The 137,776-nt window shown below is 41.5% G+C and overlaps 1 protein-coding gene and 1 long non-coding RNA gene across 6 annotated transcripts, besides 7 other annotated features; one reads left to right on the forward strand and one right to left on the reverse strand.

Annotated features, from left to right (window-relative positions):
- Positions 1,751–1,978: a silencer, noted in NCBI's record as "fragment chr4:53427991-53428218 (GRCh37/hg19 assembly coordinates)". NCBI's record gives its function as "represses an EF-1alpha promoter that drives an FKBP-Casp9 reporter gene in an ReSE screen in HepG2 liver carcinoma cells {active_cell/tissue: HepG2}" and the evidence as "EXISTENCE:reporter gene assay evidence [ECO:0000049][PMID:32094911]".
- Positions 8,070–8,781: an enhancer, noted in NCBI's record as "NANOG hESC enhancer chr4:53434310-53435021 (GRCh37/hg19 assembly coordinates)". NCBI's record gives its function as "activates a minimal SCP1, AML or CMV promoter by ChIP-STARR-seq in naive and primed H9 embryonic stem cells {active_cell/tissue: H9 hESC(naive and primed)}" and the evidence as "EXISTENCE:reporter gene assay evidence [ECO:0000049][PMID:30033119]".
- On the reverse strand, positions 30,886–99,227 carry USP46 (ubiquitin specific peptidase 46). Of its 5 annotated transcripts, NM_001286768.2 has the most exons (10): positions 99,041–99,227; positions 98,100–98,207; positions 70,990–71,070; positions 67,876–68,089; positions 65,944–66,173; positions 50,467–50,543; positions 44,427–44,510; positions 41,783–41,980; positions 38,495–38,632; positions 30,886–37,667 (listed from the first exon to the last, which is right to left on the reverse strand). In NM_001286768.2, exons 5-9 carry the CDS (start codon positions 66,154–66,156, stop codon positions 38,527–38,529), a joined length of 678 nt encoding a protein of 225 aa, NP_001273697.1. In that variant the 5' UTR covers positions 66,157–66,173; positions 67,876–68,089; positions 70,990–71,070; positions 98,100–98,207; positions 99,041–99,227; the 3' UTR covers positions 30,886–37,667; positions 38,495–38,526. The 5 variants fall into 5 exon arrangements, with proteins under 5 accessions (NP_001273697.1, NP_001273696.1, NP_073743.2 ...); NM_001286767.2 differs by lacking the exon at positions 98,100–98,207 and having other exon boundaries at positions 38,554–38,632; positions 67,876–68,053; NM_022832.4 differs by lacking the exon at positions 98,100–98,207 and having other exon boundaries at positions 38,554–38,632.
- Positions 79,532–79,762: a silencer, noted in NCBI's record as "fragment chr4:53505773-53506003 (GRCh37/hg19 assembly coordinates)". NCBI's record gives its function as "represses an EF-1alpha promoter that drives an FKBP-Casp9 reporter gene in an ReSE screen in K562 erythroleukemia cells {active_cell/tissue: K562}" and the evidence as "EXISTENCE:reporter gene assay evidence [ECO:0000049][PMID:32094911]".
- Positions 81,870–81,939: an enhancer, noted in NCBI's record as "active region_21554". NCBI's record gives its function as "activates an Ori minimal core promoter by ATAC-STARR-seq in GM12878 lymphoblastoid cells {active_cell/tissue: GM12878}" and the evidence as "EXISTENCE:reporter gene assay evidence [ECO:0000049][PMID:35858748]".
- Positions 81,950–82,139: an enhancer, noted in NCBI's record as "active region_21555". NCBI's record gives its function as "activates an Ori minimal core promoter by ATAC-STARR-seq in GM12878 lymphoblastoid cells {active_cell/tissue: GM12878}" and the evidence as "EXISTENCE:reporter gene assay evidence [ECO:0000049][PMID:35858748]".
- Positions 98,681–99,200: a silencer, noted in NCBI's record as "silent region_15423". NCBI's record gives its function as "represses an Ori minimal core promoter by ATAC-STARR-seq in GM12878 lymphoblastoid cells {active_cell/tissue: GM12878}" and the evidence as "EXISTENCE:reporter gene assay evidence [ECO:0000049][PMID:35858748]".
- Positions 99,211–99,640: a silencer, noted in NCBI's record as "silent region_15424". NCBI's record gives its function as "represses an Ori minimal core promoter by ATAC-STARR-seq in GM12878 lymphoblastoid cells {active_cell/tissue: GM12878}" and the evidence as "EXISTENCE:reporter gene assay evidence [ECO:0000049][PMID:35858748]".
- USP46-DT (USP46 divergent transcript) lies at positions 99,332–101,424 on the forward strand. The gene is made up of 2 exons (NR_125363.1): positions 99,332–99,602; positions 100,818–101,424. It is a non-coding gene; the product is annotated as a USP46 divergent transcript (long non-coding RNA).
- The last annotated feature ends 36,352 nt before the right edge of the window (positions 101,425–137,776 follow it).

Genomic DNA, 137,776 nt, shown 5'->3' on the forward strand with positions numbered 1-137,776 from the left:
CCCAGATATTTGGTCAAACATTATTCTAGATGTATCTGTGAAGGTACTTTTCAGATGATATTAACATTTGAATCAACAGACTTTGAGTAAAGCAGTGTATCAGTCTATTTTCGCACTGCTATTAGGTTAGCATAAAAAATAATTACCTTTAATTATTAATTTTAATGGCAAAAAACGCGATTACTTTTGCACCAACCTAATATAAAGATACTACCAGAGACTGGATAATATAAATTACCCAGGAATTCACATTATATTAAAGGAAAGAGGTTTAATTGACTCACAGTTCCACATGGCTGGGGTGGCCTCAGGAAACTTATGATAATGGCAGAAGGCGAAGGGCAAGCAAGCACCTTATTTACAAGGTGACAGGAGAGAGCGTGAGCAAAGGGGGAAAAGCCCTTATAAATTATCAGATCACATGAGAACTCAGCCACTATCATGAGAACTGCATGGGGGAAACTGCCTCCATGATCCAATCATCTCCCTCCCTCAACATGTGGGGATTACAATTTGAGATGAGATTTGAGTGGGGCCACAGAGCCAAACCATATCAAGCAGATTATGCTTCCTAGTGTGGGTGTGGGTGGGCCTCATCCAATCATTGGAGGCATTAACAGAACAAAGTCTGACCTCCCCAAGAACAAGCAGGAATTCTGCCAGCACATGGCCTCTGGACTGTGACTCTTCCCTAGGTCTCCAGCCTGCCCGCCCACTCTGCAGATTCTCAACCTGCCAATCTTCACTATTGCTTGAGACAATGCCTTAATCTCTCTCCTCTCTCTCTTTACACACACACACAGGCACCCACACACATTCCATGGGTTCTGTTTCCCTGGAGAACCCTGACTAATACACACACACACATACACACACACACATACACACACACACACAAGCACCCACACGCACTCCTCCAAGGCATCAAATTCTTACTATTTAATTCAACAAGACAAACTTGGGGTTTCTTAGATGTATCATCCACTGGTTTGACTGTGAACTATCCTAATAGTCATGGCTCATCATTCATGACAAAGAATCCCTATTTCAGTTTGCCTGTGATGATTAAACCACCTCCTCCATCCCCCACCCCAGGAGGAAGCACTCCTTCCCATAGTGCCTGGGAATGTTGGCTGTTGACAGCTCTCAGCTGAGTCTCTCACCAGAAACTGTCCTTGGCTGAAGAGAATGGTCTCAGCCAAGGTCATACACCCTCCCTGAGGCAATCCCACGCAAGTCTGGAATGATGTGTGGTAAAGGGGTGGGTTACGGTTTACCCACTTTGCCTCAATTTGGGATAAATCTGAAAGGTCCTCCAGCTCCAGAGCTCCCCTTGGAATCAGCTGTGGCCTTTGTTACACTGCACCTTGGTTCAGCTTCTCTCTCTGCCCAAACTTGCTTCACTTACCACCGCCCTCAGCCACCACACTTGCTGATATTGAGACCACTCCCCAGTATATCTCCTGCATGCAAATATCTGCCTCAGAGTTCACTTCCAGAATCCCTGCACTGTGGTCCCAGCCCACCCTCAAGCAGCCTTCTGACCATTAGTGGGATCCCGTATGTGAGGATTTGCCAAGATCTCAGACAGTGCCAATGGCTTGCTGTGTCAATTGCGTACCCCTATATGGATAAAACCAAGGAGGTTGTTGTGGGCAGCACTGTCCTTACACCTGTGCCTAATAGAGGGCCCTGTACCTTGGAGTGCCTTCATCAAAATTTTCTTTTTTTCTTTTTTAGATGGAGTCTCGCTCTTGTCACCCAGGCTGGAGTGCAGTGGCGCGATCTCGGCTCACTGCAACCTCTGCCTCCTGGGTTCAAGCAATTCTCCTGTCTCAACCTCCTGAGTAGCTGGGATTATAGATGCCCGCCACCACACCCGGCTAATTTTTGTACTTTTAGTAGAGATGGGGTTTTGCCATGTTGGCCAGCGGTCTCGAACTCCTGACCTCAGGTGATCCTCCCGCCTCAGCCTCCCAAAGTGCTGGGATTACAGGCATGAGCCACCATGCCCAGCTGCCTTCATCAAAATTTTCTAAGTCTCCCTCTGATGCCTGAGGGCAGTCAGGGCCAGCAGTGCCATCCAGGTGGGCCACCTCTTTCCTTGAGGTGGCTGCACCTGTATCTTCCAAGGGTATTCTAGCTACTAGGCCACATGATTAGGCTAATGGCAATTTTTACAGAATGCCTAACAAATATGATCTTATTTGTCTTCTGCTCTGAATAAAAAGTGAAATATAGATTTTTGTTAGTATTAGATTGGTGCAAAAGTAATCTCCCTTTTGCCATTACTTTGCGTGGACTATTAGACTTAGACATGGTCTCTGGGCACTCCCACTTTTCCCCTGCCACCACTTTGGCCAGGCTGTATTCTTTTCCTTTGGCTCTCAGCTTAGAAGTAACCTCCTCTGTGAAGCCTTCCATACTCCACCCTAGCCCATTAATTCTCCTGCCACATGTCATACCGTATGTGCTTGCCTGTGTACCTGCCTGTTGCCTTGAGGGCAGGATCTATGACTTACTCGTTAATAAATGCCCAGCACCCAGCAGATGCTGAGCACATGGTAGAGAGTTGTTGAATGAATCTGGTCCAACCCTTCATAACACCTGAATATCCTTTCATCATTGCTTTACTTGAAGGAAACAAAGCACAAGACAGTTAGTTATAGGTTTGGGAATCCTAGATATCAAAAAATGCCTTCATTAAAATGAGCTCCCACCGGCTTTCTTGTGAATTCCACCCATCAGCCCTATCTCTGCCTTCCTGAGCTACTCAGAACAAACCTGGGTCCCTACTCCATCAATTACTCCTTGAGTATTTGGGGTCACATCCTCCCTTCCCAGACGGGGCAAATTATTTTCTCTTGAAGTCCCTAAGTTAAACATCTGGATACTTATCAACACATGAGAAGTATGTATTTCCCTAATGAATAGTGTTTATAGGAAACCAAATAGATTTCAGACCCAAAAAGGGTAACACACTTCTCAAGACCAAGAACTGTGCATCTCTTTATATGTACTGCCCAGCACTCAATAGATGTTCAGATTAAACTACCTTTCACTCTTCTTTTTCATTTATTGCATAAATGAAAAAATAAGCATGGCTCCACTAGGTCTTCCATAATATCACTCTTCCTTGACCCGCCTCCAGCCCTGTGGAAATAATTCAATGATCCTTCATGTACTTCTACAGCATATTGTAAACCAATTTGAAAGTATTGGCCAGGCATGGTGGCTCACGCCTGTAATCCCAGTGCTTTGGGAGGTTGAGGTGGGAGCATTGCTTGAAGCCTGGGCAACAAAAAAAATTAAAAAAAACAGCTGGCCATGATCATGCATGGCTGTAATCCCAGGTACTTGGGAGGCTGAGTTAGGAAGCCCAGGACTTGGAGGCTGTAGTAAGCCATCATCGAACCACTGCACTCCAGCCTGGGTGACAGAGAGACACAGACAGAAAGAAAGAAAAGAAAGAAAGAAAAAAGAAAGAGAGAAAGAGGAAAGAAGGAAGGAAGGAAAGAAGGAAGGAAGGAAGGAAGGAAGGAAGGAAGGAAGGAAGGAAGGAAAGGAAAGGAAGGAAGGGAAGGGAAGGAAAGAGAGAAAGAAAAAGAAAGAAAGAAGAAAGAAAGAAAGAAAGAAAGAAAGAAAGAAAAAGGGAGAGAAAGAAAGAAAACACAAACTGACCAATGTGTGTTATTGTGAAGTGCTTATGTACATGTATGTTTCCCCACTAGACTGGGAACACCTTGAGGAGGGAAAGGTTTTATTTGTTATTGTATCACCAACACCTAGCACAATGCCTGCTACATGATAGGTACTAAATATATGTTCTCAGTGTGTACAGTAGAGTATTTGAACTAAAAATATCTTATTTGTGTACACAATTCTTTGTCCTATCCATTTTTAATAAAGAGATAAAGTTCTGCTTTGCTGGGCCATTTTGCAGCAAGACAAGATGTGCTCTTGTACATATGGTACTGGTTAGATATTTGAGAAACATCAGACAGGAGTCTTCTTGGGCTTTCAGAAGAAAATATATGTGCTTTATGCTTCCACATAGTCAATGCATAGTGCACAGGGTGTGCCTGAGTTGAGTTGAATCACATCATTGCTTCAGTGAGAGCACTCTGAAGTTCGAAAACATGACGCCTAGAGAGTGCAAATCACCCTTGCTCCTTCATGAGAACTTCTGTGGCAAAACAGACATCTAAGCAATACTCCCCCTGGAGCAGGAAAGCTTTAGAAGTCAACCTTACAATGAAATTTTTTTTCTTTTTAAAATTAATCTCCATCATCTCTTTAATCTTCTTTAAGGATATAATGGATTGTTGGGTTAGAAGTCAAAACCCATGACAGAATTTACCCAAGAGGTATCTTCATCAGCTGTAATGGAAACGGAAATGTGTATGCTAATAGTAACAGACACATCAGAGCAACATCAGTTAAAATAGAAGCAGAGCTTCCTGGAATTTTGTTGAGGCACCCCCAAGGCCAGACACTAAATCTACAGAAGCGGAGTCCTGATGAAGATTCCATGGCAACCATCACTAGGGCAGATGGGCATAGTAAGAGCGAAGACTAACTGCCCCATTCCCTTTTAGAATTGTCCATTGAAAGAGCGAGCCAAATGTATATCCCTCTTAGCAAGTGTGAGTTTACATTTTGTTTACATTTTGTCAGCCTGTTTGCTGACACCATTTTACGTCTCTACTGTATCTTTTTTTTTTTTTTTTTTGAGACGGAGTTTGGCTCTTTTTGCCCAGGCAGAAAGTGCAATGGTGCAATCTCGACTCACTGCAATCTCCGCCTCCCAAGTTGAAGCGATTCTCCTGCCTCAGCCTCCTGAGTAACTGGGATTACAGGCACGTACCACCACACCCAGCTAATTTTTTGTATTTTTAGTACAGACAGTGTTTCACCATGTTGGCCAGGCTGGTCTTGAACCCCTGACCTCAGGTGATCTGCCCACCTCGGCCTCCCAAAGTGCTGGGATTACAGGTGCGAGCCACCACACCCGGCCTATTGTATCTTTATAAGCCCTCATAAATTAGTTTGGGAACAAAATGAGGAATAATGGAAAAGGAGAGCATAGGGCTGTTGACTCGTGGGCTTCTCTGGCATGATATCGAGCTAGAGATCACTAATTTTTTGCATGATAGGGCTCGATACCACTAATTCTTTTCTCCTGGACTGATAGGTTTTGCCAGAGAGAAATACTCAAATTTCTGCCTGGGATAGAGATGGCTGTAAAGCCTCTTTTCTGTTTTCATGTTTTTTCAGAACCTAGTGGAGAAAGGAATTAGGAAAGAGGGCATTAACTATTTAGTTGGTGTCCTCCTGTGATTTTGCCTTTGGTTGTTCCTTTACTATACACTGATGGTGGGAGTGGGGTGGTGGACTGAGGGAAGTGTGTGATTTCAACCTGCCAGAATTAACTGCAAATCTTCCCAATGATGTCAGAGAGGGGTGGGTGCCTATAAGTGATTGCATGAGTGAGAATATCTAGTGGCCATATGACATGGAGAAACACTCAACTGAACTTTCTCTATTGGAAGCAAGGCTGTTCTTCAGTTTCTTGGACCGTATTAACCTAGTGTTTTTCTAGAGCACTTAAAGAAGTCATCACTGAAAGGTCCAGAAAAGGGCCACACTCTATGTCTGCCATTGAGGCTCTAATCCACCTTCACTCGGTAGGGACTCCACATCTTTGAAACCACTGTTAGAGAGGTGTGGGTACATGCCAGGACAGTACGAGTTCACTTGCTCAAAAGGGCTCCTCCAGATTTCATTACATGCCAGGGTCCTGCTGGTAGGTGCCTTGTCTCCTTCTCTGTGACTGTCATCTCTACAGTCCTCCCAGAGTCCCTCCCAGTGACAGACCTCCAGGTTCAAACCCAAAAAGATTGGAGAAGGTGGAGGATTTGGGGAGGCTGCCTATTTTATGTGAGGCCCTCTCTTTTCTACATACCAAGGATAAAACAGGGAAGAAAATAGGAAAACTCCGTGTTTTCATGGAGCTTACACTCTCATGGGAATGAAATTTAAAGGCAGCAAGACCAATTTTAGGAAAAACTTACCCACTCATTCTAACTGTAAGCAAAAGATGACAAGTGGTGCATTTAGGCTTCTAAATCTTAGGAAACACAAGGTCTTTATAAACTCAAAAAGAGTGAAGACAATGGCCACCCAGGAGCAGAGTGGCAGGTTGGTGAGTGGACAATGAGTCAGCAAGGATCCCTGACCCCCAGTGAGGTCTGGACTAGACGTCCCTGGCCCATCCATGGAGGAGCTGGTGATCTCACATTCTCATTTCTAATGTCATTTTCTCTGTTGGACATAGAAACACATGGATGTGCTGAGCACAGTGCCCAGGGACAAATGCTGATATTACAGCTGCTGGAGTCAACACCTCTTCTTTCTACCCTTTCTTGTTCAAGGCTGTGAAGATAAATGTAATGTAACAGCCATTGGAACCCCCAAAACGCTTTAAGTCTTGAGAAAGATGTGACTGTGATCTGAGTCAAATATGGTTACAACATCTGTTCTCAGATTATAGATTAACTGACCAGATGATAGAAAACTCATGACTATTACATCCTCTGTTTAAAACAAAGTGAAATAGTTAAATGTACCCTTTCTAAAGAGAAAAACTGCCTATAAGCAATTAAATTGCTGTAACTATGCACCAACCTTGTCTGAATAATGTTGTAATCCTGCTAAAAACCCCTCTGTCTCTGCCAGTATAAATACATGAAACCTTAACTTTCCTATTTGTGAACACTTACTCCATTCCTTTGGAGTTGGTGTTTCTGGGTGGTCCATCCTCACACTTTGCACTTGAATAAACTCTCTTTAAATTTGATGCTGACCATTTTGATTATTTTAAGTTGACAAGGCTGACAGCATATCCATATTTCCAGAAACATCTTTCTTATCTGAAACTTTATTTCCCCAGGGCACTTGGATTCACACTCTAGATAAAATTTCTCAAGCAACTCTGAGTAAAACTGTTGGGAAAATTGAGGTCTCCCTTTAATATTTAGGGGATGAAAGACTTCTGTTGTCTTAATGTAGAGCACAGGTTTAGGCAGGAATGGCAATGGGCATTTGTTGATTTAGTGTCATCCAGCATCCATAACAGGTCCTGTTTTCATTTTCTTTTGGAAATCCACGCTCACCTATTCTTAGGTCATGTGGTTCAGATGCACACCAGCTCTCCCGCTGCTCCCAAGATATCACCCCATGAAGCACAGGGATGAAGAAGCATGTGACTTCAGCCAAGTGGCTCATTCAAACTCCTCACCACAGTGATTAGTCTGAGGCAGCAACATGGGTTCTAAGCAGAGCTGGCGAAATGCAAGGAGACCTTTTGTGGAAATGCCAGAAGAGAAGCAGGTGCTCCTTGATGAACCTGAACCTCAGACATTGGAAGACCTAGGACTACAGCCATATTTTAACCAGCTGGGCACTTGAGCTAAAATTGAGGAAAGACAGACAGAGAGAGAGAAAAGGAAACATAAATGATATCAAAGAAAAGTGGGAAGACAGATTGGATCCTGGTGCCATTATTTGAGCCCTGAGTCAAACTGTACTTGAAACTGGATATAGAGCTCAAGTTTTCATCCAGATGAGTCAATAATCTCCCATTTTTACTTAAACGAGCTTGCATTACATTTACTGTTGTAAAGAAGAAGCCTAGTTGATAAGCTAGTGTGGCTATCCTCACAGAATAAGTGGGGAAGGGATGCCTCACTGATGTGACTTGAAGGGAAACAGGCCCAGGACCAGCAGACTTGATTAAAGAGATGTGCAAACAACAGATCTTCTTGGTCCTCCTCCCAGAACTTAGGACAGCTGAGAGCTTGGGAAGAGGATGTCACTGTTTGTCTCAGGTAATACAGTGTCTATGTGTTTATAAATCTAGGGAGGACAAGTGATTTGAGTGATTGCAATTAGGAAATAACGAACTGCCTAATAAAGTAGATTTCCTAGATCTCTCAGACCCCAGAAAGGAATGTGATTCTCATGAAGTTCTACCATCTGGATTCGCCAAAAAAATTCTGCAGCAAGAAAAAGAACCCAGTTCCTGCATGCTAAACCCAGAAACTCTTCTTAATCGGAAATATAAAGTAAGCCACCATAATGCTGCAGAGATTCAGTGGGCTCCTGCCATATTTCCGCTCTTTAAATTTCACACTATGACAAACCCCTTCCGGTTGTTTAGAGGTTGCTGCGGTGATTTTGATAGCTGAGATTCCTGACCCGCAGTTTTTCCTGCCTCCCAAAACCAAGGTGCCCTTTTTTTCATGGGGCAGGTTTCATTTTGTGGTTTTCTTCAATTCCAAGTTTGAGCCTGGTGTCTAAAATAGATATACTGCCCTTTGCTGCTGATCACAGTGACCTTCTAAAGGGTTTAGCCGAGAGAGTAATCCCTGTTCATATGAAGTACCCCCGCTGCGAAAGCTTAACTTAAACCACATTCCACAAATCACACACACCCCCCAGGAAAAACCTCCATCATAAAGAGATGATTGCACTTTTTGTTTTTCAAATAGAGCTCAAGCCCCTGTAAATTGTATCAGGGATTCTCCATAGGATAATGAGATTTGGGAATAGGATTAATACCAGAGCATGTATCCCCAAAGTTTCAAAGAATTATTATTTTCTAAATCCTGTTTTTCATTGTGTTAGAAAGTGAAGTTAAAGGGACAGCAAATTATTTGTTGGCTTGTTTTTTAGTTAAAACAGTATGGAGCAAGAATTTCATCTTTGGTCAGCTTATTTTAAAAAAGGATTCTCTACCCAACTAATGTACTCTTGAATTCTAGAATGTGATTGCTATTTGGTCTGGGCAAAAAAGTAAAATAAAATAAAATAAAATAAAATAAAACCAGGTATATACTGTCATCTGCTCGATTAGGTATGCTCACAAATAACCCCACTCTCAGTGGCATCACAGAAGACAATTGTATTTCTTACTCATGTAAAGCTCAACTGGCTGTTGGGGAGGCAGCCTAGGGAGCTGCCTTCTAGCTGAGTCTTGGGGTTACTACATAGAACTTCTGCATCTGGCCCGCAGAAGATGGAAGAAGGTAGAGCAAGGAGGAGCATGTGGGAGGATTTAGGGGCAGGCTGGAAAGAAGTAAGCATCACTTACACTCCTCTGACCAGAGCTCAGTGAGGAATCCCTATTAACTCCAAGGGAGGCTGGGAAATGCAATCTTGCTCTGTTCCCAGGAGGACAAGGACATGGGTTTCGTGAGCCTCCCACTGTTCTCTGTCACCTCTGCTATGCCCATCACTCTAAGTCAGCATGCTGGCTTCTCTTTCTTCTGGGTCTTCTCTGTAATCCTCATCAAAATTAGAATATTTGCATAATACTTTGTAATTTTTAAAGCTTTTGCATGACCATTATTTCAATTAATCCTCACAACCACTCTGAGAGATAGCAATCATTAATCCCCACTTTAAAGATGAGCACACTGAAGCAGGAGTAAATGAACAGCAGAGCTCAGTCTTGAACCCAAGTCTTACTGCTCTACTCTTCCAGGGAGGCAGTGTAGTGAGGTGGCCAAGGGAACTGGCTCTGGTTGCAGACTGCCTGGGATGAAATCCCAGCCCTGCCACTGGTTGACCACAAAACTAGGGCATGTTGTTAAGAAGACACATCCCTGGGGACCCAGCCTGAGGTGGCCTTTGAACTGGGGACTCACATGCACTTTAACTATTTCATTTTAACACCACGAAAAATCTCTAAGTATACCAACTCCGCACCAGGTTTCTGTGGACTGTATAATTTACAAAGACATTTTCTCATTTGATCCTTGCCCCACATTCACCCCATGAGGGAGGCATGGAAGATATTATTCCCCATCTCTAAGGTTAAAGAAACTGAGTTCTCAATTAAATGATCTTTCCAAGGTTATATGGCTATTAAATAGTAGGGTCCACACTAGAACGTGCTAGCGTATGAAGTGTTACTGCCTTTCTTAGTATGGAGTCTCCCAGAAGCATGCCGGAGACAAGGACTGGAGGGCAAGTAGTTAATTTTAGAGGCAATCCCAGGAAGTGAAGAAATGAGAGAAGAAAGGGAAGGAAGGCAGTGAAGCGTGCATTATTGAGCAGGTGACTCCTGTGGGCAACTGAGGCTTATCCTGCAGGGGAACTCTGGGAGATGGTGTAAGACATGCCCCTTGAGGGTATTTATCCTCTAGCCCCATCTCTGCTGTCATTGGCTGAGACCTCTTCCCAGGAGTATTCCCTCCCTGGCCCATTCATGTTCCCTCTAGCCAGGCTGAGAGCAACCCTTTGTGTGAAAAATCCCCAGGACTTGCAGTAGGTGACTCTGACATGTTCCTGAATGGTGAGGGTGACAGGGATGTAACTGGGCACCAATGCCTCTGCCAGCTTCCTATGTCTGAACAGAGGCCCCCACCACGCCCCTTCCTTTACCTGTACCCTATTCCTACTGCTTCCTCTACAGTGAGGGTCTTAGTAGAGATTGTGACTTTCCCAAGGGCTGCAAAGTGTCCTGAGTGGGAAGGAATTCTAAATTCTACATATCTAATAATGGTGTATAGATTAAATATTGAATCCAGGCCATTTCCTCAGGTAAATCAGCTTAACCTATTGGAGACTATTTCCCCACCTGTAAAATAGGGATAATACAGATTGTAATGGATTGGTAGGAGGATTTTTTTAAAAACTGAAGTGTAAGCCCCATGACAGCAGGGACCATGCAGGTCTCAATCATAATCATCAATGTATTCTCAGCACTTAACACAGTGCTTGAGACATATAAATGAGTGAATGGGTGAGCAAAAGAGGGGAAGGAAGGGAGGGAGGGAGAGAGGACAGGCTGAGAAACTAATGAAACTATGAAACTGCCTAGCATAGTACCTAGCCCACTGAAGGCTCTCACAAAGTGTTGATTCTTATCCCGCCTTCTGGTTTCTTGGCCTGCTGATATACAATATTATAATAGCTGAATCAGGGAGAAAATGGAAACTTTAAGCACCACTAAATATTGTTTTATTTCTCATGGAAACCATGAGGTACAGAGCTAGAAAAGCATTTCCCCAAAAAATGGGCTCCATGTCTCTACCCCCTGCAGCCTCTCAAGCATCACATGTCCCTGCCCTCTCTCCTTGCCCAGCCTCCATCCTGCTGTTCCTTCTCTGACTGGTAGTTTACCTGCCCAGGACTGTCAGGTGCAAAGTTCAGGGGAAGCCAAAAGCTCTACTTTTCTTGCTGCTTTTGCACCTTTCTCCTTAGCATCCTGTCTGCCATGCACCACCTCTACCTGTCTCCTTCTCTCCCAACCTCCACCATACCCCAGCTGTGTGCCAGAGGAGAACACAGACTCTTCTACCCATCTTGGGTTTCAGTGAATGTTACCGTGAATGCCTAAAACCTAAATATCATGAACCTTAAAGCCGGAAATCTCCACCCTTTTTTTTTTTTTTTTTTTTTTTTCACAAAACAGGTTCCGCATATTGATAGCCACAAAGCAATGCTGAGACACCACAGGGCAAATTCACTCATTCCACCATTATTAAGCAACTGTTATGTACCAGGCACTATGCTTGGCTCTGGGGATACAGTGGTGAATAAGTGGTGAAGAAAGGAGCCTCTCTCTCCTCTTCTGGAACTTGAAGTCTAGTAGGCGTGGGAGAGAATAAATAACTAATCACCAAATAAATATATAATTACAAAGTCATATGCAATGTGAAGGAAATGTACAAAATCTTATGGGAGCCTGTAATGGGGACATGCCACTTCATCTGTGAAGTTTCATTAGGTGTCCTCGTAGTCTGTTTAGGGCCATAATAAATACCATAAACCAAATGGCCTATAAAAAACAGAAATCTATTTCTTACAGTTCCAGAGACTGGGAAGTCCAAGATCAAGACACCAGCAGATTCATATATGGGGAGGGCCTGCTTTCTGGTTCACAGATGACACTTTCTCACTAAGTCCTTACATGGCAGAAGAGGCAAGCTAGCTCCCTCGGGCCTTGTTTATACCAGCACTAACCCCATTCATGAGGGTTCCACTCTCATGACTCAATAGCCTCCCAAGGACCCCACTTCCTAATAACATTACATTGGCAATTTGGAATCAACATATGAATTTTCAGGGAACACAAACATTCAGACCATAGCACTAAGAAAGTGGCATTTGGTGTGTAGATGCTAGGGGAGAAGATGTGAGATGTAAAAGGGAACTGCCTGGTAAAAACCCTTGAGAGAAAAAGGAACCACACAGATGCAAAGACCCTAAAGCCCAGTGTGGCTAACACACGGTAAATAGTCTAGGAGGGGTGGGACTCTGGATGAAGCCTGAAAATTTCAATGATTTTCCTAAGTCACATGGCCAGTTCACTGGGACTAGACTAGATCTCAAGGTAGATTACACAGAGCATTGTAGTTTAAGTCATTCATTGCAGTGTTTATTGAGCATCTACTGTGTGCCACGCATTGTTTACTGCTATAGAGGAAAGAAGAAAACAAGGCCTTATCTCTCAAGGAGTTTGGTTTTTGTCCAAGGAGCCCTAGGGGCCGCACTGAAAGAGAAAACACAATCAGACTTGTATTGTCACAAGACTGTGCTGTACTGCAGTGCAGTGAATGGGATGGGGGGACCATTTCAGAGACTGCTGCAGTTGTCAGAGAGAGAACAAATGGTGGCTTGGATCCAAGAGAGACAGAGAGGACAAAAAGAAGTAGATGAACTCAAGAGATATTTAGAAGGTAATGTTTATAAAACTTGGTGATTAATCGGATGTCAGATTGAGAATGATGAAGACATTACAGGTGCTAGGATTTGAATGTGTCACCTCCACAATCCAAGCGTTGCCAATGTGACAGTATTAAGAGGAGGGGACTTTAAGAGCTGATTAGGCGACAAAGGTTCCTCCCTCACGAATGGGATTAAGACTCTTATAAATCTGCGTGCTCTCCCTTCCAATGTGTGAGGAAATCGTGTTCCTCCCCACTGGAGAATGCAGCAACAAGGTACCATCTTGAAAGCAGAGCGCAGCCTTCACCAGACACCAAACCTGCTGGCACCTTGATCTTGGAACTCCCAGCCTCCAGAACTGTGAGAAAATTAATTCCTGTTCTTTATAAATTACCCAGCCTGTGGGATTTTGTTACATCAGCAGGAAAAGACTAAGATAGCAAGTAACTCCCTGATTTCTGAAGAATGTGGAATGCCTTCTGAGTCATCTAAGAATGATTAGTTTATATGCAATGCAGTTTAAATATTTGGATTCCTTAAAAGCATAGACATTGGTGTATGACATGGTAGCTAACTAGAACTTGCCCTTTTCCCAAATGCATTTAGTTTAGGGTAAACAAAAGATGTATCGGGGAGGTGGGTGTTTGTTCTGGTAGAAGTAGAATGTCTAGATTTGCCTCTAATTTCTTTAATTTTGATTTTTCTTAAATGTTCAGAGTATCCTCTATATCATGAGGGTTATATTGGCTTCCCAGGGCTGCCATGACAAATTAGCACAAACCTGGCAGCTTGAAACAACAGAAATGTATTCTCTCCCAGCTCTGGAAGCCAGAAGTCCAAAATCAAGGTGTTGGCAGGGTTGGCTCCTTCTGCGGGCTCTGTGGGAGAAGCTGCTCCATGCCACTCTCCTGGCTTCTGGTGGTTGCCAGCCCCTCTTGTCATTCCTTGGCTTGTAGACATAACACTCCAATCTCTTCCTGGTTTCACTGGCTTTCCCTCTGTGTCTCTGTGTCTGTTTCTCCTTTTCTGTCTCTTAGAAAGAAACCAGTTGTTGGATTTAGGATTCAGCCTAAATACAGAATGATCTCATCTTGAGATCTTAAACTTAGTTGTACCTGCTAAGACCCTATTTCTAAGTAAGTGCACCTTCCCACGTATCAGGGGTTAGGACTTGGATATATTGTTTTGGGGGATTCAATTCAACCCACTACAAGGGTATAACCACCTATATATTAGAAAATATAATTGCAGACTTAGGGAGAGAGATTTCTGGGTTTTAAAGATGTGCATAGAAATATATTTGTTTCCTCTTTGTTGCCAAATGTTAATTACTATATTCTTTTTTTTTTTTCTTCTTGATGCCCTAGAGCAGAGCTGTGGTTTCAGTAGTTACATTCCAAAGTTTATGTATAAACAGAGGAAACAAAAGATTTGTTCCATTGTGCACGGCCTTGGAGATATTTACAAATTCTTTCAAGCTGGGACTAATTGTTTAGTTTAAACACTGATAATTTATTTGCCGAAGAGTCAGAAAATAGCCAGAGATTAAAGAACGGCTGCGGATGAATTAATTTTACCCTCATCACACGAATAAGAGCTGGAAATGTACCAGGAGTAAAAGTGAATAAATGAATTGAAAATCCTGGGCATGTACATTAAACTTAAATTGATCATTTTCAATCTATTCACCATTGCAAAGAATAGTAATGGAAGCTTAAAATATTAAGCATTTACTCTGTGCTTGCCAACCACTTTTCAAAGCACTTTATATTTGTTATCTCATTTGGTCCTCACAACAACCCTATGCCAATTATCACCTCCATATTACAGAAGCGAATACTGAGGCACCAAGAAGTTAAATAACTTGTCCAAGGTCACAAAGCCACTAAGAAATGGACAGGCCAGGATATAAACTCAAGCAGACCATCAGAGCACCTACTTTTAATCAGTAAGCTATTTTAAAAGCCATCTTTGTTCAAAAACTAGATATAACATATATAAAATAGTAGAGTTTTTTCTGCTAAAGGCAAAAATATGGGTAAAATTCTGCCAGTCACTACCAAGTGCCTACACTTCTATTCAGCCTTGATCTTCCTGCCTTCCTAAAATGATTTGATTGTTTACAATATGTCTTTCTCCAAAAAACAAGAGGAGAAAATATAAGAGAGTAGAATGATGGTTACCTGAGGCTGGGAAGAGTTGGCAGGGAACAGGGAGGCATGGTTAATGGGTATTAAAAAATAGAAAGAATAAGATCTAGTATTTGATAGCACAACAGGGTGACTATAGTCAATCATAATTTAATTGTACATTTAAAAACAATTTAAAAAGTATAATTGGATTGTTTGTAACACAAAGGATAAATGCTTGAGGTGATGAATGCCTCATTTACCCTGATGTAATTATTATGCATCATATGCCTATATCAAAATATTTCATAACCCATAAATATATACACCTACTTACTATGTGCCCACAAACTTTCTTTATTAAAAAAAGAAAAAATATATGTTTCTCAGGGTAGGCAGTCTCTACTTGCATATCTAGCCAATGTATAAAAGACTCCGGGCATTGGGACAAGGTCACGTAAAGGATACTCTCCAAGATTAACAGTAAGAATATTCAAACTGTGGATTTTGTAAAAGAAAGGGAAGGGAAAAGATGGGAAGGGAAGGGGAAGGGAAGGGAGGGGAGGGGAGGGGAGGGGAGGGGAGGAGAGGGGAGGGGAGGAGAGGGGATTTTAAGGAAAAGAAAGGGATGGAGAAGAAACCTGTAAATTAAAAGAGACTTAAAAAATTAGCCAGACATGATGGCATGCACCTGTAGTCCTAGGCTGCTTGGGAGGCTGAGGTGGGAGGATCACCTGAGCCTGGGAGGTCCAGGCTGCAGTGAGCTGTGATTGTGGTACTGCGCTCCAGCCTGGGCAACAGAGTGAGACCCTGTCTCAAAAAATAATAATAACAATTTTTAAATGGTTAAGACTAAACAAACCATAGTGCTCAACAGTGTTCACTGGGTAATAAAACTATTTTTCAAAACACAAGACAATTATAGCTATAAAAGTCAGGAGAGTGTTCACTTCTGATTAGAACAGGGCAGGGGGAGGGGCTACTAGGGTGTTTGCCAGCATTCTGTTTCTTGTCTTGGGTGGTAGTTACAAAAGTGCTCAACTCACAACATCCAATTAAATCATTCATTAGTTTTGTGTGGTGTTCTCTGTGTCTTATTTTACCTCGAACGTATTTTTGCATTTTTAATAGTAACTTAATTTCAAAGTAATTTAATACAAGTTAGGTAATTTGTATTACTTATAAATACAGAGGTAAACACCAGAAGTGGCCAAAACCAGCAAGGGTGGTTATTTCTGGGGTATTGCATAGATTATGGCTGATAAGCTCCTATTTTGCATTGTAAATCTTTTGGCGCTAGTTGGGTTTTTAAATTATATGTGTATACTATGTTGATAAAAAAAATGACTTTTAAAATAAACTGTCCCAGACCGGGGAAGACTAAGAAGACATGACAAATAAATACAGGGTAGTAACCTGGATTGGATCTTCAGACAGAAAGAGAACATAAGTGGAAAACAAGTCAAATCTGAATAAAGTCTGAAGTTGTATTAGTCCGTTCTCACACTACTGATAAAGATGTACCCGAAACTGGGTAATTATGAAAGAGAGAGGTTTAATTGACTCACAGTTCCACATGGCTGGGGAGGCTGCCACCATCATGGCAGAAGGCAACGCGGAGCAAGTCACATCCTACGTGGTGGCAGGGAAGAGAGACAATGAGAAAGCCAAGCGAAAAGGGAAACCCCTTATAAAATCATCAGATCGCATGAGACTTATTCACTACCATGAGAACAGTATGAGGGAAACTGCCCCCATGATTCCATTATCTCCCACCAGATCCTCTCACAACACATGGGAATTATGGGAGCTACAATTCAGAACAAGATTTAGGTGGGGACACTGCCAAACCATATCAGAAGTTTAGTTAAAAATAACGTACCAATGATGGTTTCCTAGTTTTGACAAATGTACCAAGGTAATGTAAGATATTAAAATTAGGGGAAACTGTGTGAAGAAAATCAGGAACTCTCTGTAATATCCTTACAACTTCTCTGTAAATCTAAGTTATTCTAAAATTCAAAATCTGTGTTTGCCCTTCTGCCATGTGAGGACACATAAAAGGTGCCATCTCTGAGGAATCAGCCCTCACCAGACATGGAATCTGCTGGCACCTTGATCTTGGACTTCTCAACCTCCAGAATTGCATCTTTGTAAACATCTTCACCCCATGATACCCCCACACTGCTTCATCTCATAAAGCAACAGTAACACAAGGCTCTTCTGGGAAACAGACTTGTGGTGATGATTTCGAATGGAATTTGAGAAGACCTATTAGGAATAATTGCTTATGATTTCCCCAAGAATTCTAAATGGAATTATTTAACCAGATCATCTAGCTTTATAAACATGAATACACTTACTTTTTATAACTAAGGTGCCAAAAATATTTCAAATAAAAACATATAAAACATTTTTAAGTTATTTTTATGAGCTGCCTTTTAGATTGTCTTATTGCAAAAATTTTAGACACACACACATGCACACACACACACACACACACAACAACCAACTAAACCTGTCATATGGGAGAGGGGTGAGTCATACTTCTGAATATGTCAAGTACCAGAATGGCTTATTCTGACTTTGGAGTAATCCAAAAGCTGTAGGGGGGTAAAAGAAAAAATTTTAACAAAATTCACCTTGCAGTTACTTCCATTTCAAGGTAATGGCAATTTCTTACTCTATCTCTGTTCCATAGCTGAACTCCTGGAATGTACAGGCCAATCAACTGGAAGCAGAACAGAGTGAGGAAGATGTTTTAAAGGAGAGAGTTTGACCTGCTCAAGGAACTGGACAAAGCCCAGTGCGGCCAGAGCTCAGTGCAAGGAAGCAGCATGGGAGGATAGAAGGAGGGGCTGGCGTGTGTAGGACCTTAGTATGGAACAGCTGATTCCATGAGATGCCACTGGAGGATGATACGCCCGGTGGGAGCACAGTCTGACCCACTAGGTTCAAAGGTCCTTCTGCTCCTAATGTGATAACCTGAGAGGGGCCCTACCAAACATGCATCACCTAGATTTACTCATGAGGAAATCTCAGACAAACCCAAATGGGGGAGTGTAGTATAAATTACTGGCCTGTACTCTTCAAAAGTCCTAATGTCACAAAAGACAAAGAAAGCCTGAGATTAAAGAAGGCTGAAGACACATGACAAGCAAGTATCTGTCTAGGATTGGATTCTGGAAGAAAATAACTTTTTAGGTAGGACATTTTAGGGACACGTGGTAAAATTTGAATTTGGACTCTATAGTAGATAATAGTATTGAATCAATGTCAAATTTCCTGATCATTGTAACTGTGGTTATGGAAGAAAATGCCCTTGTTAGAGGTTACAGACTGAAGTAATCAGGAGCAAAGGGTTATGATGTCTCCACCATACTCATAAATGAATCAGCAACAATAATGTAATAACAGTAATTGTAAGAATCAAAATATGCATATATAAAGAGAGATAAGATGACAAATTATTAAAATTGGTAAATCTAGATGAAGGATAGATAGTTGCTTGTTGTCTATTCTTGCAACTTTTCTGTAGGTTTACAATTTTTCAAAATAAAAAGACAAAAGAAAGCCCTCAGGTTGCTGTGCCATGCATGGATTGAGGAAGCAAGACAGTATGGTGGCTTGGACTAGGGGGTTGGCAATAGACATGAAGAGATACCGCTGTGATTGATGTATATGTTGGAGGCGAAGGAATGAACCTGGAGGAATGAAGGAAAGGAGGTGTTTTATTTATACTTGCCATCATCACAAATCAACCTGGTCAGTTTTTTTTATTGGTCTATCAATATAATATCTTTCAAGGTATGACAATAATCATTAAAATCACTACAAGCATAAATATAATAAGTATTATCATTCATGTGACTATCACAAACTCCACACAAATAACTTATTTCCATTGAAATATAATTTACTATAAATGCTCATAGGTGAGCTGGATCCATGCCAGAGTCTGGGATTTGCTAAATGTTGTAGTCATCATCAGTGTTCCAGGAGTTCAGCTATGGAACAGAGATAGATTAAGAAATTGCCATTAACTTAGGTGAAAAATTTGATCAGGTCATAGTTTTTCATTCGGTAGATGAGAAACTATGTTATTGTTGCTGGTGCTGGTGGTGCTGCTGGTGCTGCTGGTGCTGGGGGTGTCACTGGTGTTGCTGGTGGTGGTGAAAGCATCCTGCTGGCTCTGACACAGTCAGGCTGGAGAACCCTTGCTCTAGGCATAGTCTGGGTTTGGAATTCAGATTCTACTCCTGCTGCACTTTGCCTCCCTCAGTGTTTCAGCACAAGCCCACCCTCAGGCTAGAGTGTTTTTATTAATCATTGACGCAGGGATTGTCTGACAGATGAACAAGATCATTCAAGAGACTTTCAAGTCAAAGCAAGCAGGTGATATAATCCCTTCATTAAGGATTTTGAAATGGTAGCTTCTTAAGTTCTCTTCCCAAGTCCTAGCCTTCAACTTTCAGATTTCCATGTTTTATCTCAAGAATAGCAGAATAAATTTTGTGGCATTTACAATTTATGTCATATGACTTTGGCAATAATTTCAAGAAAACCCCAAATCAAGGAAAAACATTTCAGCAAGAAGACAAGTTTCACAGTTAGACCAGTTGGAAATTCTAGACCCTGTTGAAAGGGCAACAGTGGAAAAACACACATTATCAACTTTCAAGCCTCTCTTGGGCCTGGAATACTCAAGAGGAAAGAATATCAAACACCAGATGAGGACAGACATCAAGCCTATTACACTGTCTTCCAGTAATCTTAAAATTATATCTCAAATTACTATACTCAGATGATGGTTCCAGGGCCTGTGTTCATTAAACAAATGTGAAACTAAAAATATCTCTTTTGGCATTCATGAAACCAGGTAGTTCTAGGGTTCAGTGTTAGCTCTTGGTCCAAAAGATTTAATGAGTTCCTCTAATTTCCCCAAGTACTTTCTCAGGACGAATTCAACACTTGCACATGGATACAGCTAAACCTTCTGAGGCTACTGGTGTAAGTCCCTCCTGCCCTGTAGGGAAAATTTTTAAGTTTAAAAATGAGGTTTACATATGTGCAAAGATATTCACTCCAAGGTTTTTGTTGCTGTTGTTGTTTGTGGGTTTTGTTTTCGTTTTTGTTTTGAGACAAGGTCTCACTCTGTCACTCTGTTGCCCAGGCTGGAGTGCAGTGGCACAATCATGGCTAACTGCAGCCTCAACCTCCCTGGGCTCAAGTGATCCTCCTACCCCAGCCTCCTGAGTAGCAGAGCATGCACCATCACACCTGGCTAATTTTTATATTTTTTGTACAGATGGGGTTTCGCCGTGTTGCCCAGGCTGGTCTTGAACTCTTGAGCTCAAGTGATCTACCCGCCTTGGTGTCCCAAAGTGCTGGAATTATACACATGAGACACCGTGCTTGGTCTTGCAAGTTTCTATGTATATATAAAAGTAGCTATGGTACATCTGTATTATGGAATTATATGCAGTAATTTTTTTTGAGATGGAGTCTCACTCTGTCTCCCAGGCTGGACTGCAGTGGCATGATCCCGGCTCACTGCAACCTCTACCTCCCAGGCTCCAGTGATTCTCCCGCCTCAGCCTCCCAAGTAGCTGGGATTACAGGTATATGCCACCATGCCCATCTAATTTTTTGTATTTTTAGTAGAGATGGGGTTTCACCCTGTTGGCCAGGCTGGTCTTGAACTCCTGACCTCAAGTGATCTACCCACTTCGGCCTCCCAAAGTGCTGGGATTACAGTCGTGAGCCACTGTGCCTTGTCCAATAATTTATTTTAAATGAAGTCACTCTAGTTGAAAGAAAGACCAAGTTGCAGAATAAAACTTAATAATCTGTTTTAAAAATTAAAACTAAAAACATATATATTTATATATATCTATGTGCAAATATACATGCATTAATGCAAAAACAGATCTGTAAGGGCCTACCACAAACTTTCATTAGTAGTTATCTTTGGGGAAAAAAATGGAATTGGAATAAAGGGGAACTTTCGGTTTTCACTCTATTTAACTGGATATTTTTGGTGAATTTTTAAATATGATCATGATTTATGTGTCAAAATTACTGCATACAATTTCATAATATGGATGTATCGTTATCTATTTAAAGAACATTTAGATCCTTTTGACATTATATGCAACTTTGCAGTGACTATCTTCACACATATGTAAACAGCATTTTTAAACTTAACACTTTTCTACATAGAGCAGGAAGGACTTACACTAGTAGGGTCAGAGGCTTAGCTATACACATGCAAGTGTCGAATTAGTCAAGTAACTTTATTTAAAAAAATGCATATGGAAGTCAAACTACAAAAATAATAAGAAAAAAAGCCTTGTGAAGATTCTTTTTTATGTTTTCCTAACTGTGGACAACAAGCATTTAGCACTTTCATCTTTTAAATAATACAAACATGTTTTAATAAAACCAAACACGTGATCTGACTGGAACTAGGGAAACCTAAGAGAGTTGCTGTATAAGAAATTTCCTAAATGGCTCAGGTAAGAGGTTGCCAAATTGCTATGATTTGGAGCCGTTGGTGTTGCCACGGCCATCTTCAGTAGATGAATAGGGGCAGAGAAGGCTGCCCTCACCATGGGCCCCACTGACTTGAAGCTCCGGAGAGGATCTAATAGCTGTGAATCTGGACCTATGTGAGTGCCGACTGCCCCTCTCTGAGTGGGTCCCTGGCATACATGTGAGGAAGGCTTGTGTCGGGCAAGACCCTCTGTCCTTCAAGAAGTGCAGAAACAGCACTTGTGAATAAAATGCTGACTTCAATGGACACTGGCAGCATGATTGACTCCTAGGGGCAAAATTTGTCCCAAAGCTAGGTATAGAAAAAGTTTGCTCAAAGAACAAGAAGCATGACTTGATGATATTAGCTCTTTCTGCCCTCTCTTTCATTGGCTGACCAAAGCAGCATCCATCTATGTGCAAGAGCCCAATCTGCAGAGTTTGTTGCCCTAAAAGAAAAGAAGATATTAGAGCTAATTTTGGAACCAGGCCACAGCAGAAACTGTATATGATCCAAAGGGTGATCGTACCTTCAAAGAATAAAGGAATTAAGATAAATGGTGTTAGCACAGTCTAATTTTGTTTCTTAAATTATTCCAAATAACTTATACATATTCCTATTTTAAACATGTGCTTCAGTGGAAGAGGCTCAGGACTAATAATGAGTTAATAATAATAAAATAACAGCTAACACTTTCTGACCACTTACATTCCAGCATTGAATATATTGAATGCACTGAACATAGTGACAGGCATCACGTTATGTGTTTGACACGCTTTATCTCATTTAATCCTCACAACAACACTTAGACGTAGGTACTGTTATTATCTCCCATTTTACAGATGAGGAAACTGAGTTTCATACAGTTGGTAAGTGGCTGAGCCAACATTCTAATTTGTGTTATTTTTACTTCAAAGACTGTGCTCTTAACTGCTGTGTTATTGGGGAAAGCTCTATTCTTTCAGATGAACAAACGTTGCTTCTAAACCACCTCACCATTTGTACCTGAAATTTGCAGCAGGTGGCCTGGGTGGTCACCAGAACAAAGGGTTCCAAAAGGACTCTCAGAAAGCTCTTTTAAATCCTGGCATCAGTGTTCTCATCCCTAGATGGGAATGATAATGAGAGAGAGAACCTATCTCACAGAGTTGTTGTGAGAACCCAATGATCATGTAAAGTACTCAGCTTATTACTCATTGCAGATTAATTGCTTAATAAATGTGTGAGAAAAATAACTAACATTGGCAAAAGAGCACCAGTAAACATATCAGCTGGATTAGCTTGCTACTGCGTATATGCTAAACATATTAGCTAGAAAACACCTAGCAGAAAGCAGTGTCTAAGTCATGGGACACTTCCCATTCTGTAAGTTTTGATAAGGCAGAAGAAAAAAATTTGGATCACAGACCCCAGGATCTCAGTGTGTGTTGGGGGCACAGGGAGCACAGAATGTCCAAATAGAGCAGCTTGCTACCACATCTTCCTAAAGGGAAGGGGATGCCAAAAACAGTGGGTGGACTTCCTTCTCACAGCTTCTTCAGTCCTGGAGCTGAAGTCCACCTGCTTCATGATTTTACTTGGGGCTGACTCGAACCCACCCCCTTTATGCTATGGGATGGAGGGGAAAGAAGGAAGGGAGGTGGGAATGCAAGGTCCCAGGCAGAACAAGCAGCCACTTTGCCCTTTTTTCCATCCTCCTACCAACAACAGTGCTAACTTAATGAAATTTAGTTAAAATGAGTTCAACACTGCTCTAAAGGGGAAAATAAGCCAAGAAAGGGCAGCGGGAAAGGCTGAAAAACGTTTGGGGTGAGGAAATAAAGGAGGCCTTACTTCTTCAACACCAGATTAGTGGTTTTCAAACTATGTTCTACAGACCCCTGCTTCAGGGGTTCCACAAATGTTTTCATTAGAGTTTCACTTTTAAAATATAACTTGGCTTAATAACCAACAGATACACTCAACTGTGTTATAAATCAAATTTGAACTCCTTGGAGACTCTAACCGAGGTAATCTGAGAGGTTAACTTATTTTAATGAGAAATCATAAAAATAAAAGTTTCCCCGCTATTTTGGTTTTATTGAAAAGATCTTGGAGATTGCAAGGCAGTTGTTTAAAAAACAAAATGAAACACAATATGCAACCATGTATCAGTGCAAACTTGAATTTTCATAATTCCATGTGAGTGAAATAAAAGTTCAGATGTAAATTGGGTGCTAAGACCAATAAAAGAATACTATTGTCACTGACAATCCTTGGTTTCAAAATTTCATGTTCCTCAGATAATTGCATTGTTCTCATTCTAAAAAGAATTTATAAAAGGAATGTATACTAATAAAATGCCACATAAAACACCATATATACACAAGTGGTCAACAGATATATGAAAAGATGCTTAACATTACTAAGCATCAGACAAATGCAAGTCAAAATCACAATGAAACATCACTTCATGCCTGTCAGGGTGGTTATTTCCAAAAAGTTGAAAGATAAGTGTTGGCAAGGATGTGGAGAAAAGGGAACCTGCTATGGTTTGAATGTGTCCCCAAAAAAGCACGTGTTAGTAATTTAACCCGCAATGCATCAGTGTTGGGAGGTGAGGCCTAAAGGAAGGTGTTTAGGTCACGAGGGCTCCACCCTCATGAATGGATTAATGCAAATAATAAAGTCCTTGAGGCCGTGATTTTGACCTCTTGTTCCCTCTTGCTTGCACTCTCTTCCCCTTCCATCTTCCACTGTGGAAGCACAGCACTAAAGTCCAGGCCCAGAGGTGGGCCCCTTGATCTTGGACCTCCCATACTTCAGAACTATAAGAAGTGAACCTCGGTTCTTTACAGATTACCCAGTCTCAGCTATTTTGTTATAAGCAGCACAAAATGGACTAAGACGGAACCCTTATATACTGTTGGGGGGAATGTACATTGGTACAGCCATTATACAGAAAAAAGTGTGGAGGTTCCTCAAAAAATTAAAAACAGAAATACCATATGATCCAGCAGTCCCACTATTGGGTATATATCCAAAGGATATAAATTCGGTAACTTCCAAGACATATCTGCATTACCATTTCATTGCAGCATTATTTACCATAGCCAAGATGCAAAACATCCTAAGTGCCCATTGACAGATGAATGGATAAATACATGTCATATATATATATATGTATATATACATATATACATATATATATACACATATATATATACCATGAAATATTATTCAGCCTTCAAAAAGGAGGAAATCCTGTCATTTGCAAGAACATGAATGAATCTGGAGGACATTATGCTAAGTGAAGTAAGCAAGACATGAAAAGGCAAATACTGCATGATATCACTTATATATGGAATCTAAAAAACTGGAACTCATAAAAACAGAGTAGAATGGTGGTTACTAGGGATAGAGAAGGGGAAAATGAGGAGGTATTAGTTAAAGGTTACAAATTTCAGTTTAAGATGAGTAAATTCTCATAATCTAATATATAGCATGGTGACATAGTTAATAATAATGGATTACATACATGAAATTTGCTAAGAGGGATCTTAAATGTTCTCATCACACATATACAAAAGAGTATTTGCTAATTAACTTAACTGTAGTCATCTCACAATGTACACATATGCCAAACCATCCTGTTGTACACTTTAAATATATACAATACTTATTTGCCAATCGTACCTCAATAAAGCTGAGGGAAAAAAACGCCATATACACAGTTAGGTTTTACATTAGATTTTATTTTTCAAAAAGGTTGTGCTACCGAAACAAGGGCTTGAAAACAGCCCTAGATCATTTGGGTGATGGACTGGAAAGGGGGAAATTCTATATATAAGACCCTCTGGTTTCTGCTCTACCTCCTGATTGCTAAGACCAGCTGTTTCTCTTTCCTTGCCCTAAACCCTGCAGCTCAGGCCTCCACATGCTCCTTTGAGCAGGCACCAGGGAGAGATGGAGATTTCAAGAGCTACAGTTGAGCTTGCATTCCCTTTCTCCTGCAAGTACCCACCACACAGAACAGTGACTCTGCTTCTTCTCTGGGCAACCGTCACCAGTCCCTCCTTTCTTGCTTTAGGTAAAACCAACTTGGAAAGTGATGCAAGCAAGTCTTGATAAGATCTCAGGGCTTCTGTTTCCTCATCTTGACTTTGGAAAGTTTGAACTGTTTTCCAGGAACTCTCTTTCCGCTCTAGCATTCTTTGATTTAACATATTGATCAGTAAAATCTTCTAATGACATGCCACAAGAGAAAACATCAACAGGAAAGGGGCAAGACAAACAGAAATTTTGAGTCTGGCCCCATCCTTTTGGGATAATTCCAGAAAAGTAAGGGGTAGATGGAAAAGTGAAAACCTAGAAGGCATGTAAAACAGCTGTGAGAGGTAGAAGTTGTCACTTTTGCATATATATATTCATAGAACTATATTCTATAATCTATATTAGTTATGAAGTGCTATTGTTTCGTTACAATTTTCCAAATAAATGTGGTTACTTCCTTATACTGCAGCTTCAGTCTCATTATTTTTTATATTATTTAGCCACTGTAAAAGTTAAGGCCATTTCAACAATTAAACCTCTGCATCACAAAAACGTTTTTGCATTTATGCTAATGATTATGTTACTTCAAGTTAGAGGAATGACAAAATACATGGAAAATCCCTTAGAGTTGGCTGTCAATCTAAACCACATCAACACCTTATACATTTGTCCTTTATGGGTTTAGAGATCCTGAATAGTTGAAGGCTTGTTCGTTTGGTAACTTTCCAGTACCATCTGAAAATTCCAGCAGTCTGAAACAAGACTGGCTATAATTAACTGTTGAAGCTGAGTCGTGGGTTCACAGAGGTTGTGTTCTATTCTACTTTTGTACGTTTAAAATTCCCCATGATAAAGTTTTAAAAATAAACTATATCTACTTTCCCAGAAATCTATTTTAAAATACATTCTATCAGGCAGCTTTCTTTAAATATTAGTGTGACAGAAGTCACTCACTCACCAGCCATGCCTAAGAATGCATGAAATCTCTGTTCCCTTCAGCTCTGCTTTACCATTTTTCTTTATTGAATATTCTCCCTACACTTCCATCATTCACTTATTCACAACACTTGTTCTCAGAATGTCACTATAGACTTTTTATTTTTTTGAGACGGGGTCTTGCTCTGTCACCCAGGCTGGAGTGCAGTGGCACAATCATGGCTCACTGCAGCCTCTACCTCCCCAGGCTGAGGTGATCCTCCCACCTCAGCCTTCCAAATAGCTGGAACTTCAGGTGCATGCCAGGAAGCCTGGCTAATTTTTCTAATTTTTGTAGAGATGGAGGTTTAACCATGTTGCCCAGGCTGGTCTCAAACTCCTGGGCTTAAGCGATCTGCCTGCCTTGGCCTCCCAAAGTCCTGGGATTACAAGCGTGAGCCACCATGCCCAGCCGACTTTCTGTCCAATACTTCATTCCTCCATATATGTAAATGGAGAAGAGAAAAAAATCCTGTACCTAATGTAATTAAAGTTCTATTATGTAGCTTATAGTCTGGGATCAGCTGACATAATTACAAATAAATGCCTCTAGCAAAATTAAAGCAGGAAAGCTTCAAAATGCAAAACTATTTTCCAGAAATTCTAAAACAGTAAATGAGTTCCTATCCCATATCACTTTTGAGAGGTCTCACAGTTTTTGCCTACAAAAATCAAAACTTACAAAAAATTGTAACCAAAACTTGAATAGCAGAAATAAAATAGGATATTTGTTCTCAGGTAGGGGAGGACTATAAGGATTAAAATTATGCTTTGCCACTTTAGTTGGCTTGCCATGAGGTTCTTTTCTTGTACCTCCGAAAATCAGAAAGTGGCTTTCAGATCTTTTATTTAAACCCTTACATCGATTTCTCAAATATTCCATTTTCTTTCCTTTCTTCTTCTTCTTTGTTCTTCCGTGAAAAGAAAATTTCAGGACCTTCCCTATTTATTATGCCAAGGGCAAAAGTTAAGCCCTGGAAACTGAGTCACAGTTGTTTTTCTTCTCTGGTGAATGACCGTTGCTTCTTGACCTTTGTGTTGAGATGTTATACATTAACGAGACTCCCTAATCTTTATGCAAACCTAAGCTAAATGAGATGGAGACCCTCATGATTTTCACCTCTTTACAATTGGATGTTAAGTAATCCTTTGGAGTGTAATCAATAGTAGCCAATCAAATCCTATAGCTCTGTGTTAGCCTTTGTATGGAGAATGTTGTGATTCTGTTCTACACCTGTTTTTGCCTATATAAATAATCTTCACTTATCCCCACACCGAGAGCACTAATAATCATTCTCTGGTATCCGGGTGTGCCTGGACAGCTACCCTCAATCTTTGCACTTAAACTCTTTTAATTGGATCCTGACTCCTTTATTTTAGGTTGACCCTTCCTTTCCTGCTTTGTAACATTAAAAAGCTAAATAGGAGTAAGAATCACCTCTCTTCTTCTTAGATTTCTCCATGTTAGCCCCACACCCCCTTGTCACGCATTTGTTTTAACTCGACAACCCTTTCTAGGCACCAGCTTCAGAGAGGGACAGGACACTGTCTTCATGGAGCCCGTCTTCTTCTCTCTTTTCATGATCTCTTGTTCCATTGCCCCGTCTTGCAGAAAGGTAAGGGCTTGTTTAATTTCAGCCTTGGTTTGGATTCAAGATCACTGTTGTCACATTTGGGAGTGTTTTTTTAAAAAAAAAACAAAACACATAGACAAGTAATGCAAACAAAGTAAGAGCAAGACTTGTGCAGCAGCTCTTTTGAGGACAATCAGGAGGTGTCTGGGGGGCCCTTCCCACTAGAGGGCACTGGACCCTGTCCCTGCATCTTCAGTCGTCTCTACTGCCACATGCCCTGTCCACACCAGGATGACCCCTCCCCACCCCAGCCCTATGACTCTGGAAAGCTCTTCAGCACACATAACAGGATCCAGACAGAACTTGGACCTTCTCTGCTGGAGCAAATTGGAATTCCTGAAATTGATTGAACCCTCCATACAGAGGGAGCTCAGTCCGCATCTCCTCGGTTTAAGGCCCTGCCTCAAATAGGGGTTCTGATCCCTCAGGAAAGCAAGGGCTCGAGACACAGACAAACCTGAGCCTGAGGGACTCTAAGGGGAGGTGTGGAGGTGCCAGGAACTATGAACAATGAGCAAAGCATGTCAGTTGTACCAGGGCATGCCCACCATCACACTACATGCTTTCCAGCATTTCTATTTATTACAAAACTGCTTTGACCTTGTTTTACAGGTTAGGAAAAACTGAAGTCTAGATTTCTCCAGTTACTTGTAAGAAGCCTTCTTTGGTGTCTGGGCCAAAACCACCAACCCCGTGGGCAGGACGAGTTGCTGCAGATCAATGAGGTGCCAGCACACCAGTAGCCATCCTGTTTGTGTGTATGACGCTCCTTTCCCCCTTGCCCTCATGAGAACAGCAGACCTCAGGAAATGACTTCTCAGTCTAGCACTTTCCAGCCAGACCATTAGGAAAACAACTGTGGTTGAACAAATGCTCAGTGCATTGGGAGACCACACACTGGGGGACTGTGGGGCATCTCAGTAAGCAGCTGTCAGAAGAACTTTGAGGATGGAGGCCTTGCTTAGGTCATTCGTGGGAGTGTTCCACGAATAGGGGTGTGCTTTGGATTGGGTGTTGTCAGGAAGTGGGGGAGATTATCTGATTGAGATGGTAGTAAATCTCATGTAGCACAGATGAGAGCAAAGCTAAAATGGGAACTGGTGAAGGGCAGCAGGCACTCGGATGAAGAGTTTGTGATTTCGTGGTTTACATAGTGACCTTGTGTTTGTCTATGCTGGGATAATTATTAAGTGGTCTTGTTTTTTGTCTAACTTCATCACAGTCACGGCATGACCTTGTCTGAGGGTGGTGTTCTGTGCGATTTACGTGGAACAAGAAACACCACAGCCCAGTGATGAACGCCAGGATGCCTCCTGACAACATCAGAGGGCGGCTGTCTCAGGCTAGCCCCTGGCTGTCAGGGGATGCTTGTTTTTCTCATGTCTTCAGCGTCATCTTTCATGCCTAGGAAATGTTAGGAAATGTTGTGGGGAATAAATAGAACAGTAGAGCCTAGTATCCCAGAACTACTTATGATTTAAGTAGCTAAGATTATATACTTTCCATTGTTTTGCCAATTGGTCTGTCTCCCTTGGGGACTTGTGTGGAAAATGGCCCCTTCACCAACTACCACTCATCAGCACCCTACCCCAATACTATGTCCAACATCTGACTTAGGCAAACCAGGAAGCAAAGGCCAGGACTGAACTAGGATCTCATGCCTCCTGATCCTTTGCTTTCCCATATGCTAGGGGGATTGCATCGGCTGGTGATCAACCCACACTGGAACCTGAACTCCACTGAATTGAATCTAAAATTCCATGGGAGAGCGAGGTCAGGGAAACAGCAGAAAGAGCAGAGAATGTGTAGGTTTCCTGTCAGCGACAGACAAAGTGGGGTCTACCTAAGTCCCAGCTAACCTTGCAAAGCACACACACACAGGTGTTGGGCAGGCGTTGCGGCAAGACCCAAGGCTAGAAGCTAAGCAGTATTAGGAGTCTTAACTTTATTCCCCTCCTCTTACCCCCGAAACTCACAGCCCCTTATTCTTCTACATTATGTACACATTTCCATCTGAGGGGAGGTTGTATGGTGAATTCATTCTTCATAAACCTTCACAGACTCCTCAGATGACATAATCAGTTAAAAGTCAAAGTCAATCAATAGCCATACAGGAAGAGGGTTTTCTCTCCCTTCTACAGCCTTCACCCTTCTGCTGAAGTGTCATACATCTGTGAAAGGAAAAGAACATCTTGGGACCCCAAACTCACTATACCAAAGGGAAAAGTTAAGCTTGGAAGCTGGGTCACAGAACACTGTCTTTCCTTTTGTTCCTAAACAGATAGCTACAAGAGGCCATGTCTCCCCAGGTGGCCTCCCCAAGTATGGGACAAGAGGAGAGTACAAACCATCCCCACTGCCCAGCCTGAGATAAATGCATATTTGACTTCTTCCCCTATTCTGTTTATCTTTTGTAAAGTGCAGTTTTACTGAGCAGGGGACATACATAATCGACTGTTCCTCTACCCATTCCTTGCCACGTGCAACACATGGATTCAGTGAGTGTGAATCAAAGCCTCCTAAGAATGTGACCATGCTCTCCCTCTTTTTTTTGTTCTTTCCTCCTTTCTCCTCCTGCCTACTTTTCCCCTTTAAATACTGAAGCCCTCAAAATCCTCTTTGGAGAAAGTAGGGGCCATAGATCATACTGTAGCTTGTGTCTCTTTTCCCTAGTGTGTCTTCAACCTTGGCAAAATAACCTGTACATTGATTGAGACTTGGCTCAGTCTTTTGGTTTACATGTCAAAGCTGCCACATATGACATACCTAGCCTAGCAATTTATACTTAATATTTGTTCTCTGGGCTTTGGGGTAGCAGAGATAGAACAATATACTGAAGCCATTTCTCTTCAAAGAGTTTTCAAACAATTTATTTCACAGGAGAGGTGGAGAAGGCCAATCTTCTTCACACAAGTTTTATAACCCATTAAAACAGTATCTTTCTAATCCCCTCAGAGTGGAAAACAGGTAATTCTCAACCTGGAGACAAGCTCTGAAGTACAGAGCTATCACCTGCTGCAGGAGGTGTGAAGGCTCATTCTTAAAGTTTTCTCACGTTTATTTTCCATTTTCTTAGCACAGAATGTTCTTTCCAGCAAGGTCCATTAAGAGAGACCGAAATATGAATATGGCTGCATTGGATTCCAGAGGAGGACTTGATCAAATACACAGAAATAGTGGCTTCAATGATCAAGTTATTTTGCTTCTGGTCAAGTCGGATACAAGTCTGAGTTTTCTTTTCAAAGCTCCCTTATGCTGAGAGGAAGTAAGAACAGAATCAGACTGCAGTCTACAACACAAGTGCCTGAACTCCTTTTCCAAGAAGAGCTTCTGTAGAATTCCACACTGCCTTAAGCACAACCTCACTCTTTCTCTCACTCTTGGGAAAGAAAAAAGTGAAAGATGCATCCGTGTAATTGACAACCTGAGTACGATCCCAAGGTTGTTAATATATAGTTTATTATAATCATGTGGGAAGTAAGCACACAATTAGAAGTCTTTTCTATACAATCTAATGTCATTTCTGACTCTGGTATCTCATAACCAAAATGAAGCTATTTTTCCTTTGTAAGCTCCTGATGTCTTTTGTTCAAATCCCTTTAAAACATAAAGGAACCTTAAAAAGCAAACAAAGGCTGATGCACCAATAAATCGCTTATGCCCTATCTTATTTTGGTAAGTCTAGATAGGCTCTAATTATTTGGTCATAATGTAAACAGATTGTTTAGAAATAACAGATATTTGATTCATAAAGCTCACTGTTGAGGCTTTCATGATACTGGCTCTTTTAACATGAGAAGAGGCAAAACGTGAAGTTCATTGTTGCAACATAATCGATTTATACTTTGTTTTTCAAAATGTGTTGTCCCTGAGCTAGAAGGCAGGCTGGGAAGAGTGTGGGGCTCCCAGGAAAAAAGATGGTGTGGCTTCATCCAACAGTGCCATCTGCATGTTGAGGCTGGGGCTGAATACCAAACTGTGCTGAATTGCAAGGAGTTTCCCCCACACGTGTTATTTCCACAACTTAAATTTTAAATTTCTTTCTCACCCAGACTTGTCTTCTGAGACAAAAAACGAGTCCATAAGAGGGACCCAATCTGTGTCACCTTTTTATCCCCCAGCTCCTATCACAATGCCTAGAATGCAATAGGTGCCAAATAAATGCCTAATTAAAAATCTCTCCACTTGGGGTATCTTCAGAAAAAGTCTACATGGGCTATCTTTAGTACTAACCCCACAACCAAAATTTTCCTTCAGTAAAAGAAAAATGACTGATACGGTTTGGCTCTGTGTCTCCACCCAAATCCCATGTTGAATTGTAATCCCCAGTGTTGGAGGTGGGGCCTGGTGGGAGGTGATTGCATCATAGGTGGTTAAGCACCATCCCCCTAGTACTGCCTCATGACTGAGTTCTCACGAGATCTGGTTGTTTAAAAGTGTGTAACCCCAGCCGAGCAAGGTGGCTCTTGCCTGTAATCCCAGCACTTTGGGAGGCTGAGGCACCTGAAGTCAGGAGTTCCAGACCAGCTTGGCCAATATGAGAAAACTTTGTATCTACTGAAAATACAAAAATTACCCGGGTATAGTGGCACATGCCTGTAGTCCCAGCTACTTGGGAGGCTGAGGCAGAAGAATCGCTTGAACTCGGGAGGCAGAGGTTGCAGTGAGCTGAGATCTCATCACTGCACTCCAGCCTGGGTGACAGTGAGACTCCATCTTAAAAAAAAAAAAGGAAAGAAAAGTGTGTAACCCCTCCCCCTTTGCTCTCTTCCTCTTGCTCCTGCCATGTAAGATGGGCTTGCTTTCCCTTTGCCTTCTGCTGATTGTAAGTTTCCTGAGGCCTCCCCCAGAACAGAAGCCTGTACAGCCCATAAAACCATGAGCCAATTAAACCTCTTTTCTTCAGAAATGACCCACGCTCAGGTATGTCTTTATAGCACTGCCAGAATGGACAAATACAACGACTTAGTAAGTATTTTTATCTTCATGTAAATATAAGGGAATGGAAATGGAAGGCTTCATTTTTTTAGTAAAGGTATTTTAAGTATCAATAAAAAGAGAGGAAAGGAAATTTGAAGAAATGGGAAAATACATTCTCTAGAATTTGTGTCACCTTGGTAGTGACAGGCCTGTCCTATAAATCCCAGGACAAAGTGAGGCCTAGGAAAGAAAAACACAGTCCCAAGAAGGTCTTCTCTGCCTTTGGCCTTCGTGGCAGACAGAAGTGACCTTCCCAACAGTCTCTGTTCCAGCTCAGTCAGGTTCAACTGCACTGCCCCGAGAAGATGGACAGCAGCTGGGAGACTCAACACTTACTGGCACATTCCCTGCTCTTGGTCTATGAGGTTTTATTCCCATAATTGGGCCCAAGCATGTATTCCGATGACAATCTTCTGTCCACCCACAGGTGCCCTGGGTGATTGACAGGGAAAAGCAGCCCTACCCATAGTTACTGTAGGCTTCACTGAGGCCACATGGCATGGACCTGTGCCTGCCCTCCTTCTGGGGCAGGGAGTGGTGTGAACCCACGTGAGTATTTCTGAAGCTGGGGGGTCCCCCATGGCTCAGAAACAGGCCCAGAAGTCAGGGCACCAGGGACCAATCACAGTCCTACTCCTTCCTAGAAACCAGATACTGGAAGCTGCCTTCTTATTTGGGGAATGGATCTTTCATTTCATAACTGGTTAAAAGGATTTTATATGCAAAGTCCCCAAAAATAAATTCACTGTGATGCCTAGTTAACTATCCCTAAATTCTTTTCACTGATATTCTCAATTTGCTATTCTCCAGATACCATTTCCTGAATTAAATTCTGTTGATCTTTTTCACTCAAAAAAAGTGATGAGTTATCTCCAGAACATTGATTTTTATCAACCTTGAGAGTAATACTGCCTTTATATATTATAATGATCAGAATGTTCTGTACATTTCCACTGCTTCAAAATTGTTTGTAATAATTACTTGGACATAAGACCTGCCACTGACTCACACTTTATAAAAAGGATTTTAAGTCCATGTGTGTAGCATTACCCGGATATAATTCTCTAGAAAGAGAATTCCCATTTTATTCATTTATTTATTTTTTGCAAACAATTTTAGAGGCAGGGTGTTAAACTGATTAAAATTTCACAAGATTGACATTATTGCTTAAAGTGCTTGAATTGGTTACATTTTAAAAAATTAAGGTACAGATTATTTTAAATAAAAACTACAATATTTTTAGCAACAAAATAATAGGAATGCCACACAAATACAGTAACTATTTTGGTTATACAGAAATGGAAGCCAAAAATAAATTAATGTAATACTGGAAAACAGAAATTTAATTAGGCAGAAAAGTAGGAAATAATTTTCCCTGACCCATGCCACTTACATGAGTTCATTACAATAGTGCTGATAAATGCCTTGACCATATAATAGCAAACAAGGGCAAAACATTTAGTGCACAATATTTTAATACACGTGAATATACAAAGTTGATCAAAATGCAATGTTGAAAGATAAAATCCATCTGTAATAAAGCTACACTCCAATATCTAAAATAAGCCCTAAGCTCCAGTTAGAACATAGATCATTATTAGGCATGCCCATGAAATTAAGGGTATCCATGAAAATAAATGCATAGGGATCATTTCTGACATTTTTCCCTATTTTATCTTAAACCCAAAATACACCAGGCCATAAAACCAAATATGATTGACTTCCTATTCAAACTAATGCCCTGCTTGTGTTGTGCCTCACTCTCTTTAGACCAGTCCATTTCCTATGACCACAGAAGTGAAAATGCATCAACACAATAGGACCAGATGCCAGCATTTTACCAACATTTACTTTTAAACACATGATTTTTTAGCATGCTGTGCCATAACCTAGAGGCTAAACTAGTAAGTAACCAATAAAGCAAATGTTCCTTCTGTTTTTTTTTTAAAGTGTAAAACATTGTAACTTATTTTGTAACACCCAGCAGTTACAAGAAATACAGCAGGCCTACTCACTCCTGCAGATGACACACGGAATCCTTGGCCATTGGAGGGAATACTGCAGAGCCTTTGGGCTATCGCTGACCTCAGAATGGTCTCACATCTCCCACACCATTTCCTGCTTTACACTGTGAATGAGGGATGTAAACTAAAAGTGTTTGCATGTTACTGTCTTTACATAAAGAGACATGATTGGGAGAAACCTGCAGCTGCCCAGTGTTTGTTTCATTTATTGAGAAGGAAGAGGGAAAAAATTAGCAGATAGCTCTAAATTTTAAAAAGCTGATGGAGTGTTGCTGGAGAAGTGTGTTTTGGTCTTTTTCCAATCTTCTTTTCCTGCACCATACAACTGTTTTAATGTGTTTGCAATATTTTCTTATACTTACCCTTTTTCGTTCCAAAAATCTATCCATGAATGCTGAATTTTAACTGACTCTTTCTATTAAAAGGAATTACTTCGATTAAATAACTGGGAAAAACATTTTGCACAACCAAATAGAAAAGAAATATCCTGAACTTATGACTTAGCATTTAAACATTACTTCTACAGCCTTCCAACTGAAATATTTTTTCTAATAAATTAGCTTCAAGAGGTGTTTCAAAGATAATTTTAATAACTTTTCTTATGAATCAGTTCCAAATATATTAGAGACCAACCATCATGTTCTTAAAACTTTGTAACTTGCAGTCAAATATATGGATTCTATATAGTACAAACATTTCCCTACATCAATCACCTTCAGTTGGAAAGTGCCTCTCCTTAAAAAGAGATCAAAACTCACCTTCCAGGTAGTGATTACTGCGTAAGTTTCATGGAGGAAAAAAAAATATTTATAAATGTGAAATTGCCTCTAAACAAGGCAAGGTACATTTCCATCACTTGTATAAAACAATAACATGAAGATCACCCTGTTTTGTCTTCTCCAGTGAAAAGTAAAACATTTCACTTCAAGCATAAACAAACGAAATGTTGGCATGCTTACTTAAGTTCTGAGCAATAAACAGTTCAAGATATTTCAAAGATAAGAAATCCAGTTTTCATCTAGATAAAGTGCTATCCTCTTCATTGTTGCAAAATGGCCACTAACATTTTCCATTTCAATTTTAGTTCACATTATGCCCAAAGTTTGCATGTTCATCAGTGGATGCATTAGGTAACAAAAATATGTTCACAGTTTATTATAGTGTATGGAAGTTAAGTGGCTTCTAAAGGAAGCCAAGATCTATGACTCAAAAACCAGCTCAACAGCAAAACACCAAATGACCCTTTTAAAGGTACCAATATTCAAATGCTCTAATAAATACATATATAACAAAAGTGAAAAAAGTAACTATAGTGAGATGAGGTTCTTCCAAAAAAATTCTGTCTTGTCAAGCATTCTAGGAGTCTGAGCCAAAGAAACAGCGCCATTTTGTTCATTCCTCCCCCTGCCCACGGACACTTCCTTTGAGCCACCTCTATACCCAGCTAACTCTGGTATTCCCTCTAGGGAAGGTTCTGTATCAGCCCTGGGACTCGCCAGTGCCTCAGTAAACAGACGGACTATGTTAAAAAGTTAAGTTGTACAACGTGCTGATGGCTGGAAAGATGTAGTACCTTTGTTATTCCTGATAAGGAACAATGCCGTGCTGACTGGCTAAGGGGAGGTTTGCCAGCCCTGCAGCCATTGACTGCCACATCAGCAGGATTGGAAAGATACCTTGAAAAGCTTAGCAGTGCCGGATACAGGATAAATACAACTCACAGGGCCTTACATAAGTGTCACTGAAAATAAACAACATAGAGTTATTTTCCTGAAACTTGGTTTTGGTAGAAAGGTACGAAAATAACTTTTCATTGTCCACAAAAACTTCCTCCTCTTGACTTTGTCTGCCCTGAGCCTTCTTAGCCCCTGGAATTGTAATGGCTAGGTCAGCACAGCCCAGTGCCAATGCCAGCCAACACCAGCCGCCACGGACAGCTTCTCTTCACCCTGTTTCATGTCAAGGATGATTTTAATATCGAGGTTACTCACTTTTCAACATTTTCACTTGCACAAACTTAAAGCTATACTTGCACCCCTAAAAGGTGAATATCTACCCAATTCTTCTGTCCTTGTATCAGAAGAGAGGCAGAGAAGCTGAAAATGGGTAGCAATGCTTCCAGGGACAAGTTAAAGGAATGCATTGTAAGAAGACCCTGGAAGCCATAGAAGTTTAGCAAACACCTAAAACAGACCGTAGACATTCATAGGAAATGTCATTCTAATACAGCCAGACATAATGAATGGCATAGCTTTCACCCAGTCCTAAAATTAGCAACCGTTATTCATATAAATCAGACTACAATCTGATTGCAGTTAACTCTATGTCAGACTGAAATAAAACCAAGAGTAGTGCTGCATGTAAAAACACAAAAGGAGAGAGTCTAACACAGCCAGACCATTGAGACTCGGAGTGATACCATTAGTGGGCCACTGGGGAAGAGGAAAGCCTGCGGAGAAGCCGGGTGACAGTGCTGTGAACATTCTCCCCACGTGAATCAGTCCCGCAGGTCTTTCAGTTACTCTCTTGACTGATAGAATAAAATATATCCAGATTCTGAATTTTTTGATATATCTGACGTCAGGCCATAGAATTCTTCAATAGCTTGAGCATCTATTTTCTGCAATAAAGGAGAAAGAAAACAACACAATTACTTAACATGATTCCTGGGGAAAGGAAATAAAAACTAATGGAATATATATTAAAATGCAAGGAACACAATTTGTTATGAAATCATCATTAGGAACTTTCAATAGCAAATGGAGAATTCCACAGACTTGGCTAAAGGACATCATCACATAAATTGTACATCTCTGGGAAAGAAGGCAATGCCTTCATGCATTAGCAACCCTGTGTGGGCACTCTTTGAAGAACAAGCCAAGACATCTCCCAGATGGTAAACTGATGGGTCCTGGAAATAGCCCTAAGTCTTTTCGGCCACCAGAGTTCATCTCTTTTGGTGTTATTCCACTAAAACTGCTACCTTAGTGGGTTAAAATAGATCATGTCTTTGAGTGTAGAATTCATTCCAGCTAGTATTCTTTTATAACAAAATCAATACATAGAATGTATTGGTATAATATAAAGATTTCCAGATCCAACAGACTGAATAAAATATTTTAAACAATAATCAATACAAGAAAAATTTGTTATAATAATTTTAATACAACTTTGAAGTCTATTGTTTGCCCTGTATCAGAGGGGGCTTTAGTCATGATAAGAAACAAGACTTAGACTGAAGTCTGATTTACGGTGGCACAGATAGAGAGATCCCATGTCTATGGATGAACCGTGGAGAACACAGCGTCAGTGAGTCCATGATCACACCCCTTCTCCCTTTCCATGGAGCATGGGGATTAGCAGAATTTGGTTTTGAATACAAATTTAAGTTGTTTTCAAATTACATTATGGGGAAACAGGCCTATTTTAGAAAATGTCTATACATACACATTCTCCGAAATACTACTGATGCTCTATGACTACTGGAGAATAATCTGCAAACCAACCTCTACAATGTCATCATCAAACAAAAGCCAGAAGCCGTGACTTTTCACAATAGTGATATAATGCCCACGATTAGGACCACTGGAAAAGAACAAATAAAAGGCAGTTAGCAAGTTAACATTTATCTCTTTATAAAACTCTACTTAGCTCTTTATAAGCAGTGATTCTCTGGGAAAAAAAACTATGTCATCAGCGTAAAGAACTTGGCATATAGCTCATGTCTATGTTTACAACACCATGCTGGACACAGGGGAATACAAAAGTGTGCAGAAGAGATGTCTCCTAAGGACTCATAATCCAGCAGCAAAAACAGACACTCAAATTCAGCAAATATTAACAAAAAATTACTCTCTACGTATTCTGTGCCAGGCCCTATTCTAGCTGTCAGGGGAAGAAGCAGTGAACAAAACAAAGACCCCACTTACTTAGGACTTGGGGTAGGGGCTAGATTGGCAATACACAAACTAAACTTATAAATGTATGTCAAGTGGTGAGAAGTGTCATGGAGAAGGATGAAGCAGGGTAATGGGATATGAGTGATGGGAGGAGGTAATATTTGATGGAAAGTGAAGGGAGGCCACTTTGATAATGTGAGTAGAAGGAAATTTCCCTGAAGGAAATGGCAGGGGGAGGGGTAGGGGTGGGGGTCAGGGCGTGGAGAGAAGCCATGTGACTCTGGGATGGAAGTTTCAGAAATAGGGAATAGCAAGTGCAAAGGCCTGGGGTGGGCGAGTAGCACTTGGTGTGTTCAGGAAGAGCAGAGAGGCCAAAGGAGGCCAGAGCAGCAGAGTGAGCGAGGCGGGGAAGACCAGAGGGGGCTGAGGGGCAGGCGCAGTAGAAGGAATTGCAGGTAAGATTTTAGGCTTTGCTTGAGCAAGCCAGGAAGAAATGGGGAATTTTAAGGAGTTGTATGATCTATGCTTTAGAAAGACATTAATAAACCAATATGCATAGTAACAAGTGTTAAAAAGCCGTATACTATGCTATATGGAAAAAAGCAGAAAGGACAACTAAGCACCTGTTACTATGTAGTTAGGTTAGATTTGCACAAGTGAGGAGATTTCAATCCTAAACCTAAAACTGTTTTTTAATGCACTGTTAAAGTTGAAAAAGCCAAACTTCCCCCTCTGTTTACCCTCTTTCAACACAAGATGATGGCAATGATCTGTTCCTGCCCTTTCTCCAGCCTCCTCCAGCTACTGTCTCCCTTTCCCTCTGAGCTCCAGCCCATCTGGCTCCTCTCACACACTGCCCCCTTCATATTATGGGCCTTTGCATTGCTGTAAACTCTGCCAGAGATAATCCTCCCCCAACTGCATTCTATTTAGCCCTGTGCTCAAATGTCACCTCCCCAGATGAATCTCTGCTGACCAACTCACCTGAAGATGTATCTCCCATCACTCACTCCCTCATCTCCCTGCTTATTCCTGATAGCACTGATCAAAATCATAAATTATCTGCAGTGGTTTGTTTTTGGGGGTAGCAGGGTGGTGTGTTTATTTGTTCATTATCAGTCTTTCCAGATAGATTATAAGCTTTGTGAGGGCAGGGTCCCTGTGCTGTGTGTCTTTTCGTTACTCTATTTTCAGATCCTGGCATGGAATCCAGAATATATGAGCTTAAAAAAAAACTTGCAGCAGAAATCAGTGCATGAGGCTATGCACCTGCTGCAACTGTGGGCCAGGAGGTCCTGGCATGGAAGGGAAGGCAGGCCCAGCTCCCTAACCTCAAAGCTTTCCAGTGCTACCTGGAAGCCACCCAATCCGCAAGCATAGGCCAGCCCTGCTCCACATAGGAGAACAATGCTACTTCTGTGGGGAGGAGTTTGAAGAATCCTAGTTAGTGGCATGCATGACTTGGCACCAACTGAGCTCTGCTACCAGGGCTCTTCTGACCTTGTGCTCACATTACAGAAACTGACCTTAGAGAACCCAACCTCCCGCTGAACGTCCAGTTCCCTTACCTGTGTCTCTGCCAGTCCTCCCAAGGATTTGAATTGGGCACCCACAGAGACCCACACTGAAAGTCCTGTGTACCCTGTGCAAGGGGCCCTCCTGTCCACACCACCCCTGCCACCCACTTTAGCCACAATGCCCACCAGGTCCCAGGCTCTGCCTGCCCTAAGATCTTCCCCAACCCTGCACCAATGTGAGGCCTCATCCAGTGCTCAAGGCTGGGTTCCAGATCACTGGAACCCTGTGTTCTTCAAAAGAATAACAGGTGTTCTTTAGGGAGAACACCACAAAACTGGCATATAACTAGCCAATAAATATCATTTTACTGAGAATACAAGAAAATATCCAGTGACTTAAAGTTAATACACACAGGATAAAATATGGGGTGCTTCAGATGTGAAGTTATACAGTTTCTGATGCCATCTACCCTAGTACACAATTAAAAATATATCAACCTATTCCTCTGCGTGGCAATGGTAGTCTCCTGGTAATGGTGTATTCACCATAATCCGACCTTAACAGATGGAGGAGAAAGACTCTTGCTCTATGACATGCCCCAATCTAAAACCTATGAGGGCAGGGGGAAAGCTGTGCCTACTCCCAAGACAGAACATAAACCTGTCCCAACTGAGCAAAGAATAACAAACAGGTGAATTTTCAAGATACTTTTCTTCCCTTATACCAAATTATGGAATAAAAAATAGCTGCTCAAAGGAATTTTGGCAAAATGCTTTGCCTCTCCATATCTAGAGGCCTTCTCTCTCTTATCTTTTTTCTGATTATATACTTATTACAGAATGTTGGGGAAAGACCAAAAATAACAAAGAATATTTTTTAAGAATATATTTTTAATCACTCAAAGTGCCAAAAAATTATTAAATTTGATCCATTGCTTCTAGTCTTTATTTACACATCTTAAAATACTTTTGAGATCATACTGTAAATGCAACTTGGCTTTTTAAAAATTAAAATCATAGCATAGACATTTATTTCTCCATGTTATTTCAAATTCTTCATAACCATCGTTTTCATGCAATGGAGATTTATTAAGTAATTTCTCTCATGATAGAACATTTAGATTATCATTACTGGAATGCTCTTTATTTTATGTGCCTGCAGGCATGTTTATATATTTTTTGTGATGATCAGTAAGAGTTTGGCAGAGATCCCAAAACTATTGAGTGCCACGGCCCAGGAAAGGTGCAGCTGGGTATACTTCAGCGAAGAGGCAACCCTTACACTTACCCTGTATACCTGCTTCCAGTCTTGCCCTTACCTGCCACAGTGAACGACCACCGCAACCAAGTCATACATGCGGTCCAGGTTCACTGCATCACTGGAGGTGTTGAAGAGCCGGAGTTCCAGAGGGAAGACCACACGGTAAGACAGCTTGGTGTATCTGTGCAGCTGCTCCATGTACTTGAACCGCTTTAGGTGCAGGGCCAAGATCATGGGCAGCTTTTTTACCCTCATCCTAAGAAACCAAGAAATAGAAAATCAGTTGTACCCAACACCTATTAGGGGAAGAGAATACACTGTCATCTGCACAAACAGAATAGTAGGAGGTTCTATCCAACTTCAAACCAGCAAACAACCAAACAGTTTGCAAGGATAAAAGTATGCTGGCATATATAGAGCTGACTTATCCTACATCCCTGGCTCCCAGCAGGAGAAATGTACAATGGTGTGTGTCTGTTTGTTGGAAGGAGACGTTCCAGAATTTTTGTACAAATAAAAATAGGCTGTGCAATTGTTCTCCATCACTGCCCTGTGCCTTCCAGAGAGAAATGATATTTGGACAATCTACCCCCTGAGATGATGGAGAGGAAGGTTGAGAGCTTTTGAGAACAGGAAGCTGGGAAGAGGACAAGGTAGATGATGCCGACTGCTGGACTTACAGGTTCTGAGGACTGGCAGGAGGATGGATGCTTCTGACACACACTCTTGGGCATCGGGACACCAAGCGTGCCAGGCTCACTCTCATTCCGACCCTTGTGATCTTGGGCAAGTCACTTCCCTTCTCTAGCTCTCAGTTTCCTTATTTATAAAATGCAGGGGTTGGCTTAGGGCTACATTTCACAAACTGGGCTCAGGAGAGCACTGGAGATGTTAACAGATGTGGTGTTTCTGTGGCTAAGTAAGTTTGGATGATGCTACTTTCTGCTTTGAAGATCCTATGTGTACATTACCAGACTGAAGACTTTGAGAAATCCTGCAGTAAAGGAATTGTTCTGTTGTTTGATGTTGCACTTCCCAAACTTATATAAACATAGAAAAGTTTTTTTACTAGGTGACCATTAACATTTCTCAGTAAAAAGTCGCAAAGGCAACAGTTTATGCAGAGTACACTGCTAGAATAGAGGGTCTTCCAGTTACCTTCCAGCCCCCATTCCATGAATGTACTGAATTAAGTGTAAATGCCATTTAGTTTGTGTACATTTTTAATGCATAGTATGTGAAAAAGACAAATTTTAGAAGAATAGTTTTAAGGAATCTATTAAGGAAAAGCCCTGTTCATATAAATAAGCAAGTAAAACAACAGTAGAGAAATAAGAAGTATGGGGAACCCCATGTTTTATGGGAACACATGACATTGCAATATATAAACCCCCCAGGGCTGAACAAAAAATGTCTTAATGCCACAAAGGAAGACCCCAGGCCAGCCTTAGGCAGATTGAGGTTATAAGGATGGGGGACAGACATGAGTGACCTTCTTTACTAACAAAAGGTATCTACCTACCTCCTTGAGGACTGCCCGCTAAGGTGACTAACCATCTGTAAGTTTTGCAGCAAAGAAAAGTGTACATGTTTGGAGTGAACGCCTGGGAAGGCTGGGCAGAGAAATGATCTCAACCTCAGGTCTAGACCCCTGAGGGTTTTAGACAGCAGTATTGAGCATCTGCCAGCTGCCTTGAATACTCCAGAACCACTGACAAGATAGATTTAACTCACAGGAAGCCTTCGCAGGATGACTGAAATGGCAACTTTCCTGGCTTGTAGGAGCAGATTAATGGGGGTTATTCCAGATTTTCCAAGAACTGTAACTGTCTAGTGTGCAGGAAAGGTGGTGCAATAACTTTCTAACTTTCTTATCACCTGTTCTTTTTCTTTTTTCTTTTTTTGATACAGAGTCTCACTCTGTCACCCAGGCTGGAGTGCAGTAGTACGATCTCAGCTCACTGTAACCTCTGCCTCCTGGGCTTAAGTGATTCTCCTGCCTCAGCCTCCCGAGTAGGTGGGATCATAGGCACCTGGCACCATGCCCAGCTAATTTTTGTGTTTTTAGTAGAGACGGGGTTTCACCATGTTGGCCAGGCTGGTCTCAAACTCCTGACCTCAAATGATCGGCCTGTCTTGGCCTCCCAAAATGCTGGGATTATAGGTGTGAGCCACTGTGCCCAGCCTCTAATCACCTATTCTTATAACTGATGTGTTAATAATTTCCTCATGAGTCCTTATGAAATGATATATATTTTTTAAACCTCTGTCTCTAAATAAGAGGTCCTAATGTTTAAGCAATACAAACAAAAATAATATTGGGTGTCTACTATGTGTTATATACTCTGCTAAGTACTTTATATAATTTACCTTTAATCTCAAGAGAATAGTGATTATATTTAATCATTACTTGTTTATCTAGCATAATATCTGGCACATGGCAGGGCTCAACAAATATTTGCTGAATGACTGAATGAATAAACAAATAAGTAAACAATCGGACAGACAACTCTCCAAGTTGTTCTCTCCAAGGTCAGCGTTCTTATCCCAGTTTCACTGGTGAGGAGGATAACTGACTTCCCCAAGGCTCCATGGCTACAAGCCCAGGTAGCTGAGATTGATTCAAAGCCAACCCTGCTGGGCCCCACAGTCGGGATCCTTCTCACCACACAAAGATAACCCTGAGCTAAATCTTTACCTACCTTTTCTGGGCTTCTTGTTTGCTGCAGCATGTTTCACAATAATATTTTTGTTCACTACACAGTGTTTCTGTGTTGCTGAAGTCTCTGTAGAGGAAAATATTTCCATCTTTAAAAAATGTCCAAATCTACTTGGTATACTATGTTTTAAATCCCTCAATTAACCTGTAGGGTAATTTTTAAGTAAAAATGGAAGAAGAAGTAATCAGAAAAAAATCCTACTTAAGACTAGGATGGTAGAGAAACTACAGGATGAAAAACAAAAATAAGCTAAGACTGGGTGCCATTACGGTGGTAGACATGCTCTTTTCATCGAATCATGAATTTACCATGAGAGATTCAAATATAGTTTTATTTAATGGGACACAGGCAGATATAAATTAGGGTTTCCAACTGGATTCAGAAAAAAAACTCATGATTTAATGGAGAATACCTATAAGCTAGAAATTAAAATCGTAATAGAAAAATACTGTTGAGTAAAAGTTCACCGTAAACACTAAAACTTAGATCCAGAAAGTAAATCACATAACATGCAAGGTGACATTATTGTGTAGTTAATGAAAAATAGTATTTCTCTGGTAGTCCATATTTTCAAAGAGCATGAAAGTAAAGATAATGAAATTTAAACCACATACAAAACTGCCCTCTTAGTGAACTAAAGAAATCCTGAATTAATCAGATGACCACCTCCTACCAACCCCTGCTCCCCACTGCTCCCCCGCCGGAGGAGATGAACTTTTGCCTGCCTCCTTTGGAGAACAAAAGCCATTGTGTTTGTCATATGTGTATCTGCCTTATCATGAGGTTCTACTCTGCTACTTACGGTTTTTATTTTTTAAATGTCATGGTTTTTCATTCTTTTCCAGCCATCAAGATTCTACTTAACATTTCTGTGGTACTGCTTCAAAGGCTGAAAAGAACATCTGGACTAATACCCTATAGTTTTGAAAAATTCTGGGGCATTTCCTTGTTCAGTGTCCTAGTACCATAATGACCAGATTTTATTAAACAGAAAATGTTATTTAAAATGTGTTAAATGATTCTACCACTTACACAGAACACATCAAAAGAAAACACAGATTCTTTCATTCATTAAGTCCCCAAATGTTTCCTGCCAGTCCTCTGGGCTAGGTTCTGGGGATCCACAGAGAATAACTGCCTTCATACGGCTCACACTTTAACAGAGATGTGTGCAAATGAACCACTGACAACATGAAATGATCAGTGCAGCTTCAACAGAAAGCATTACATGATTCCCCTGCTGAAATCCTCCAGCAGTTTCCAGTGCACTTATCCACCCTGCCTCCTTCTCTCTGCTCCAGCCACACTGGCCCTGGGAAATCCTCTTCTCACCTTAGGGTGATTGCAGGTGCTATTTTCTCAGCACTGAGAGCTTCCTCCCAGAGGCTTCCATGGCTGGCTAACCCGGTTGTTCAGCACTCAGCCTAAACATCCCCTCTTTGGAGAAAACTTCTCTGGCCACTTTGTCCAAGCCTATCCAGCCCCTATCACATTGCCGTCTTATTTCTTCCCAGCATCTGAAACCATTCCTCTGTTCATTTGATTACTTGCCTCCCCTCTATGTGGGCAGTGCACTTGTCATTCCTATATCCCCAGCATGACACACAATGGAACACATTAATATTTGTTGGTTGAATGAATGAACCAACCAAGACAGAAGCAGGTGTAAAGTCCAGGAGAAAGCACAGAGAAAGAGGGAAAGTGTGCCAGGTGAACAAGTGAATAAGGGTCAATGACTCCTGAGAGAGAACACTGCAGTGCAGAGGCCTGGAGGTAGGGAACAGCAGCGGTGACGTATTAGTCTGTTCTCATGCTGCTAATAAAGACATACCTGAGACTGGGTAATTTATAAAGAAAAAGAGGTTTAATGAACTCACAGTTTCACATAGCTGGGGAGGCCTCACAATCATGGCAGAAGGCAAAGGAGGAGCAAAGTCATGTCTTACATGGCAGCAGACAAGAGACAGCAGGTGCAGGGGAACTCCCATTTATAAAACCATCAGATCTTGTGAGACTCATTCACTACCACGAGAATAGTATGGGAAAAACTGCTCCCATGATTCAATTATCTCCGCCTGGCCCCACCTTTAACACGTGGGAATTATTACAATCCAATGAGATTTGGGTGCAGACACAGCCAAACCATATCAGGCAGCAAGTCACATAGCCTGGACTATGCTACCAAGAAGCCAGCATGAACCCTAACCAACAGTCTCAACAAAGAAACGACATAATCAGGTAGTGCTTTTTAGAAATTCCACTTTTGACAGCATGGTGGAGGGGGCATTGGAGAGGGATGAAAGGCAAGAAAGCCATTAGAATGCAAATGTACTAAACTTTCAGATTTCAAGTACATGGTGCATAAAACAAACTCATACTTAGCTGAATGAATACTTCAATTGAGTAAGTGCTGTGGAATCTTGTTTTGGCTGCATGGGATTGACTGGAGTGGAACGGGGAGCCAGAGGCAGGGAGATGAGTGTGGGTGTGATGGAGCTTCATATCCTCCCAATGTCTACTGCAGAGAAGCTGTACTACCAAGCTAAAGGGTCACAATAGCCAAAGAAAGGCCAGCAACAAATAAGGAATCATTCATTCCTACTCATTCTTATTTTCCCCAAAAACTTATTTGATTTGTAGACCCAGACAGGTGGAAATATAGCAGAAGTTAATACCTAATGTAAAGACCCATTTTACAAAGAAGCTTGCTGACAGAGTAATGCTCTTAGGGCATCCATGAGTTGAGAATTAGAAAATGAAGGTAAGTTAGGAGAAGGCGAGGACCCCAGCAGTAAATGCTGAGGCAGAGCAGCTGTCAGTTAATGTTCTATACCTGTTGGAACAAAAGTGGGCAACAATGGTATAGGAAACTCTTCAATGAGAAAGACAAGAGGGGCACTTGCTCTTTCCAACACTTGGGATAAATTACCAAAGTACAGAGCAGAGGTTGGGAGAAAAACACAAAATTCTTTGTATTGCTTTAAAAAGAGGCAGAGCAGCAATAAAACATTACTTAAAAATACACTTTGGGGCTTGATATAGTTTGGATCTGTGTCCCCACCCAAATCTCATATTCAATTGTAGTCCCCAATGTTGGAGGTAGGACCTGGTGGAAGGTAACTGGATCACGGGGGCAGAATTCTCATGAGTGGTTTAGCACCATCCTCCTGGTGCTGTCCTCACCATACATCGTGGAGAGTTCTTGCAAGATCTGGCCGTTTAAAAGTGTTTAGCCCCTCCTCCAACCCCTGGCTTCTGTTCCAGTTATGTGATGTGCCTGCTCCCCCTTCATCTTCTGCCATAATTGTAAGTTTCCTGAGGCTTCCTCAGAAGCCAAGCAGATGCCAGCACCAAGCTTTCTGTACAGCTTGCAGAACAATGAGCCAATTAAACCTCTTTTCTTTATAAATTACCCAATCTCGGGTATTTATTTATAGCAATGTGGGAATGGACTAATACAGGGCTGGTCCAAAAGTAGTGAGTTATCTCAATTGATGGTTCACAGTCAGTTATAGATCAAACTCCTTGTTCTACTTTTACCCTCGTTCTCAGGAAGGAAGGAAGGAGGGAAGGAAGGAGAGAAAGAGAAGAAAACACACTTTGGGAACAAATCTAATAAGAAATGCACACTTTTACAAAAAAGGCACTAAAGCCTTATGCAAATATTTTAAAACTTTAAAAAATGCAGAAAGACTGTTTCTGGATGGGAAGGCTATCATTTTTTGTAAACACAGCTATCGTGTCCAAGTTAATGTCTATCTTTGATATATTTTCAATTAAAATCTTCTTTTTCACTCACCACAATAATTCAAAATTGATATTAAAAATCCTCAAGCAATGCTTCCCGATAATTTCCATGTCATGATCCACACAGAAATACTACATGAGAAACACACCAGGATATACTGACGAGGCTGCGCCTATGGCTGGCCATGGGGCTCTGGCACAGCCAGGCCTTCCCAGCCTCCCAGGAGCTGAGGAGATGAATACATCTAATCCATTTTCCCTGGCTCACCAGTTGGGAAGCTTTGTTCTAGAATCTAGTGCAGTGATTCTCCTTCTGCCCTCCTGGCTGCTCGATAGAATCATCTGAGAGCTTTAAAAACAATCCCAATGCCCAATCCCGCACCCCTCCACCCCCCACTCTCCCTCCATTCAATTACATCAGAATCTCTCCAGGTGGAACCCAGGCATTGTTGTTCTTAAATCTTCCCGGGTGATTCCAATGTGCTGCCAGGGCAGAGAGCCATTGCTCCAATGCTTCCCAATAACCTGGGGATCTCATCGGCACTGGGAGAATGGGAATTTAAAATGAGAGGAAGACAGAGGAAAGAGAAGGTGGTGGTTTTAGAGCACTGAGCATTTGGAGGAGTAAGGGGAGATTCTGGGAAGGAGTCATGGGGAGGGTCTAAGGCGCTCAAGTGGAAGACAAAAATAACCAAAAAGGCCATGCAAGGACAATTAAGATAAACTTCACATAGTTTAAGTTTTTGCCTGAGGCCACCCCTAAACTTTTCACAAGGAAAAAACATCTTTCTTTCTCAGTATTCTCCTATGACACAAATGGCTTACTCTGCCTAAGACACAGTACTGAGGTTTGAAATATTAGAATTATAACTCAGCTACCATACAAACTTAACAGCTTCTCCAGACCTGTATCCTGAATTTAAACACTATTTATATCATTTCTCTGAAACAAAAGTTCAGTCACCAACTAAAAACCTTCTGGAAGAAGGTGGCAGAGATCTTAGATTCAAATCCCAACATTTTAGCTTAACTTTTTATTTTTTAAAGTTATCAAAATGAAAGAAACATATCAGAAGAGATATGCAGACATAACATTAGAGAAGAAAATTCATAATTCTAGTTTAAAAAACAAATCCTCAAAAATGCAATCCACATTAAACCATGAAAGGGGCCAAGCAAGAGCCCACCCTTCCCTTATCTTTTGTCTGAGAGACAGAGAAAGCTAACGACTCCACTGGCATTATTTGCTCCCTGCATCTTTCTCCTGCACGTCCTTCTCCCATCACGGAACTCTGAGTGGTGAGTGGCAACACCTGGCAGGCTTCTCTTTCTGCTGTGGAGGTGACATCTCACACGCATGTTAGGGCAGGTATAGCCGAGTTGGTCAAGGTCTAGATTAGGTGTGATGTAAAACAGGGGATGGGGAGGCACTTCAGAGATATCAGCCTGCACAGTGCAATAAGACAGAGTTGAATATGTTTAAAGGGCATTCAGAGGCTACTTCATACTCACCCACCCTAGCCTGAACATTTCCAAGTGCCTCTAGCCTGCCTTCACCAGGTATGGATGACCAACATACACATTTCTCCAGGAAAAAAAAAAATTATGGAAACCTAAACCTCAATTCTATTTCTTTTTTTTTTTTTTTTTTTTTTTTTTTTTTTTTTTTTTTTTTTTTGAGGCGGAGTTTCGCTCTGTCGCCCAGGCTGGAGTGCAGTGGCGCGATCTCGACTCACTGCAAGCTCCGCCTCCCGGGTTCACGCCATTCTCCTGCCTCAGCCTCCCGTGTAGCTGGGACTACAGGCGCGCGCCACCATGCCCGGCTAATTTTTGTATTTTTAGTAGAGACGGGGTTTCACCGTGTTAGCCAGGATGGTCTCGATCTCCTGACCTCGTGATCCGCCCGTCTCGGCCTCCCAAAGTGCTGGGATTACAGGCGTGAGCCACCGCGCCCGGCCTCAATTCTATTTCTTATAACAAGGTTTCCCAAAGGTTGAAATTATCACCAATCACTTAACACTTTACCTGGCTGATCTCAAATCTACAGCCACTGCCACCTGCCCTTTTGACTAATGACTTCCATTTTATGCTCTTTTTTCTCAGTGGGACTCTTCTCCAGACCACATAATCGCTCTTGGGAAAGGAGAGATAGAAAATAATAGGATCATATTGGTTTAACAGAAGGGAAGATTATGTCCTGAAGAAATACAGGATTTTCTCTCCCACTTAGTTACAAGCCTGATCAAAAGCTCAAACTGCCTCAGAGTTCATATACCTTAGACAGTGGGTAATGGATGTATTCTGCTCCACATCAACAGAAAGGTCAAGAAAATCTTCATCTTTGCTACTAACCTGAAACAAAAAACAGAAACAATATATTAGGCATGAAATATGTAGTAGATAAAACTTTGAACATGTATAGGTAATCACCGACTGCAATAAAAACCATAACTGCAGTTAAAGTCCTGCATGGACATGTATACTCATTGGCACCCAGTTACCTCAAAAACAACCCAATCTAGAGAAAATCCCAAATTCTCAATTTAACCTCATCCCCTTCCCAGTTTTGACTCACAGCTTTTAATAGTTAAAACTCAACCAGATTTCTCTTCCTCTCCATTCATTTTTCCCATCGTTTCAAAGTAGGGAGTATTATTAAATATCCATATAGCCCAGATTGCAGAGTGATAAAAATGGAAATGGAAAAAGGACAAGAGACTTATAAAATCTACCACCCAGATGACCATCCCTTGTTGAGTCGTTTCCACTTTTTGCCAGTCCCTTGAAATCACTCCCTTTCTCCCTTGCCCCATCATTCAAACTGTGTGGTGGGCCAGGGAGCCTGACAGGCAATGGGCTGGAGAATCGCACTGACCACACACAAAGCTGTCCTTTGGCCAGGAAGTGGTCATCACATGCAGAGCCCTGTGCTGTCCATGACAATGACCAGACCTGGGGCTGGCCTGCAGCCTGGGCTCACACAGGCCCGCCATACCGTGGGCAGCTCTCAGCTGAGCCGGTTCGGTGGCCCCAGCTGTCTCTCAGCCTTCAACAGCTCACTCCACACTAATTCTAGATCTCATATATCTCAAGGCTCACTGAATAAGTGCTTACTTCCCACTAATTCACTGACAACCCTGGGGTTTTACTGTCTTGTTCCCGGAGTAGCAGGAACAGCTGGCAACAACCTTCAGGTGCTCAGTCATTTAGCAGCAAAATGAAAACAACATTCTTTTTAAAGTGTGACAACTACCCTATGACCCAAAATTCCAGAAGTTATCTGAAGAAATATTCAGAGATGTGAATACACTCTTTTATACTTTTAGAAGTACAAATGGGGGCCAGGCGTGGTGGCTCACACCTGTAATCACGGCTCTTTGGGAGACTGAGGCAGGTGGATCACTTGAGGTCAGGAGTTCAAGACCAGCCTGGCCAACATGGTGAAACTCCGTCTCTACTAAAAATACAAAAAATTAGCCAGGCATGGTAGCACATGCCTGTAAAAATCCCAGTTACTTGGGAGGCTGAGGCAGGAGAATCGCTTGAAGCTGTGAGGCAGAGGTTGCAGTGAGCTGAGATTGTGCCACTGACTCCAGCTTGGGTGACACAGTGAGACCCTGTCTCAAAAAAAAAAGTACACACAGGAATGGATACTGAGACACAAGAATGGTTATTGCCCAGATCCGTATCCCGTCTCTGCCGTTTATATAAAGTCGATGGCTTCAGGCCAGCTACTCAGCCTCTGTTTCCTCATCTGTAAAGTGGGGACAACAAGAGTGTCTATCTCATAAGGCTGTTGTAAGGAGGAAATAAGATAATACATGTGAAGTGCTTTAAAAAGTAAGGACTCAATAAATTAGGAAGGGATAAAACATTTTAAGTGGCCTAAAATGGTCAAAAAGTTGGGAATGGCTTTCTACATTGTGGTTATCACACTAATTGAAAAACTAGGTTATACAACTACATATAAGTTAATCCCAACTTCGTATAAAAAAGGCATCTTTATACTTACACACATGCATCCCCTCCCTTGGCATTCTCTACCATCCTGTTTTAATTTTTTAATGACGTTTATTTCTACCATGGTAGAATGCATTAGTAGCCCCAAATCCTCACCATTGCCTCTACTGGCTTCTTTGTCATATGGCTTCACAGATACTCTCATCAAGAGGTGATTATGTTTTGCCACCCTTAAGTCTGAGTGTGACCATGTGACTTGCCTTGGCCAGTGGGATGCTAGAAGGCAGGTTACCACCAGCAGAGGCCAGCCAGATCAAGCATTTGTGAAACTGCTCTCTTGCATCACTGTAAGAAGGATAACCCCAGGCTAGCCTGCTGTTCCCAGGAAGAGGAGAGATTCATGGAGGAAAGCTGTCCTAACCAAGGCATTCCAGCCAAGCCCAATCTAGAGTAAAACCCCTAGTGATCTTGCAGACACGTGAGTGGGCTAGCTGAACTACAAACACACAAGTTTAGCTGAGTCCAGCCTAGACTAGTCGACCACAAGCCAACCCACCATTGCATGAGTTATAATAACAAATGATAGTTTAAGGCTCAGAGTTTTGGGGTGGTTTGTGACAAAGCAATAGGTAACTGATACAACCACTTATCCTTTTATATGTTTTATTTTTATATGTTTACTGTCTGTCTCCCCCTCGCTAAAATGAAAGTTCAAAAGACTGGCTTCCATAGTAACTAAGATCCCAGCACACCAATACTCCTCCAGAAAACTAGAAACTATAAACTCACATAACCAAAAACTAAAAGCAGCTACCTGAAGGCACTGGAGAGTGAACACAAGCAAGCACATGGGGAGTCCACACTTGGAGGAGGAGAGCTGTACACAACGAGTTCATGGTTTCATGGCCTTTAGCTTGGGGTGCTGAGGGGGAAATGCAGTCTTTCCGGTCTGCAAGCCAGAAGACTAAATCTGGGAAACCATGCCCACTGGAAAGAAAGGAAAGAGGGTATCTCCAACTCTCCCCACATGTGGCTGACCCCTGATCCACCCATGCATGGAATACACACAAAGCAACCTGGCTATTAACAAAATGGCTGCCACCCAAGATTCAAGCTGTCACCCAAGAAACATAGTGAATAGTTTGGGTCCAACCAAGATAAGTGCCTGTTAAAACTAAAGAAACTCAATATGCATTAAAGAAAACTAACAGAATCCGGCCGGGTGTGGTGACTCACACCTGTAATTCCAGCACTTTGGGAGGTGGAGGCAGGTGAATCACATGGTCAGGAGTTGGAGGCCAGCCTGGCCAAGATGATAAAGCCCCGTCTCTACTAAAAATACAAAAATTAGCTGGGTGCGGTGGCAGGCGCCTGTAATCCCAGCTACTTGGGAGGCTGAGGCAGGGGAATCACTTGAACCCAGGAGGCGGAGGTTGCAGTAAGCCGAGATCTCGCCACTGCACTCTAGCCTGGGTGACAGAGCAAGACTCCATCTCAAAAAAAAAAAAAAAAGAAAAGAAAAGAAAACTAACAGAATCCAGAGTCTCTGCCACTTAACATTCTCAATGTTCTGAATAAGATCTAAATTTACACTATGTGACAAATGTCTTACCTAAGACATTGTTAAAAGAAAATAAACTAAGACCAATCCTGGGATGACCCAGATGTTGGAATTAGCAGACAAGGATTTTAAAGAAGCCATTATAACTATCATCAGTAAAATAAAATATACTCGCAATGCATCAAAAAACGTGAAACCCCAGTAAAGAAATAGAAACAATAAAAAAGAATCAAATAGAAATTCTGGAACTGAAAAACACAATACATTGAATGAATTTAACAGCAAAGTGGAGGTGACAGAGGAAAAAACAAGTGAATATGAAGACAGATCAGTGGAAATTATCCAATGAGGACTAAAGAAAAAAGATTGAAGTAAAAATTAACAGATACTCAGGAATCTTTTAGCTAATACTGTACATATAATCAGAGTCCTAGAAGGGGAGAAAAGGGAGAATAGGGCAGTAGAACTATTTGAGAAAATAAACGCTGAGTATTTCCCAAATTTGGTGAAAGACATCCATTAATAGATTCAAGATACTCAACCAACACCAAGCAGGATAAATACAAAGAAGGTCAGCCAAGGTGCCTCACAGCCAAACTGTTGAAAACCAAAAATAAAAAGCAAATCTGAAACATCTACCAAAGAAAAGGACAATAGGATGATCCAATTGGCAGCTGACCTCTCAGCAGAAACTATGGAGGCCAGAAGACAGTGAAGCATCTTTCATGTGCTGAAAGAAAAAAATGATTAGCCTGGAATTCCTATATGCCACAAACAGATCATTCAAGAATGAAGGCAAAATGAAGAGAATTCATTGATATAAGAGACCTGCATCACAAGAAAGGTGAAAGGAAATTCTTCAAGCCAAAGAGAAATGACACCAGTTTGAAATCCAGATCCTTAAGAATAAAATGCATCAATAATGATAAATATTTGTGCAAATACAAAATACTTTTTTCCTCTTAATTTTTGTATAATATTCACACCTCTTTAAAGGAAAAGGCATAACACTGTCCTGTGGGATTTATATTCTACATAAATGTAATATATATAACAACTACAGCATAAAGAACAAGGTAGAGTGGGAGCAGAGGGAATATACACCTATATATTTATATGCTTTCTACATTTTATGTGAAATAGTATCATTATTATGTGTAAGGATACTGTGAAAAGTGAAGAATGTCTATTGTAATCTCTAGCAAAATCACTAAAAATACACCCAGGCATGCGAAAATGTACTCAGAAAAGATCAAGAGGAAAATTAAAATGGAATTATAAAAATATATTCAAAAAATAATTCAAAAAGAAAATATAGAAGAGGAACAGAAGAACAAAAAATAGAGGAAATAAATAGAAAACAAATGAAATGGCAGCCCCAAACCCAACTATATCAATAATTACCATAAACATTAATGGACTAATAATTACAAGTAAGAGACAAAAATTGAAGGAAGTATTTGTTTTTTTAAGGCAAGACCAATTTCTATGCCGTCCGCAAGAGCTAAACTTTATATATAAAGACACAGGTTGAAAGTAAATGGTTGGAAAAACGACATACTATGCGAAGAGTTAGCGTAAGTTTGTAGAGGGCTAATATCAGATAAAATAGGTTTTAAGATAAAGTTATTAAGAGAAATAAAAGAGGACATTTCCTAATGATAAGAATGTCAACTTATCAGAAAAACACAACAGTCAAATATGGATAGCCCCCATAATAGAGCCTCAAAAACACATGAAGCTGGAACACTATTTCACCAACAAAAGGGAATAAACTCCTGATACATGCTACACCACCAATGAATCTCAAAAACGTTATGTAAGTGAAGGAAGTCATACATAAAAGACCACATATTGTATGATTCCATTTACATGAAACATCCAGAAAAGGCAAATCTCTAAAGACAAAAAGTAGATTAGTAGTGACCTCAAATAAAACAGGAATTAACTGCCAGTCATGAGGGATCTTACTGGTGTGATGAAAATTTTCTAAAACTAGGTTACAGTACTGGTTACACAACTCAGCAAATTACTTAAAGAAAAAAAATCACTAACTGGATAGGTTTATGGCACGTAAATTATACCTCACCAAAGTTGTTTTTAAAAAGTCAAAAAATTCATAAAACAAAAATTGACAGAATTAAAAGGAGAAACAGAACAATCCCACAAAAATATTTTAATGCTCCTTTCTCAGCAACTGGTAGAAAAGCTAGTAGGGGGAAAGTCAACTAAGACATAAAGGATCTGAATAACTTTATCAACCAACATATCTAACTAACAATTATAGAATGCCACACCCAACAACTGCCAAATATTCTTTTCAACTAAGTAGTTCTCAACAGGGGAAATTTGGCTTCCAGGAGACATCTGACAATGTCTGGAAACATTTCTCAATGTTGTATCTTGGGAGATGCTACTGACATCTAGCAGGTAGAAGCCAGAGATGCTGCTTAACATCCTATAATGCACAGGGCTGTCCCCAACAACAAAGAATTATCTGATTCAGAATGTCAATAGTTCTGACACTAAGAGATCTTTCCTTTCCTTTCCTTTCCCTTCCCTTCCCTTCCCTTTTCCTTCCTTCCTTCCCTTCTTTCCTTCTTTGAGACGGAGTCTTGCTTTGTCACTCAGGCTGGAGTGCAGTGGTGCAATCTCAGCTCACTGCAACCTCCGCCACCTGAGTTCAAGTGATTCTTGTGCCTCAGCCTCCCAAGTAGCTGGAATTAGAGGCATGGGCCACCACACCCGTCTAATTTTTGTATTTTTCGTAGAGACAGGGTTTCACCATGTTGGCTAGGCTGGTCTCAAACTCCCAACCTCAGGTGATCCGCCCGCCTCAGCCTCCCAAAGTGCTAGGATTATAGGCATGAGCCACCGTGCCTGCCTGAGAGACCCTGTTTTCAAGGGCAGATGGTACATTTACCAGGACAGACCATGTGGAAGGACATAAGACATATCTCAATAAATTTAAAACTGAAATCTTACAGAATATATTCCCTAACCACAACAAAATTAGAAATCAATACTATTAGGATATATAAGAAAATCCCAAATATTTGGAAATTAAACAGCATACTTCTAATTAGTGTATGGATCAAATAAAAAAGATCACAGGAGAAATTAGAAAATATTTTGAACTAATGCCAAAGAAAACATACCATCAAAATTTGTAGCATGCAGCTAAACCAATGCTTAAAGGGAAATTTATAGCTTTATATCTGTATGCTAGTAAACAAAAGGGACCATTTTTCTACTTTAACTGCTATATCCTTAGTACCTAAAATAATTCCCAGCATTTAATAGGAAATAAATATTTACTAAATAAGTAATAACTGAACAGAAGACTGAACAAATGGAAAGATATCTAAATGACAACAGTGGCATCTGAGTGGCAGAATCATGACTTTTTTATTCATTTCTGTTTCTAATTTTTAAAAATAATCCACAGTATGTTCCTTAATTAGCAGAACTTTTTTCTTAACCTAAATGGCCCTTCTCTGAAATAAGAGGATTATAGCCAACTGAAACCATAAATAAATTAGATAGCTAGGATCTCATTCTACTTAAGCTCTTATACAAAGAAGGTAATAAAAACAAAAACATTTTGTCCTGTTGGATGCAAATCTTTTTCTGAACTTAATGGTTTTGGAGAGAAGGAGAAATGGAACAAATATAATTCATTAACTGAAAAAAGTCACTGTACCTCTCTCAATTCCAAATGCAAACTGCTACTAGAATTAGAGTGTGTGAAAGCACTGCTCAGAGGAATCACCCCTGCAGGGGCTATCAAAACATGGCGCAAAAGCTTTCCGTTTGGATTTTTCTCTCTCCTTGCCCTAGAATGACATAGTCAAAAGCAATTAATGATCAAATAATGTGGTTTTTTTGGGGTGGGGCGTGGAGGAAGGGTGTTGGTTTGGGGGTTCTGTGGGGTTTTTTTGTTGTTGTTGGGTTTTCTTGCTTCTCTCTCTTCTAAGAAAGCTGCCAGAAAAGAAAACCATTTTCTTCCCACACACAAGGATCTCATTCTGGTCTAACTGAAAATACAGCTTGTCTCCAAGGAAACATCTATCACTAAGAGACTCCAATACTCTTAGCAAGTACAAGCTATATCTTATTCTCCTTTCTTCTCCCTCAATTTTGAGCATGGAGGTCTCTCAAAAACTCTTAGTTTAAAAGCATAAAGAGACCTCATTTAATATTCTTTTTAAAGTAATTAACTACAAATCAGTTAGTAAAATAGATTACAGAAAGGGTATACCTTATAAATCATGAGCTTTGCTAAATTCTTAAGTAATTAAAATCATATTCAGGCCAGGCACAGTAGTGGCTCACGCCTATAATCCCAGTGCTTTGGATGGCTAAGGTGGGAGAATTACTTAAGGCCAGGAGTTCAAGACCAGCCTGGGCAACATAGTGAGGCCCAGACTCTACAAAAACACCTGTAATCCCAGCACTTTGGAAGGCTCAGGTGGGCAGATCATCTGAGGTCGGGATTTTAAGACCAGCCTGGCCAACATGGTGAAACCCTGTCTTTACTAAAAAATACAAAAATTAACCAGGCATGGTGGCAGGAGCCTATAATTCCAGCTATTCGGGAGGCTAAGGCAGCAAAAGCGCTTGAACCCAGGAAGCAGAGGTTGCAGTAAGCCAAGATCACGCCACTACACTCCAGCCTGGGTGACAGAGTGAGACTCCATCTAAAAAAAAAATCTTATTGAATAGCCAGGCATGGTGGTGTGCACTACTGTATTCCAGCCTGGGCAACAGAGAGAGACCCTAACTCTAAATAAATAAATAAATAAAGTCAGCTTCTAAATCCCCATATTCCTTTCTTGGGTTCAGTAGAAAAGGTGATGAGGTGGCTGTTCTGCACTGTTCAATCATGAGCCGAAAATGTGCTGGCTTTAAAAGGTACCCAATGGTGGGCTTTGGAAAAGTGCAACTACAACCAATTTGAATGAATCTCTGGAACTCAGAATCTCCACTGAGTATCACACCTCCCTCCATTACCCAGCCCTACTCCTATCTGCGAAAGCCTCAGAAACTCTACTGAATCAATTTGAACCTCTGCAAACAAAGCAATGAGGAGCTGTAAAATTGGTACTTAATAAAGCAGTTCTTAAAACAACCTTTTGGCTCCAGTAACAGATACAAACATGTTAAAGCCACTGAGAAGCACGGAAAAATCAGAGATTTGTAGAGCAAAAGCTCAGCTTAAATGGAAAGAGGGAAAATTAAAATAAACAGTGGCAAAATTAAGCTCCAACTGGGCTAACAAATCTTACGAACCAAACAAAAGAATAACCAAGGGAGCATGCAAGGCTACAGTGGAAAATCCCCAAGACCCAATTCTGAAGTGCCTTTATCAAGGTTATCTGGAAAAGTCAGCAATGAATTACCCCTTAAAATAGTCTCTCCAAGTCTATTGCAGAATGAAACTGTCTCCATAAATCCCTCAGTTGACATTTGCACTGCAATCATAAGCAACATTTACAAAGGGTGAGACCCAGGAAAAAAAAAAAAAAGAAAAAGAAAATCATTGTTTTCTGAAAGCATGAAGGCTGGCAAAAAGGTTTTCCAGGATTGAAGGAACTAGCAGCTGAGGCAGCAACAATGGCAAGGTGCCCCCAGGGGCAAATTTGCTGCTCAGGATCTAGTGCCATTTAATCCTACAGTGAGACTTCATAAACATGGGTCTTGGCAATTCTGACTGAAGCACCATCTAAAGGCTGTCTGCCCTAGGCAAAGGGTGTTACTCAAAAGAGGCTCCCTGTTTTTCATCCAGGTGAAGGAAATCTTTCCCATTTGGTCTTCTTGCACACTAAGTCCTCAACACTTTATAGTAACAGAAAAAGCCTGCAGGCTCTGTGTTTTCTTAGAAAGTACAGGGCTTTCTAACAATTAGAGCTTTCTAAAAATGGAATGCAACGCCTTGGGAGATTGATTCCCTGCCTCTGGACGGGGTCCATCAGATGCTGTTGACCAACTGGCTAGGATATCATAGAAGGGACTCAGCACTGGTAGAAAAAAAAGATTAAATGACTGCTAGGATCCCATCCAGTTGAAGGATCTAAGAAAATGGAGGTAATTATCCAAGTAACTCCAGAGAAAAAACACTCTTGCCTAAAATCATCTCATCATTTCAGGGGGAAGAAAAGTAGGCTTTTCAGATTGCCCCATTTTCCAGAAAGACATACCTGCACACTCATCTACTTCTACAAAGCAAGTATAAACAGCTGGAATCCCATTATAACAAATACTACAGTATCATCCAAAATTTTCAAAGGCATTTTTGGGCACAGGCTTCCCACTCAAGATAACCCTCCAGGAAATAACAAGCTAGGTAAAAGCTTTTGCAATATAAATACTTGACAATGCAATATTTGCATTTATTGGGGTCAGCTGACCTTTTCATAGAAAAACAACAACAACAACAACAACTACAGATGTGTCTGAGCCCATCTTCTGAGGCTTCCTGAAAATCCACATAGAGTAAAGATGGATTTAGCAACAGTGTTACTGTAGAGTCTGGTGCAGGTTTTCTAGCTACAAATGTAGGAACTGAAGCCCCCTTGTTCTGGTTTCCATATCATAAACTCATGAAGTAATCTGTTCTTCTTCTTCACGGCATCTTGCAATTATAATTACTTAACTAATTATTCATTTTGTCATTAAAGTCTGTCTCCATGCTGGAAGTTCTAGAAAGGCAGGGCTCTCACTGTACGCTCAGTGCTTCAGGCTTTTACATAGCAAATGTGGGAAAAAAACCCCACATATTTACTGAATAAAAGAATACTGTACAAAGCCACTAGATTAGCAAAAGTGAAGACATGAGAATAGCAGGGACAGATGATGTAGAGAAATGAAAGCACTCGCTCATATACTCAGTGTGTAAAGTGGTATAACCATTTTGGGAATTTGACACTTTCTAATGATGTTAATGAAAAGCATACCATATGACCTAACAGATTTACCTGATGTGCACATCCTAGAGAAAATGGGTTCAGGTGCACTAGAGTAAATGTATTAAAATGCTCATAGCTGCATTGTTCATATTGCCCCAAACTGGCAATAGCCAAATATCCAACAACAGTAAAATGAATTAGTAAACTGTGGCACATTCATGCAACAGAATACCATACAGCAATAAAAACGAATAAACTAAAGCATCATGCAACAACACAAATGAATCTCACAAGGGATACTGAGCAAAAGGCAAAACACAAAGGATACATATTTATATGTATCAAAATATCAAAAACAAGCCAAACTGAACTATATATTTCAGATATGCAAAAATAGGTCACCAGTTCTATCAAACATTCAAAGAACAGATAGATAAAAACTTATAGAAGCTCTTCCAAAGAAAAGAGAGAACTAATTTTACAGAATGTTGATAGCAAAACCAGACAAGTACAGTAGAGAGAGGAAAAGTTCAAGCCAATCTCAGCAATAAATATAGTGGCAAAAAAATCCTAAAAATCGTAGATCTCACAATCCAACAATGTATATAAAAGATAAAGCCCCAATTCAGTTTATTACAAAAATACAAAGTGGGGTCAACATTAGAAACTCTATTAATGTTACTGCACACTGTGGCTCACGTATGTAATCCCAGCACTTTGTGAGGCTGAGGTGGGCAGATCACCTGAGGTCAGGTGTTCAAGACCAGCCTGACCAACTTGGTAAAACCTCATCTCTACTAAAAATACAAAAATTAGCCGGGCGTGGTGGTGCACACCTGTAATCCAGGCTACTCCAGAGGCTGAGACAGGAGAATTGCTTGAACCTGGGACGCAGAGGTTGCAGTGAGCCAAGATCGTGTTACTACACTCCAGCCTGGGTAACAGAGCAAGAGTCTGTCTCACACACATAAAAAAAAAAAAACCTCTACTAATGTAACTAACTTACCACCACTTTAGAAACAATTTGGCACTACCTAGGAAATCTGAAGATGCACATGCCCTATGGCCAGCAATTCTGCTCCCAAAAGGATACCCCAGAGAGAATTTTGCCCATGGGGACCAGGAGATAGTTTGTAGCAGCACTGTCTACAAGCCAAAAACTAGACACACCATAGAAGAACAGAAAAACAAACTGCAGTATATTCCTACAATGGTATACTACAAAATGATAACAATGAATGAACCATGCTACAAGAAATGGCCAATTCTCAAAAATATTAATATAACCTTTAATGATAATAGCAAGTTTAGAAGAATACATGTATGTGATTTCATCTATATAAAAGCCATAAACATGCAGAACTAAGTAAATGTCTAGAAATACACATGCGTATGTATGTACAACTACAAAGAAAAGATAGTATTGACACACAAAATGGAAGACAGTGATCACCTCCTGGGCAAAGGATGAGACTGAGAGGAAAATTAAATTGCAAAGAAGTACACAGTGGGTTTCAAAGTTATTGTTAATGTTCCATTTTTTTATAGGTGTTGGGCATATGGATTTTTTAAACTATTCTTTAAAATGTATATGTGGCCTATATATAAACATACGTTATACACACACACATATACTTCTTTAAAAAAATGATATATTTCCTAATTTAAAAAATAATTTCAAGACTTACCAGTCTAGACCAGGCTTTACTATAAATCATTCCTCAATTCTACCTCATGAAATAAATCAAAATCTTTTCCCATAGCATATAGTTTTCTTCTTCAAGAAACATGACAAACATTTTCATTTATTTATTCACTCAACTATTTATTAATTATTATATGTCAAATACTCCTTGGGCACCAGAGAGAGAAGCAAGACCGACACTATCCCTGTCCTCATCAATCTTACAGTTTAGTAAGAAAGATAGATGCTGCATACGAAATACATATAGATAAATATATAAATACAACAAAGTGCTATCACAGAAAATTAGACTATTGTAAGATGATACAAGGTGACTTCATTAAGTTGGAAGTTCAGAGAAGGCCTCTCTCGGGTTTTAACACAAGTTGAAACCTGAAGAGGATTTAGTCAAGCAACAGGGGCAGGTGGTGTGCATTCCAGACAGAAAGTGGCATGTGCAAAGGACCTGAAGCAGGAAGGGATTTGAAAGGCTTGAGAAGCTACACTGAAGCTAGAGTAAGAAACAGAATGGCAAAGATGACCCTGCAGAGACAGACAGAGCCAGCTTACATAAGAATTTGTAGGCAGTGGTATTTTCAGTGAGACTGCAGGCCACTACTGTACTTTAGGTAGGAGAGTAACATGGAGGAAGGCCAGAGGAAAAAACAGAGAATCCAGTAGGAGTTACTACAGTAGTTTAGTTGAGACTGCCAGCCAAGAGTTGATGGGTGCCTGAGCCAGGATGGGAGTAGCAGGGAGGAAGAAAAGTATCTTAAGGGAGATAGAGCAGACAGGGAGTGGCAACAGAATAGATTTAAGAGGTGAGGTAAGGATGGTGAGAAGGAGTACACCCTTATTAAATGAAAAAGACTGAAAATCTGTCAATTGTCATATTTACAATATAGCCCTAATTTTGATGTTTAAACGTATACAAAGTTATTCTGAAAATAAACTGAATATCAAAAGGAATAAAAAACTATAATGGATTAAAACACATGAAATATGTTAAAATTCATGAGTTCATCACAAAATGGTAACACAAAAGACAGAGGGCGATAAAGTATATTAAAGGCTCTAACTGTTGGAAAAGTGGAAACAAAATGAAATAAGTCAAGGATGCATGTTGTAATCTCTAGAGCAACCTCTAAATGAATTTGGAAATGTAATACATTAGATGCCAAAAAAATGAAAAATATTTCATTGATCCAAAAGAAGAGAGAAAAATGAATATAAAATAGATTAATTAAATAAAAACAAAAAGTAGGGGCCAGGTGCAGTGGCTCACGCCTGTAATCCCAGCACTTTGGGAGCCCAAAGCAGGCAGATTACTTGAGGTCAGGAGTTCGAAACCAGCCTGGCCAACATGGTGAAATCCCATCTCTACTAAAAATACAAGAGTTAGCCAGGCGTGGTGGTGGGCGCCTGTAATCCCAGCTCCTGCTTAGGCAGGAGAATCACTTGAACCCGGGAGGCAGAGGTTGGAGCGAGCTGAGATCAAGCCACTGTACTCCAGCCTAGGCAGCAGAGCGAGATTCTGTTTCAAAAAAAATTAAAAAAATAAAATAAAAATAAAAACAAAGAGTAGGGTGGTAGAAACATACTGCCATTTTACCATACATGTTAAAGTACACCACAAGAATGTTTCCAGAATGTGGGAAATGCTATAGGACAAACACCCTGATTTCTTTAAAAAATAAATTGCAAGGTAAAAAGGGTGTGTTGGGGTTGGGGGGTTGGCGGGGAGGATTAGGATTGGCCAAAGTGTTAACAATCACTGATCCTGAATAATACACACATGGGAAATACCATACTACTGCCTCTACTTTTGTATTCATTTGAATTTTACTGGAATGTAAAGTAGAAAGGAACAGAGGGAAAATGGGAGGGAGAGAAGAAGAGAAAGCAATACAGAGACAGTGGCAGGGAGGGAAGATCTCTGGATACTTATTGGCATATTTATGTGCAGAAAGTGTTTTGACAGGATATATTTTTAAATGTTCAAGTGGTTATCTCTGGGCTAATGTGATCACAAATTTTAGAACGTTACAAATTCACCATCTCTGGGTGGGAAGATTACCGGTAACTTTTAGTCTCTTTTTGTTTAGCTGTGTTTTCTCATTGCTTCTACAATGGGTAAAACAGAATGCTTGACTCAAAAATTGTTTAAAAGCATGGAAGAAAGACTGCCAAAACCTAAAAACTTCTCCCTTTACATAGATGTTGATGTGTAAGTCTACATTTCTTAAACATTTCTGGGTCACAGCTCGCAATGGACTGAATGTCTGTGTCCTCCCAAAATTCATACTTTGAAACCCTCATCTCTAATAGGATGGTATTTGGAGATGGGCCTCTGGGAGGCAAACAGGTCATGAGGGTGGAGCCCTCATGATAAGATTTGTACCCTTATAAAAGGAGACCCGAGAGAGCTTGCTTTCTCTATCTCCACCAAGTGAGGACACAGCCAGAAGACAGCTGTCTGCAAGGCAGAAAGAAGGTCCTCACCAAGAACCTGACCCTGCTAGCACCTTCATCTGGGACTTTCAGCCTCCAGAACTGTGAGAAATGAATTTCTGTTGTTTAAGCAACTCATGAGGGATTGCGTTGTAGCAGACCAGACTAAGACACAGGCTCTTTGCAAAATCTGACAAAAGCTACTACCTCTCTTTCCAGAAAAATGCACAATCTTATAGAATTTTCCATACAATGTCAGGAAACTCTGAGATCCTTAATGAACCCATAGACTTTCTATGCTGTCAGTAGTAGTTATAATAAAAAATAATACCTGACATTTATTGCCTACTTGCCATGTGCCAAGCATGGCTCTAGGTGTCAACTCATTTAATCCTCCCACCAACCCTCCAAGATGGGCATTCTCATCATCCCTATTTTATAGATGAAGAAAGTGAGGACAGAGAAGATTAATAATTTGCACAGGTTCCACTAGCTAACAAGCAGAAAAGCCAGCATACAAACTTGGGCAGCCTGGCTCCAGAGCTCAGCTCTTAAGCAGCAAAATATGAGGCCACCCACAGAGTTGAAGTTAAACATGCCAAGAAAATATGACATCCTGAATCATGCTCTGGAGAACATGTCTTCAAATTCAATTAACATTATGTACCTACCATGTGTCAGACCCATCCAAACACATAAGCTCATCCAACCCTCAAAACAGTGCTGTAAGTAACTCGCCCCAAATACCCAGTTAACTGCTGTAAAAACAGGAGTCTAGCCTGTCTTCTGACTTCAAGTTCAACATACCACAGCTGACTGCCTCTAAACTGGGGTGATGGTCCTGTTCTACATCACACAAGACCTCCCCATGACCAAAATCTTTGCAAGGTAACTGGTTGACATCCAATTCAATAGATTAAATCTGTAGACCCCAAAATTTCCCCATGGTGTAAAGCAATTCAGCATTTGAGGAGATTTTCCTTTATTATTCAGCTTTGGCCTGCTGAGACATCCTGGATGGATATGTGCTTCCAAAAGTTTGTACTTGAGTTTCATATGCATAAATAGGATTATTTACATACACTGCAAATAACTGCTAAATGCTATAATACGACATTGCAATCACATGCAACATAGCGTACATAAATATGAACATGCGAGCTACATAAGAGCTCCCCTAGTACTTACAGTTTCACAGTTCAAGCATCGAGTTTCATTGGTAAGCGTTCCCTGAAAAATCTCATGGACCCAGGTGAGTTCTGGTTTATTATTTTCCGCAGGTTCGTTCATGTTGCCATTTTTTAATTTTCCATTTTGTTTTTCCTGTTTCTTCTCCTCCTGAAGGATGTCCGCAATAGTGTTTAGCAAATAATTTAAAAATTCATGAGCATCCTGCTGCATGTAGTTATCAAAGAGATCTGGAAAGGAGAAGGTGGTTATTTCAGTCTCTGGTTCTTGAAAAGCAAATGGATGTAATTAGTGTTACATGCCATACTTAAATATTTTTTTTTTGAGATGGAGTCTCGCTGTGTCGCCAGGCTAGAGCGTAGTGGCATGATCTCAGTTCACTGCAACCTCTGCCTCCCAGGTTCAAGCAATTCTCCTGCCTCAGCCTCTTGAGTAGCTGGACTACAGGTGCATGCCACCACACCCAGCTAGCTAATTTTTGTATTTTTAGTAGAGACCAGGTTCACCATGTTGGCCAGGATGGTCTCAATCTCTTGACCTTGTGATTTGCCCACCCTGGCCTCCCAAAGTGCCGGGATTACAGACGTGAGCCACCGCGCCTGGCCCATACTTCAACTTTTATATTGAAAGGATGGACAGGTATGGAATATAAATATACTCATCTCTACCAGGCAGCTTCAATGAGTAAGTTTCCAAAGAGCTTTTTTAATTCATTTCCATTTTCTGCCATGCACCAAGAACAAAATTTCCCGTATCTCCCTAAAGTCATCACATTTATATAAAACTACCAAAAGTTCTATTTGTTCTACAAAGGAACAGAAGTTATCAGATAAGTTCCCTGATAAAATATCAATTTTTAATATGATGTAACTACCAATGATCAATTAATTATTCATTGGGTAATTTATTCAGAGCAACTGGGGTGTCCTCCCAAAGATCATATTAAACCCTGGACCAGCCTGGAAGCAGCTTAGATGAAACACAGAAGGGAGATGAGGGTATGTGTGAGCAAGCATCTATCTGATAGTGTTCCGAAACCAAATACAAATGATTCCAGAAGCCTAGTGCTGCTCCCTGCCATAAGGACAAACAATCAGAGATGAATGCAGCTGTGAACCTTCATTATTAATCACGTTCACAACTCGACAGAGTGCTCTGCTTCCTTCTCCACTGAAATTAGTTTTAATCTGGTATGTATAAACTGTAACTTCAAAATACAGCAATCAAATTAAAAGAGACTTTATAAAACAAATACCTGATTAACCATGCACGTCTGATGAAGTAAGGCTGAATCTAAGATAAATAGTAATTGCCATAACAAATATCTTTATAGTCATAAAAACTGCCAATACAAAACTTCTGGAATACACACCTAGTTTCTACTACCAATCCCCCAGAAGAAGAAGATAGAAAAACCAGAAAAATCAGGACTTTTAAAAACCATATAAAGCAATCAATTTGATATCCTTCAATTACCTCAGGCAAATGAAAATCAGAGGTATTGTATTTAAAACAGCAGAGGCTCTGATTAGATAACAGGCACTTATTTTAATCACCTATGACAAGTTTATAAGCCAGTACTATTTTATTTAATTATTGCATCAACCAATTTAGGCCAATGAGTATCCCACTCCGAAGGCTGCCTTGGACACTATTCTCTCTTACAATGATCCTGCCCAGAATGGAGCAAATAAAATGGTCATTCTAAATTGGAATAATAAATGTGCGTTTTTAAGCATGTTTCTAACCCAGTTTTGTTTTAAGTTTACTGGGCAGAGAAGAAATGTTGTTTCTTAAAAAATGACACCGAGTAGTTAACCATGCTTATTTTCCCTTTTCAAAAAAATGCCAGCTCTTCCTTTTGAGGAGATACAGAACCATCAATTCTCCTTATTTCAGAGGCTTAAATACATTATACTGCATACTACTCACCATTCTCTTTTCTCAGCCTTGAAATGAACTTCTTTGGTGGGATGACGCCAACCTTCTTCTTCTGTGTGGCAATGCTGTGGAAAAGGTCCGCCAGGCACGTCAGCAAGTTTTCCTTCTTCTTTTGCTGGGCCTTGTATGCCAACACATTCTCCCGGAATGGACGGCAGAAGTACAATGCCTGAAGCACGGAGTTACAGTAGCATGTGTTTCCAAACTGCCAAGGGACAAGAGGGATGGCTCAAGTCATTGCCTGGGGATGAGCCACCTCTGGAATAAGTGGTGAGGGTGAGAAGGTCCCTGCTCCGTGAACTGGCCTGGATGTCCCTGTATTGGAGTCCAGCTCACCATATTAGAAAACTAGTTAACTACTCTAAACACCAGTGACCATCTGATCCACAGAGAAATGAAGAAAAATGCACATCATTCCGGTGCTTCTCTAGCCCATCAAAGTCTCTAAAATGATAATAAGCACTCTACCTCAATAAAGAGTCTAACGAGACCTGCTGGTGCTTAAAAAACAGAGAAAGAGAAGGGGAAAAAAATCTACATACTGTGGAGACCCAGGAAAGCAGCTGGCTAAATAAAAGATGCACATTGCAACATATCAAAACTCCCATGACAGGGAAAATAAAAATATGAATCAAAAAGAAATCCAGTAATTAGGAACCACTTGCTCGGCTGAAACAGCCTAAACTGAACAGGGGCTGGTTTTCATTTTTCAATATTCCAGTACTCCTGCCCACTGGCTCAGACCACATTTCCTCACTTAACCCCGAGCAACACAGCAACGCAGGCAAAAATATGCTGCCTCATGTCACTCTCCCAGCTTCCCACCCTCTGGACTTCTAAATGGCCCTTGATCTTGCTTCTGCCAAGGCGGCAATTGTGCCAATGCAATACTACCCAAGTTCCTAGCCTGCAATCACATTAGGGCCCACCCAGTAACATTTTATACCTCTCACAAAGCATGGATACTGAGATTATTATTAAAGAGGGAAAACGTCTCACTGATTTTCTACTGACTATAAGACCACCTCTGTAGAAGAACACAGCTGAGACTATCACTTTAGAATTTGTTGTGCACAATAAAATTTAAAGAAAAAAATTCTAAGGAAATAACTAACAAGATTAATAACACAGATTATGAAATGCTATGTAAGATTAAAATAGAACATGAACACCTTCTCAAAACTGGTTGTTGGCTTGTGTGTCGTTTACCCAAGAGCGAGACAGATGCTCTGCCATACTTAACATGACATTTCTATGTATGCTAAGATAGAAGGCTTCCTATTTTTATATTTTAATCTACTTTGACACAATTATGTAACAGGAGACAAACCTCTTTGTACAGAGAAGCTGGAACTTTCATAAATTACCATTCAAAGGGAACATAAATGAAGCTATTAATAAACACAGATCCCACAAACCTTACACAAACTAGGAAATGGCCTTAATTCTTTCTCTTTTTTCTCTCTCTCCACTATCTGCATTTGTATTTTTCTTAGCCAGGGCAGAATCCCCATGCCTTGAATAACTCACTTCACAGGGCTAAGCAGAGGCCTGTGCAAAATGGCTAAAAAGTTTGTTTTAAAATCATAAGTCAGTATTTCACCAACACAATGCCCTATATTCCAGGGCTTAGCTTTCCTCCTTCCATTTTTTCCTCTCTTACTCAGTATCTCACCTTTCCCCAGACACCCTTCAGTAACGCTTGGCCCCAATTCAGTGGACAACTCCTGGGAAGGGAAAGGAACGAACATTTACCGAGTGTCCACAGTATGTCTCAGCTTCATGTCAGGGTTTTAAATAGGCGCTCTCATTTACCCTTCATTATCACCCAAAGGGTAGAAGCCATTATGACCCCCACTTTACAGATGGGGAAATGGAGGCTCAGAGAGTGCAAGTGACTTGCCCAAGATCACACAAGCTAGGGAGTAGCACAGGCAGAATTCAAACCGAGGTCTGTATTACATTAAAGCCAATGTTCTTCCTATTATATCATGGGCAGCATTTACTTGCAGAGAATTATTTCCAACTTTCCCAGTGGAAATTACTACTTACCACACCTGGGCATTGACAGACTACGTTCAGCATAATTATTCAGAAAACCAATTGTTTTTGAGTTAATATTTGATGTCACTTAACACCTACATCCCAGAGAAAAAGGATCAAGTGAAGAAGAAAGCTCACGAGGATGGAGGGCACACCGCCTCTACCGTGTTACTACTCCGTTATCATTAACCTGCCAAGGAAGCAGAGCTGCTGGGTCCAGCCTTCTACAAAGGAGGTTACTGCTGAGTGCAAAAAAAATGAGGCCAGGAATTCTGAGATAAAATGGTCCCAGTTTTCTCTCCCAACCTGTCCTGCTTCAGGTACACCAGCAAGTTACACTGTTAAAGAAAGACACTGGCAATGTGCTGGTAATGTTTTTAAAACACTGGTTGTACTGATGCATACTTAAACAAAGACTGGCTGAACAGTTCATCCAAATGACACAGGCAGAACATATAAAAGCAGATTTCGGGCCTGGTGCAGTGGCTCACACCTGTAATCCCCACACTTTGGGAGGCCGAAGCAGGTGGATCACCTGAGGTCTGGAGCTCTGGCCAACATGGCAAAACCCTGTCTCTACTAAAAAATTAGCTGGGCATGGTGGCGCATGCCTGTAATCCCAGCTACTCGGGAGGCTGAGGTAGGAGATCGCTTGAACACACGAGGTGGAGGTTGCAGTGAGTCAAGATTGTGCCATTGCACTCCAACCTGAGCGACAGAGCAAGACTCTGTCTCAAAAAAAAAAAAAAAAAAAGAAAAAATCAGATTTGGCTACAAAGACTAATGAAATTATTATGAAAGTTATGTGTGCAAAGGAAATTCCTTAAAGCATGGGGGGAAAATGTAAATTTGACCCAAAATGCAATAATTAAATGTTTTTTGCTGGGACAACTCATACTTTCAAAAATAGGTTAAGTTGCTTTCTCCCCAATATTGGCATTCTACTAACTACGGAGCATGACCAATCATTTAAAAATTGGTAGTGATAAAAATGCACTTAAAGTGGAGTTGCTTCATATACCCTAAAACATTTGATGAAAATAATACATTTTACATACTTACATTGACCAATCCGAAATAGTGTTCATTGATTGGAAACTGCTCTGGACCAATGTCTTTTTCCAGAGCAGAGGCATTGGTGCCCTAAAAGAGAAAAATAGCAAAAGTTCTGTTGCATGTAAAATAGACAAAAAGTAAAATCATACCTAAAAGAGTCTACTATTGAGACAAGCATCTTCCCTGGTCAACACGGTATTTGTTGATGTTTGCACTGAAGAAAAATGTGTCAGAAGTAAAGCAGAAGAGTAGTTAATAATGTCAGCCTTATTCTTCTTCTCATTCAACTTATTCATCCCCTAAAACCTACTCTACTTGACTTCAATTTTCTATTTAGAAAAGAAAGTTTGAGACAGGCAAATGAACAAACAATCGCCAAGAACTTCTGAATAAAACACGGGCATTTCAAACAGCTACAGCAGCTTTTGTAATATTTGATGGCATACAGAATCATATTACCACTATCAAAGTCAATGTATTCATTTTAATAAAGATTTACTGAGCACCCACTAAGCCAGACACACTGTTCTCTAGGTCTGGGCATGGATAACAGAACAGTGAGCTAAACACACAATGCCTGCTCTCATGGATTTCACATTTTAGCAGATGAAGACAGACTGAAAGGAAAAGTGTGTTGGAGAGTTTATTTAAAAATAATAGTGCAGGGGCTGGGTGCAGTGTCTCATGCCTATAATCCCAGCACTTTGGGAGGCCGAGGTGAGCGGATCACTTGAGGTCAGGAGTTTCAAACCAGCCTAGCCAACATGGTAAAATCCCATCTCTACTAAAAATACAAAAATTAGCCAGGTGTGGTGGCAGGCATCTGTAATCCCAGCTACTCGGGAGGCTGAGACATGAGAACTGCTTGAACCTGGGGGCTGGAGGTTGCAGTGAGCCAAGATTGTGCCACTGCACTCCAGCCTGGGTACAGAATGAGACTCCATTGGAAAGGGAAGGCAAGGGAAGGGGAAGGGGAAGGGGAAGGGGAAAGGGAAGGGGAAGAAGGGGAAAGAGAGGTAAGTGAGGTAAGTACTACTACTATCCCCATTGCACGGACAAGGAACTTAAGACTCAGAAGCATTTAAGAATCCACCCAAGGTCCATTGTAAGTGGTAGAGCTAGGATTTGAACCTAAGAGGCAGACTTGAGAGTCCACAATCATAAGCAAATGCTGTGCAGAGCAATTCTACTATTAAACCTTTTGTTGAGCCCCACTAAGGGTCAGTTACTGGCAAATGATTATCAGCACTCCCTAAGACCTGAATGAGTCTTCTAGGATTAGGAAAAGTGACCCATGTTCAGTCCAATAAGGTAAGTAGTTTGGGAAGCAAGTAAAATAAGGCTCCATTTGTACCATGGACTCTATCATCATTCTAGAGAAGGCTCTGTCTACCTTCACAGGCCATCATGGAAGACTAACAGCTCACAGAAACTCAAGACTTAAGAGACAGGTATTTTTAAATGAATAAGAAAAAAGTTTTGGCCGGACATGGTGGCTCACACCTGTAATTCCAGCACTTTGGGAGGCTGAGGTGGGCAGATCCCTTGAGCCTCAGTGGTTCGAGACCAGCCTGGGCAACATGGTAAAATCCTGTCTCTACAAAAAATATAAAACTTAGCAGGTAGCACAAACCTGTAGTGCCAGCTACTCAAGAGGCTGAGGTGGAAGGAGCCTGGGGAGGTGGAGGCTGTGCAGTGAGCTGTGATGGCACCACTGCACTCCAGCCTGGGCAACAGAGTGATACCCTGTCTCAAGAAGGAAAAGAACAGAACAGAACAGAAAAAAAAAGAAAAGACAAGAGAAGACAAGACAGAGAAAGAAAAGGAAGGAAGGAAGGAAGGGAAAGAGAAAGAAAGAAAGAGAAAGAAAGAAAGAAAGAAAGAAAGAAAGAAAGAAAGAAAGAAAGAAAGAAAGAAAGAAAGAAAGAAAAGAAAAGAAAGAAAGAAAGAAAGAAAGAAAGAAAGAAAGAAAAAGAAAGGTAAGTTTCATTTTTAAAAATTGATCTGCTGCTACTACTTATTTTGGACTCACAACTGGCATCTCCTCTCACAGAAAGAAATGACCAAAACGTAACTGAGAACTAGTTGAAATGGCCACTTGTCCCTAAGCAAACATTAAATGCAAAATGACCCTCCTCGGACCACAGAACTACAGTAGAAATGGCACACAGCCTCCCCTCATCATAACATCCTTCAAATTCCACTTGTTTCCTAGGTCCTTAATACTGTTGCACCAAACGAATAACTCCCTTTACCTGTCATGTGAGACTTACAGTTCAAGGATCATTTGCATCTAGGATAGTTTCCATGTCTTTTCATTAGTATGGGGGAGTTGGGGAGTGCTCACTGCCTTCACAATAATGTGACACTATATACAAGGCTGAATTTTTGAAATAACACAGCAAATTATGGTAGGACTTTTTGGTATAGACAAAAATCACTAAAAATTTTCAATAAAGTTATATCTCAAGCATAAATCAATGTAAATAATGCATATTAAATATACCCCCATAACCATTCTTCAAGCAAAATTAGGATATATGGCTTAGAGCCCGGGAGGAATGTCAGATATAAAAGTATAGCACATGGAGAGAGATACCATTAAATCTTTCTTTATGATGTAGGAACATATTCAAGTTATGGAAATTCTTAGGTTCGGTGTGCTTTTTCTACCTATCTTAATATTTTCCCATTTTGGGAGATGGGAACCTGGAGGTGATGACTCATACTAAGGATGGCAACCCAGGGGTCAGTGTTCAAGAGAAATATGCTGGAGACAGAGGCCTGGCCCACTCAGGCAGGAGGCTGAGTGTACCACAGCACAACACAGCACAGCACAGGACAGGACAAAACAGCACAGCGAAAAATCAAAGTGAGCTCTCTGTGCTTTCAGTGAAAACTGGCTCTACTCTGAGGCCAACACTTCCTCAACACCCCTCAGGTTAAGCTTGCTTGGATCTGCAAGGGTCATGAGGAGAAGTTGGCTGGGCCCTGATCCTTGGCGCTGCTTCTAGACCATGACACCCTTACCCTCTTGTAAAAACATTTTCGTGTCTTTTTTCTTTTTTTTTTTTTGAGACGCAGTCTCGCTGTGTCCCCAGGCTGAAGTGCACTGGCTTGATCTCGGCTCACTGCAACCTCTACCCCCTGGGTTCAAACAATTCTCCTGGGCCAGGCATGGTGGCTCACGCCTGTAATCCCAGCACTTTGGGACACTGAGGTGGGCAGATTGCCTAAGGTCAGGAGTTTGAGCCCAGCCTGGCCAACATGGTAAAACCCTGTCTCTACTAAAAATACAAAAATTGACCGGTTGTGGTGGCAGCCGCCTGTAATCCCAGCTACTCAGGAGGCTGAGGCAGGAGAATCACTTGAACCCAGGAGGCGGAGGTTGCAGTGAGCTGAGATCACGCCATTGCACTCCAGCCTGGGCGACAAGAGCGAGACTTTGTCTCAAAAAAAAAAAAAAAAAAAATTCTCCTGCCTCAGCCTCCTGAGTAGCTGGGATTACAGGCATTCGCCACCATGCCCAGCTAATTTTTGTATTTTTACTAGAGATGGGGTTTCACCATGTTGGCCAGGCTGGTCTCAAACTCCTGACCTCAAGTGATCCACCTGCCTCGGCCTCCCAAAGTGCTGGGATTACAGGCATGAGCCGCCACGCCCAGCCAAAACATCTCCCTTTCTGAGATCTATGCCTCCCACCACTGTGAAGCTCCTTCCTTGACCCTTGTCTTGGCTGACCCGACTCATGGAAGACCTACAATTATACTACAACTCTTGGTATCATCCCAGGTGATTTCAACACCCATGTGGATGGATGAGCCATCCCACCCATGCTCTCGCAGCAACTTGATGTCCTATTTTTCAATTGTCTTTTATTTCACTCCACTTTTTAAAATTCCATTCCACTTCAGCTACCCCTCCCATAGACACCCTGGATCTGGCCATCACCCTGAAATCCTCAAATGCAACTGCCCACAGTCTACCCAAACTCAGCTGTCAGCTGGCTGCTTCTACTTCTTCTTTTTTTTTTTTTTTTTGCCTCCTTATACCCTCCAGGCAATGTTACCACTGGCTTCTTTTAAGCCCACCATCACAGCCACATCTACATCTCTCCAGAACCTCTAGTCCTCTACTTTCTCATTCAACTTTGAGTATATGGATAACGGATCCAGCTGCTCTTCTAAATAGCCCTCACCCTGCCCTTTGGCCATACGATCTGGCAAGAAAGCCAAGCCAGTGTAAACCAAACATTTTCCTCTCTGAACATACACCCAGACAAATGTGCAATGCTAGATGGAAAAAAAGGTCAAACAACCAAGCCGACTAGATTCACTGGAATGCCCCCATTTCAAGTGGCCCACAACAGGTCCCACATTTCAGGGTTTCTCCAGTGCATTCACTCTCCACTCCATAGTGCTCATTTCCAATGGTCCCCAAGTTCCTCAAAACCTCGCCATCCCCTTGACCCTTCTCACTGGCCTTCCACTCAACAGAAAAAAACCATTAACTATTAGACAGGGACTCCCCCAACTTCCTACATGCCTCTTTCTTTCTTGCTAATGACAGAGAGATCTCTCTTGTCCAAGGGCAATCTCTCCTCCTCTATCAGATCCTTCCCGTCAGCATTTAAACATGCTTCAGCATCTCCCATATCAAAAATACACACACCCACACTGCCCCAAACATCACCTCCAGTTACCCTCCTCCTCACTTCCCCCTCAGAGCTAAACTTTCTTAAACAACTGTTTATTCTGAAACATTTATGGATGAATCAGATGATTTCTGAGATGGGTTTCAAACAAGCTGGTGGTGAGGTGGGGAGAAGTGGGGGTGGAGGATAAAGCTGTGTTGTTGAAGTTGAGTGATGGGTGTGTAGGGGTTCACTGTGCTTTCTGTTTATTTTTCACATCGATGTATATAGGCAGAATAGTAGTCCCCCTAACCTCCATAACTAGAAAATACATGACCTGACATGGCAAAAGGAAATTCAGGCTGTAGATGGAATTAATTTGCTAACCCAGTGACCTTACAATAGGGAGATTGTCCTGGATTCTCCAGGTAGGCCCAATGGGGTCAATCACAAGGGTCCTTCCAAGTGAGAGACAGAAGCAGAAGAGATCAGAGTGAGGCAATGTGTGAGGTCTCAGCTCACCCTCACTGGCTTTGAAGATGGAGGAAGAGGCCAGAGGCAAGCAAGGTAGGCAGCCTTTGGAAACCAGGAAAGGCAAGGAAATGGGTCTCCTTACAGCCTCCCAGAAGAACACAGCCTGGTACCACCTTGATTTTAGCCCGGTGAGACCCATTTCAGACTTCTGACCTCCAGAACTGTAAGATCATAAATGTATATTATTTAAGACACTAAGTTGGCCAGGCGCGGTGGCTCACGTCTGTAATCCTAGCACTTTGGGAGGCCAAGGCAGGCAGATCACAAGGTCAGGAGTTCAAGACCAGCCTGGCCAATATGGTGAAACCCCATCTCTAGTAAAAATACAAAAATTAGCCGGGCATGATAGCAGGCACCTGTAGTCCCAGCTACTTGGGAGGCTGAGGCGGGAGAATTGCTTGAACCCAGGAGGCAGAGGTTGCAGTGAGCCAAGATGGTGCCACTGCACTCCAGCCTGGGTGACAGAGTAAGACTCTGTCTCAAAAAAAAAAAAAAAAAAAAAAAAGACACTAAGTTAATGGTAATTTGTTACAGCAATAATAGTAAATTAATACAAAATGTCTCAGGTGTTCCATAATAAAATCTTTTTTTTTTTCTTTTTATGAGACAGGGTCTCACTCTATTGCCCAGACTGCAGTGCATGGGTGTGATCTTGGCTCACTGCAGCCTTGACCTCCCAGGCTCAAGCGATCCTCCCACCTCAGCCTTCCAAGTAGCTGGGACTTACAGGTGCATAACCCACACCCAGATAATTTTTGTATTTTTTTGTAGGGACAGGGTTTTCCATGTTGCTCAGGCTAGTCTCAAACTCCTGGACTCAAGCAACCTGCCCACCTTGGCCTCCCAAAGTGCTGGGATAACAGGTATGAGCCACTGCACCCAGCCTCCTAATAAAATCTTAAGACTTGTCTCTACTTCCTTATCTCCAAATCACTCCTCGAAAAGCCCCTTCTGGGCTCTACCCTCACTTCATCACTGTTGAGCTTCAAATCTGGCAAACTCCATGGCACTTTTAGGTGGCTGGCTTTTTCCAAGGGCTGTCTGGGGCCCTCCACCCTCTCCCAGGCCCAGGCAGGAACCACTCACATGGCTTCAATCAGCTGCTACATGCCAACCATTTCCAACTCTTTCTCGGCAGCCTGGACACCTCATTTCTGAGCTCCAGGCTGAATGAATACTGGCAAATCCACTTACTTGTCTTACAGGATCTCAAAATCAATTTAACTAAAACTAGATTTTTCATTTATCTGGTGTTTCCCTGCTCAGAAAAGAACAATACCCTCCTCTTCTTGGCTCATGTCAAAAACCTATGGGTCATGCCGACATCGTCCTCTGCACTCTCTGCCCATCCATCACTGTCCTATTGCCTCACCCTCACTAAATCTCTCAATCTCATGTGCTTCTCTTTTACTCTACTGCCACCAGCTAGGCCAGACTACCAGATCTCTCATCTGAATTACAACCACATCCTGAATGGCTTCTACTGCCCACCTTACCTACCTCTAACCCCACTGTCAACGCTGCAAAAAGTGCTCTTTTAAAATATGAATCTGCTTAAAATCCTCCAGTGACCTTCACTGCTGTTTCCAACCTCATCTCCTGCCCCTCATCCCCTGTTCCAATGGCCCTCCTGCTGTTCTCCGGTACCTCAAATGCCCCCTGCTTACCATCTGAGTGCTCCTCCTTCCCTGCTTCTTCAGACGCCTGTGTCCCAGCATCCTGCAAGGCCAGCTTAAAGGTCAGCTCCCAGGAGAATTCTACACTGGCACCCCTAGGTTAAGTCAGCCTCTGTGACAGAGAGAATACTGCCCCTCCCAAAGGTGTCCAGGCCCTAATCCCTAGAACCCATGATGACGTTACCTTATGTGGCAAAAGGGACTTTGCAGATATGATTAAATAATTAAGAACCTTGAGATGGGGAGATTATCTTGGATTATCCCAGGAGACACAGTATAATTACAAGTGACTTCAAGAGAGGGAGGCAAGAAGGTCAGAATCAGTGACGGGACGTGACAACAGATGTAGAGGTCAGACGGAGAGACTGAAGATGCCATGCTGCTGGCCTTGAAGAGGGAAGAAGGAGCCATGAGCCAAGGGATGCAGGCAGCCTCTACAAACTAGAAAAGGCAAGGAAATAGATTCTCCCCTAGAGCCTCTGGAAGGTGTACAGCCCTGCTGCACCTGGATTTTAAGGCTTGTGACCTCCAGAACTGTAAGATAATATATTTTTGTCTTTTTAAGCTACTAAGTTTGTGGTAATTTTTACAGCAGCAATAGGAAAGTAATATACCCCGCCCCATGCTCTACTCCCCACTCATAGCATCCTGTATGTCTCCCTTATATATTCCAGTTATTATTTATATAATTATTAACATCTGTCCAATGCCCTAAATTATATATATAATATATATAATTTTATATATATATTTTTTTTATGAAAAAAATATATATATTACTCGTGGGAGCAAAGAATGTGTCTGACCTGCCCAATACTGCGTTCTCAGTGGCTAGCACATAGTAGCCCCACAATACCTGCTGCATGGACTGATGGCTGGATGAATGCATGCATGGACAGGGATGGGTAGGGCTGTCTGGGTAGCTTCCATGTGCATGATAATTTGGAAACATATGTTCGTGCTCTCCCTATGTACTGTTCAGTGAGGCATAAGCGGTACCCTTCACCACTTCCCCATTCTCCCTTCCCTTTTATAGACACATACTCTAAGAATTGGTTTCCATGGATACAGAATGTCACTGATATTGACATTTGGAACCAAACTCCTACTTCACATGCTAGCATTTTTCATTGGTAACGTGAATCTTTGTGCATCCTTAACAGACTTAGGGCTTAAATATGTTAAATGTAAATGTTTGCATAATAAAAGAACACAGACATGATGGGGAATGTTTCATGAGATCATGATGATAATTGCTTAAAGATAAATTAAGCAGTAGCATCAAAGTTTTAAATGACCATATCCTTCAACCCTGCAATTTGACTTTTTTTATTCTACTATATTTTCACAGAAGTGGAAAAAGAGATAAAGGCTGTAAAAAGACCCAAATAATGTAAGTGTGGATTAAACAAGATGAAAATTTATTTTTCTCTCATGTAAGTATGCAAGAGGATGCAGCGTGGGCCTGATACAGCTGCTCTGCAGTGTTGAGGACTCGGGGTCCTTTTATCTTGTTGCACTGTCATCCTCAAGAGCCAGTTTCCATCTTTGGAACCAATATGGCTACTCTAGCTCCTACCACCAAATGCCTTCTGCCAGGGGGAAGCAGAAAAAAAAATGGGAAAGGACTGATCCTCCTCTAGGATGCTCCTGGAAGCTGCACACATTACTTTTGCTCACAATCCTGCTAGCTAGAATCTAATCTAGTCATATGGCCACACCTAGCTGCAAGGGAGTTTGGCAAAGGTGGTCTTTACCTGGGCAGCCACGACCAGGTAAAATGTCTCTAGAAATGAAAAGTGAATTTTTTTTTTCAGACAGGTTCTCACTCTGTCGCCCAGGCTGGAGTGCAGTGGTGCTAACAGGGTTCACTGCAGCGTCAACCTTTCAGGCTCAAGTGATCCTCCCACCTCAGCCCCATGAGTAGCTGGTACTACAGGCATATGCTACCATGCCTGGGTTTTTTTTTTTTTTTTTTTTTTTGGTAGAGTCAGGGTCTTGCCATGTTGTCCAGGCTGGTCTCGAAATTCCTGGGCTCAAACAATCCTTTCCCCTTGACCTCCTAAAGTGCTGGGATTACTGGTGTGAGCCATTGTGCCTGGCTGAAAAATGGATACTGAGGGGACAATCAGTAGTCATATCCCTGCAGCAAGCTTTCTAACAGGAAAAAAAAAATGGGAGTAACTTGAATTGGGTAAATAATTATAGTAATTCATATGATGGAATACCATGTAGCTAATTTAAAAAGTAAAGTTACCCTACAGGTACTGCTATGAAAATTTGCCTAAGATACAATGATAAGTAAAAACATGTTACAGAGTAATAACGTGTTGCATAGGACAATACTGTAAATGTGGTTCATTCCATCAACAGACACTGAGCCCTGCGACGTGCCTGGCTCTATTCTACATCTGAGGGACACAAGGTGAACAAGACCAGGCCACTGTATTCAACATCTACATTTAATGGAAATTTTTGAAAGAAGACTTGAGAGATTATAACAGTGGTCTTCAGCATCAGGGAGTAGGCCTAGAAGAAGAGGAGGTCAAGAAGTGGCTTTTCTTATTATCTTCTTAACTCTTCAAATTTTTACTATGAGCAATTATTATTTTTTATTAAAATTTTAGGCCAGGCTTATGGCTGTAATCCTAGCAGTTTGGGAGGCCAAGGTGAGCGGATCACTTGAGGTTGGGAGTTCGAGACCAGCCTGACCAACATGGAGAAACTCTGTCTCTACTTAAAAAAAAAATACAAAATTAGCCAGGCATGGTGGCACATGCCTGTAGTCCCAGCTACTCAGGAGACTGAGGCAGGGGAATTGCCTGAACCTGGGAGACAGAGGTTGCAATGAGCCAAGATCACGCCACGGCACTCCAGCCTAAGCAATAAGAGCAAAACTCCATCTCAAAAAAAAAAAAAAAAATTAACAAATTTTTAAAAATATAATGAAAGTTTAGTAAACAAATGTCCTGCAAACCAGTTGCCTAAGGCCCTCGGCAAATACCTCAGAGCTGTATTTGGCCATTTTTTTTTTTTTACCACTATGAAATGCCTTTGATTTCAGTCACTTTACCTCTCTGTGGCCTTAACTTCCTGGCTGAGAGGCTGGGCTGTTGATATCCAGCCTGACTATTCCTCAGGGCAGCAGAGAGAATGAAGCAAAACTGGGAATGTTATCAGCACTGTATAAATTGTAAAGTATGTTACAAACCCAAGAGATTGCACTTCTATTGCTAGCACCCTGCACAAGACACAAAAGGCAATGAGGGGAACTGAAAAATAATTGTTATATGACCAGATGGTGAACAAAGTACCGATCTTGGGGGGTAAATCACAGGGTCGGGAAGCATAAGAAACATAGGGTTCTTATTTCCATCAGTAAAAAACGTAGTAACCTTTGAAAAACAGTGCAGCCAACTTTATTAAAAATAGCATCTGAGCTGGGACAAGTTCCAACAAGACTATAATGTTAGCTCCTCAAAGCACCTCTGAAAGCAATTCTATGACTGCCAAGGGGTGCTACCAAAACACAAACAACAATAACAAAATCCCAGGAAGGATGATTCATAAATGCATAAGACGGATAAAGAAAGAAATGTTTTGAAGCAATTTACAAGGAAAACAAGTTAGAATTTCTTCCTTGGTCGAGGGGTAAAGGATGAAGACGGCCTTGCCCAGAAGGAGGAAATAATCAAAACAATGGCATTAAAAGGTCTGGAAAAACCAATGAGAACACTGTCAAAATATGGAAGAGCCTAAAACAAAAACACAGGGACCAGGAAGCATCCTTGGAGAAGAGCCAGACCATGCCACAGATTAAAAAACGAAGGCCCAGAGAAGTAAACTTACTTGCCCAAGATCTTTCTAAGGCACCTCATTTATCTGCATCCTAGGACATGCAGCCTTTCTTTCAAGTTTGTACAAGGAAGGGACACAAGAAAGGCCAAAGATAACATGTAAGGATTTCTAAGTACATAGAGAATAAGTCATTAATTATAGACCATAAATTAAAGTGGATGACAGAAGAGGTGAACATTGCTGCTAAACCCACATTTGTAGATCTATCGTTCAAAAGGCTACTCTACTTATCAACTATACTTTCAAAGTACAAAGCACATAAAGGACCTATTTTCAAAAGGACTAGTGTCCCCAGAATTCTGATGACAAAGATCATTCCTATAGTCTTATGAAGAAAGTGAAGCAAAAATGAAGTGACTCAGCCCAAGATCTCAGGATGAGTCAGAAGACACCTGACAGAATTCAAGGGTGATTACAGAGGAATTATGGCTACCGATGCCTCTGATGTAATTAATAATAATAGAGAACTCATAAATAGCATAGACTGTGTACAGTTACTGTTCTAGGGATTTTACTTGTATTTCATTCATTTTCATCTTCATAATAACTCTATGAGGCAGACACTGCTACTGGCCTTATTTTAAAGATAAGAAAACTGAGAGGGCAGGGAACTATTCAAGTTCACACAGCTACTAAGTACTGGAATTGGGTTTGAACTTGAACAATCTGGCTCCAGTGTGTGTGCCCCTAACTACTACATAATATTGACTCTCAGGGAGGCAGAGTCTCCTTGGAACCACAGAACTGAAAGAACTGAAGAAACCGAAGAGGTCACAAAGTTGTTGGGAGAACCCCCTTCCTTCTGAAGCACCCCTTGAAATTTTCTAGAATGAGAACACACAAGTCCTTTTCCATGGAATCTCTACAGAGTACTGGCAACTTGTTTAGAGAAAACATAAAATTGAGGTTGGGAGTCAGAGGAGACATGAGATGTAGTTAAGAGGAAAGCAGATTTTTTTTCAAAATCACTTCAAAGACTGTGGACCTTTTATCTAGCCAAAGAATAAAAACAAATAATGTCAACTTTTAAAATGCTAAAAGAGAAAACCGTACCAAAAAGCAAATTTGAGTTCTAGAGAGTAAACCATTCTACACCTAATAATGAAATAATGTGCAATCTTTACTAAATACTTGGATAGATACTGACAATAATATAACAAAAACAATGGAAAAGGGAGAGAAAGAAAGTGCATATGCAGAACAAAATGTGTTAATATATTAATGTAGCTTATCTCTTGGTAACATAGCTTATCTCTTGGATTATTGCAGGGAGAGGGTAGGGGAGGAGAAAACTGGCGATGAATTAAATAGAGGAACGAAATTATTTATTTTAATCCAAAGAAAGCTGCAGAATATCTGTTATGCCTTTAAAAGATACGAACCCACAGACCAGCCTGGAGCACCCTCCATCTCCTCCTCTGGCTGCCTCTCCTCATCATTTGGTTTCAATGTCACTTCTTCAAAGCTACCTTCCCTGACCCTTCCCACTCATAGAATCCTGTCTGTTCCTCCACAGCCCTTAGCACAATCTGTAACATCATAATTGTAATTATTTAACAACTGTCTTCCCACTAGACCACAGGTCTGCAAATTACAGCCTATGGGCAGAATATGACCCACCAATTGTTGTCATAAATAAAGTTTTACTGCAACACAGCCATGATCATTCATTTACTTATGGCAACTACTTTCACAATATTAACAGCAGAATTGCGTAGCTGTGATAGAGACACTACGGCCCACAAAGTCTAAAGCATTTACTGTCCAGACATTTACAGAAAAGCTTACCAACCCCTGTACTATGCCATAAGCTTTATAAGGGCAGCAATTAGGTCTGATTCATTTGCCAGCACCTAGTAGAATGTCTGGTTGTATAGAAGGCACTTGATAAATTTGCTCACTGAATAAACTTGGGAAGCAGGGGAAAAGTTAGCAGTAGGTGCCACTCATTCAGAGAACTTCACATCTACATATTCATTTAATCTTGCCTGCCACCCCAAGGCAGATTACTCTTAATATCCCCATTCTACACATGAAAAAAATGTAGGGAACCTGCCCAAGCTCACTCAGCCAATAAGAGCAGATCTGGGATTCAAACCTATGTAAATTCGGTTCCTGAGTCTGAGCTCTGGACCACAAGCCAGGAGAGGAGATATTTTCATTCACATTTTCAGTAATTCTTTAGCTACAGATGTAAGGCTTGGGCAGCCAGCCAGGAACTGTCTCTGAGTATGTCCACTTTGGCTGCTGGCTGTCACACATTACCTAACCACCGGGCACTTACCCAGAGTGGCTACGAATGCCTGACCTGTTTAGTTAGCAACATATCACCACGGAGCCCCTGTCCCACTGAGCAATACTGAATGTGACTCTCTCTGCCAAATAAATCACTGATGGGGACTCATTATCCCCATGTCATAGCTGAAGGAAATGAGGTTAACTAACTTGCCAAGGTCAAGTGTTAGCATGAGGCAGAGGTAAGTGGTGAACCTATGATCTTAACACCATTATTCCACAACCCTGGCTCCTGTTTCAACAGCCCACTCCTCTCCAGGCTTCAACAGGGAAAGCAATCATGAACAAGAAGGCAGTCAAGGGGCATTTTCATCCCACAGCATGACAACATGTCACTTCTATGTCTTATGTCAGAAGTCCCCAACCCCCAGGTACAGTTCTGTGACCTGTTAGGAACCAAGCGGCACAGCAGGTGAGCAGGCATTACCACCTGAGCTCTACCTCCGGTCAGATCAGCAATAGCATTAGATTCTCATAGGAGAGTGAACTCTATTGTGAACTGCGCATCAGAGGGATCTAGGTTGCATACTCCTTCTGAGAGTCTAATGCCTGATAATCTGAGGTGGAACGTTCATCCCAAAACCATCCCCAGCTCTGCCCAGGTTTGTGGAAAAATTGTCTTCCACAAAACCTGTCCCTGGTGCCAAAAAGTTTGGGGACCGCTATCTTACATGATATTGAATTAAAAAAAAAAAAAAAAAAAAACCTCTGAAAAAAACCTTGGCCAGGCGCAGTGGCTCACGCCTGTAATCCCAGCACTTTGAGAGGCCGAGGTGGGTGGATCACGCGGTCAGGAGTTTGAGACCAGCCTAACCAATATGGTGACACCCCGTCTCTACTAAAAATACAAAAAATTAGCCGGGCGTGGTGGCACGCGCCTGTAAGCCAAGCTACTAAGGAGGCTGAGGCAGGAGAATTGCTTGAACCCAGGAGGTGGAGGTTGCAGTGAGCTGACATCGTGCCATTGCACTCCAGCCTGGGTGACAGAGAGGGACTCCATCTCAAAACAACAACAACAAAAATTAGCCGGACATGGTGGCATGCACCTATAATCCCATGTACTCGGGAGGCTGAGGCAGGAGAATAGCTTGAACCCGGGAGGCAGAAGTTGCAGTGAGCCGAGATCGCGCCACTGCACTCCAGCCTGTGAGGTGAAGACAGACTCTATCTCAAAAAAAAAAAAAAAAAAAGAAAACCTCAACATGACTTCATTTAATAATTGTACACAGAAGCCAAAACATCTGCCACTGAAGAAAGCTGACCTGGGATACTTGACTACATGACCATCCCAAGTCATTCTAGCAAGGAGCATTAAAGAACATCTAGAAAGAAGCTGTGGCTGGCAAAACAATTCTCCATATATTTAGAGATAACAAAATGAAGTCCTCATGCAAAACTAAAACTTCAAGTCAAAAGCAGAACAAAGAATCTTGAGACCATGCCTGTTTTCTAGCTGCAGGTGGAAGACAAGGAAATAGCCACTTATGTCACTGAACTCAGTGAGCTAGAAGCAAGAACCTCATTTCCAATTCAATCCTTCTACAAAGCCACCAAGATGCTGCCTGAATTATCATGTCCCCTAAGCTCCTACTTTACCCACAAATACACTTCCCATCTGTTCCCAGAAAGGCAGCAGAGGAGGCTGGGGTCCTTGCAAAATCCTAGGTCAAAGAGGCCTTGATATGGTTTGGCTCTGTGTCCCCACCCAAATCTCATCTAGAATTGTAATTCCCACAATTCTAGGGGCCTGGTGGGAGGTGATTGGATCATTGGGGCGGTCTTTCCCCTCGCTGTTCTCATGATAGTGAGTGAGTTCTCACAAGATCGGGTTGTTTGAAAGTGTGTGGCACTTTCCCTTTCTCTCTTGCTCTCTCCTGCTCCACCATGGTAAGATGTGCCTGCTTTCCCTACACCTTCTGCCATGATTTTAAGTTTCCTGAAGCCTCCCAGTCATGCTTCCTGTTAAGCCTTTGGAACTGTGAGTCAATTAAACCTCTTTTCTTCATAAATTACCCAGTCTCAGGTAGTTCTTTATAGCACTGTGAGAATGGACTAATATAGGCCTGCTCTGTAAATTTTATTAATAGGGTGATTTCATCCTCCCATCTTCTCATCCAAGCTCAAGGTCTTCATCAGTGAAAATCACAACACCTGCATTCCCACCTTACAGCATGGGGAGCACTGCAGGAGTCAACATGCCTCAATGCACTTGTGCGGCAACCCGGCCCTCGGGAACCAGTCCCTCCTGGGTCAGTATTGCACCATCAGAGATATTTTCCACTAATGTAACAAAACCATCCTGAAATGTGCTGATTATGAAATGTAAAATATAAAATTCTGGGCTCTCTCCTCCCATCCTCAAATAGAGTAGCAATGGGAGAAAAAACATGAGTAAGTTGTTCTTTACAGCAATGTTATTTACTCAAAACTCTCTGTGGTGAGCTACATCCAGAAACTAAAAACATGGAGATAAAATGAATGGATAGAGTAATTTTGTATCTGTCAAGTTTAGTAACAAAAAAATTAAGGCTTGCATTTTATTTCTCTTTGGGTTTTTTTAATTCCATTTTGCTAGTTATTCCTTTTTATTGTATTTTACAAATATATTGGTCTGAGACAGATTGAAAATAACAATAAAACTGGTCCTTCCCTACAGACTCTGAAAATAATTACCAACAGCAAGGTATTTAAATAAAATTGAGTTTATTTTCCTAAATATGTGAATAGCTGCTGAAGCTCACTTCTAATAAGAGAAATGCAAACTACAAATATACTAAGACACCATCTTTCCCCTGACTGGCAAAGATCAAAAGGTTTCTGGGTAGCACACTGCTTTGGCAAGGCTGCAGGCAGCCAGAGTCACACATATTGCTGATGGAGGGCAATTTGGCAAAATCCATCCCAGTTACAAATGCAAATCCATTTTTAGGAAGTCGGTCCACAGATATACTCCCACATATGGACAAAGTTGTTCCTTACAGCCTTGTTTGTAAAAACCGAAGACTAGAAAACTACCTACAACATGTCCTGCTAGTCAGTGAGGGCCTGGTTCAGTGAATTCAGTAGACTCAAGCAAGTGAATACTCTGCAGCCATAAAAAAAGAATGAGGTGGCTCTTCCCACAGACCCTCCTACAAGACACAAACAGCAAGGGGCAGATCAGGACAGATCAGGGTATACTCTATGTACTCTTTGTGTTTTTAAAAACTAAGAGAGAAATATAAACACAGTTGCTTGTATATGCATATAACTCTAAATGGAAGCATAAGAAACTATAACTATTGATAGATGCCAGAGATAAGAATTGGACACTGGGTCTATTTTCAACATACAACCTTGTGCACATTTTGAAATTTCTGCCACATAAACTCATAGTACCTATTCAGACACTTTACTTAAAAATTTAGAAAAGAAACTGCGCTTAGCTACTTCATGTATTTCTCAGTTAGGAAGGCTGTGTGTGCCAAATGACACAAAAGAGTGTGGTATAAGCTCATTCAAAGACAACATATCTTTTACTACAGAATGTGCTCTCATTCTCAGGAAAAGGAAAAACATTGTATCTTGACTAGTGACAACAAAAGCTTGGCCACACACCACCAGCATGTGTCTTCCAATGGCATTTTTGTCAGAAATCATAGCTTCTTCCTCCTTTTGTCCTGCAGCCCTTCCCTAGTTCTCCTTGACTGAAAACCATAGCTGGTTTATAACACACATGCTCGTCTTCTTGCCACTGCTCACCAGCAGGAGTGGTTCTTATTTTATAGACCCAGAGAGGCCTCAGTGACCTGCCCAACACCGCTAAAGCTGGAAAGCAATCAGAGCCTGGGATTTCTGAGTCCTAGCTCAGGGCTCTGTCTACTACAGTGTTTGGTGGACTCTTTCACTAATGGAAATAAGAAGGGCACTGGAAGAAAGTGGTAATGCAATGCCCAGGCAACAGGCTAAGCACTAGACATCAATCTCTCTGCTTAAGCCCCACAATGACCCAGGAAGGTAAGTTCTCTCATCACCCACAGGCTATGGATAAGAAGCATGTCTTTACAAGGGTAGAGAACATCAAGCTCTCATACCCAATCAACAGTGGTGTAGAAAGTCCAACCATATCTCAGCCATGTGCTCACTTGCCTCCCAAGGAAGCTCACCGACCAGACCATCATCTACAAAGTAGTTCAACAAATGGTGCTCCTCCAAGAGCCGATTATTTGAGCCACTACAAAAAACCTCTTATCTGAGCCAATGTCACCCAAACTATGGGCCATGAATCCTGGAGGGAGGGGAGTTACTCTTAGGTGGCACCAGTATGAACAGTTTTAAGTGTAGCAATAATGTTTTTGAAAAGGATTAGAAAAGCATAAAATTAGCTCATCAAACCCATCATTTTGCAGATGTTTCAGAATAAGGTCAAATTAGGGTGAACAGATTTAAGGAAAACTAAGTAAATAAGTTCAAGTGATACACAGATGTAGCAAAAACCATGAACAATGATGACAAACTGACATTTGAGTATCACTGACCTAAGCAACTGGATCCATCCCACAGTTTTTCTCTAGAGTAAGAAAAGCTTGGAAATAATAGGTTATCCACCCCTACACTGCCAACCATACAATATGCATTCGTTCTGAATGTTATTTTTTATTTATTTATTTGTATTTGCCTTCTCTCCATTACTACATTACCCTCTGATTCATGAGGCAGGGAAACCCAGTTCCTGAAGCATACTGAAACTCTGCATTTAAATAGGAGTGTCCTATGGTAGCTTAACCTTAGAGGGACCTACCTCTAGTTTGCCCTGAATAGCTCAGATTACACCTACAGATCAATTAATATTTTATAATTACTCTGAGCATTCTTTTCTCTTTGAAAAGTATCTGACTTGGGAACCCAATTAGACAGTTTCCTGTTGTCCTGTCATCCACTACAGCAATGATTAGAAGAGTCCTGTGGGCCTCTCTCTACCCGTGTCTCCCAATACCACAGAAACAGGGCCACAGGGCCCCCTCACCACCACAGCACCCAGTCAGAACCAAACCATGCTGTGAATTTGGCCTCTGCTTTTGCCAACTTCCTTCCCCAATGTCACTCCTCCCAAAGTGCCCCACTAAATGTGGACAGCAGGTCAAAATGGAAGTAGAATTTCACTGGATCCTGAAATACCAACAGCTTTGCACTTTGAGCAAACAGAAGGAAAATAATGATGAACTAAAAGAGTGAGAATAATTATGAAAACTAACAAGCATGAAGGCATCATAGCTCACACAGTGCTTCCATGGGCAGGATCTCTTCTGATGCTCCCCAAAAAGCTTTAAAGAAGGTATTTCATTGACTACCTTTGTTGTAAAAAGATAAATAGGATCTGAGATTTACCAAACAGGATTCTGAATTCCAAACTCCTCCACTTTACAACTATATGGAAAATAGAAGTTGTTTTGTTTTTCCCAAAGCCTTGCTGCTCTAAAAATGGTCCCGAAACCAGCATTATCTGTACCACCAGAGAGTTTGTTAGAAGTGCAAAATCTCCGCCCTGCCCCAGACGTGCTGAATCCAAATTGACATTTCAACTAGACCTCCAGCTAATGCCTATGCATGATAAAATTGGAGGCATACTGCTTTACTCCAAGGCAATTCTTCCATTCTACCAAATTACATCCCTTCATTCATTTATCAATATTTATTTATTGAGCACCAACCACATATGTGCTAGGCACTGTGCTGACAGCTGGGAAATCAACACTGAATAATACAAATAAATACAGTTCCTGCCCTCATAGAGTTGTCAGTCTAACATGGTGGTTTATCAACCTTGGATGCTCACATCGGAATCAACTGTGGCACTTAAAATACACACACACACATACACACGCAGGTGCCTAAAATTCACCCCAGACTACCTATATCTACATACTGTCAGAAACGCTGGAGACTGGGACCCTAGAAACTGCATGTCAATAAAGCTCCAATTGGTGGAACCACTTTGGAGAGCAATTTGACACACCTAGCAAAGCTGCAGATGGGCGCATCCTAAAAGCAGCATATTGACTTCCAGGATTATACCCTAAAGAAATGAAGACACCTGAGCAAAGAAGACAGAAGCAAGAACATTCGCTGCAACACTGTTTCCAGAGAGAATATTGTAGAAACTACCAAACTGCCCCTAAATAAGAGAATGAATAAGTAAACCATGGTTAAGTCAAAGAATCCTGTTACAGAGCAGTCAGAATGAATAAACTCGACCTCTATGTGTTGACATAATCTCAAATATACTTGTTGAGTAAAGAAAGACAGTTGCAAAAAGCTACACGATTTTATCCACACACAAACGTTGCAATCCATTGCTTATGAATTCATAAATACAAAGTAAAGTATAAGACATGTTTGGTAAACACCATATCAACTTCAGGAAAATGGTTTGCTCTGGGAGGAAGAGAAAGGAAAGAGATTGGGTTGAGTTAGTGTCTGTTTTTAAGGTAAAAGAGTCTAAAAAGAGTTAGTGCTGTTTTTACAGTAATATGTCTAAAAATAAAAGTAACCAAATATGGCTACATTTTAATATCTGTTAAATCTGAAGGGTAGGTAAACATATATAACATTATTTTTTCATGCTTTTTTGTATGTTAATGTTTTGTGATTTAATTATTATTTTTAAAATTTCTTTTAAAAGCTTCACAGGTGATATGATATAAAGCCAGTGCTGAAAATCTCTGTTCTGAATATATAAACTAATACAAAACCTGGCTATTTAATACCAAGAAAAAGTTAAGTTGGCCGGGTGCAGTGGCTCACGCCTGTAATCCCAGTACTTTGGGAGGCCAAGGTGGGCGGATCACGAGGTCAAGAGATCAAGACCATCCCAGGCAACATGGTGAAACCCTGTCTCTACTAAAAATACAAAATTAGCTGGGCAAGGGGGCACGTGCCTGTAGTACCCTACTCAGGAGGCTGAGGCAGGAGAATCGCTTGAACCTGGAAGCAGAGGTTGCAGTGAGCTGAGATCATGCCACTGTACTCCAGCCTGGCAACAGAGTGAGACTCCATCTCAAAAAAAAAAAAAAAAAAGAAAGAAAGAGAAAAAAGAACAGAAAAAGTTAAGTTACTAGCTTAAATAATTTTACATTCATTTTTTTAAAAACTTTCACATGGCAGGTAATTTCTTAAGCAATATTTTTTAAGAGGCTGAGGTTATTACCCAAGGGAAGCAATATTTCTCCAAGCATGGTCCTCAGCTCACCTATAACAGAATGTGGAGGGAGTAGAAGGAGGAGGGAACACTAATTTAAAAGGCAGATTCCAGAGCCCCAACTAAGACCTACTTAATCAAACTCTCTGGGTGTTGAACCCCAGAGTCTAAATTTTTAATAAGAGAATGCACATGTGGGAACCATTCTTTGGTACACCAAAGAACCTAAAACCATACATTTCTTTGTTTAATGAGGTAATACTCATCATACTCTGAAAATTAAAATGAAGTGTAGAGAATACTTTCTAAATATTTAAGACAGTAATTCCACCAGTATATATTCAAGCAGATCCAGATAAAAATTTTCCTGCACTGTGTACCTAACCTGAAGGACAGAGAAATGTATTTTAGGAAGATGACCATCGTTTCACAATGCCTTTCTAAAAGAACTTGAAAAAGCAACTGGGTAAACAGGAAAACTCTGCAAGTCCAGCTTTGCTGCTGTTCTCACCAGAACAGGCCCCAGACACGATTTTCACTAAAGCCAATGTCAATTAAACAAAGCAAATGTGGCTTGAACAAGGCCTTGCTGGCACAGGCAGGTCTCCCAAATTTACTCTCAAAATTCAAGGTATCTTCTCAGTGCTACTCTATTATCTTTTTGTTACTAGTTTTCACCCCTCCACAGTGATTATCTTGTCATCATTTTTTTCACCTGCATCTTCCAATCCATCCCTACCTTTCATGACTTTTGCTTTGGTCTCCTTGATTTTCCTCTTCACTGTCCCTTCTTCATTGTCCCTGTTTTCAGACAAAACCAAAACTACAATCCTGACTTTCAAGACCTGGAAAACTGTTCTCAGGCCCCTGAGTTGAAAACAAACCAGCATAACAAACACATGAAAAGATGTTCAACCTCCCCTAGCAAACAGGAAAAGTGCAAATTTTAAACCACAAAGGCACAATGTCACACCCATCAGACTGGCAAAACATCAAGTCTAGCAATATCAAATATCTGCAAACATGTGAAGCAACTGGAACCCCCAAACGCTGCTTGGTTGGAATGCAAATTGGCATAACTTCTTTGGAGAGCAATCAGGCAACTTATTAAAGAAGACGATCAAATTCCTTTGACCCAGCAATTCCCTTCCAGGTTTACACCACAGAGAAACTGTCAACTGTCAACTGTGTATACTATACACAGGGAGATGAGTTCACAACTGTTCATTGCATTAAAACAGCACACTCACAAATTTGTAAACCTGCTTACAACATTAAAATGAATGTGTCATAGCATATTTATATAATGGAATGTTATACAGCAGTTAAAATAAACTAGGATTATGTGTCTCTCAATGGATAAATAGCAAAATCACAATTTAAACAATAAAAGCAAACTGAGAGGAATGTTTAATATTATAAAGCATGTTTAAAACATGAAAAAATACACTATATCTAGTTTATGAATGCATACAAATCTAGTAAAAATATAAAAATATACAATAAACACTAAATGCAGAATAGTGGTCACTCTGTGGGGAGAGGCAATGAGATCAGGAAGGACTCATAGGTGGTTTTAAATGTATATATAGTATTTTATTTCTTCACTGGGTGGGGAGTACACGAGTATTCACTCTATTATTCCACATTTCTGTATGTCTAAAATTCACCATCACTCAGAAAAAAAGGCAAAGTCTGAGCTAATTTAAAAAGTATCTGAGGGTTCTAAAAGTGACATTGGAACTTGAGGAAGAAAAGGAAGGTTGGCCCTATGAGGGTAAAGTGAAGCTTTGGCGACCACAGAGTCCCATCACCATGATCTTAAAACTATCCATTGCAAAGAATCATTCTGAGAATTGGGGTAAACTTCCATGTACAGCACTTACAGCATCCCTCAAACTTCAAGCCATAGTCCCAGAAGAGAAATATTCCAAAAACCCTTTACTGTTAGGGTTGTTCGCTAACACAGAGTTCGTCTCAAGAATGTTTTCGTGGCAGGGCACAGTGGTTCACACCTATAATCCTAGCACTTTGAGAGGCTGAGGCGGGCGGATCACCTGAGGTCAGGAGTTTGAGACCAGCCTGGCCAACATGGTGAAACCCTATCTCTACTAAAAATGCAAAATTAGCCAGGCATGGTAGCAGGCAACTGTAATCCCAGCTGCTCAGGAGATTGAGGCAGGAGAATCACTTGAATCCAGGAGGCAGAGGTTGCAGTGAAGCCATCGCACTCCAGCCTGGGCAACAAGAACAAAACTCTATCTCAAAAAAAAAAAAAAAAAAAAAAAAGATTTTGCTGATTGATTTTTGGGTGGCCTTTTCTCTTAAAGACCACCAAGGCCTTTCAAACCCTTAGATCAGCATTTGGTTCCACCACAACTGAAGGTTTGTTATAAGAAGCTGCATTAAAATAATTAGACCAGAAAAGTTAACTAGACTAAAAGACACCATCTTTTACATCTCTTCCAGTTAGTTAGCTTTGGGTGGCTTCATGGGTAAGCTAGAGATAGAGATAGGTGGTTACCAAATACCTTTCTGATGATACCACAGAATTTAATACCATCATGGAACCCCAATCTATTCACACTAACTAGAAAGACCAGGAGGGGGAAAAAAAAGACATCTGAGCTAGAGAAATTTCTCTTAATTGCTAAGAGAATCAAAATTGAAAATGCCTTTCAATTATAACCCAAACATACCAAAATTCCACTTAGTGAAGAATAAATAAACAGATTTTATGGTATGAGTGAACTGAAGCACATAAAGTTGTTATACAGAAAAGGTATCATAATCTTTCATTCTAACTAAATACCAGCATTCAACTTTGTTTTCTCTGAGGAGTCCAAGAAAAACAGAAAAATCCGCAGAACTAATTGTCAGGTCCCGACCTAATATAAACCTCTGCATATGAGACCAGTGGGGCCAGAAAAACAGAATTTCTTTTCTTTAAACATTAATCCACCTCACCTCAGACTGTATTTTCTAATCCCAGCAACTATCAGAGTAGACCCTCATATGACTTTACACCTAGCTGATATATTAACTAAACTTATAATTGCCAACTATCTTTGAGAATGGAAAGCATGAATAACAGTAACAGAGGAAAAGGCAAGATATCTGTTCCCCCAAATCACAAGATGGACATATTTTTTAATAATTAAAAAGTTGTTTCCAACCATTCTCAAAATACTTGCCTTAGGTAAGTAGTTGACTTATCAAGATAAAACTATAAAAATACTCTAGTTTTGTTTCAAAATTGTAATGTTTACTTTCCCTTTATTTCCAGATAACTTCATTTATTTATATGATACATTTTTATTTACATGATTTTGTTTGTTTCTTTTTGGTAGAGATTGGGTCTCACTATGTTGCCTAGGCTGATCTTGAATTCCTGGGCTCAAAGAATCCTCTTGCCTCGGCCTCCCAAAGTACTGGTATTACCAGTGAGCCACCATGCCCAGCCTACCTCATTTATTTAAAAGAACTAAAATCTGGCACTCAAACTGATGTCAAAAATTATCCTGAGGCTGTTCTACAGACGCTAAAATGCTAACATGTCATAAGTTCAATACAGTTTTAAACAAGGTAGTTAGGTAATGAAGTGGTTGCTAACCAATTAAGAGGTGCAGATTTTCATAAAGCCTTTATCTAAGGAATTCTACCATGAAGTTTTTCATGACCAAAAACAGAAAATCAGTTTTACAAGATGAGAAAAACTAAGGTCTCCGGAAATACAACAGTTTGCCCAAAAGCACCATTAGATTCATGCTTAACTGGAGAGACACCCAATGGTGCAGATTTCAATTCTAACTCACATTGACTACAATCATGTCCTCATATAAAATAAAAGCCAGAAGCAGAATGTGTATACAACTTTGGTCAAACGAGAATGTATTTTTGAAATGTCCTGTTGTGTTAATCGGTCTTTCCACTGTACAGCTGCTGGGAGTTTATTCAACTTCTATCTGTGCTGATATAACACTGTATTGAAATTGTTTCATCTTTACCAATGTTAACACCCACAAGATAAGGAACAGCTGAGCCCCTTGGGGACAGGGACTCACCTCATTCATTTATTAAGCACTTGAGTATAGTCTGTGCCAACACCAACATAGCAGGTCCTCAACAGATGGCCATTTATCGGAACAAAACTCGTAATCATTTGATACACAGCATTTTCTCAGAGGTACATCTTACAGCATTATTAACAAATGAAATAAGATTAGATGATCTGAAGCAACTTGCATTGGTATGTCACATTTGGTTTCTTCTAACTAATGCTTCCTTTTTAGAAAATTTCTCAAGCTCTTCAAATAGGAAACTTAAAAAACCCAAAAACAAAAACTTTCCATTTGCAGGGCCATAAAAATATATAGGAAGTTAAATCCATTGGTCTGGACAAAAATCAGAGGATTATCAACAGAAGACATTTCCTCATGCTTGGTAGCAGCTAGTGCATTATGAAAATTACAACACACCAGCCAAACAAGCTTTACTATCTCTGAACCACACACTGCTGTGTGGCCAAGCTGCCTTGCCCTGAGCAAGTTCATCAAGAATTACCATGGCAGGAATTCACATGGAAGAAAAATTAAAACAAATAGAAACTAGTACTAAACTTCCAGTGAACAATAAAACTTCAGCAAGTGGGTGGGTAAGTGGAGGAATGAAGATATTTTCCAAGTTTCCTATAACTAAAACTGGCACAAGAAGTATGGGGAAAAGAGGGGATGTTTAGTTCTCAATCACACGAAGTATCTGCTACAAATTTGATTTCTGCTCTGCTGGGTCCTTTCTTATCTGGTGGAGGAAACAAATCCACTTTCAATGATAGATCTTCGTTTTTTCCTGTTACCCAGAAAAATGGTACCTTCTAATATCCTTTCTGAACACATATCAGCCTGTTCAAAATATGTTAAACGATGTGCTTAAGAAAAAAATGCAATCACCATTTGCTCTTACTACAACTACTCAAACCAGCTGGGACCAAAGTTAGGAGCGGGAAGGGTCAGTAAGAGGCCCACAGAGGAGCTAAGCAGTGAGAAGGGACCTGTAAGACACCTACCTGAAAACAATTCATTATTGAGCAAAGAATCTAAAGAGAGGTCCAGTTAATATTTACGTCTGATCCAGTGAAAAGACAGCAGTTTCCTCATACCCAGCCTTCTCCTCTGGGAAGGAAGACTGGGAGGGACAGTGGGGGCGGTGGGTGGGGGATTGACCTGAGCAGGGGGCGGGGTTAAGGATTCCCACTCCAGCCTTCCTATACATGGGAGGTGTTTATATTAGTGGTTGCTTCCACCAGGTCTGAAATGGCATGATCTCCACTGTCCCTTAAACACCTGGTAGATGACATAACAATGAGAAAGATGATGTTGACAATGACACTCACTGAGTTCTAGCCATGTACCAGGCCCTGTGCCCGAGTAATACAACAATATTAACATCACCTTTTGGTAGATAAGGAAAGTCTAAGACCGGACAACTTGTTCAAGGACACAAAGCCAACATGTGTTAGAACCAGGACCTGCCGGGTATGGTGGCTCACGGCAGTAATTTGGCGCTTCGGGAGGCTGAGGTGGGAGGACCACTTGAGCCCAGGTATTAGGGACCAGCCTGGGCAACATAGGGAGACCCAGTCTCTATGGAAAATTTAAAAATTAGCCAGGCATGGTGGCACGTGCCTGTAGTCCCAGCTACTCAGAAGGCAGAGGTGGGAGAATCACTTGAGCCTGGGAAGTGGAGGCTGCAGTGAGCCACCATGTTCATGCCACTGCACTCCAGCCTGGGTGACAGTGTGAGACCTTGTCAAAAAAAAAAAAAAAAAAAAAAAGAACCAGGACCTGAACCCAGGAAGTCTGACATTAGAACCCAAACTCTGTCACTCTCTAGACATGGCGTCTAAATACAACATCAGACTCCTTACTTAATGAATTACTGGTTCCTCACTTCATCTGGGTGATGGTCCTAAATTTGGTACCTTTTTAGGTCTCCACCTGAGATGTCAACTCTCAGGGCAGTATTGGCCTGCTCCTCTCAGGTCCTCCCCACACCCTGTCTCCCTGACTGAGTTTCACTGAAACACGTTGTGACATTCAGCCCAGGTGTGCCAGAAAGCCCCCGCAGCACTGAGGGTGGGTGGGGGGACGCGTGGGGGGAGGTTGGGGGCTGGCTTCCTCTAGGGGCATGCTAGCTCTCAAGTTTCCAGCCTGCTTCTACACAGAGAGGTGTAACCACACACAAGCAGGACAAGAACACCACCAAGGGCTGGGTCGGAGCCTCACTACCCTGTAGTATCCTTAGGCCTGCGGCCACACCAACAGACATAAAAGAGTATTCAAGCTGCTCCCGATTCACAGTTCCCTCAGGAACTGGTCGTAGGAGAGAAACTGAGAAGGCATCACCTCTTCACAAGCAGCCCCTCCACAGGAATAAGAGGAAATCTGACTCCTCGCAGAGAAAGGAAAAAAAGAGAAAACAGAAAGGCTCTAGGATCCACTCCCCGTATGGAACTCGCCCGGCACCAACCAGTACCTGTGCAGCTATCACTCTGGGAGGCCCCAGCATTTGCTTTGCTGGCCGTGACAGTGGCACGTCCCATTGTGCTGAAAGCTGAAGCCAGCGGGTCTCAATTCCACCCCTGAGCTAACACAAGGCTTCTTAATGCTCCTTTGCCATGTGTTGATCTTGCAACAGAATGTGGGACAGAAGATTTAAAAAGCTATGTGATGGGGGAAGGGCAGCCAGATCACCTTACACCAGGGCTTCTCCATCAAGCTTCCTTGGATTCCCTTTAGGGGCCAGTATTACTAGCTTCAAGGGAGGTTTTCCTCAAACTGGCACTGTAAGAGCACGTGTTGCCTCCGGGGACCCGCTTGGGAGGGGGCTAGAGGGGAGGCGGGGTGCAGTCTAAAGAATGTAGGCAAAACACACATCATCTCACCCTGCAAGGGACAGCAATGCCTTACTCCAATCTGAGCTCCCCAAAGGCTCTGACAAGTGGAGGCGCCAGCAGGGTCCAGCCTGGGGACCCAAGGGCTGGAGGTTCTTCCTACAGAAAAAGGGAAAGCAATGGGGGAAACCCAAATTAAAGTGACCACCGCATCATGGGCTCGGACTGCATCAGAACCCAGTGATGTCCCTGGCTGTATCCATGCCCGCCAGCCTCCCCTAGGTCTACAGCGGATCAGGCAGGATAACCCTGGAGACCTCCTCCAAGCCCACAGCCCGCCCCACCCTTAGGGCCTGCAAATATTACCGCCACAGAGCCTTGTCCCTTTTTCACAGATGGGGAAACTGAGGCATGCGGAGCAAATTACGGTGCTTTTTCAAACCAGGTTGAAGTTCACTTCTCCAGCCACAATTTTGCACTTTTTTTACAGCTTTATTACATTTCCGATTTCTCCAGATACACAATTGCTATTGCAAAGTGAATTTTAAACACCTCGGAAGGACTGAACTCAAAATGAGATGAGGGCAGTCTGGACGTCCAATAAGGCTGTCTTGACCGCAAGAAGAGGATGGGTGCCCCCCACCTCCAGCTTATCCCCCACCCCCTCCCCGGGGACGTTCAGGTTCGGTCGCTTCCCTTCCCTCAAGCCGCTTCCACCGCAACCCGAGGGCGGGGGGCGCAGCAGCGCGGCCCCGGGATCGCCGGGCGGGTTCCGAGGTCCCGGGGCTGAGACGGGCGCCGGGGGCTCGGGGACCCTCCCCGGCCGCTGAGGTGGCTGCGGCCGCGCGCCCAGCTCGGGGGCCGGGAACTTCTGGCGGCGCGGACCCCGCCGCCCCCGCCGCCCCAGCCACCGGGCGTGTGTGCAGCTCGGGCTTCCCTTTCTTTGCCTCGCCGCGAGTCGGGCGCGACCCCGAGGCGGCTCGGCCACTCACCATATTACAGATGGAGGCGATGTTTCGGACAGTCATTAGTCTAAAGGTTGCAGCGATCCCTCACCGCCATCTTTACAAGGGGAAACCGGGACTGCCCATGGTGGCGCGCTGGCGGGGAGGCCGGGCGGCAGCGCGGCGGCCTGGGGTCCGGCTTTCAGTTTGGCTGGGAGAGGGAGGCCGGGAGGAGGAGGCGGCGGCGCGGGGAGGGCGGGGAGGGAGCGCGGAGGGGCGGGGAGTGGCGGAGCGAGGGAGCCTGGGCCGCGGCCGGCGGCGCGGGGAGGAGGGGCGGCCCGGGCGCGCCGCGTGAGTCCGAGCCGGCCGCTCAGAGCGCTCCAGGCTGGGTTCCCGGGCCCCGCCGCGCCGCCTCCTTCCCAGCTCGCCCGCCCAGGCCTGGCCTCCTGCTTTTCCATTTGATTCCCTGCCTCTTTCTATTCGGACTGGAATGCCGGGCCAGGCTCCGGGGCGCGCCGCTGCGGCAGCCGCACCTCGCAGGTCCCCCGGCCGACCCCGACGCGGAAGCGGCGGCCCTCCTCGCCGTCGGGGAGCCAGGGAGCCGGGGACGGTACGGTGCGCGGGGTGGGGAAGCGGGCGGCCCAGGCCGGGGCGAACCCGGGGCCGCCTTCCGTCCTCGCTTTTTCCTCGTCGCCTTCCTCCTGGCGGGCCTCGGCAGCCCCCGGTGTTTATTTTTTGGCGAGGGGTAGGGGTGGCGACGTCCAACTTTTAGTTCCTCCCGAGGGTTCCAACCAGATGGCACCGGCGGGGACCCAAGAAGTAAAATGGGGCGAGGACACCGGAGCGGTCAGAGAGCCCTCGCCAGCTGCGGGCCGGGCGCCCGAGAAAGGGCGCCGGGAAGGGGGAGGAATCCGGGTCTGGGCGGAGGCCAGCAGCGGCGCGCTCGGGCGGCTTGTGACATTAGCGGGTCCAAAGGAGACGTCCCGGTTCCGCGCAAGCACTAGGGACTGTCCAAGGAGTGGAAAGAACGAAAACAAAACTTTTCCATATCTTCAAGGCAGGCATACCCCTCTCGGGTGCACCCAGCCTCTAGTTGTTGAGATGGGCGCTGTATGGGATCATGCACATTTCCCGCATTAAAGGTCGTGGCTGCGGGCTCAGAGCGCGAGTCTGTGCACCACTTAGCAGATAGGTCCACGCGAATTGAAGGGGCCCGTTTCTGAATGTGTGGAACAGTTACACATACAAGGTTGCAATTCGATGCTTTCAAAGGAGAAATTGTACAAGTGAGATGCGTGATAAATTCTTAGATCAGTGTATTTAATGACAAATTGAATCAGAAGAAAAATTAGTTGAAGATAGCTTTTATCTAACCAAGAGTAAAGATTTGAGAGCCGTTGATTGCTAATATCCCTAGAATCTGGGGAGGAAACAGTAAGACAGACTTGTTGACTGAAGGTTTTGGGAGTCATGTCACTGTGTTTTCCAGTGGACATGAGAAATAATATTCCTGCTTAAGTCTTTCAACCTAAATATTATTTCCAAATACATCCTGATGATAATTTCTTCCATTGTAAGTCATGACTGATTTTCTTCTCTCTCTCTCTGTTTTTTAAGAGACAGGTTCTCGCTATGTTGCCCAGCCTGAGGCTGGGCAGCCCCGAGTCATCCCAAACTCCTGGGCTCCAGCAATCATCCCACCTTGGCCTCCCAAAGCGCTGGGACAACAGGCGTGAACCACTGCACCCAATGTTTACATTCCTGATCTCCTTTAATCGCCACCATAACTATCAGCTGGTACATGCTATTATCTCCTTTTTTGCAGATCAGTCACATAAGGCTTAGAGGATCAAGGATCCTGCCCAGATGACTTACCGAAATGTTACAGATTAAGTTGGTGTGGTAACCTGGGCTGAGCACTCTGGGAGAGGAAGAGAAGAGAGAAGACAGGAAACAACTGAACTATGACCAATCCCAGCACGGAGGCCCAGAAAACTTTAAGATTTGAGTATTAATGTCTCAAGGTCAGGAGCAACCTCAAGGCTAAAACTCAGATCTCAGGACTCAATTTCACAGAAGTTCCACTATAAAGGCAATAATCTAAAGCTTTAAATGATATGAAAATTTTGTAATAAGAGTTCAGTATTTCTGCCAACATTGGCGCATGGATTGCAAAGTTCACAGGATTGAAAACACCATCGACATAATGGAAATTGAACAGCATCTGATTACTGAGTGCTATATCAGCAAGTTAAAAGGATCTTTTGCATACCTTTTAATGGTATATATCCTAAAACTGAAGTGTTCAATATAGACATCCAGATTGAAACTCAGGCAGTGAATTACATACACAACAAATCAGTTGAACATGGCAGAGCTTGTCAGACTTATGAAAGATTAAATACATTTTACATTTCCACAAGTGTGGTATTCACAGGTCTAAATTGGAAAATTCTTGGGTTGAAGAAGAATAATCATAATCTTAGCTTCACTCATTGAGGAAACATTATTCAGGGATGATAAGAGGTAAAATCTTAAAAATATTGACAAGCTAATGAGAGAACTTTGAGGTAAGCTGATATGCAGGTATAGTTAGGACTGGGAAAAGCAAGAAAATGGAAGGATGGGTTAGAGGGTGGCACTACACGGCTGATATAGTTTGGATATCTGTCCCCATCCAAATCTCATGTTAAATTGGAATCCCCAATTCTGGAGGCAGAGCTAGAAGGCAGAGCCTGGTGGAAGGTGTTTGCAACATGAGGAAGGATCCCTCATGGCTTGGTGCTGTCTTAACAATAATGAGTGAGTTCTCCCGAGATCTAGTCATTTAAAAGGGTGTGGCACCTCCCCCCCCCCCCGCCCCCGCCAACTCTCTCTTGCTCCTACTCTGCCATATGAATGTTTGTTCCCCCTTTGCCTTCAGCCATGATTAGAAGCTTCATTAGGACTCCTCAGAAGTAGATGTTGGTGCCATACTTCCTGTATAGCCTGTAGTACCATGAACCTCTTCGCTTTATAAATTACCTGGTCTTGGGGATTTCTTTATAGCAATGCAAGAATGACCTAATACAGAAAACTGGTACTGAGAAGTGAGTCATTGCTGTAGAGATACCTGAAAATGTGGAAGCAGCTTTGGAACTTGGTGACAGGCAGAAGTTGGAAGAGTTTGTAGGGCTCAGAAGAAGACAGAAAGATGAGGGAAAGTTTGGAATTTCTTAGGGACTGGTTAAATGGTTGTGACCAAAATGCTGATAGCTAGGACATGAACAGAATGCACCCAAGCACTTTGCTAAGGCAAAACATGCGTGACCTTTGCTCTAGTTCCCAATAATTTCCTTATTTCCATTCGAGACCTCAGAAGCCTGGACTTCAAACCAAAATGCTGATAGTGATGTGAACAGTGAAGTCCAGGCTGCTGAGGCCTCAGATGGAAATTAGGAACTTACTGGGAACTAGAGCAAAGGTCACACAATGTTAACGCCTTAGCAAAGAGCTTAGCTGCCTTCTGTTCATGCCCTAGGAATCTGTGGAAGTTTGAACTTGAGAGTGATGATTTAGGGTATCTGGCAGAAGAAATGTCTAAGCAGCAAAGTGATCAAGAAGTGGTGTGGCTGCTTCTAGCCACTTATATTCAGATGTGGGAGCAAAGACAAAAGGTAGAACTTATATTTAAAAGGGAAGCAGAGCAAAAAAAGTTTGGAAAATTTGCAGCCTGGCCATGTGGCAGAGAAAGAAAAAAGCTTTTTCAGTAGAGGAATTCAAGCAGACTGTGGAACAATTACTTGCTAGAGATGTTTGCAGGATTAAAGGGGAGCCAAGTGCTACTATCCAAGACAATAGGGAAAAAGCCTTGAAAGCATTTCAAAGAACTTCAGAGTGGCTTCTCCCATCACAGGCCCAGAAGCTTAGGAGGAGAGAATAGATTCATGGACTGGGCCCAGGGCCATGGTACCTTGCACAGCCTTGGGACACTGCTCACCACATCCTAGCTGCTCCTGTTCCCACTCTTGCCATGGCTCAAAGGGGCCTACATACAGCTTGGACTGCCACTTTGGAGAATGCAAACAGTAAACCTTGGTAGCTTTCATGTGGTGTTAAGCCTGCAGGCACACAAAGTGCAAGAATCGTGGATTCTTGGCAGCCTCTGCCTAGATTTCAGAGGACATATGGAAAAGTCTGTTTGTCCAGGCAGAAGCCTGTTACAGGGGTGGAGCCCTTACAAAGAACCTCTACTAGGGCAGTATAGAGGGGAAATGTGGGGTTGGAGGCTCCAACAGGGTCACCGCTGGGGCACTGCCTAATGGAACTATACGAAGTGGGCCACTGCCCTCCAGACCTAAGGATGATAGATCTACCAGCAGCTTGTATTCTGCACCTGGAAAAGCCACAGGCACTCAACTGCAGCCCATGAGCGCAGCCTTGGATTCTTTACCCTGCAAAGCCATAGGGGCAGGACTGCTCAAGGCCTGGGGAGCCCACCCCTTGTACCAGTGTGGCCTGGATGTGGAACATGATGTCGAAGATTATTTTGGAACTTTAAGATTTAGTGACTTCCCTACTGGGTTTTGGAGCTGTGTGGATCCTGTAGACCCTTTCTTTTGGCCAATTTCCCCCTTTTTGGGATGGAAACATTTACCCAATCCCTATACCCCCATTGTATCTTGGAAGTAAATAATTTGTTTTTGATTTTACAGGCTTATAGGTGAAAGTGACTTCCCTTGTCTCCAATGAGGCTTTGGACTTTGGACTTTTGAGTTAATGCCAGAATGAGTTAAGATTTTGGGGGCCTATTGGAAAGGCATGATTGTAGTTTGCAATGTGAGAAGGACATGAGATTTGGAGAGGCCAGAGGTGGAATGGTATAGTTCAGATATTTGACCCAGCCCAAATCTCTTGTTGAATTGTAATCCCCAATGCTGGAGGTGGGGCCTTCCTTGTATGATGTGTTTGGAACATGCAGGCAAATTCCTCATGGCTTGGTGCTGTTTTCATGATAGTGAGTGAGTTCTCCTGAGATGTGGTCATTTAAAAGTGTATGGCACCTCCCCCCACTCTCTATCTCTCTTGCTCCTGCTCTGCTATATGAGACACCTGTTCCCCGTTTGCCTTCCACCATGATTGAAAGCTTTGTGAGACCTCCTCAGAAGCCAAGCAGATGCCAGTGCCATGCTGCCTGTATAGCCTGCAGAACCACAAGCCAAGTAAACCTCTTTTCTTTATAAATTACTTAGTCTCAGATATTTCTTTACAGCAATGTAAGAATGGCCTAATACAATAGCCTAAACTAATTTGAGGGAGGTGATGTGTCTCTTGCTACACAAAGTATGGTTCATGGACTAACAGCATTGGCGTCACCAGGAGGTTGTCAGAAGTACAGACTTTCAGTTCCCTTCCCAGACCTAATAAATCAGACTCTCCAAAAAGTTTTGGGAGCACTGCTCCAGCCAATGACTTGTGGTAGAATTCTGTTTTTGCCTCAACAGCATCCATTCTCCTTTCAGTAACAACTCCTAGCTTCTACTTTGGGGAACTTTCCATCTCCCACACTCAGACCTAGGGTTCAGATGTGGCTAACCTAGCCCTGTGCAGCCAGAGGAAGGCACATGATCCAGGCCTGGCCAATGACAGTGCCTTATGACCCAGCCAGAGTGACTGGTTCAGCAAAGAGGGTGTAATATGAGCTGAGCCAATGAGACTTAGTCCTGGTACTTTTGGGAAAGAAATGCTCCCCTTCCTGAGTTTGCTGAGCTGATAAGATATTCATCTACAGCAGCCATCTTTCCACTACCTGAGAATGAAGCCAACATAGGAAAATGGAGCTGAGAAATGAGAGAGATCCTAACAAATTCATTTATCCACTCACTACCGGATCTAAATCCTGGGCTTTTTAGTAACTCAAGCCAGTATAGTCTTCATTTCTTTGGCCAGTTCAAACTGGATGTCTACTAGTTACAACTGAAAGAATCCTAATACATCAGTCTCTTCCTGTCCCTGAAATTCATTAGGCTCATTTTGAATCTTTGATATTTCCTTTTCCTCTCTTCTTTGTCTGTGTTTAATCCATTTTGCATTGCTGTAAAGGAATACCTGAGACTCGGTAATTTATAAAGAAAAGAGATTTATTTGGCGCACAGTTCTGCAGGCTACACAAGCATGGCACCAGCATCTGCTCAGCTTCTGGTGAGGCCACAAGAAGCTTTAACTCATGGCGGAAGGCGGAGGGAGAGCAGGTGTGTCATATGGCGAGAGAGGGAGCAAGAGAGAGGGGAGGGAGACTTCTCTTTTTTTGGCAATCAGATCTCGTGGTAACTAATAAAGCAAAAATTAATTCATTACTGTGGCAAGGACACCAAGCCATTCCAAAAAGATTCACCCCCATGACCCAAACACCTCCCACCAGGTCCCACCTCCAGTGTTGGAGATCGCATGGGAGACAAATATCCAAACTATATCACTCCTCTCTAAACCAGTTTAGAGGGTTCAAACTTTGCCTTCTCCAGATTTGCCTCTTCCCTGAGACCTTCCCTGATAGCTTCCCACACATACTGCTCTCCCCAGTCCATCAATGAATTCCTGCATCCAGGTGGCTAATGGTTCCATACTTACCCTTCAGCTGTGACCAGTTTTGTGTCCACCTCTGTCTTCCTCCCTCTTTTTGCTTAGATGACACCCACTCAACCTCTAGATGTCCCCTGCTACAGGTGGGATGCCCTTGTTATATGTTCTTATAGCACCACCTGTCTTCCCTTCATGGCACTTATATTTGTAAATGTATTCATGCCATAGAGTACTGCATGAAGGCAGTCGAGTGGGTGGTTCAAACGTAGACCCTGGTGTCAGCCTGCCTGGACTAGCTATATGACCTTGGGCAAGTTTCTTAACCTCTCTATACCTCAATTTCCTTACTTATCAGGTGAAGATATTAAGAGTACCTCCTCAGAGTGTGATTTTGTTAATTTATGTAAAGTACTGAGAACATGCCTGGCATGTAATAGGCACTGTATAAGTGATATCTATTATTATTGTACATGGGATTATTTGATGTCTGTATCCCATCCCCCATCAGACATGAAAAAATAGGTCTGCTTTTGATCACCATTTTACACTTAAAGAAAAGGGTCAGGCTGGGCATGGTGGCTCACACTTGTAATTCCAGCCCTTTGGGAGGCTGAGGCAGGTGGATTGCTTGAGCCTAGGAGGGAGGGAGGGAAAGAAAGGAAGAAAGAAAGAGAGAGAGGGGGAGAGAGAGAGAGAAAGAAAGAAAGAAAAGAAATAAAAGAAAGAAAGAGGAAAAAGGGAAGGAGGGAGGGAGGGAAAGAGAAAGAGAAAAGAGGGAGAGAGAAAGAAAAAGAAAAGAAAGAAAGAAGGGAGGGAGGGAGGGAAAGAAGGAAGGAAGGAAGGGGAAGGGGAAGGAGAGGTCCATAGGAGTAGCCAATAAATTGAATACTGAATATTTGGACAATTGCCTCTCTCTAAGTGCTCTAGAAGCTTCTAGAGGGAAGGAATCTTGTCTTATACATTAAAAAAAAAAAAAAAAAGTCTTATCCAGTCTGAAGTACGGTGCCTGGCACATTAATTCCTTTCCTCTTTTCCCCTCACTGCCAAATGAGCTATTGCCACTCACTTGATATGCAAACACTGGCTGTCTAGTATGGAAAAATATTTTTCTGGCTGTAGACTTGAGTTTGATTACCAAATTGATTTCTGTGAATTACATTTCAATTCTGTGCAGAACTTTTTGACAGCCCTTTAATCACCATGTATCCAATAAATATTTATTAAAGACATATTCTGTGCCAGACACTGTGTGAGGCACTTGCCATCCTGGGATAAAAGAAGGTGGAATCAGCGCTTACATAACTCAATTTCTAATGCAGCATACATTGGCATTGTTAATTAATGTCTTTGCTACTTTTTGTGTGCTATTAGTATAAGGATAAGATAACTTTGGCATGAGTATCAAATTAGAATTCCTACAATGGAAACTACATCTAAAACCATGGGGGTATTTACGGGTGGTTAAGATTCCCTAAGTTAGCCAAGTAGGGTGGTACACGCCTATAGTCCCATGTACTTGGGAGGCTGTGACGAGAGGATCACTTGAGCCCAGAAGTTCGAGGTCAGCCTAGCTGACATAGTGAGACACCATCTCTATTAAAAAATAATAATAATAAAAGTTGTTTAAGCCTTTGAACAATTGGCATATTGTGAACTGCCAAGTAAAAGGCCATTGAAGGATTTTTAAGCTAAGTTGGAACGTGATTAGATTTTTATTTGATAATACCTTTTGATTAACTGAAAGAATGGATTCCTCTAGTTGGCTACACTCTGGGGAAAGAGGGTTAAAAGATAGCAACATTTTTCTTGGTGAGGCCAGTTAGAAATCTGTGGTGAGAGAGTCCCACAGTTGTTGATAGTCTGAATTTAGGGGAGTAGCCGTGGACAAAGAGAGGTGGACATACTGAAGACCTTTTTTGGAGGTAGTCAGCTGAATTTGTGATTGACTGGGATGAAGGACAAGGGCTAGTCCCAGATTTCTGAGATTTCTGACTGGAATGAAGAGATATGTCATTTTGGGTTTTTTGTTTTGTTTTGTTTAACAATTGGGAATGCTGAAGGAGAAGGTTCAGGTGAGGTAATGAGGGAGAAATGAGTTTGGTTCAGAAATGTCGACTTTGAGATAACCGTGAAACACCTGAATCATTATATCAAGTAAGCCCTTCACTATACACATGTAGGGCTCAGAAGAAAAGTCTGCACTGTAGAAATAAATCTAAGAGTGATTAATATATAGAAGATAATGGAGGACATGCAATTATGGATTAAAATGCCCAAAGAGTGTCAAGTGAGATACAGACAAGCGTGTAGTCATGAAGAGCTCCACCATGCAGAGAGCAGGTGGATAAAGAGTTACCAATGAAAATCAAAAGAGAAATTCCAAAGTGGCAGAAGAAAAGCCAAATTGGCCTGGCACAGTGGTTCATACCTATAATCCCAGCATCTTGGGAGGCTGAGGCAGGAGAATCGCTTGAGGCCAGGAGTTCGATACCAGCCTGGGCAACATAGTGAGATACCCATCTCTACAAAAAAAAAAAAAAAAAATTTAATTAGCCAGGCATGGTGGCACATGCCAGGAGACCTAGTTACTCTGGAGGCTGAGGACAGAAGATTGCTTGAGCTCAGGAGTTTCAGGCTGCAGTGAGCTATGATCACACCACTGCACTCCAACCTGGGTGACAGAGCGAGACCCTGTCTCTAAAACTAAATGAATCAATTTTTTTAAAAAAGAAAGTTGAAATTAACACACAACATCCCAAAAGCCAAAGAGTATTTCAAGATGGAGGGAATAGTCAAATGTATCAAATACAGCCAAGTGATCAAGGAAGATAAATAATAATATTAACAATGGTCACTTCTTGAACAAGACTTTAAGATGCATTTAATCCTTTTGATGACCCATGAAGGAGGTAATATTAAAATCCCTATCGCAAGGACCACTTGGGGCCAGGAGTTTGAGGCCAGCCTGGGCAACATAGCAACACTCTGTCTCTTAAAAAATAAAAAAATTAGCCAGGCATGGTGGCACACACCTGTAGTCCTAGCTACTCGGGAGACTAAGGCTGAAGGATTGCTTGAGCCCATGAGTTAGAGGCTGCAATGAGCTATGAACATACCACTGCACTCCAGCCTGGATGACTGGATGACCAGAATGAGACTCCATTTCTAAAAAAAGACGTTTTTAAAAAAAACCCGCTGCAGAGAAGGGAAAGCTGAAGCTGAGAACTTAAGTAACTTTCCAGAGTCCAGTGAGTATTGTCTAAGGAGAGCCTATTACTAAAGAGTTCTTTGAGTTCTATCAAGGGCAATCTGGGTGGAATGGTTGGGAGATAATACCTATGGGAATGGGTTGATCAGTGAAAAGCACATGAAAAGACAGACTCTACAGATGTTTGGCTGTGAAGGAAATGAGAGATAGGTGGTAGACAATTGGAGACCTCAAAAATGCCTTCAGTGGGTGATTCTCTGCCTGGTCTGCAAAGACCTCTTCTGATCTGGCCCTTTCCTGCCTCTTCCAACTTTTAAGCCAAAGACAGCACTCACTTCATACTTCCAGGCCTATAGGCTCACAACTCCTCCGGTCATCTTCCTTTTGTTTCAAGTTGACTCGTTCCTCAAAACTCAGTTCAGACTTCACTTCCATAGGAAGTCTTCTCAGCCTCATCTTCCTCAGTAAGTTTTCATCAAAAGTCACTTTTTGTAATTCTTTAAAAACCTAAACTGCCCAGCACAGTGCTAGGCACCTGCACAAGTGGTTCTCAGATACTCAGCGGGTAATGAATGATTTTACCTGAAATACTTGGCTCACTTGATCAGAACCAGCATACTCACCACCCTGCTTTCCTGATGGTTCTCTCTCTTCTCCACATTCTGGTCTGAATTATATGGAGCTGAGAGCCCTTGAGTGTATGGGAGGATGGAATTTAGAAGGTAAGTGCATGGTAAGGAAATTGAAGCCAAGAAGTTTCCATAGAAATGAGACTTAGAGAGGTTTAGCCATAGAGAGATCTCAGAAAATAAATAACCTATTTATTTTCAGGAGAGAATAAATAGGTTTGTTGATTTATTTGTTCCTTTTATCAAAATAGTTCATGTGAGAAACCTTGAGTATGTTTGTCATCAAAAGGTGAGGGGCTCATGAACAGGGGGGCTTGATGGGGGAAGTTATTAGAAGGAGTGGGGGTGGGGCAGATCAAGAGCCCGGAAGCTTTCGAAAGGGGGAAGTCCTTCCATTAGGTTGAAGAAATTAATCTGAGATGCCCTCCATCTTCTCCGCAGACAGAAATATCTTCTTCATTACCCCCAAGGAGTTCCACCGCCTTGTTTACTGCTCAGTCCCCCAGAATGGCAGGCACGTAGTAGGGCTCAGTAAATATTTGCTGAATGAAGTTATGATCGAAAGAATACTAAGCATAGACTCCAGGATAAGGTAAGTAATATAGAGTTCCACAGTGGGCAGGTCTATGCAAACCTACCCCAAAGTCCGAGGAAGCTGAGAGGGCGAAGAAAGAGGCTGAGAAATCTGGTTTCTTAGAAAGAAACATTTAATAGATACTTATGAACACTAGCCTTGTATGTGTCTCAGGTGGCATGAGGCAATATGGTGGATTCCCCACCATTACGCCCATGACCCAGGGCTTAAATACTACAGGGAAAGGAGTGGCTCAGAAGGGATTTGTAGAACAATTGAAGTATTATAACATCAAGGTTATTTGACCTAAGGGCAGGACTGAGGGTTAGTATGTACTCTTACACAGGGAACAATAGATAAATTGGAAATCTCAGAGGCCTTCCCAGAACTGGGGTTAATCAGAAGCTAACATGGTGAATTAGCACCCAAGATAGAATTGCTTGGGCCTCCACATGTAGCCTGGTCTTATTTAGAACAGGATTTCTTTGGGAACATTTACATTCCTTCCATGTCCACAAACACTTTTTACAATAAAGGCAAAGCTGTTTTTTCTAACCAGATTATACTTCAGTGTCCTCCCAGCCCCTCACTATGGGTCACTTCCACAGCTTTAACAATCCCACCACCACCTGGTGGGAGGGTCAGGATTCCGAAGCGGCACCCTGAATGAGACTTCTCTCAGAGGGGCAGCACCCTATAATTCTCTTTGGTCCTGTCCTCCTAGAAAGCTGTAACCCATGTGGCCAATTGAAAACAAGGTAAGACTGTTCTAAATGCCCTTGCTGCACAGTTTTTCCCCAGTCAGGACTGAGGGTTTCACTCTTCCACTTCTCGGAAAATTAGGTAGACAGCCAGATTAGGGTTTACACTGGCAGGGCCACAGGCATAGCATCCTCCTAGCGGTGGCTGTGGTACTCTATAATCATAAAGCACTAAGAAAGTGCTGGACATAGCTTACTGTCACCAGTGGCCAAAAAGAGGTAGGCTGTAAGGAACTGACCAGCACAAAATTCTTTACTCAATTGTTAAGCCTTTCAAGATCTACATGAATTAGGTAAATGGATTCAAAAGTCTCAAGGGTGCTAATGGATTCAAATGATCACAAATGTCTTGTGCTTTTTTTTAAACGGAATTCTGGTTCAACTGAAACCTTTGAAAAATGTGACACTGCAGATGTTTCCATTTTCAGCATTGTATTCATTGCCATTTGGACTTTTTAAATAAAAAGGGAAACACAAGGATAGCTTAATTATCTTTGAGGAGCACAGTCATTTTGACCATTTGACAGAAATCACTGATAAAGTAAGGAGTTTCAATTTATAAATAGGGTAGATTCCTATAGGTTATTACAACTTTTTAAAGAGCTATTGTTTTTATGTCTAAGCACAAAGCATCACAATTTCTGTATGTTTTTAATATTTTTAATTAAATCATAACATGCATACAGAAAAGTACATAAATGTTAAGTAAATTGTCACAAAGGAAATACACTTGTGTAATTACCAGACAGGGTGAAAGAACAAAACATTATCAGCATCACTAAACCCCCACCCTTCTCTGATTCTTCCAATCACTATCCCCTCTTCCCCATGGGTAACCCCTATTCTGACTTCTAACACCATAGCTTACTTTTGCTTGGGTTTTTTGTTTGTGTATGTTTATATAACTAAAACCATGTAGGGTGGGCTCCTTTAATCTCAGCTACTTGGGAGGCTGGGGGAGGAGGATACACTTGAGCCCATGTTTGAGTCAGGCCTGGGCAGCAAATGAAATCCCATATATATATATATATATATATATGCGGGGCGCAGCGGCTCATGCCTGTAATCCCAGCACTTTGGGAGGCCGAGGCGGGTGTATCACCTGAGGTCAGGAGTTCAAGACTAGCCTGGCCAACATGGTGAAACCCCATCTCTACTAAAAATATAAAAATCAGCCAGGCATGGTAGCAGGCACCTGTAATCCCAGCTACTCAGGAGGCTGACGCAGGAGAACCTGGGAGGCAGAAGTTACAGTGAGCTGAGATCGCACCACTTCACTCCAGCCTGGGCGACAGAGCAAGACTCCATCACAGAAGTAATAATAATAGAGGCTGGGCGCAGTGGCTTATGCCTGTAAACCCAGCACTTCAGGAGGCCAAGGCAGGCTAATCACAAGGTCAGGAGTTTGAGACCAGCCTGGCCAACATGGTGAAACCCCATCTCTACTAAAAATATAAAAAATTATCAGGCGACCTGCCCCAATAATCACATAGGTTCTTTTCTGTTTTTCCTAAGCGTCAGCTGGCTTGAGAAATAAAAGGACAGAGTACAAAAGAGAGAAATTTTGAAGCTGGGCATCTGGGGGAGACATCACACGTTGGTAGGATCCGTGATGCCCCACAAGCCACAAAAACCAGCAAGTTTTTATTAGGGATTTTCAAAAGGGGAGGGAGTGTGTGAATAGGTGTGGGTGACAGACATCAAGTACTTAACAGGGTAATAGAATATGACAAGGCAAGTGGAGGCACGGCGAGATAACAGGACCACAGGACCAAGGCGAAATTAAAATTGCTAATGAAGTTTCGGGCACAATTGTTATTGATAACATCTTATCAGGAGACAGGGTTTTGAGATCAACTGGTCTGACCAAAATTTATTAGGTAGGAATTTCCTCTTCCTAATAAGCCTGGGAGCGCTATGGGATACTGGGGTCTATTTCACCCCTGCAGCCTCAACCATAAGAGACAGACCACGCCCAGGGGGGCTGTTTATAAGCCAATACCTCCAGGTGTGTATTCTCTTTCTCAGGGATGTTCCATGCTGAGAAAAAGAATTCAGCGATATTTCTCCCTTTTGCTTTTGAAAGAAGAGAAATATGGCTCTGTTCTGCCTGGCTCACCAGTGGTCAGAGTTTAAGGTTATCTCTCTTATTCCCTGAACAATTGCTGTTATCCTGTTCTTTTTTCAAGGTGCCCACATTTCATATTGCTCAAACACACATGCTGCACAGTTTGTGCAGTTAATGCAATTATTACAGGGTCCTGAGGTGACATACATCCTCCTCAGCTGACAGGATTAAGAGATTAAAGTAAAGACAGGCATAGGAAATCACAAGGGTATTGATTGGGGAAGTGATAAGTGTTCATGAAATATTTACAATTTATGTTTAGAGATTGCAATAAAGACAGGCATAAGAAATTACAAAAGTATTAATTTGGGGAACTAATAAATGTCCATAAAATCTTCACAATCCACGTTCTTCTGCCATGGCTTCAGCCGGTCCCTCTGTTTGGGGTCCCTGACTTCCCGTAACAAAAAATTAGCTGGGCGTACTGGTGGGCACCTATAATCCCAGCTACTTGGAAGGCTGAAGCAGGAGAATCTCTTGAACCTGGGAGGCGGAGGTTGCAGTGAGCCAAGATCTCACCACTGCATTCCAGCCCTGGTGACAGAGTGAGACTCTGTCTCAAATAATAATAATAAATAAATAAATAGTAAAATAATGCAGGGTATACTCTCGTGTCTGGATTCTTTTGCTTAATATTATATTTATGAGATTTAGCCATGTTGCTCAGAAAAGCTGTAGTCATTAGTTTTCATTGCTGTATAGTATTCTATTATATGAAGATGCCACAGTTTATTTACAAATTCAACATTGATGGATTTGGGCTTGCTTCTAGTTTGAGACTATTACCAAAAATGCTACTATGAACATTCTTCTGTGTATCCTTTGGTGTACATATGCACACATATCTGATTGGTAGATACCTAGGTAAAATTGCTGGGTCATAGGATGTGCATATGTTCAACTTTATAATGCCAAGCAGGTTAAAGGTATCATATCAACGTTCCCACTAGCAGAGTGTCAAGAGTTCTGATTGTTTCACATTGTCCTCATACTTAGTATTGTCAGGCTTTTTTTTTTTTTTCTTTTTAAGACAGAGTCTCACTTTGTACCCCAGGCTGGAGTGCAATGGCTTGGTCTCGTCTCACTGCAACCTCCAGCTCCCAGGTTCAAGTGATTCTCCTGCCTCAGACTCCCAAGTAGCTGGGATTACAGGTGTGCACCACCAGGCCTGGCTAATTTTTTTTTGTATTTTTAGCAGAGACAGAGTTTTGCCATGTTGGCCAGGCTGGTCTTGAACTCCTGACCTCAGGTGATCCACCCACCTCTGCCTCCCAAAGTGTTGGGATTACAGGCATGAGCCACCACACCTGGCTGGCTTTTTAACTTTAGCAATTTTGGTGAGTATACAGCTGTATTTCATTGTGGTTTTAATTTAAAATACTGTCTTTTAATAAGGAACCAATTGGGTTTCCTTTTATAGCAGAAAAGAGGGAACCATTTATAACTTGGTAATGCTCATAAAAATATTTTTGGCAACGAGTCCACATCATCCTATTTCCTTTTAGGATGGTGTTGATGATCAGTCCATGTCCCAACTAATACAAAAATAACAACATAGGATGTGACAGGGCCGTCCAAACCATCTGTTAAGCAGAAGGACTCATTTAATCTCCTTGAAACAAAGAATGATAGAAAAATGAAGAGCAGCCGGGTACAGTGGCTCATGTCTGTAATCCCAGCACTTTGGGAGTCCGAGGCAGGAGGATTGCTTGAGGCCAGGAGTTTGAGACCAGCCCTGGCAACATAGCCAGGCTAAAGTTTGCTAAAGTTAAAAAGCCTGACAATATTAAGTATGAGGAGAATATGAAACATTCCTTAAACTCTCATCTCTATAAACAATTTTTGAAATTAGCTGCCACTTAGGAGACTGAGGTGGGAGGATCACCCTTAAGCCCAGGAGGTCAAGTCCACACTGCAGCCTGGGCAACAGAGCAAGACCTTGTCTCAAATAAAAAAAAAAAAAAAAGAAAAAAGAAAAATGAATAGTCAAAAACTATAAGCAATAACAGAGAACCACCTTTTAAAAAATTAAATGTAAAATGTAGAATAATTGTATAGTTCAACTTGGCTCATCTAATACAACCAAATGAAAGCCAAGAGATTAGATGATTAAGACCCATACCAGTTATAGACAGAGCCAGAACTAGAAGTCTAGTCCATACACCCATGGCTTTTTATACCCTACCCAGAATTTTATTCAACATACTTAAGTCTAAAATTTCTCTTTGAACTCAATTTAATTGGCCAAAGTTCAGATTAATTCTGTAAATGCACTTAGCTAAGCGTGAAAAAGATCAGTATGTTCATATGCTGTAATTATATAGCCATGCTTTCTCTCCCTGACTAATTAGGAGACAACTCAACACTGAAATCCAGTCCCAACAGAACATGTTATCTGGCTATCACTCTGCAGAAAGACAAAAGCAGTCTATCTAAATTCCCACTACTTTCTTTGCCAGCAAGTCAAGGCTTAGAGTTTTATAAAGCAATCCATGTATATACTTAGCTTTCTTTTCCTCTGTGAACTCGAGGGGGCTAGCTCCATAATGCAATAGCTTTCTTATAGGAAGATGTCACCGCTGGCCAACTGTCAGTGGAGCATGGACTTTAAGTCAAGGCTCTGCACCAATCAAATACATTCATCCAGAACTGCTAGGTAACAAAATAAAGCTAATTTGTCCCTATAAGGTTTATGGTTTGAGTCTCTGCTAACAGCATCAGCAAACCAGCTACAGACTCTTTCACTCACCTTGAACTGGAAAATAGACATTGTTTTCTATTTCACTGTGGCATTCAGGTACTATACCCCCTAAATCAAAGGCCCCACAATGGTAGCTCACAGAAATATTTGGTTTCACTATCACTGGTTTAAATTTGAATTAGAGCCAACACTTGAAATCTAGCAAGTTTACACAAAAATTCAGATTATCATCTTCTCTTAAACCATGAAAAGCTTTAGCCATTCAGGGTCAAGATTCCTGTTAAGGGCCAGGTGTAGCTGAAAGAGAGTGGCCTCCCTGAGTGGAGACAGGTCTCAGTAGTTCACCACAGTCTCTTGTCCAGGCCTCTTCACTGCTTTATTCTCCCTTCCCTGCCCTCCATAGGCATTTGAGTTTATAACCCCTTCCCTAATCAAATGGCCTCAAGATCAGATTTCTGCCTGGAGAAAACAATGGTTGCACATTGCCAGCAATTTTTTAAAGTCTCAAAACAGGCTGCATATGATTGTGATACCTGCAGGGCCCTGGTGGATTGCCCAACCCTGCCCTTATTCATTCCCTTTCTATGGATTGGATATTGGTATCACACAGAGCTCCACTGGCGAACAACCCAGCCAGAGAGATCGGGAACTTCTGTCGTGCCCCATGAACCCAACTTCCATTCCTTCTTCCCAAGTACTGCACATGGGCAGAAAAGTGCTGAGAGATGTAATTCAGTTTTCTGTAATCTGCAAGAAATTCAATGGACAAGGAGATCTGCGTGTCTGACTCTCCTTTTAAGCCTCTGTATGTTTCCCCTGTGAACCAGTGAATTCAACAATGCTATTTAAAATTCAATAAAGACAAATGAAATTATAAAAATGGATAATCACTTTTATGGAAAATCAACTAAACAAATATTTTGCTCAGAATGTCAAGTATTAGGGGACTTGAATAAAATATTGAAAGTGCATTCCCTAGGGGAGAAGAACAATTCAAAAATAGAGCATATGGCAACAGTGCTAATTGATATTTCAAATACAAATGGCACTCCATGTCCTAATGGAAGAGGAGCTGTGTTACCTGATGAGATGACACAAATTGCGCAGTGGGGGTCTCAAGGGCCCAGTGGACAGCAGCTGTGCAGGATCTGAGGCTATGGATATGAGCAACATTGTGTCCCTGGCAATCCACAGGGGAAATTAGTTCACATATAGAACTATATTTTACAGGATTTACTGTGGTAAAAGCTTCTTAAGTTCCAGTAACAATAGACAGGCCAGGCACAGTGGCTCACACCTGTAATCCCAGCACTTTGGGAGGCCGAGGTGGGTGTGTCACCTGAGGTCAGGAGTTCAAGACCAGCCCGGCCAACATAGTGAAACCCCATCTCTACTAAAAATACAAAAATTAGCTAGGCATGGTGGCAGGCACCTATAATCCCAGCTACTCAGGAGGCTGAGGCATGAGAATCGCTTGCATCCAGGAGGTGGAGGTTGCAGTGAGCCAAGATCGTGCCACTGCACTCCAGCCTGGGTGATAGAGAAAGATTCTGTCTCAAAAAAACACACAAAAAACAGATAGCCAGAATCCAGGTTGTCTCAACAAAAATGCAGCACCACAGGGAGTTCAGTACTGCATAGAACTACTCCTGTCTGTTGGGCTCTTGTTGAAGGATCTAATTTATCTACCCTCCCTTCTCTTGAATCACCAATAGTTGATCGTGTGGTATCATTTTGGAGTCTCTGTTAAGAGCATCAGCAAACCAGCTACAGACTCTTTCACTCACCTTGATCTGGGAAACAGACGTTCTTTTCTATTTCACTGTGGCATTCAGGTAATATACCCCCTAAATCAAAGGCCCCACAATGCTGGCTCACAGACATATTTGGTTTCACTATCACTGGTTTAAATTTGAATCAGCGCCAACACTTGAAATCTAGCGAGTTTACACAAAAATTCAGATTATCACTGAATTATCACCTGCTCAGGTGTGCATCCACTCAGTCATTTATTCCCAAGCTCTTTTTTGTGGGTTTTTTTTTCAACCTGTCTTATGCAGCTGACATTCCCAGGCTCTAATGAGGTTGCCCCATAAGGCTATCCATTCCACAGCCATTTTAGAAATCTCTAGAAAAGTGTGTTAGAAGTGAAGATTATTTTTATTTTTCTTTTCTTTTTTTTTTTTTTTGAGACAGAGTGTCTCCCAAGCTGGAGTGCAGTGGTGTGATCTTGGCCTCACTGCAACCTCTGCCTCCTGGGTTCAAGCAATTCTCCTGCTTCAGCCTCCCTAGTAGTTGGTACTACAGGTGCATGCCACCATGCTTGGCTAATTTTTTGTATTTTTAGTAGAGAAGGAGTTTCACCATGTTGGCCAGGCTGGTTTTGAACTCCTGACCTCAAGTGATCTGCTCACCTTGGCTTCCCAAAGTGCTGGGATTACAGGCGTGAGCCACCATGCCTGGCCCAGAAATGCAGATTTTAGGGCTCTACTCCAAAAGACTCTCACCTAGTAGGTCCAGGTGGAGACCAGGAATTTACATATGAAGCAGTACCTCCAGAGGATTCTGACTTACATGGTCTGTGGCCATACTTTGAGAAACACTGTCTCAGAAGGCTGATGGCAAAATTTCATAATTCCATCTCCAGCATCAATTTTTAAAACATGCATTTAATACATTGTCAAATATGTGTTTAGAATTCATAATAATACAAAACCTGTCCCATCATTATTGGAGGTTGTTTTCCTATGAAATTTGATAAATAAAGGAAAAGAAAAATAATGTGTCCTGCCTTTGCTATATGAACTGTTTTTCAGAGTAACCAAATAGTATATGAGGAAAAGTCCATCCTTATAGAAGCCCGGCTAATAAATACGGAAAGAATGATTTAAAAATTTTTAAATCACTATTTTACAATTACTAACATAAAAAGTTGTATAAGGAATGAACATAAATGGATGTCAAGGCTAAAGGGTGATGGCTAACTTTATTTTATTTATTTATTTTTTTTCAGATGGAGTTTCACTCATCAGCCAGGCTGGAGTGCAATGGTGTGATTTCGGCTCACTGTAACCTCCACCTCCTGGGTTCAAGCAATTCTCCTGCCTCAGCTTCCTGAGTAGCTGGGATTACAGGTGCCTGCCACCATGCCCAGCTAATTTTTGTGTTCTTAGTGGAGTCAGGGTTTCATCATGTTGGCCAGGCTGGTCTCAAACTCCTGACCTCAGGTGATCCAACCGCCTCAGCCTCCCAAAGTGCTGGGATTATAGGCGCGAGCCACAGCACCTGGCCTGGGTGATGGCTAACTTTATACTGAAGGGATCAGATTTACACCACCTGAGCCCACTGATGAAGCCCAGAAAAATGGGGCAAATACGACAATGTGTACCTCGTGATATGATGCGCCAGGAAGTATAAAGTTTTCTTGTACAAAAAAGTCAATGTGAATTTCATCAAGTCACTTTATAGGAAATATGAGAGAAAAAGAAATAAGTTAAATTACACTAAAATGATGTAATAAGACAAATCCAGAACGTGGGTCATGTGTAAAATTTGGACAATTAATCCAGTTTCTACAACAAATCCCTCGTCAGATGAGGGAAGACGGTCGTTACAAACTAAAAGAGACTAACTAAATGCTATGTATAGGTCTTATTTGAAACCTGATTAAAAGAAACTGAGTGTAAAAAGACAGCTCTGAGATGCTCAGAGGAATCAAGTATTTTTGCAAACACTTGAGCAAAAGTAAGGGTAGATGGTCAGATGAAATGAGACTAACAAAATATTGCTAACTGCTGAAGCTTGATGCTGTGTATATGGTTTATTATACTGTTTACTTTTGGGTATGCTTGACATTTTCCACAACAAAAAGTTTTTAAAATATGCTTTAGCTCTAGGCACCTGCCTCTTCCAAGTCAGGCTAATGAAGTCAAGAAGACTTAGCAAGAAGTTGAAGTTCTTATTACTCAGGAATTAAACATTTCTTTCAGGTAATAACTCCCCTATAAATGTCCTTCTAGAAAGTCAAAACTCAGTTTTCATATCCTGAAATCTATTATTTTTCTCAAAGCCCAAAAAAGCCAGGCATGGTGGCTCACGCCTGTAATTCCAGCACTTTGGGAGGCTGAGGCGGGCCGATCACTCGAGGTCAGGAGTTCGAGACCAGCCAGGCCAACATGGTGAAACTCTGCCTCTACTAAAAATACAAAAATTAGCCAGGTGTGGTGCCGTGCACCTGAAATCCCAGCTACTCGGGAGGCTTAGGCAGAAAATTGCTTAAGCCTTGGAGGCGGAGGTTGCAGTGAGCCGAGATCACGCAATTGCACTCCAGCCTGGGTGACAGAGCGAGACTCCGTCTCAAAAAAAAAAAAAAAAGAAAAGAAGTCCTTGAGTCAAAGCCTAAAAAAGCACTGGTGGTTTTTTCCTGTACTGCATTACTCTCTTCTCTAAAAGCTTAATGAGATGCATGGAGTAACTGGAACTCCATTTATATTGTTGGCTGCTCGAGAACCATTGAAAGACCCTAAAAAGCATCACATAGCTATTAAGTGAAAGCAAACTCTTTGCATTAAATAAGGAAAAAAAACAGCTGTCTAGACTCAGAAGTTTTTGGTGTTGTAAGATGCACTATTTAAATAATGATAAAATGTTGAAACAAGAATGGTTGTACTTCACTGTCACATATTTCTAGAATAAAAGGATAGTTACCTTAGAATGCTGCATCTATAACTTACTTTGTTCTTGTTCACCTTGAAGAAAATGGATTCAGAATTTAAATTTCCTGAATGAAAACTACTCTAATTAATTAATCTGATTGCATTTGTAAATTCTGAAGTCACTACTGTAAAAATGTGTGTAGTAATTTAATTCTTAGAGACCATTTGGTTTTCATTGCCTTTAATGTTAAATTGGCTACTTCACTCACTCCCGGGTAGTTAACATTCACAACACAATTCTCTTGTCCAACATTCTTTCAAATGTCTGTTTCCACTCCAGAAGACATCAGCCAGTATGCTTAGGCCGTTTTTAGTAATTCTGTAAGTAATATTTCTAACTTTACTTTTTAAAAAGTCTTCATCAAGGCTGGGTGCAGGTCTCATGCCTGTAATCCCAGCACTTTGGGGAGGCCAAGGTAGGAGCATTGCTTGAGTCAAGGAGTTCGACATTAGCCTGGGCAACATAGTAAGACCTCATCTCTACAAAATATAAACAAAATTAGCTGGGCGTGGTGGCACATGCCTATAGTCCTAGCTACTCAGGAGGCTGAGAGGAGAGAATCATTTGAGCCTGGGAGGTCAAGGCTATAGTAAGCTGTGATGTGCACTGCACTCCAGCCTGGGCAACAGAGTGAGATCTGTCTCAAAAAAAAAAAAAAAAAAAAGTCTTAGTCAATAACCTTTTTGTGGCTTTCCTGTGAAATGCCAAGTGCCATTAAAATAAAAATTTTGGATACCTGCCAGTGTTGCCCACATTGTGTTCTGGGAATACCTACATCAGAATCAAGAGGTATGTTAAAAATGGGCCAGGCAGTGGTGGCTCACATCTGTAATCCCAACAGTTTGGTAGGCCAAGGTGGGAGGATTGCTTGAGCCCATGAGTTTGAGACTAGCCTGGACAACATAGGGAGACCCTGTTACTATAAAAAGTAAACAAAATTAGCTGGGTATGGTGGCATGCACTTGTAGTCCCAGCTACTTGGGAGGCTGAGGGAGGATTGCTTGAGCCCAGAAGGTCACAGCTGCAGTGAGCCATGATCAGGCCACTGCATTCCAGCCTGGGCAACAGAGTGAGACCCTATCTTTAAAAAAAAAAAAAAAAGTAGATTCTTGGGTCCCCTCTTGAGCCTATGAAATCAGACTTGTGATGGGGCCTGGAATTCTTTACCTTCAGCAAGTGTGTCAGGTGACTCTTTCACACACTAAAGTTTGACAAACAAGTTTCCAAGATCATGAGGTTCATGGGGTTTCTCTTGCATTTACAAGAAAAACAGAGGATAGAGAAACAAGTTTAATGGTACCATGAATAAAGCAACCAGCGAAATCTGGCATGTGGAAAACTCTGCAGGAAAACTGACCTGCTTTCTTAAAAAAGTCCAAGGCATATCCATCAACTCATGAATAGAGAAACAAAATATGGGCCCATAGAATGCAATATTATTCAGGCATGAAATAGATGTACTGATATCTCCTACAACATAGACCTTGAAAACATTACGCTAAGTGAAAAAAGACAGTTACAAAAGGCTACATCTTGTGTGGATTTCATTTACATGAAATATCCAGAATGGGGCAAATCCATACATAGAAATTAGGGTTGCTGAGGGGAAGAGAGATGGGGAAAAGTTAAACATAAAAATGTTCTGGAATTAGATCATGGTGAGTGATCACATAACTCTATGAACATACTAAAAGCCACTGACTTGTGCATTTAAAAGGGTGACTTTTATGACACCTGAATTATATGTCACAAACTGTTATTAAAAAGTTAAAGGCATAAAAAAGGGTCATTTTTTCTAGACTAAAAAAGGCTTAAAAAATACAAAGGAGGCATAAGAACTAAATAAAATGAATAGACTTTGTTTGAATCCTAATTCAAGTAAACTTTAAAGTGACATTTTTAGACAATGGGGGAATTTGAATGTGGATTTGGCAATCATCTGGCTTTGTTGTCAGGTATGATTGTTATTTTGTATTAGGGTTCTCTAGAGGGACAGGACTAATAGAATAGATGTATATATGAAGGGGAATTTATTAAGGAGTATTGACTCACACGATCACAAGGTGAAGTTCCCCAGTAGGCTATTTGCAAGATGAGGAGCAACGAATGCAGTCCGAGTCCCAAAACCTGAAAAGTAGTGCCGCCTTCGGTCTGTGGCCGAAGGCTCAAGAGCCCCTGGCAAACCACTGGTGTAGGTCCAAGAGTCCAAATGCTGAAGAACTTGGAGTCTGATGTTCAAGGACAGGAAGCATCCCGCATGGGAGAATGATGGAGGCCAGAAGACTTAGCCAGTCTAGTCCTTCCACTTTCCTCTGCCTCCTTTTATCCTAGCCGTGCAGGCAGCTGATTAGATGGTGACCACCCAGATTGAGGGTGGGTCTGCTTCTCCCAGTCTGCTGACTCAAATATTAATCTCGTTTGGCAACACCCTCACAAGCACACCCAGGATCAATACTTTCTATCCTTCAATTCAATATTAAGCATCACACTTTTCTTTTGAGATGAATACTAAAATATTCAGGAGTGAAATAACATAATATCTGGGATTTGCTTTAAAAATACTTTGACAAAAAGGGGTGCTAGATGGGACAAATATGCAAAGTAAATGTTTTTGGTTAATGATTGTTGGCTGGAAGATAAATATATAGGGGCTTATTGAACTTTTTTTGTGTATGTTTGAAAATCTTCATAATAAAAAGTTCAGAATAGCCCAGAAGTTCAAGACCAGCTTGGGCAACATGGTGAAACCCTGTTTCTACAAAAATTAATACAATTAGCCAGGTATGGTGGTATGCACCTGTAGTCCCAGCTACTCAGGAGGCTAAGGCAGAACAATCACTTGAGCACTCTTGTGATCAAGGCTGCTTTGAGCTATGAGTGCACCACTGCACTCCAGCCTGCATGAGAGAGTGATACCCTGTCTAAAAATAAAAAAGTTAAGACTAAACAAACTCAGGATTTCTTGATTGTCTTATTTTGCTGTGATTCAAAAAATTGCACTTGTACTACTGAACACCAAAGGTGTTAGGGTAAGATTGAAGGGCAAATATTAGAAGCTAGTTCTTACTTTTTAGCTCTTCTGCAAGGAAGGGCCAGAGGGATGAATTTTGAATGCTTCTATTAACTGGGAGAAATTAATGGACAGAATAGTAAGGCATTGGGTTTAAACTTTCTTGGTCATTTTTTTTTAAAGAAAGACCGCTTAAATTGACATTCTAAGCCACTTGAAATTCTAAGAGCATGAAATTATTGTTTACTAAGTGTTCTGTTGATATCCATTCTAAGTAATGAATTAATTTTGCATCAAAATAAACTTGTGTTGGATTCAACATTTTATTTTGGAGGGCTTCCTATGGTGATATATTGCTTCTAGAACCTAGTTTTACTCTTATAATCTTGTTAAAGATATTTACCTGCCTTAAAAATATACTACTGTTTATATACATACACACATAAACATATGCACTGAGAAAAGAAAAATAGTTTAGAGCAAGTAATCCCATTACTGAGTATATACCCAAAGGAATATAAATCATTCTATTATAAAGACACATGCACATGTATGTTCATTGCAGTACTATTCACAATAGCAAAGACATGGAATCAACCCAAATGCCCATCAATGATAGACTGGATAAAGAAAATGTGTTACATATACACCATGGGATACTATGCAGCCATAAAAAGGAACAAGATCATGTCCTTTGCAGGGACATGGATCCTCAGCAAACTAACACAGAAAGAGAAAAACAAACACTGCATGTTCTCATTTATAAGTGGGAGCTGAACAATGAGAACACATGGACACAGGGAGGGGAACAACACACACTGGGGCTTCTCTGTGGGGGTGGGGTGGTGGAGAGCATTAGGATAAATAGCTAATACATGCAGGGCTTAATACCTAGGTGATGGATTGACAAGTGCAGCAAACCATCATGGCACACGTTTACTTATGTAACAAGCCAACATATCCTGCACATGTATCCCAGAACTTAAAATAAAGTAAAATAAAATTTTTTTAGAAAAGAAAGAAATACAGTTCAGGACAGTTTGAGCTATGTGAAGTACACAAAATTTATAGCCCAGAGAGACACGAGTATGGAACTTCAGTCATATCCCCTGACCCAGTGCCTATGCCTTGGGGATCATTGTTTAAAGTCATTTTGTTACTAGCTAGCTGCCTCACCCATTATCTTCATGTTCCTAGAATTTGTGACATAAAGAACTATTTGTAGCCAATCAATAGCTTATGTTATTTTAATGTAAATTCTTGATAAACAAGTTACAAACTGCTTCTTTTTTCCTTTTAAAACCCACTTGTAATTGCCACTAATCAGAGTGTATATTCAGGGCAACTTGAATTTATTTGAGCTCAGAGCTTGAGGAGGCCATCCTCAAGCTCTGAGCTCAAATAAATTCTCTACTTAATTATATTTTCTGAATCTCATTCTGTAAAGTTGACATTTTGGTGATCCAGCTGGGACCTGAAGCAGATCTCCAGTGATCCTCAGCGTTTTGCCTACAGCCCTGGTATCAGCACAAATGACTTTGTTCATCTGACCTTGCCAGAGTCACTAGGGTTCTCTGGTAAGGCCCTTGGTGGGTTTAAATCCTCTGTGATGGTTAAGGACTCAGAATTGATTCAAGCTACACACATTTCTACCCAATGGGGTTGGAATTGAAGCTCTACTTTAAGGTAGGTGGTACATTTGTTATTCTCTAGAGATTCTGCTGATTGCAGATTTGTGACTTTCATATTTCTCTGAGGTTAAGGGTTTGTTTCTAATTACTCCTTAAAGTTCTTCAACTTTTCTGTATTTGAAATTTTGGTCAGGGAGAAAACAGTTTCCCTCCGAAAAAAGAAAGTGAAATCTCTGTGGCTGAAGCAAAAAAATTATAATTTGAAAAACTGGCCAGATTCTGAAGCTCAGTTCAGTTGACAAGTCTAAACTTTTTTCTTGAATGACCAAAATTTCTCCCAGTAGGTCTTTCAGAAGGAAAGTCTAAATTACAGACATTAGTACTATGATAACCAAGTTCTGTTAGTCCATTCTTGTGTTGCTATAAAGAAACATCTGAAGCCGGGTAATTTATAAAGGAAAGAGATTTATTTTGGTGCATGGTTCCGCAGGTTGTACAGGAAGTGTGGTATCAGCATTTGCTTCTGGTGAGGGCCTCAGGAACCTTACAATCATGGCGAAAGGTAAGGGGGAGTAGGCGCATCACATGGCAAGGTGGGCGGGGGAGGTGCCACATTTTTTTAAACAACCAGCATTCATGGGAACTGCCAGAGCAAGAACTCACCCTTTACCATGGGAATGGTATCAAGCCATTCAAGAGGGATCTGCCCCGATAACCCAAACATCTCTCACCAGGCCCCACCTCCAACATTGGGGATTACATTTCAACATGAGATTTGGAGGGGCAAACATCCAAACTATACCATGAGACTTTCTCTTTAAGAAGAAATCGACCACTAGAAACACCAGCTGAATTCATGTTTAATACTTACGTTGCCTCTTCATGCAAGTATTTAGAAAAATATGGGTCTCACATAACTTGAGATGATGACCCTGAGTTACAATGGTCAAAATGGGGTGCCTTGGAAATACCTAAACTAGTTTATCTGCATGCTCAATTGGAAAAACCCAGCTCTAAAATAAAACAAAATAACTGGGAGAGCTATTTTCAATGGAAAGTAGAAACTTTTTTAGAAGCTTCTAAATAAGTTTCTAGTAAAGGCATTTGTTTGCAAGTGGAAAACAAAGGATTGTCTAAAACAATTTCTAAATTGAAAAAGACTGCTGAAATTTCTCCCCCTTTTTCAACTCTTCCTTCCCTTTTGTTGGAACATCCTTGTCTGGACTTTACCTCCCCTTCCTCTTCCTCCTCTTTCTCCTGCTGTTCTGGTTCCATTTTGGGAACACCCTCTGTCCAGTACAGAAGAAACTGCCTTGGTTTATCAACTATGGTAAAAATAGAACTTAAAGGGATAACTAAAGAATTCCCAGATCCTTTTCAGAACTCTGTTGGATTTGCTAGAGGTTTTGAATTAAACATTTGAGCTTATGATCCAGGAATTTCTGATTTATATCAACAGGTTCACATTTTAGTGTCAGAAAATAAAGCCAAAGATTGGATAGCAAAGGCAAACTGGAGAAATCTTTTAAAGGACTTCCATAATTTTTTTGAAGCCGATAGCAAATGTGCTCACAATACTGTCAAAGCTTTAGTTGACTCTATCCCCTTAGTTTTCCAAAAAGTGGTTGATTGGAACAAAATACAACACGCTGAAAAAATCCTGTTGATCACATAATGTCATACTACGGGAAATTTGAAAGAATGTTTAAACAATATTCAGGCCTATCAGAAGAAAGTTATGCTAACCATCAAAATGATACTCTCCTTAACTCAAACTTTATAAATGAATCAGATGAAGAAATGGCAACTATAATAAATAAACAATGCCCTGGTTGGGCTACCTCTCAAACTCATAATCTAGTTAATTTTGCCAATCCAATGTTCTATACTATAACCAAAGAAGAAAAGGAAAGGGAAGTTAAATCAAGAGGAAAAGTAAATAAGTCATGAGTTTACAACTAAAACAATTGTCCAGACCAGGTGTGGGGGCTCATGCTTGTAATCCCAGCACTTTGGGAGGCCAAGGTAGGTGGATCACTTGAGTCCAGGGGTTCAAGATCAGCCTGTGTGACATGGCAAAATCCCATTTCTACAAAATAAAAATAAAAATAAACAATTGTCCAATCAATTTATAACCCCTACACAACCTAATAATTTCCCAAACTGACCCAAATGAACCACTTTTCAACTACTAAAAAAAGCCTGAACATTTCAGAAAGGATTGTATAATACTCACATCTCCTTTCAAGAAGAGGGATATGCATTTAGAATTAGAATATAAAATAGAATTATTACGTTCCAAAAAATGTTCAAAACCTGATCATTTTAAATCATAAATTGCAATTCATATTGTCACAGAGGAAACTAAATTGGTAAATAATTAAAAATTATAAGAGCTGTTAAAAGTAGTATCTGATCTCACAGGGCCAGGTGGCTCATTCCTATAATCGCAGCACTGTAGGAGCTCAAGGCAGGTAGATCACTTGAGGCCAGGAGTTAGAGACCAGCCTGGCCAACATGGCAAAACCCCATCTTTACTAAAAACGCAAAAATTAGCCAGGCGTGGTGATGCATGCCTGTAATCCCAGCTACTTGGACGATTGAGGCATGAGAATCACTTGAACCTAGGAAGTCGAGGTTGCAATGAGCTGAGATCATGCCACTGCACTCCAGTCTGGGTGACAAAGTGAGACCCTGTCTCAAAAAAAAAAAAAATAGTAATATCTGATCTCTTTGGTTTTGGGGAACCAAGGATTACTTTGTGCTGTGAGAGAGAACTTGACTTCAGTGTATGCAGTGTCTGACAAGCCACTGCAAAAGCTGCAGTTTGGGGAGTGGCTGACAATGGTCTCAGTGAATGCTTGTTAATGCAGAGTGCTACTTATTTCTTTGTGCACTTAGGTAAAAAGGCGGGTTTGAACATTTGGAGGTTGTGGGGACACTTGCCACCAAGAGATAAGACTCCTGACAGGGAAGGGCTGATCACAGAAGGGGCTGATCGGCATCATTTCACCCGCCAGCAACAAAGGAATGTCTTCATGGTGAAAGGCACTGTGGAAGCATTGCATGGCCCAGTCCCAGGGGATTTCCTTTTATTAGGGGACCTGGGATTGTAAAAGTGGGATCCTTGATTTTTTGTTTGTTTGTTTTTGAGACAGAGTCTCACTCTGTCACCCAGGCTGGAGTGCAGTGGCACGATCTTGGCTCACTGCAACCTCCGTCTCCCGGGTTCAAGTGATTCTCCTGCCTCAGCCTCCCGAGTAGCTGGGACTACAGGTGTGTACCACCACACCCAGTTATTTTTTTGTATTTTTAGTACAGATGGGCTTCACCATGTTAGCCAGGAAGGTCTCGATCTCCTGACCTTGTGATCCGCCTACCTCGGCCTCCCAAAGTGTTGGGATTACAGGTGTGAGCCACCACACCCGGCCAGAGATCCTTGATTTTTAAAGATCTAGATGTGCTGCATTCCAGCTGTGCCTGCTTTTCATATATTTAAATATTAGGCCCTGGTAACTGCAAAGGCTTTCTTTGTTTGCCTTGTTCATTAAAGGGCTCCACCTTGAAGTCAGTAATCTAATCAAGAGACAAATTAAGTGGAAAAGAACACCTATCTAACCAGATTGGTATCCAAAATACAATGTTCTTAGCTGGCTATACTGAAACTTTTTGTAAAATAAATCTACATCTATAAAGGAAACCTCCATTTGTAAGGACATCTCCCTCACTGTACCTAAACCACTAGAAACTTTTGGGAAAACATTAGTTTAAAGTTTACATGACAAATCTTGCCTTTATTTAAGATACTTAACATAGGCCTTTACCTATGCCCTTCTTTGTCTCAGCAAATAATGGTGTTTACATCTAACTTCTGTGTCTTTAAATAAAAATTCTCACATAAGAGTCATGTCTTTAAAAGTACAAATTTAGGGTTGCCTAGCTAATATTGTTTAGAGCTTGATTGTTTATAGATGGTAGAAAAACCATTTGATAATTGGCCTAAAAAGGATGTTATGAAGCTGTAAAATATACTTCTGTGTGTATGTCTATATGTTTATAAGTGTCATGTATGTGATATTTCCTTACAAAGATATATGAAAAAGCTCTAATCATTGGCTTTTAAAAAGTAAACACTTAAATATTTAATCAGAAAAATAGAAACAAACTCAAATGCCTTTAGTTTACATGACTTGGGTAAATGCTTAGTAAATAAGACTAGTTTAATATTGTTGGTTTAATGAAAACAGCTGTGTCTTCTAATCAACAAACTATGCATGTATTTAACTTTAGGGTTCCTGCTTAGGTGGCAAATACCTAACATTCACAAGCTGTAAAAATGATTAACTAATAAATAGCTTGAGATAATAGCTAGCTTTGTTTAATGAACTATTCAAGCATAATTGTTAAAGATGAATAAATTAGGCCAGTTGTGGTGGCTCATGCCTGTAATCCCAGCACTTTGGAAAGCCAAGGCAGGTGGATCACCTGAGATCAGGAGTTTGAGACCAGCCTGGGCAACATGGTGAAACTCCATCTCTACTGAAAATACAAAATTAGCCAGGCATGGTGGCACATGCCTGTAATCACAGCTACTTGGGAGGTTGAGGCAAGAGAATCACTTGAACCCGGGAGGTGGAGGTTGCAGTGAGCTGAGATTGTGCCACTGTACTCCAGCCTGGGCAATAGAGTGAGACTCCGTCTCAAAAAAAAAAAAAGAATGAATAAATTACATGAATGTAAATAGGATACAAGTTTATAAATGAACTCCATAGTTCCAAAAATCTTTTTAGTAACTTGATCTTAAAGTCATGTTGTGTTAAATTAAGTAATAGATAATCATAAAATGTCTGAGTCATTTATATGATATAGAAAAGCTATATCTAAATCTGTTAATTAGAAAATTGAGGAAACATCTTTCTAAAAATTATGAAATGGTTTAAATTTACAAATACAGGCATAAACTATACACCAAAAATAAAATTCTAAGACCCCACCAACCAGCTGGACCCCTGCTTGGCTAAGGGCATTCTAAAGTAAACCTGATTGAATAGGAGAATACATAAGGGGAAAAATACATAAGGGTCCAGGTGTGGTGGCTCATGCCTGTAATCCCAGCACTTTGGGAGGCTGAGGCGGGCAGATCACCTGGGGTCAGGAGTTTGAGACTAGCCTGGCCAACATGAAACCCCATCTCTACTAAAAATACAAAAATTAGCTGGGCGTAGTGGTGGGTACCTGTAATTCCAACTACTCAGGAGGCTGAGGCACTATAATCGCTTGAACCCAGAAGGCGGAGGTTACAGTAAGCCGAGATCACGCCACTGCACTGCAGCCTGGGTGACAGAGCGAGATTCAGTCTCAAAAACAAACAAAAAAAAACAAAAAAAGGGGGAGAAATATTAAGGAGAAAGAGAGAGAGAGAAAAGAAAAGAAAAGAAAAGAAAAAAAAGAAAGGAGAAAAGAAAAGGCAATTTGGAATTCAGGCACAGCTGACCAGTATTAACATAAAAACAGAGACTTTAAGACTGACAAAACAGACTTTTTGTGGTAACAAGACATCAGCATGACAGATAGCAGGCCCTGAAAGAAATTGAAGTATTTTACCCCAAAATATATTTCTTTTTTCTTTTCTTTTCTCTTTTTTTTTTTTTTTTTTTTTTGAGACAGGGTCTCACTCTGTCACCCAGGTTGGAGTGCAGTGGCGCAATCTTGGCTTACTACAACCTCCACCTTCCAGGCTCAAGCAATCTTCCCACCCCAGCCTCTCTAGTAGCTGGGGCCAAAAGACATGCTCCACCACACCTGAATAATTTTTTTTTTTTTTTTTTTTTTTGTAGAGATGGGTTTTGCCATGTTGCCCAGGCTGGTCTTGAACTCCTGAGCTCAGGAGATCCACCTGCCTCAACCTCCCAAAGTAATGGGAGTACAGGCATGAGCCACCATACATGACCTCCCAAAATATATTTTTTTGACATATTTTGAAATGGCACTGCAAAGCTATCTCTTGTACAAAAAATATATCTTCTGTCAAGAACCCCTTTCCCTTTCCAGGTCTTCTTTCTGATCCAGGAGTGAATTAACAGAGTTTGGCACCTTAAAGAAACACAATCTATTTATTTTAAAGCCTGCTACCTGGAGACTTCATCTGCATTATAAGATCCTTGGTCTGCACGACCCCTTACCTTAGCCCAGATACTCTCTTCTACTGATTTCAGGTCTTTCATTAAGATCTCCCAACCAACTGCCAATCAGAAAACCTTTGAATCCACCTATGACCAGGAAACCTCTTCTTTGAGTTGCATGAGGGGGAACTTTATGTGTTCAAAATGACAATAGGAAAAAAAAGTAAATTTTTGTCCTAAGGTAAGATGCCAATATAAAAAGGAAATACAGGACAAAACTGGCGCCTTAAGCAAATTTTAGAAAATCTGTGGAAAACTCATCTTGTGAAAGGAATTTTGTTTGTGATCAAGTTGGCTAAAATTAGAATTATTTTTCTAAAAATTGAGCCATAGGAGCACTAATGGGCATAGAGACTGCCAGGCCCGTACCCACCAGTGCCCTGTCCCCATGACAACATTGCTGCCAGTGCAAAACTGTGCGGGAGACCACTAGACCCATCCCCACCCCCAGCAGCAGCTGCCGGCTGCACAGAGGGTACACAGAGTTTCATGCCTACCAGCACCCACCCTTGTGCTAACACCAGCCCTGGAGCAAACACATGCACAGACACTGGGGGGACCCCTGGCTGGCCACACTATCCTGCCACCATCACCACTGTGAACACCCACACAGAAGTTGGCACCCCTGAACCTACCAGCACCTCACTGCAGAATGAGTGTGCACCCTGCCATGCTACCCATACTGCTGGCACATGCAAACAAGGATGGATCCCATTGCCACTTCCCTACAAAGTTCTGTGGCTGGCACCACCCATCAGACTCTTGTGAACACTGCTTCAGGAACAACTTGGCCCTTCCAGCATGGCAGGTTCCTAACTTCCAGGGACCACAGAACAAAGCCAGAGGTCTGAAATCAACACCCCAGAGTTAGAACACACAGTCCAGGAGTTCTGAGCTGAGCCTTGGTTCCCTAAAATCCTCCAGAAACAAACCCAGTCAATTGAACCCACCTTATACCACAATTAAATCTCCCAGAACATAAAATGGAATTAAAGAAAAAAAAACTTATCTAAAAGTCAGCAACTACAAAGATTGAAGGAATATTAGCCCACAAAGATGAGAAAGAACCAGTGCAAAAACTCTGGCAACTCAAAAAGCCATAGTGTCTTGTTACCTCCAAAGGATTGGACTAGTTCCCAAACAGGCTGAGATGGCCAAAATTACAGAAATAGAATTCAGATTCTGGACAGAAATGAAGATTATTGAGATACAGGAGAAGGTTGAAATCTAATCAAAGGAATCTAAGGATTACAATAAACTGAACAGGAACTTATAGACAAAATGGCCATTAGAACAAAGAACCAAATTTATCTGGTAGAGCTGTAAAACATTCTATGAGAATTTCACAATGCAATCCCAAGTATTAACAGCAGAACCGACCAAGCTAAGGAAAGAATCTCAGAGCTTGAAGACCTCTTTGAAGACCTCTGAAATAACTCTATCAGAGTAAAAGAGAGGAAAAACAATAAACAAGAAGGAACAACCTCTGAGTAATATAGAATTATGTAAAGAGACCCAATATATAACTCATTGATGTGCCTGAGAAACAGGGAGGGAAACCAAGCAACTTTGAAAAACATATTTCAGGGCCAGGTGTGGTGGCTCACGCCTGTAATTCCAGCACCTGTGGGAGGCTTGAGGTGGGTGGATCACTTGAGGTTAGGAGTTCGAGACCAGCCTGGCCAACATGGTGAAACCTTGTCTCTACTAAAAATACAAAAATTAGCTGGGCCTGGTGGTGCATGCCTGTAATCCCAGCTACTTGGGAGGCTGAGGCAGGAGAATTACTTGAACCCGGGAGGCAGAGGTTGCAGTGAGCCAAGATCATGCCACTGCACTCCAGTCTGGGCAACAGAGTGAAACACCATCTCAAAAAAAAAAAAAAAATCAGGATATCATCCATGAAAATGTCCCCAACCTCACTAGAGGCCAATATTCAAATTCAGAAAATACAGAGAACCCCTGCAAAACACTACATAAAAAGACCATCCCCAAGACACATAGCCATCAGATTCTCTATGGTTGAAATAAAAGAAAAAAAAGCAGCTGGAGAGAAGGAGCAGGTCGCCTACAAAGAGAACCCCATAAGACTAACAGCACACCTGTTAGCAGAAACCCTACAAGCCAGAAGAGATTGGGGGTCTATATTCAGCATTCCCAAAGAAAAGAATTTTCAACCAAGAATCTCATATGTGGCCAAACTAAGCTTTATAAGTGAAGGAGAAATAAGATCCTTTTCAGACAAGCAAATGCTAAGGGAATTTTTTATCATCAGACTTGCCTTACAAGACATTTTGAAGGGTGTGCTAAATATGGAAAGGAAAGATTGTTACAAGTTGCTAAAAAACACATTTAAATACATAAACCAGTGACACTATAAAGCAACCACACAAACAACTCTGCATAATAACCAGCTAACAACATGATAACAGGACCAAATCCACACACATTAATACTAACCTTGAATGTAAACTGGCTAAATACCCCAATTAAAAGGCACAGAGTGGCAAGCTGGATAAAGAAGCAAAACCCAATTGTATGCTGTCTTCAAGAGACCCATCTCACATGCAATGACACCAATGACATCCCTTCAAAGTAAAGGCATGGAGAAAAACTCTACCAAGCAAATGAAAAACAGAAAAAAAATGAGAGGTTGCTATTCTAATTTCAGACAAAATAGACTTTAAACTAACAAAGATAAGAAAAAGACAAAGAATGCATTACATAATGGTAAAGGGCTCAATTCCACAAGAAGATCTAACTGTCTTAAATATATACTCACTCAGCACAGGATTGCCCAGACACATAAAGCAAGTTCTCAGAGACAACTGAAGAGATTTAGATAACCACACAATAATAGTGGAAGACATTAATACCCAACTGACAGTATTAGATGGATCACTGAGGCAGAAAACTAACAAATATATTCAGGACCTTAACACTTGACAAAATGGACCAAATAGACATCTACAGAACTCTCCACCTGAAAACAACAAAATATATATTCTTCTAATCTGTACATGGCACATCCTATAAAATCAACCACACAGTTGGGCATGAAACAACCTTCAGCAACTACAAAAATACCAAAGTCATACCAACCATGCACTCAGACAACAGTTCAATAAAAATAGAAATCAATACTAAGAAAATCATTCAAAACCATACAATTAAACAAAAATTATACAACCTGCTCCTGAATGACTTTTGGGGAAATAATGAAATTAGAGCTGACATCAAGAAATTCTTAGAAACTAGTAAGAACAAAGATACAATGTACCAGAATCTCTGAGACACATCCAACACAGTGTTAAGAGGAACGTTTGTGTAAGTAAATGTCCACTTCCAAAAGTTAGTTCTCAAATTAACAACCTGACATAAAGTCTATAGAAGCAAGAGAAACAAAAGCATACTAACCCCAAAGCTAGGAGAAAACAAGGAATAACCAAAATCAGAGATGAAATGAAGGAAATTTAGATGCAAAAAATAAATAAATAAAAATAAAAAGATCCATGAATCCAGGCGCTTATCTGAAAGAATTAATAAGATTGATAGCTTGGTAGCTAGACTAATTAATAAAAGAGAGAAGACTCAGATAAATACAATCAGAATTGACAAAGGGGATGTTATCACTGAACCCACAGAAATTACAAAAATACCCTCAGAGACTATTACAAACACCTGTATGCATACAAACTAGAAAACCTAGAAGAAATGGATAAATTCCCGGAAACATAAAATCTCCCAAGGTTAAACTAGAAAGAGACTGAATCCTTGAACAGACCAATAATGAGTTCCAAAAGTGAATTTAGTATTAAAAGGCTAACAACCAGAAAAAGGCCAGGACCAGATGGATTCACAGCCTAATTCTACCAGATGTACAAAGAAGAGCTGGCACTATTTCTACTGAAACTATTCCAAAAAACTGAGGAGGAGAGACTCATTTCTAACTCGCTCTATAAGGTCAGCATCATCTGATACCAAAACCTGGCAGGGACACACATAAAAAGAAATTTCAGGCCAATATCCTTGATGAACATTGATGCCAAAATACTCAGCAAAATACTAGCAAACTGAATCCAGCTGCACTTCAGAAAGCTAATCCACCACAATCAAGTAGGCTTTATCCGTAGGATACAAGCTTGGTTCAACATACATAAATCAATAAATGTTATTCACCACATACACAGAACTAAAAACAAAACCATGGCTGGGTGCAGTGGCTTATGCCTGTAATCCCAGCACTTTGGGAGGCCAAGGTGGGAGGACCACTTGAGCCCAGGGGTTTGAGATCAGCCTGGGCAACATGGTGAAACTCCATCTCTACAAAAAATACAAAAGTTAGCAGGGTATGGTGGCATGCACCTGGAGCTGGAGAGAAGGAGCTCACCTACCAAGAGAACCCCATAAGGCTAACAGCACATCTGTTAGCAGAAATCCTACAAGCCTATTATCATTTCCCCAGAAGTCATTTCCCAGTCATCCCCCAGAATCATTTCCTCAGTTACTCAGCAGGCTGAGAGGGGAGGATTCTCTGACTGGGAGGTTGAGGCTGCGGTGAGCTGTGATCACATCACTATGCTCCAGCCTGGGCAACAGAGTGAGACCCTATCTCAAAAACAACAGAAAAACAGGCCAAGCATGGTGGCTCACACCTGTAATCCCAACACTTTGGGAGGCCGAGGCAGGCAGATCACAAGGTCAGGAGTTTGAGGCCAGCCTGGCCAACATAGTGAAACCCCATCTCTAATAAAAATACAAAAAACTAGCAGAGGTTGCAGTGAGCTGAGATCGTGCCACTGCACTCCAGCCCAGTTCAAGACTCTGTCTCAAAAAAACAAAACAAAACAAAACAAACAAATAAAAAAACAGAAAAACAAAATCCATGATCATCTCAAGAGATACAGAAAAGGCTTTTGACAAAATTCAACATCCCTTCATGTTAAAAAATCGTTGCTGGGTGGGGTGGCTCACGCCTGTAATCCCACCACTTTGGGAGGCTGAGGCGGGCAGATCACGAGGTCAGGAGTTCAAGACAAGCCTGACCAACATAGTGAAACCACGTCTCTACTAAAAATATAAAAATTAGCTGGGCATGATGGCGTGTGCCTGTAATCCCAGCTACTTGGGAGGCTGAGGCCGGAGAATTGCTTGAACCTGGGAACGGAGGTTGCAGTGAAATGAGATCGCGCCACTGCACTCCAGCCTAGGCAACAGAGCAAGACTCTGTCTCAAAAAAAAAAAAAAAGGGAAAGAAAAAAAACCTCAACAAACTAGGCATTGAAGGAACATACTTCAAAATAATAGCAGTCCTCTATGAAAAACCCACAATCAACATCATACTGGCAAAATATGGAAGCATTCCCCTTGACAACTGGCACAAGACAAGGATGCCCTCTCTCACTACTCCTATTCAACACAGTACTGGAAGTCCTAGACAGAGCAATCACGTAAGAGAAACAAATAAAAGGCAGCCAAATAGGAAGAGAGAAAGTGAAACTATCTCTGTTTGTAGACAATATGATTCCATACTTAGAAAACCCGATAGTCTCTGCCCAAAACACAACTTTACCAAAATCTCAGGATACAAAATCAATGTACAGAAATTATTAGCATTCACATACACAAACTGGGAGCCAAATAATGAATGCAGTCCCATTCACAATCACCACATAAAAAATAAAATTTCTAGGAATGGCTGGGCATGGTGGCTCACGCCTGTAATCTCAGCACTTGGAGGCCACAGTAGGCTGATCACCTGAAATCAGGAGTTCGAGACCAGCCTGGGCAACTTGGTGAAACCCCATCTCTATTAAAAACACAAAAATTAGCCAGGCATGGTAGTGCACACCTGTAATCCCAGCTCCTTGGGAGAATGAGGCAGGAGAATCGCTTGAACCTGGGAGGTGGAGGTTGCAGTGAGCTGAGACAGCGAGACTGCACTCAGCCTGGGTGACAGAGTGAGATTCTGTCTCAAAAAGCAAACAAAACAAAACAAACAAACAAACAAAAACACCTAGGAATACATCTAACCAAGGAGGTGAAAGACCTCTACAACAAGAATTATGAAACACTGCTCAAAGAAATCCTAGATGTCATAAACAAATGGAAAAACATTTCATGCTCATGGATAGGAAGAATCAATATTGTCAAAATGGTTATACCGCTCAGAGCTATTTATAGACTCGATGCTATTCCTATCAAACTACAAATGACATTGTTCACAGAATTAGAAAAAAAAATGTTAAATTTCTTATGGAACTAAAAAAGAATTCAAATAGCCAAGGCCATACTAAGCAAAAACAAACAAAACAAAACAAAACAAAACAAAAAGTGGTATTCATCACATTACCCGACTTCAAACTATACTACAAGGATAGAGAGCCCAGGAATAATGCCACACACCTACAATAATCTGGTCTTTGACAAAATCAACAAAAGCAAGCAATGAAGAAAGGACTTTCTATTCAATAAGTGGTGCTGAGGTAACTGGCTAGCCATATGGAAAAGACTGAAACTGGACCCCTTCCTTACACCATATACAAAAATTAAGTCAGGATGAATTAAAGACTTTAATCTAGAACACATAACTATAAAAACCCTGGAAGATAACCTAGGAAATACCATTCTGAACCTAGGACCTGGCAAAGATTTCATGATGAAGACATCAAAAGCAATTGCAACAA

The sequence above is a fragment of the Homo sapiens genome, chromosome 4 (assembly GCF_000001405.40).
Source record: "Homo sapiens chromosome 4, GRCh38.p14 Primary Assembly".
In the NCBI taxonomy this organism is placed as follows: Eukaryota; Metazoa; Chordata; class Mammalia; order Primates; family Hominidae; genus Homo; species Homo sapiens.

Excerpts from the sequence above, each read along its gene's own strand:
- USP46 (NM_022832.4), bottom strand. The coding sequence starts at position 99,076 with ATGACTGTCCGAAACATCGCCTCCATCTGTAATATG. Across the intron at positions 68,090-70,989 it reads ACTATTTCGGATTGGTCAAT|TTTGGAAACACATGCTACTG; the intron begins GTAAGTATGTAA and ends GTCCCTTGGCAG. Across the intron at positions 38,633-41,782 it reads GTGGTCGTTCACTGTGGCAG|TGGTCCTAATCGTGGGCATT; the intron begins GTAAGGGCAAGA and ends GTTCTTTTCCAG.